The 135,495-nt window shown below is 36.5% G+C and overlaps 2 protein-coding genes across 4 annotated transcripts in view; both read right to left on the bottom strand.

The window, feature by feature from the left end:
• Positions 1-8,176, bottom strand: part of FCHO2 (FCH and mu domain containing endocytic adaptor 2) — a 147,402-nt gene extending 139,226 nt beyond the window's left edge. Inside the window, 1 exon segment of the mRNA XM_059416377.1 lies at positions 8,105-8,176. Within this exon segment, the coding sequence (XP_059272360.1) occupies positions 8,105-8,176 (72 nt within the window).
• Positions 8,177-15,306: 7,130 nt separating this feature from the next.
• On the bottom strand, positions 15,307-110,602 carry TNPO1 (transportin 1). Of its 3 annotated transcripts, none has more exons than XM_059418042.1 (25): positions 109,754-110,439; positions 69,274-69,387; positions 66,515-66,590; positions 62,287-62,436; positions 59,349-59,455; positions 57,304-57,437; positions 52,766-52,847; positions 49,306-49,428; positions 46,876-46,994; positions 43,912-43,972; positions 43,244-43,412; positions 41,159-41,311; positions 39,623-39,848; positions 36,995-37,166; positions 35,679-35,765; positions 34,448-34,555; positions 34,154-34,312; positions 33,986-34,073; positions 31,271-31,369; positions 30,964-31,059; positions 28,014-28,089; positions 27,038-27,137; positions 24,448-24,522; positions 23,463-23,605; positions 15,307-21,045 (listed from the first exon to the last, which is right to left on the bottom strand). In XM_059418042.1, exons 1-24 carry the CDS (start codon positions 109,766-109,768, stop codon positions 23,498-23,500), a joined length of 2,697 nt encoding a protein of 898 aa, XP_059274025.1. In that variant the 5' UTR covers positions 109,769-110,439; the 3' UTR covers positions 15,307-21,045; positions 23,463-23,497. The 3 variants fall into 3 exon arrangements, with proteins under 3 accessions (XP_059274025.1, XP_059274026.1, XP_059274027.1); XM_059418043.1 differs by lacking the exon at positions 109,754-110,439 and adding an exon at positions 69,521-69,663; XM_059418044.1 differs by lacking the exons at positions 15,307-21,045; positions 23,463-23,605; positions 24,448-24,522; ... (14 more) ...; positions 49,306-49,428; positions 52,766-52,847 and having other exon boundaries at positions 57,282-57,437; positions 109,754-110,602.
• Positions 110,603-135,495: the final 24,893 nt, after the last annotated feature.

Below are 135,495 nucleotides of genomic sequence, written 5' to 3'. Positions count from 1 at the left end.
CGGGGCTCGATCCCAGGACCCTGAGATCATGACCTGAGCCGAAGGCAGCGGCTTAACCCACTGAGCCACCCAGGCGCCCCAAGGACTGCTGTTGTTTTAAGCCACCAGGTTTGTTTGTTGTTGTTGTTGTTGTTTTATTTTAAAGAGTTTATTTATTTATTTGACAGAGAGAGAGAGATCACAAGTAGGCAGAGAGGCAGGCAGAAAGAGAGGGGGAAGCAGGCTCCCTGCTAAGCAGAGAGCCCGATGCGGGGGCCAATCCCAGGACCCCGGGATCATGGCCTAAGTGGAAGGCAGAGGCCCAGCCCACTGAGCCACCCAGGAGCCCCCAAGCCACCAGGTTTTGAAGTGGTTTGTCATGCAGCAATAGATAAGCCCCTGGATATCACCTGCTTGACACCATGAAATCCAAAACTTCTGTCCTGTCAGTGATCCTTACCCTGAAGGCTCTCTACTGACCAAATTTTCCTCACTTCTGCCAAATTGTTAAGCTGCTTCAGGAGAGAACGAACATAGAGAGTCCATTTAGAATCTTTCCCTGATTTCACGTTTCATTTTCAAATCTTTAATCTCCTAAGAATATATTTTAAGGCATGATATAGGGATCTGAGTTTTCTTCAAGTTATCACACAAGTGTTTACTAAATTTTCATTTTGTTACTGATTTACAACATCACCTTTATCATAATTTGGGACATCAAAGACAATGTTATCAAGGTAAAGGTGAGCTGGAAACAAATCTACTGTAAAGAAGGGAAGAGCAAAGAGACTTGCTGATCCTGACCTTCACAGTGGATGGAGAAAGCAAATCTCTGCAAAAATCAACATAAGCTAGCACTTATATGAATTTGTAGTCTGGATTCATGCTATTTGAAAACACAAACAAACAAACACCTCAAGCCGAGAACTTATTTCAGTGGCCCTGGGCGACTTACCTGCCAAAAAAGTAGCAGAGGAAAATAAAAACCACTCTGGGGTGGGGCACTTGGGAGGCTCAGTCTGTAAAGAGTCTATCTTCCGCTCAGTTCGGGATCTCAGCATCTGAGGATCAAGGTCCTCAGGCTCCCTGCTAAGGGGGGAGTCTGCTTCTTGCCCTTGATCATGCCTCTCTCTCTAATAAATAAGAGAAATTTAAAAAATCCTCTCTGGGGGACAATAATTTAAGTCCCTGGGTCAAGGATTTCTGTGAATAAAACTTCAAGGAATATGAGAGCAAAGTTAAAAATCACAAAACACAAGCAAATCAGGCACCATAAGTGATAGAGGTAACAGAGATACCAGAGTCAGACAAACAATATGTTCAGATACTGAAATTATCAGAGGCAAATTACGAACCACTATGATGAGTATGTTTAAAAGCAAAAAAAGATTGAAAATAATGAGCAAGTAATTGGAGACTATGTAAAATGACCAAATTTTGAAAAGAGTCAGCTAGAATTTTGGTCAATGCTATAATTATTAAAGCTTAAAACTCAGTGGGAGGCCGGGGCGACTGGTGGCTCAGTCAGTGTCCAACTCCTGGTTTCAGCTCAGGCCATGATCTCAGAGTCATAAGAAGGAACCCCCTTCAGGTCCTACACTCAGCCTGAAGTCTGTCAGAGATTCTTCTTCCAGCCCCCTGCCTTCCTGTCACCCACTCCCCACCCACTGCTCTTGTGCACATGCTCTCTCTCTCTCAAATAAATAAATAAAATCTTTTAGAAAATTTTAGGAAAAAACTCAACAGGAGGATTAAATGGCAGATCAGAATTAAAGCTAGAATTAGTGATTTGAAAGATAAATCTCTGAAGACAGTGAGAGATAAAAATAGGAAAAGAGGGGCGCCTGGGTGGCTCAGTGGGTTAAGCCGCTGCCTTCGGCTCAGGTCATGATCTCAGGGTCCTGGGATCGAGTCCCACATCGGGCTCTCTGCTCAGCAGGGAGCCTGCTTCCTCCTCTCTCTCTCTGCCTGCCTCTCTGCCTACTTGTGATCTCTCTCTGTCAAATAAATAAATAAAATCTTTAAAAAAAAAATAGGAAAAGAATATTAAAAGGTAGAGACGATAGAGCAAGTTCTGACAAACATTTAAGGGCAGTTCCAGAAGTAAATAAGGGATTAAAAAATAAAGAAAGAGAAGTTTCAATATTTTAAGAGAGAATGGGCTACTATATGAATGGAAGACATGGGTGAATGGGAGTGGGAGACACAGGATTGAAGTTATGGAATGAATAAATCACAGGGATGAAATTTACAGCATAGGGAATAGAGTCTATGATATCGTAGCAGTGCTGTACGGTGACAGAGGGCAGCTACACTTGTGAGAACAGCATAACATATAGAGACGTTGAGTCACTATGTTGTGCACTTAAAACTAATGTAAGTGTGTGAACTATATTTCAATTTAAAAAATAAAGTAATTAATTTTAACAAAGAGAATGTATAAAAATTATTAATAGACATTTATCTTCTGACTTAGCCAGTCCAGTGTATTATAAGAAGGATAAATGATAAATATTTCCACATGCAGATTCATCTTGGTGAAACATGCACCAGAGACAAAAAAAGATCTTAAAAACAAGAACAGAGGTACGCCTGGGTGGCTCAGTTGGTTAAGCGGCTGCCTTCAGCTCAGGTCATGATCCCAGTGTCCTGGGATTGAGTCCCACATCGGGTTCCTTGCTCAGCAGGGAGCCTGCTTCTCTCCCTGTCTCTTCCTGCTACTCTGTCTGCATGTGCTTGCACTCTCTCTCTCTAACAAATAAATAAATAAAATCTTTAAAAAAAAAAAAAAAGACAAGAACAGATCACCTACCCCAGTGCTGCTTTGCCTCATAGATTGCTGTCTCAACAGTGTACAGCTCAAGAGGGTAGAATAATATCTTTAATGTTCTAAGAAAAAAGAAATAACCTAGAATTAAACCAGGCCAAAATATCCTTTCGAGAAAGAAAACAAAATTAAGAGTGTTTTTTTTTTTTTTTCAGGCAAGCAAGAACAGAGTTTAGTAAAACTAAAGGAAATTCTTTTTTTTTTTTTTTTTTAAGATTTTATTTATTTATTTGACAGAGAGAGATCACAAGCAGGCAGAGAGAGAGGAAGGGAAGCAGGCTCCCCGTTGAGCAGAGAGCCCAATGCGGGACTTGATCCCAGCACCCTGAGATCATGACCCGAGCCGAAGGCAGCGGTAAACCCACTGAGCCACCCAGGAGCCCAGGAAATTCTTAAGTATATACTTCAGGCATATAAAAATTGACTTTAGACAAAAGATTTGAGATACAAAAAGAAATGATAAGGAAAGACAATAGCAAATATATGGATAAACCCAAACAAAAGTAAAATATAAAAGTAAATATAATTTATACTTTATAGAGTTTTTAAAAAAGAGCAGGAACTGAAGTAAGATTCAATAATGGCCCATAAGTAGGAGAGGGTGATGACCAGAGTTACAACAGTCTAAGGCCCTGGCACTGTTTCAAAAAAAAAAAAAAAATACTGGTTAATTGTAGACAGCATTGAGTGACATATTAGGTAGGAATGTTCAAATAGCTGAAATCACCGTAAAAGAATATAACTTTCAAACTAACAAGAAAAAAATGACATTAAAGAAAGAAAAAAAAGGTATAATCAATCTCTCCCCAAAAAGTCAAGGATAGAAAAGAGTTGGGACAGACATAAAGCACAGATAAATCCATACACAGTAGTAATCATAATGTATGTAAAAGGACAAAAGTGAGAAAGGAAAGCCCCTCCTTACTATAGAAGGTCAACTAAAAAATGTTAAAGAATACAATTTCATAGTCTGCATAATAATAACAGACTCAAGAGAATCAATAAATGCTGCGATGAAGGAGTGAAAGTTTAATGAGAAACAATATTTGCCTAATTTTATAGTATTAGCCCATAAGATACTTACTAATTACAAAGGGGAAAATAGTAACTTTATATTTGAGAAATGTGCTAGACAGGACCTAAGTTAAGAGATCAATTGCCTGGCTCAATTAAGCATGGGACTTCTTTTTTTTTCTTTTTAAATATTTTATTTATTTATTTGACAGAGAAGGACTACAAGCAGGCAGAGAGGAAGGCAGAGAGAGAGGAGGAAGCAGGCTCCCTGCCAAGCAGAGAGCCGGATACGGAACTCGATCCCAGGACCCTGAGATCATGACCCGAGCCGAAGGCAGAGGCTTAACCCACTGAGCCACCCAGGCACCCCTCCTTTTTTTTTTAAAAAAAAAAAAAGATTTTATTTTGTATTTGAGAGAGAATGAGAGAGAGAGAGCACAGAGGGAGAAGCAGACTCCCCGCTGAGCAGGGAGCCCAATGTGGGACTTGATCCCAGAACCCTGGGATCATGACCTGAGCAGAAGACAAACCACGTAACCTTCTGGCCACCCAGGCACCCAAGCATGGGATTTTTTATTTCACCTCAGGTCATGATCTCAGTGTTGTGAATCGAGCCCCAGCTCTGTCTCTGCACTAGGCGCAGAGCCTGTTTAAGATTCTCTTTCTCCCTCTGCGCCTTCCCCAACCACCCCTACTCCTGCTCATACTCTGTCTCTTCAAATAAAATTATCAGTACAATTTTGTCAGCCACCAAAAATATATAAAAGCACTCTAATACTAAAGGTCCCTAATCTGAAGGTTGTTGTTGCGCAAATCTCAAATTTTTCTTGAGTGAGTTCATGTGCTTTCTAAAAAGAAAAGACAGAGAGAGAGAGAGAGAGAGATCAAAGTTGACATGATTAATAACAGCACATACTGGCACCTTCCAGAAATGCATATTTCTGATCCAATATAAGGAAACAGAAATGAACCCAAGTTGTGGGACATTTTATAAAATGATTGGTTTATCCTCTTCAAAAATGTCAATATCATGAAAGACTATGATTGAGGAATCTTTCCAGATTAAAGGATACAAAGAGAAATGAACTTGCCTGAATATGATGAGTGATATGGACATTTTAGTTTGTTATAAATGACATTGGGAAAATGAGTAAAATTTGAACAAGCATGCAAATTGGATTATAATTTTGGTCACTTTCGTGTGGTCACGCAAGAGAGTATTTTATGAAATACCTATTGAAGCATTCATGGATAAAGCAACATCTGCAACTTACTCTCAAACGATTCAGGAAAGAAGTATTATCAATTTCTCTGCAACAAATTGCCCCCAAACTTCAAGACTTAAAACAACAACATTTACCCATTAATATTTACCCAAGGAAATCCCTTATGTTCACACAAAAACCTGTATGTGCAGGTTTATAGCAGTCTTATCCATAATTTCCCCAAATTGGAAACAACCAACACTTTCCCCAACAAGGGGAAGAATAATTAAACTGTAGTATATTCATACAATGGAGTACTCCTTAGCAGTGAAAAGAAATGAGCCATCCATTCATGCAATATGGATGAATCTTAAAAGCTCTTGCCAAAGTAAAAGAAGCCGGGCTCAAGAGGCTATATACTGTAGTATTCCAGGATGTTATTGAAAAGGCAAAGCTATGAGAATGGCAAACAGATCAAAGGCTGCCAAGGACTGGAGGAGAGGAGGGTAGCTGCCAACAAAGAAGTTGTTGCATGGGGAATTTTTTTTTAGGGTATCAAACTGTTCTGTATAATACTGGGGTGGTAGAGAGATGATTTGTTACATTTGTCAAAATCCATAGAACTTTTACTGGAGGCAGATTTTTAAAAAATCAACCAAGAAGTTGGGGGAGGCAGAAATCCAAGTATGAAATGAAGATTGATACAAGTCAATGTAACAGATACCTAAGTGTGGCGTGGAAAAAGGAGCTGAGCTCTGGACAAGGGGAGGGCATGGTGTTCCGACGAGGGACGATAAGGCCTAAGAAAGAAAGAACTATACACGAGCACTGCTCTCGAGGTGGTAAATTTGTTTCTCACAGCGGCTCTGGTTAGAAGTTCTGAAACTGCTTTATGTGTTTACTGGAGTTGACCAAATAAGTAAATTCACTGGGCTGGGTTATTACTTTCGGAGAAAGAAGTTATACATAAGCAAGGCAGGAGCCGAAGGGAAGACTAGGATGGATTAGAGTTGCAGATGCCAGGATAAATTTATAAATAAAGTTCATTTTTACATACTGATACAGAAATAAATACAGATGCGTGGATATACTCGGGTTAGAGTATATACATGTATTTCCTTGCTCTGTCCATTGAGAGGACGTAGGGAAGGTTATGATCTGGTAGCAGTTAGTCCACCCAGCACCCAGATCTTGGGTTTTAAATTCCATTCTCCAATGAGGGCAATAGGGTTCCTTGAAGGAATAGCTGATTCTAGGGCTGGAGCAGATACAAGATGAGCCTGGGGCATCACTTCGTGCTAGAAAGTAAGGTAGTGCTAAAAATGAAAATAAGGAAGGATGTGGACATACCAAAAGTACACAGAAACCCAACCTGTAAGTGTTCCCAGTAATCAACGTTGGAACCATGTGAGCAAAAATTGTGGCAGCCTTAGATAATAACCCAAAGAATAAAACAAATATCTATGAGTTCATACTGATAGAAACAAACAAACAAACAAACAAACAAAAAACCATAACCCCAGCTTAAAACAAAAACAGACCATCCAAAATTGGGAAGTGTAATATAAAATTCTATAAAATACCAAATACTCCTCAAAATGGGCAAGATCAGCAAAAAGAAGGAAAAGACCGAGTAACTGTCAAAGATTGAAGGAGATTCAGAGAGACGTGATGAACTAAACCAGTGATGCTGAAAAGTAAACCTGAGATATGACAGAAAATGACTTTCAGGTTGGATTGGGTGGTGAGGAGAGGCTCCCACAGGGAGCTGAAATATGAATTACCAAAAGGAGCAAGCCGTGTGAATCAAAAGGAAGAGATGGGAGGAACAGATGGTGTGAGGATGAGAAGGTATTCCTCACTTCACACAGGTTGGAGGCACAATGATGTCTGTGTGGCGGTAGCTTCAAGACAAGGGTGAGTGTGAGCTGGGAGATGTCGTAAGAGGCAGATGGCACAGAAATTTGTGAAAATTGGATTTGGCCCGTAAGAAGCAGAAGAAGGAAACAATTTTAACATGGTAAATACTTCTTCAAAGTACTGAGCTAGAATAGTTATTCATTATGGGAGAAAAGATAGGAGAATGTATGGGCCAGCGACCTAGGGATCACAGGGAACTAAAACAATCTAAAAAGTAGGGAAGGGGTGCCTGGGTGGTTCAGTGGGTTAAGCCGCTGCCTTCGGCTCAGGTCATGATCTCACGGTCCTGGGATTGAGTCCCGCATCGGGCTCTCTGCTCAGCAGGGAGCCTGCTTCCCTTCCTCTCTCTCTGCCTGCCTCTCTGCCTACTTGTGATCTCTCTCTCTCTCTCTCTCTGTGTCAAATAAATAAATAAATAAATCTTAAAGAAAAATAAAAAGTAGGGAAAAAGTTTTATGGAAATTTTAATTTATACTGGCTCTGACTTTTCTGTTTTCTAGGAAGAAGATAAGAACTTTCTGAGGGATCCATGGATCTTCATAAACTTGTTCATAAAAATGTTTTTACCAGGGTATTAATTCAGTGTTAAATGCAAAGCTACGGAAGTTCACGTTTCCCCTGGAAAGCACATAAAGTAGAATTCGTTGTAGGAAATTTGTTCCAGTAACAGTGAGTAAACTTTACGAGTATAACTCACCCCATGACTCTTTAAATAATGAGTGACTTCTGGTCGACTTCTGGTAGTTCTGTATCCTTTTGACTGAGTTTGCCTCTGGGATCAAATGGTAGCCCTAGAAGATCAGGAAAAAATAATGCAAATAAATATAAAGTAAAAGTTCCTTCTGACAATACATGATATAACTGGAATAGCAATTCTCAATAGTGAGCCAAAGATGGCCCAACACAGGATCCTGGCTCAGCAAAACACCCGCAAGAGTGCGAGAGAGATGTTAAATGATTTCAGGTGGCTGTGTCCCAAGGAACACATAAGGAGCGTCTGTCTATTGGTCATCTCTAATTTGGAATCATTGTTCGTTCTTTGGGTCAATGAAACTACAAAACTTAACCAGATTAGATAAAGGGGTAAGGGCTGTGGGGCGCTTGTTCCTTCATGAATGTGCAGTGGGTCTTAGTTGCACATCTCTTCTTTCCTTCCCACCCCAATCTGTCCGCCAGCGCGGAGGGTGGGGAAAAGGTCTGTGTGCCGACAGTGCGCACTCTCCACTCCCATTGTCGGGACTCGATGTAGCAGCATAGCAAACCCCCAGTTTGTCAGGAATAAGTGGCCATGAAGTGATACATTACAACAGCCTTTGGACAGTAAGTGTCTCTATCTCTTTGGGCCTCTTTGTTGGTGAGGGGCTTGACTAAAAATGAGTGGCAGTATAGTAACTTTGTTAAAAGTACAGGCCGTGGAGCCAGACTGACAAGTTCAACTATGTGCTTGAGTTCAAATCCCAGTTCCACTACATAGGGCTTCAGTTTCTTTGTCTGTGAACTGGAGTAATAATAGTAGTAATAATATAGCAGCTGCCTTTGGGGCACCTGGGTGGCTCAGTCGGTTAAGCGACTGCTTTCGGCTCAGGTCATGATCTCAGGATCCTGGAATCAAGCCCTACATCAGGCGCCCGGCTCAGTGGGGGAGTCTGCTTCTCTCTCTCTCTCTCAATAAGTAAAACCTTTAAAAAAAGAAAAAGAAAGAAAGAAGCAACTTCATACACTGTCAAGATTATTAAATGACTTACTGTACACAAAACACTCACTGTCCTCATTCAACAAACATTTACTGGGCATCTACTTCTGTTTCAGGAATTGCTCCAGGCACTGCAGACAAGATACACAAAGCCCCTAACCATTTCTGAATAACCATTTAGTCCCTCCTATCATAAGGAAACTTTAGGTTCCTAAAAATTCTCTAGGTTCTTGCCAACCCAAAGTAAGGTCTGTAAACAAGCATGGCGACATCATCTGGGAAGCTATTAGAAATGTGCACTCATGGGCCCCACCCATACTTACTGAAATGGGATCTGCTCCTGAACAAGACTGTCAGGGAACATGTATGCATGTTAAAGTTTGAGAAGTCATGTCTGGACTGACAAGCTTTTTGAGGAAGCTTCCTTTTGAGGAAGCCTCGTGAAAATTCCCTGTGCTCTAAGGAAGAATAACACTGAATTTTAACACTGAATAACACCGAAATTTAAAAATCACGTTCAGAAAAAAATTTTTCAAGATTATTTTCATGTAAAAATGACATGTTGGGTGTGAAAATCTCACTTTCTATGTATGTTCCTACGGTGCGCTAATACTCTGGGATTAATCTAGGTAAATGGCTCCATCTAGTGGAGGTATTTTGATTCTACATCCTTGGGTGTACAAGTAAAGTTCATGTTAAGAACCTTCAAGAAAATGTGCATGCCTATAATTGTCAAAAAGGATGAGGCATAACAAAAAGAAATTCTTGTAAAATCCCAAAGTTCATGAAAAAAAAAAAGATTCCTTCCTTCTCTCATATAGTGGGACTTCAGAGTTAAATTTTTGAAGTTAAATGAAGCTAAATGAGTTTTTTTTTTAATTTTTTTTTTAAAGATTTTATTTATTTGACAGACAAAGATCACAAGTAGGCAGAGATGCAGGCAGAGAGAGAGGAGGAAGCAGGCTCCCCGCTGAGCAGAGAGCCTGATGCGGGGCTCGATCCCAGGACCCCAGGATCATGACCTGAGCTGAAGGCAGAGGCTTTAACCCACTGAGCCACCCAGGCGCCCCCTTTTTTTTTTAAAATTTTTGAAAGTCTGAGCTATGATAAGGAAGTAAGCATTAAGAAGACATCTTAATTATACTTTATTTTGGAAAATGTGCCTTCAAAGTGAAAATATAAAAATAAAAGACTTAGCGAAGTTTATCAGTAAAGCTGCCAGGAAAGTGAATGTAGTATATAACCTGGCCATGTAGAAAGTATTGAATACTTGAGAAGTTGAACAACAAAATTCCCATGGGTCTTTAGTTCCTGAGTATATTGGATTCAAATGACCTGGGGCTAGCTCATCAAGTGTTACCAGAAACTTGCCTGCTTTTTTAGTTCAGGTCTGACTTTGTTACAAAAGACCAACTTGTTATGAAGTTATGTGTGAAATATACATGAGTACTTATTTATGTACCATTTGAAGATTCTAGCCACAACTCACTGATCATGATTGCATCCTCAGTTCTCTAAGACCTAACCATCTTCATTTTCTATTAGACATGAATTTTATACTATACATGTATGCACTCCTATTCATGTATTTTTTAGTTTCAGCTGTCCTTAAAAATTTTTTTCTTAAAGATTTTATTTACTTGCCAGAGAAAGAGAGAGAGAGAGAGTATAAGCAGGGGGAGCAGCAGGCAGGAGAAGCAGGCTCCCTGCTGAGCAAGGAGCCCAATGTGGAACTCAATCCCAGGACTCCGGGATCATGACCTGAGTTGAAGGCAGACACTTAACTGACTGAGCTACCCAGGTATCCCTGTTTTTAAAATTTTATGTAAATGGTTTTTCTGTAGGCATTCTACAGAAACCAGCTTCTTTTGCTTAGGGCTTTTTTTTTTTTTTTTTTAAGATTTTATTTTTAATTTATCTCTACACTCCGCATGGGGGCTCAAACTTACAACCCCGGGATCAAGAGTCGCATATTCCACCAACTGAGCCAGCCAGGGACCTCTGCTCAGTTCTACTCTTAAATTTATCCATTCTGTGAAACATTTTGACTGTTACTTTATTTTTTGCCTATATGAAGATTCTTGTGTTTCCTGGCACATATATGGAGCTATTCTAAGGTATATACTTAGGAGTAGAATTACTGAGTCTTAGCATATACAAGTGTTCAACTTTTCTGCGTAATGGAAAACTGGTTTCTAAAGCAGTTGCACCAAATCAGCACTGTGAGAGTTCCTGTTCCTCTGTTGTACACTCCTACCAGTATTTTCTATTTTTGCTTATTTAGTGTGGAAAATATGTGGCATCTTTTCATTTGCGGGCTATCATATAGGTTACTTAGGGGATGATTTATATTTCAAAGCATATACATGTGTATTTGTAATTTTGAGGTTTATTTTGATATTTCTAAATTGCCCTTCATTTGTATTAATTTCATGCCTAACGATATATGAATTTCCATTTCTGTATTCTCCAGGGAGGCATACACCATCACCAAGCCTTTCTAACATTTATCAATGTGAAAGCAATTTAAGTATAAATTTCACTTGACTGAGTTGAATATATGTATGAAACTACATTCAGTCTTCTGTGAACTATTAATATTCTTTGCCTGTTCTTCTATTGGGTTGCCTTGCTGACTTGTCTTTATAACTTAAGAAAACATTTTCTGTGGAAGGAGCTGCCAAGTTTCCTCCAAGTTTTGTCATGCAGAACTTTTAGGCTTTTTAAACAAATCTCTTTCAAGACTCACTTGGGGGGGCGCCTGGGTGGCTCAGTGGTGTAAGCCGCTGCCTTCGGCTCAGGTCATGATCTCAGGTCCTGGGATCGAGTCCCGCATCGGGCTCTCTGCTCAGCAGAGAGCCTGCTTCCCTCTCTCTCTCTCTCTGCCTGCCTCTCCATCTACTCGTGATTTCTCTCTGTCAAATAAATAAATAAATAAAATCTTAAAAAAAAAAAAAAAAAAAGACTCACTTGGGGTGTCAGACCTCGAAATGCCTTCCCTACACCAAGATTATATAAAAAGAAAATTATATAAAACTTTATATGAAGTTTTACTATTATTATCTTTCATTTAGAGATATCTAGAATTTCCTTACTCAATATGAGGTAGGAATAAGTTTTTTTTTTTCCCGAATGTCTACCGTTTTTCCAACAGTTGTCAAATAGTCCATTCTTTTTTCACTTGTCATATACTAGTTTCGTGTATATTTAGATGTTTCCGGATTTAGTGCTTTTGAGTTGCCTGTTCTTTTTTTTTTTTTTTTTTAAGATTTTATTTATTTATTTGACAGAGATCACAAGCAGGCAGAGAGGCAGGCAGAGAGAGAGAGGAGGAAGCAGGCTCCCCGCTGAGCAGAGAGCCCGATGCGGGGCTCGATCCCAGGACCCTGGGATCATGACCTGAGCCGAAGGCAGCGGCTTAACCCACTGAGCCACCCAGGCGCCCCGAGTTGCCTGTTCTTGAAGCAGCTTTCCTGTAGCCATAATTTAAAAAAAAAAAAAAATTGATTGGGATTGCTCCATCTTCACTACTACCTTTTTTTCACAATTTTTCTGGCACCTCTTCTGAACTCTGAAATGATCCTGTCTAGAAACAAACAGAAACCATTTGCTAATCTTTTGGGAAGTTTTTAAACTTTAAATGTAGACATTATAAGCTTCCTATCATTTAGGGAAGTTCTGCATCTCTGGCCACTTTGATCTGGTCGCTTTTCAAAAGCTTCTACATTTCTCGAACTATTTATTTTTAGGAAACAAAACTACTTGACCTTGAGGGAAAGGAAAACCTATGGGCTCTCAATCCTTGGGCAAGGAAGATAGCTCCTATAGCCCAAATGACTTCCACAGTGCTAAATGCAAAGTTCTTGTTCTATCCATCTGGATGTCATGGTTCTCTAGTTTTCTCATTTAAGACTTCAGAGTTGGGCGGGGGGGTGCCTGGGTGGCTCAGTAGGTTAAAGCCTCTGCCTTCGGCTCAGGGCATGATCCCAGAGTCCTGGAATCGAGCCCTGCATTGGGCTCTCTGCTCAGCAGGGAGCCTGCTTCCTCCTCTCTCTCTGTCTGCCTCTGCCTACTTGTGATCTCTGTCAAATAAATAAAATCTTTATTTAAAAAAAAAAAAAAGACTTCAGTGTTGGGATGGTGTCTGGTTTAGTCACCATCGTTTTTCCTCTGTCCTCAAATGATGCTCACCTTCATGGTTTGAAAGCACCACTTACACATCCCGTTTCCTTTCCGTAGCCAGATCTCCTCCTCTGTACTCCCAACTGCTTACTTCTCTCCCCCCAGGGTGGTCTCAACCCGAATGCTAGATTTTTTTTTTTTTTTCAGTTCTAGTTAATGACATTTCCATCCTTCCGGTTGCAAGTCAGAACAAGCAAGAATCATCTTGAGTTCTTCCCTCACAATCCATCTGGATATGTTAGCAAATCTGGATTCCTCTTTTAAAACAAATCCTGGTAAGACTACAATGGTTCCTTGACTGAAGTGCAAAAATGACCTATACCTTCAGGCCCCTTCAATTACCTCTTGGATCATACGTAACTACTCTTCTCCCTTGTCAACCCCCACCCCACGCTGAAGGTACACCCTTCTTATTTGCATACCAATACCATCTAATACTCATTGCCAAACATCCATGGGCTTGCCCCTTCAAGTTTTTGCTCAACGATAACCTTCTAGACCTTTCTCTATCTCTCCACATCTCATTAAAAATACCATGTTTCCTCCCCAGCACTTGCCACCATGGAACTCACTTATTTGCATTCCTACAAGAGAATTCAAGTCCATGAAACCAGGGTATGTGCCAGTGACAGAAGACTTAAACAACTGTTAAATGTGTATGTAATATGAAGAGATTTTGTATATTGAATTTCCTAGTTAGAAAACCTTGCTATTAAATTACAACTTACAGCACACAGTATCATCCACTGATGTTGCTGCTGGGTATGGGAATTAGTATGTTAGCAGAAAGGAAGCTGGCCCACAGCCATCTCCTTTAGATAGGGAAACTGCACTAAGACATCACTGCAGACATATGCAAACATTTCAGCACAGGGACACTCATCACTTTATTTCTAAGAATAAAAAATGAGGACTTCTAAATGTGCAATAGTAGTAAGACAGTTGTGTAAACTGCCCATGCAATAATGTAGCTATCACATTGATGCAGATTAACAGGCAAATTTGGATACTGAGCACAATGCACCAATTCACTATCTTACTGTGTGCACAGAAAGTCAATTCTTAAAATGCTTGATGTTTTTTGAAAGGCAACATAAAGCTTGAAAAGGAACACTTAGAATAGTCAGGCAAGGACTGCTGTAATAGGCATGGAATGAATGGCTCTTTAGTACACCAATTTTTCCAGTTAATCACTTTTGCCAATGGTTTAGAATTCATGTTAAATTTCTACATTGTAATTTGCAGTTGTGCTGGACTGGAGATCAATGTGGATGTTTCAAGAGGTTCTTTTACATCAAGTGAACAGGACTCTGAGGTCAAGGAGTAGAAAATGGCTGTCACAGCTTCAGCAGTTTCTGTATTCAACTGTATGGGAATGAGGAAGTCCATACTCAGGAACTGTCTAGTTCAAATCCTTTTCCCATCATTCCTGAAGAATCAGATGTACATTATGGGAGTCACATCAATTATGAACTCATGAAAAGATCAAAATGCCTATTAGTTCAAAAGGAAGTATAAAGTGAAAACAATCATGAAGTTTGCATTTTAGTCTCACTAAAATGTTCAAGACTTACCCCCCAAAAGGATTTTTTTTAGCTTCAGGCACAATTTCTGAGATTGCAGAGGCAAATCAGGATCCTGAGCAACTTAATAATTAGGCTGCCTTTGGGTATCTTCTCCTACAACCTAAATTCTAAAATCTTACACTCTTTCATAAAGATGTAATCTGTATTTTAGAGTAAGTACTATACCACCCAAGTTTCACACTTTTTAACCCCTTGCCAACATAACTGAGGTTCTATCAAATATTTTCATGAGCCGGTAACAAAAGGAAAGAAATCTGAGGAGCCTCATTTCCCTTCACATTTTTTGGGTTGCACTGATCTAATTTCAGATTCCTTGTTCTGAGGTATTCTAAATCTCAAATAAGAAAAGACTACTCAACAGTTGTGCACACATTTCTCCTGAAATATATTAATACATTTAATTAGTCACATGCAACTGTAATAATGGGTTACAACCTAAAACTATTTTTATAAGTATTAATTTCCAAAATCACAAGTTTTAATTTTTTGAAGGATAAATAGGAAGCCTTAATAGGACAAACATTCATACACATTCATGCAATCTAGCCTTACAATGTTTTATTCAGGACTTCGTCTTTTAATTCCTTTGCAGAGCAGTATTTTCTCCCTCCTTGCCCAACAAGAGCTGAATCTAGAATCTACTGTTTAGAAAATACACCAACAATAGCAGTAAAACAAGGGGCAAAATTTTTTTCTGAATTATACAAATAAAAAATACTAAATTTAAAAATGGTTGTCAAAGATGAGTGTACTATGTGTAAAAACTAAGAAAAATACCTCAAACGAGAAAAAACCCCAAACAACAAAAAACAACGCAACAAGACTTATCTGGACCCAAAATGGGGGGAGGGAGGGAAAAGAAAGCTCACTTCCTTTCATTAAAAATCAGAGTGAAACATCTATAGTTAAACAACTTTATTAACATAGTCAAGCAGTGATTAACATTCACATCTATTATGTCACATCATACAAATGTAAATACAAAATTACTACAGTACAATATATATTCTCTGCATGATCCAAAATATTTGGTGGCCCCAAAAAACTCTCTTTAAAATTCAGCAGCTTATCAAAAATTAAAACCATATTCTATTTAAAATGAAGATCTGTTAGCACAGAGTTAGACTTCAAGAAATTTAGTACAGTTTGAGAAGTTGCAGGAGGATATATTTGAAGGACACATTCTAACATAGTGTGGCAGGTACAGAAACATCAGATTTAAAGCTTTTAAGCATAACTCATACAACCTAAGTTGTCAGCAGAAAGATCCAGTTATTTATAACTAAAGCTAAAACTACTAAATTATTGCACCCAATGTTAACATGAATATTAATTGTAAAATTGCCTTATAATATGAAGTGAAGTCATTAACCACGTTTAAACATCTCTTCTCACAGATGATAATCTATTAAGTAAAATTAATTACACAGTATTGTCTAATTATTATCTCCATAAAAATCATCCAATCTTAATTTGGTTATATATCCACATAGGAGAACATCAATAAGGGAATATGGGGAAAGTACAGTGAAACCCCTTTATGAGGCTGGTATTAGGAGGGGAAAAACACTGCCTTATAGGCTAACCATGTTATATTAGGCTTTAAGGAAGATAATTAGATTTGCAAAGTCACTAACTCTGCATAATACCAAGCCATAGTAAAAGGGGACTCTATGGTAGATGAACAAAAATTGTTAACGAAAGGGAAAATACTACTTTCCTAATTAGTGATACAATGCTTGGCAAATAGATTTGGTTTTAAAATGTACAAGAGGTGAAAAAAACAATCACCGTTTTAACTTCCCTCAAAATCATGCATACAGGTTTTTTTTTTAAACAATACATTCTGGGATACAAATCACAATAAACAATTGCTATAATTAAATGTATACCTTAAAATTAATATGTATAATAATTAGGCATAAAGATAAAGAATCCTCTACATATAAGTAATACCAATGGGGGAAAGGTCTACATAAGACTGAAAAAATTAGTCACATGTCACCCGGAAAGTGTACAAGTGAATGAAACTTTTATGCAAAATTTAAGAGGCATTAGAAATATCTCCATATTTAATACAGTATGAAATGTACTAAAGTAGGTATACAATGCTCTTGCATGGTATAATTATTAGATGATATTGTTACACAGCTCTTTATTGATCTGATTTTTCAACTAGATTATCCCTTAATCTGAAGACCACAGTTTTAAGATTCCAATGCCTACACTTCAGTAACAGTACTAGTAGCAACAGTTAGTGTTTTCCCCCTTGTAATATTTGCAAAAAAAACCCAAAAAACAAAAAAACCCCCAAAAACAAGACTAAAGAACACCTCAATAAGCAAAGCTGTGTGTATTTTATTTAAAGTACTACTAAAGGATTTAAATTGCAGTTATGCATGGTACACTCTTCTCTTGGGAAGAGTGTCTTTTGCACCGTTATCTGTTAATACATTCAATATGAATAATATAGATTAATTATATGAAGCAAAAAACCCACTTTTTTCTTTATGGCGAAAGACTTAAGTTAAATTTAGACTAAAGGGCTTAAGATATAGTTACTTTAGTTCTGGCATTTCAGCTATGCAGGGTAATTTAATACAGGACCAAAAAAAAAAAAAAAATCCATTTTCCTATCTTGAGGGTTTGGAGAAGAGGAGGACCAAATTAAACTCACTCTCAAGGTAAACCTGCATGCAAAAGTCTTGCCAGGAGGGATCTCACTCCCCCTAGTCTGCTAGAGTAAGGACTAGAAAATCTGACTAAATGCAAAGACTCTTCATGAAATACACTAAAAAACAAAGTTAAGTATGATGACCCCTTATAAGCATATGTCACCAAAGCAAAAAGGATACAAGAGTATTCACCTGAGATAAAACTTGTATCTGAATATTCCATAACTGAGTAGACAAAGCATTTCAATAGAGGAAAGTCAGTTGAAATTATTTTAAAATATACATCTGATCCTATTTTACAATATATGCCATTTAAGCAATTCAGATCAATGAAAAAGTCTTAACCAAAAAAATCACAGTGTTTATCAATATGTTAATTACAAAATGTATGCTACTTATTTCGTTTTTAAGATGTAATGGCTTGGTTAAGTGTCTTAAAATCTATTCTTCTGAAACCTAACTTGCATCACAAAATCAAGTAGCAATAATGTAAAGCATCAGAACTGGCTCTTCAAGATTATTTACACGTTGATTATTTGGGAAATAACCAACTAAAAAATATAAAAAAGTGATTTTTTTTTTACACAGTATGAAGTTATTAAAGAGATTAGACAATACAAAAAGCAAAATTCTTTCCTGAATAAATGAATTCTGTGGCACTAAGTTCACCTGCTAATGGACTGACTACAACACTGAACTGCCAAACATGCATTTAAATTACATTAAATACACTTTCTGTTTCCAACTTAGGTTGATCAGCAGCTTTTGTTAGAATCCTTCAAAGAGAGAAGCTCGAACAGGAAAAAGAAGGCATATATAAAACAGTAAACACTGACCTCCTGAGGTTCCTACAACATAAAAATATTCAAGTAGAAAATCTACATCACTTAGCAGCGGCTATTTCTGTAGTTGAGCACACTAACAGCACTTTAGTGTGTAAGGAGCAGATGAAGTAAGCCGTGCTTTAAGCATGCCAAGAGGCAGAAACACTGGAATGTAACAAAGACAAACACAAGTTCATAGACATTCAGTCAACATTCAAAACTATTAAGACTACACCACAAGAATTAAGTTGCTTTATATATATCCCATGATGTATTTTTATCAGAATAAATGCTAAATCAGAGCTTACCTCAAAAGATAACTTAAATGGCTTCTGCAAATTCCTATGCTATACTATGTATCTGAAATATAAATTAGGGAGAAACAATAACCTCATGGTGAGGGGGGACACAAAAAACCCAACCCAATCAGGTTGCCAGTCGTGTTTACTTAATTTCACTATTTTTAAATTAAATTTCCTTTTAATTTAAAAAGTTAAGTGACTACAAAAATGGGCACATTCTTACCTTATCTCTTAATTAAAAACCAACTTTTAATCAAATAGGTGACAAACTGCTTTCAGTCAATAGAGTTGTCAATCACAGGTCCAGATAACTTTATTGAAGGTTGTTTTTATATGTTTGTTTTAGTAAAGTGTTTACAGAAGCATTTTGCCATTTCCTCCAACTTAAATTTTATTTATTCCAGAATACTAAGGTATCCTCCCATATTAAATTCTAAAGAATATTTGAAAAACTACAGACTATAAGTAGGATTTAAGGATAAAATAGCTACTCTAATCAGGTTTTGAAGACTATGAAGCAAATTTTGAGCTTCCAGCGAAGCCAGTTACTAGAAAGCAAAATGCTACATACCCTTTGGATCCAACTTATAATTAAAAACAAACAAACAAAAAAACCCAAAAAACTGGACATTGTAAAATAGGATTTAATTTCAGGCTCTACAGACTGAAATTTGCAAAGCCAAAGTAGAGGAAAAAAACGTGAAAGAACATGTTTTAAAAAATACACACATATACACACACACACAGTAACAAAAACCTTTTCTGCATGCTACCATGCATCTGAAATTTTTTGAAACGGTATTTTTAAATTCACACGCATACAGCTCAAACTTCAGTGCAATGGCTGTATCATTCAACACCTTTAGAAGAACAGAACCATGCAAAGAGGAGCAACTGCTTATAAAAATGGTTATTCAGAATTTATTCTGCAATGCAAAGGTGACAAACTAAAATATAAAAAGGTTGTTATGGCTTAACATTTTTGTTGCAGATTAAATATGCAGCATTGAAAAATGGAAAGGTGTGGCTTCATCTCTGACCAGCAGAGTTAAAAAGAAAAAAATCTCTCCATTTTCCTTCATCATCATGGGATACACTGTTCAGGCAATCCAAATTAATAAAGACTTGCACTTCCATATGCACACAAGATCAAGTGTACCAGTTAGGATTTCACATTCACAGTATATAAGAAAATACACATGGAAGGAAAAGTAAAGGGTTAACTTAACAAGGATTTATTCACAGGAATACATGTAAGTAGAGAAAAATAACAGAAAAGCTAAACAAATGAAATGAAGAGGATCCAAACCAACTTTCACTCTGTAGCTTTTTACTTGCACCCTGTGTGCATATATCTAGGGCACAGAGGGCCACCAACATGCGCCAATACAGTGTAGGAACCCTGCATTACATCCATTAACTTAAACATATCTTTAAGATCATGCTTTGAACAAAAAAAGAAAGCTTAGAAGGCAATATGTTGAGTGGGAATAAACATTGAAATATAGCAATCATGTCTTCAACTTCTACAATTGTCTTTATGTGCCAACTAACATTTACGTAGCCTCTTACAGATCTTTTACCATGTATTTTAAGTTTTAGAAGTTTTGATAAAATCACTAGTAGTATATAACCATGCAGAAAGCACATCACACTGACAGCACAGAGGCAAAGATTTTGCACAGGTATATCAGCTTTCCACATTGTGCAGGTTACACACAATACAATATCAATCTTACTCCTAACAAGATCCTAAAAAGATATTTCAAGGCCTAGCTGTAAACTACAGTACTTTATATCTATATTCTTAATAAAAATAAAAAATCCACAAATCTTCAAAAAGGAATTTTAAATGCAGGGCTATATTGAATTGGTAAACTGCAACACAAACTGGCGCCACAGAGGTAAATGAATACCAATCTCACTCTATGCGATGCAAGCATGCTACTTTCCCACTAATTTAAAGTACTTTCAATCACTATGAGCCAGAATGCATGCCTGAACCTTAAACTGCACTTTAAAAAGAACGTCTTGGCCTAGAAATTAAATCTAATGAAGTACAACCATCAAATTATATCCACTACATTAATGTTTTAATGCAAAATCAAGATGTCAATCTTTAGTCTGATATGCCCAACCCCATTTATTCCTCCCTCCCTGCCCACCCCACAAAAGTAAAAGGAGTGACTCATTTGGCATTTCACAGGGTGCTTCATTGTTTAAATCTGTTTTGTTTTATTTCCAACTTTTTTTGGGGTACCTTAAATTGTAACTTCCAAGAACCTGCTTCTACTATGGGTAGGCAAGCTGATTTTAATTCTATTAGCTTCATTTGTGTAGTTCTTCATCAGCATGCAAAAACAAGGCCCCAACACGTGGGAAAATTTATAAAAATCTTTAAATTAAGGAAAAAAAAAGCTTCTTTACTGTTTGTAACCCCCATTCTTAGGTTTCCTTTATTGTACGCTATAGAATTTTTCATCTTTCTTATCCCTATGCATCATTTATGTGGTTCTTGTTTTGGTACAATTCCCCATAATATTCCAGGATGTACTGTTTTGTGAGTAGACTGAATAGGTTTTGTTTTTGTTTGTTTTTTTGCTTCTTCACATCCAGTGCGGAGTTGTAATTGGAGACAGATTTCCACCCACAAAGGCTCCAGATGTTAAAACGTTTCCCAACATCGACTTAATACAGTGACGGCAACACCTCCCTCCCGCCCCTCCCAGTAGGGTTGGGATTGTACTGTATTCCCTACTGGTTTACCCTTCCCCCCTGTAAAGGGTAACATTTTCCCTGGGTGCAGAGGCTCCCTCATAGTCTCCAAGACTGAAGGACCTGTAAGAAAACAAAACAAAGCAATTTTATATTTTAAAACAGTTTCTCTTAAAGCCAGCGAAATACAAAATTAATCAAGTAAGAATGCTATCTCTAACCAGAGAAAATGAAAACTGGACAAATTGCCTAAGATCATGCCAGCAGTCACTGATAACCCATGTTAATACCTTCCCCTATGGCTTTCAATAGTCATTTGTGTCAGATATGAAAAGTGACACCAAGCTGAGGACAAGCAGAGAGGCGTGTAGAGCTCTACATTACATAGATGAAGTTCAATGGATGCCCTGTAGGATGCTATCAATCTAATTCTCTATCCCCCCGATTGGTTATTCCTCACTTGTTTAACAAGATGTCTTACTTTCTGCAAAAATCAAGTAACACTTTCTTTAAAACAATCCTTTAACTTGGTGAGAATGAAAACATTATCCTTTTTTACCCCAGTATGTCCAATATTAAGCAAACCAAAAAATCTAATCCATCAAAAAATAAAGGGACATTACTTCTTGTTGGTTGTCTGATGTTCTAGCTTAGGAGGCACTAAAGGTATTCATAATACACTAAGTTTACTAGATTCAGTAATAGCAAAAAAATAAATTTTAGGGGTGCGTGGGTGGCTCAGTGGGTTAAAACTTCTGCCTTCGGCTCAGGTCATGCATAATCTCAGGGTCTTGAGATTGAACCCCACACTGGGTTTTCTGCTCAGCGGGAGCCTGCTCCCCCCACCGCCTGCCTCTCTGCCTACTTCTGATCTCTGTCAAATAAATAAATAAAATCTTAAAAAAAGGTAAATTTTAACATCTCCTAGATGTTCCTTACAAATAATTCTTTTGACTCTATCCCACACAATCGTTTCCTATGTTCTCAGACTTCTTGATATTCCTGTAAAGAACCTTTTCAACACTAGCAGTTATAATGGTAACCACATAAAGAACTAAAATCAGATCACTAGGATATTGTAACCAGCACCTAATGCTGGTCCTTTCACAACAAAAATCTACTAACCACTCAAGCCAAATACGGGGTATATATGAAGATTGAAGTGGATTCACAGAGAACGATTAGCCCATCTGTGGGAAAGTACAAGCAGCACCTTCTCCCTGCCTCTGAAAAAAGTCAGGAATAGAAGATAGTGATCCACTTTCATCTCTAATTAGGAAACAGGTAACTATTTTATGCCTCATCTCAGAACACGATCAACTCAATAAATCAATGTAACTGGTGACATGATAGGGATACAGAAGTTACCAAATCTGCAAGTGCTAAACACTCAACTCACTACTGTATCATCTCTCAGGCCCTGATGTTAAGAGTCATTCTCATCCATGACATTCTCACGATTTAATATAAAGACAATTAAACACTATTTCAAAATGCTAAAGCCACAAAACAGCCACGAGTACTCAAAACTACAGGGGGACAATACACAAAGGGCTCTGAGATATTCCAGAGGCTGCAAGTCCATTTTTACTGCCTTATAGGTTATACAGCACGGATGTGGAAACCTTTTCAGGTTTAAAATCTAGCTCCAAGTAAATGAACAGAAGAGCAAACAAAAACTCCAACAAAGGAGATAATTAAATTTGGTGGACATCTTTTGGACACACACAGAGTATACTCTCTGAGCCCTCCAGTCAATTATGTCTCAGTTCATGTTCAAAACCTAAAGAAGTGTATCCTTATTCACTGTACTGACCCATATTCCTAGCATTTATTGAGCCAACTTAGTGTGTTAGGTAATATACTTAGTTCTGGCATCACATATAATTTTAATCTTCAACATAACAAAAGAACTGAAGCCGTGAGATCAGGATTGTTAGTTTGATTTAAGTACAGAAAAACTCAAGGAACAAGAGTCCAAATGGACTTACCCCTCTACTACCCCAAATCCAAACAGACTCATCCATTGTCCATTTTAAAATACAATGCAGGTCACATGGTAGGTGCTCAATAAAATACATGTTGAAAAATGAATATTAAATATTCCCATCTGCTGAGCCCAAAACTAGTTGCAATTCTAGCAGGCTTTTCTCAAAAGCTCACAACACAGACGTCCTTGATGTATCAGAGACTATAAATTTAAACTTCAAAATAATCTTTACCCTAACAAAGTAAATGTGGGTGACTTCTTACAGGCCAAAAATTTTAAAAACAGGCATTAGTTTGTTGAGTAATCCAAACAGCATACCAATTTGGTTTTCTTTTTACTCAGGATTCAAAGTAAAACAATGCATTTTACCTTGCTTGCTAGTTTCTAAAGAAAATTCTCTAGCTTTGATTTTAAATTTCAAGGCTAATATAGCCTGAGTTTTACTCAACCTCTGCAGAAAACATACAGCTTTTATTCTACTCAGTAATTTTAGATTGTAGATCCAAGTTTCTTTACCCTCAAAAACTTCCGCAAACTTCTTAAAACTTACCCCTAATTATGGGACTGCAGCTTAAGTGTATGAGATTAAACACCGTAAAAAGCTGCAAGACGCTCTTTTAAGGGAAGCGGAAACTGGTCAGAGAAACGCCTCCAATTTTCATCCCCAACTTGATTTTTAAATCCGTGAAGGATCTGCAAGAAGTGAAAAAAATCATTAATTCATCACTAACAGGAGAAAAATTCCAATCTGCATAGCTTCTGAAATAAAACACTACTGACTTTATTTTTCTAAAATTTTATCAATTTTAAATCAATGGTTCTCAAACTTTGTTGGATGCTGTACCACTACATGTCTTACCTAAAAGCACCTTATAATATATTTTAAACCTTGGTTTGAAAAGTTTAGAATTCAAGCAAGTGTCCTAGTAACAGATGCACGCTAAGCAAACTCTGACCTACTACTAATGGACAACAAAGTAGAGAATTCATCCAATGGATAAAATTTTTATGTCACATAAAAGTTTTCTCAACCTGGAAATATATAAAGCTTTAAGTTCATGTCTGCAATCACAGCTGACAAATTCTCGGATAAGAGGATTCAAACAGGTAACAACATTTTATTCTTATTTTGTTATGGTTGAGTACTGACCAGAATGAATCCAAAGGGACACTACTAAAACAAAGAACTATATAGACTTAAGCCCCGTGGAAACCATTTCAGATTTACTTTATTCAACAGTTTACATTATACTCCAAATCTCAGTCAGCTGTCTTTGAAAATATATGCTGCTTTGGGTAGGTGGGATGATGGGACATCAATCAGGAGTATTGCTTGAGAAAATATTTTTGAAGTGTGTGCTCTTCTGATAGAGTCACTGCTGTACCTTTAAAAAAGATCAATATAGATGATCTACCAATATTGATCCGAAGCAAAGAGTCTAGTTCTATATGAAATGTAAATGTAATTTAAACTTTCCAACTAGTCTTGTAATACTCCCAAGATGTTTATCATGGAGACTTTATAGTTACCTTACCTTACAGAACATGTCTCTCAGATCATCTTTTGGGTTAATCCACGATGCAACAGCATCACAAAAAAATATAAAATCCTGTAACAAGCAGGAAATACACCTTAGGTTGCTATTTGTCAAACACAGCACAATGTACCTATCACGACAGAATCCTACCTCAAAAAAATTTTTTTAAAAAAATCAAGTATGATAAGAAATTATAAAATAATGGCTGTCCCTATTATTCCACCATCAAGGAATCTCTACTCATTCAGTTTATACTGGAATTTAACGTGCTTTTAAAATTTCTTTTTACACCACAGAACCCCTGTCTAGTAAATATGTAGCACCAACAATGGAATTAAAGTACCAAATGAGCACCAATCTTAAAATCTTAATCCATTCATTCATTAATTAAATTACTGACTTAAAGAAATACATAAATTCAATCATCTCACAGCTGTGACTGGACTAGAAAGAATTTAAAGCAAGTTAAGTATATGTCAAATAAGCTTGATTTGAAGTTTAGTAATTAATAGATCTAAATTTCAGCATGAAATTTAAAGAAAATGACCAAAAGCTAGAAGAAAAACTACTTATATAGTTATAATACCTATCGAAACCCAAACCAGAGTGAACAAAAAAGAGAACAAAAAAACCCAATGTTCAATTACTAGGAAAAACTGCATTACTCTCATGATAAGAACAGGTGACAAAAGGTATATGCTTTAAGTGTTTTATTTAAATACTTTTTGATCTAGACTATCATACTGAAACAGCAGTTCAATATAGAGCACTTAAGATTACTGCTTATGTTCTGATATGTCAACTATTTAAAATTTTACTAAAGTCAGAGAACTTTCTTAATTTCAAAATTTACTGACTGAAGTATGTGCATAAAACACACATTTAAGCAATTAAAATTCCAGGTGCCTGAGGTTCATGGTTTATTCGAATTATGATTCTTTTTCTTCCAAATATCAAAGTCTCATGTTATAAAAATTAAAATATTTACATATCTAAAATTTGTGATGAAAATTTAAACATAAAAAATAACACTTAAGATATTTTCTTCTAACCACATCTAAATAAAATACGTAAAAAGCAGAGATTTGTACTAATTCTTAAGTTGGTAGTGATTTACTGACCACATATATACGTGTTACTCTCACCATCTTAAATGTTAATTTGAAAACAAAACAATAAAATCCTAATGGGAAAATGTTTCTTCTTAATATAATATACATTGTGTCAGGTAACTCTAAAACACATTTAAGATGACATAAAGTTCTTAAGTATTGAAAAAAAACAGAAACTTAATCGCAGGAGGTTATTTTGCAACTAGGGACTATTTCCAAAGATAGCACCCGGCTTGTTTTCATACAAGTTATTGTTTTACAAATGTGAAGTAAGTCAAAAGACTTTTTCCATTTCTAATTTACAAGTTTTCAATGCCTATCACTACATTAATTTGAATTTTCAAGCCGGTAATTAATAATGTTTCTAAACAAATTACCACAGTCATTAACACAAGACAAGAGGTATCAGAAAATATTGACTGAAAGATGTTCAAAGCATGTGTCTCCTGGAAATGAAAGGTTATTTTCTTGAAAACATGTCCCATAATTTCTTTTCCTTACCATTCACCTGCTGAGTAACCTGGGATACTTTTACCTAGAGTTCCACAGCCTGCATTCTGTTGATTTCATACACATGGTGTCAATCAACATGTTCCTCCGGTGTGTGTGTCTTGCAAACTGACACCTGGATCCAGAGGTTATCAGATTCATATCTGATACTTCCACCAAATAATTTTTTAAATGCTAAAAATGTCCAGATACTATCTAAACTAAGGAAACAAGAGAAATAAATCCTAACCTCTCCAAGTTATAACAGTTTCAATGGTTAATTCAGTATTCTGTTTTGTTAACTACTGAATTTCTAAGTTTATTTCTAATTCCGTGGGTCACTCTCTTAACCCGAAAACAAACAAAACAAAACAAAACAAAACAAAACAAAAAAACCCCACCATAATTTGTTTTGGGGTGCCTGGGTGGCTCAGTGGGTTAAGCCTCTGCCTTCAGCTCAGGTCATGATCTCAGGGTCCTCGGATCGAGCCCCTCATTGGGCTCTCTGCTTGGCAGGGAGCCTGCTTTCTCCTCTCTCTCTCTGCCTACTTGTGATCTCTCTCTCTCTCTCTCTCTTTCTGTCAAATAAATAAATAAATAAATAATCTAAAACAAAAAAACAAACAAACAAAAAACCCCCACAGCAACAACAACAACAAAAACAAAACAACAAAAAAACCACCATAATTTGTTTTGGGGTGCCTGAGTGGCTCAGTGGGTTAAGCCTCTGCCTTCAGCTCAGGTCATGATCTCAGGGTCCTGGGACAGAGTCCCGCATCGGGCTCTCTGCCTGCCTCTCTGCCTACTTGTGATCTCTGTCAAATAAATTAATAAAATCTTTAAACAACAACACATAATTTGTTTTTATTATCTTTGAAAAATAAGTGGTATGTGATACTTTCATAATTAAAGTGTTAAAATAATTCACCCTTTAAAGTTTCATTATTCAGAAGATTAAAATTTAAAAAATCTTTGTGACATCTTACTTGGATTACTCCACTGGGATTCACACTGATCATGGTACAAATCCCACGAAACGCTGAATCCTTTTCCTCATTGTCCCTTATGTTTCTCAGAGAGGTGCACCTATTAAATTATAGAACTGAGATTAGCATTTAAATAAAAAGCAGGTTCAATCACAATACTAATGGACAGTATTTAATGGAATAAGCACACAGTATAGGTAATGTTTAGATTCAAAGAATTTTCATGAAGTTTAAGTTTCTCATTCTCCCGGTATGGCTGGCTCATCTTCTAATCTCAATATAGTGGAAGCCTTGAAATTCACATTTTCTTATTAATAGATTGCATCTATAAAATGGACAGTTGATTTTAATCTCCCATTTAAACTTGAAGTTGAGCCAAGAGTACGTTATTTTAAAAACTGTATTATAACTTGTATTCCATTAAACACTACTAAAAATGACTTGAATTGAAAGATTATCAATTGAAAGAAGCAGAACATAGGATATACTGCCACAATATAAACTATTATTACACAACTTATGGTGTAGATGTTTAACTTTAACATTAACAAGCAAATAAAGTTTTTATACATAACATAATTTAAACATGTATTTCTTAATGCAATCCAAGTTTTCAAATTAATTCTAAAAAAGAAACAATGCAAAAACCTAAATTTATAGAATTTGCATGCATCTTTATTTTACTGGTGGATATTTAAATGCTTTTCATGTATAATCAAGCTTTTTAACACAGCAAGCATGTGACAATCTTATCCCATGCATCAATTAGTCGTTAGCCACAACATAAAATAAATATACATGACGATGCTACTGAAAAACCTCACAAACCTGATAGGACAAGATTAGTCACATGGTTGGCAATGATTAAGGATTGTGATTTTTGTAACCAACTGAAAATATATCTAAAAGTGAGATAGAAAGAGAAAGAAAGAGTGAAGAAAAATGAATTAAAAAAAAAAGATTGAATAATACACACCAGGGTCTTATAAACTGCTGTAGCATGGGGGCCACCTCTTGAGGACAAACGTAACCAAGACGACCAATTGTTATTGCTAAGGTAACGCAATCACGGTTATACACCACCAAACGCCAACCAAGACATGAGCAAATGAGGGGGAAGGAGAAAAAATAAAGAAAAAACAACAAATAACTCAGAAACAGAAACCAACAGAATTTGTGTATGATAATAAACATAAGATTTCACCAGTGCTGTTTATTACCACCCCCTAAAATAAGGGGCAGCAACATATATGGCATACTCTTGGAAAAAGGAAAACAAAAGGAATTAAAAAAACTTTAAAGATTGAGAGAACACCAAAAACCATGAAGTGCTTTTCTCGCTCAATCAAGTAAGAAGAAATTCTGTTAATAAAAAGATGAGCGATTAAAATGCATGGATTTAGAGATTCTCCATTCAAAGTCAGTTGAAATTTCAGAATTTAATAATGAAATCTATGTTTTTCCCCCAAGAATTATTAGTAAATGCGAATGATTACATTTCTGAATTGTTTACTCAAACACAGTTCTCAGAAGTTAAAACAGTTGAAATTTCTTTACTTCTCTACGTCTTTTTAAATAAGTGATTTCCAATCTTTCAAAATCACCTAGAAATTTAATCGCAATTTAGGTAGTTCTGTTTGTTAACATTTCTAAAATGAACCAGTGGACTTTTTGTTGCTTGATATCAAAATCAACCATCAAATTTTAGGGGTTACAGTATACACCTAATGAATGAATTGGAAAATTGCTGTGCGGTTGCCAAATTCCATTCCAATTAACCTTTGATGGTGATAATCATGGTAACAATTCAGATAATAGCCCACTAATTTCAAACCATTATTTGACATTAAGAAAATTTACAGTCCACTGTAATGATATGTGGACAAAAGGAACAAACACATAATCTGTCTTTGCTATAAAAGGCATAGCACAAAATAGGTAAGACATTATACTGATCACATGCTAGAATTTTACTTAAAAATTTCGAAGTGGGAATTACTCAAACATATTCACCATCAAAATTCATTCAGGAAGTCCTTAAACTTACGAAGGGCTAAAAGAAGTTGCAACTCAGAACTGCATTCTGCAATTCAAAGGTACATACATATAAATACATTTATACACAACGGGAAAAAAAAATACAAACAGAAAACAAACCATAAGGTGCTTTAATGGTGTTCTCTCAAAAACTTACAGGTTAACCTTTCATAAAAAAAGGGTGGGGGAGGGTAAAGAAAAATGTTTAAGGATTACTTGAAGCAAACTACACAGATAATACTAAAATCCAGCAGATTCATATGAAGCAAGAGAAAGAAAACCTATGTTCAAAAGACACAAACTATGCAACATTCTCATTAAACAGGCAAGTATGAACAATCCAATGAAACATGCGATAAAGCAGATGATGGTCCATTGAAAAAGTTCAGTGTAGGATATACTAATTGGAAAAAGAGCAAATAACTGCATGTACTTAGAATTGGCTTTATGAAATATTAAGAAGACAGTAATTAAGTTGCTAAAATCTACAGACATTAGCCACGGACAATGGTTTTATTTTTGTTAATTAACACCCACTTCCCCCTTTTGGATAAGGAATAATGGGAACATTTTCTGCAGCCACTTGTGATAAGATTAATCCAGTGAATCCCAAGTGCTTTTCAATCATATCAATTTAATTTGTCAACTTGATGGACATTATCAACTTCTTGGTTTACAGTAAAATAATAATTAGAATATAAACTTATAAATAAAGCCAATTTGTTAAAGGAACTATCTATAAATTCACAAGCTGATATCCCACAAGAAACTTTAATATACATTACATTCAACATTTATTTGCAGTTATGCATTCACATTTAAAAATAAATAGGAAGTTTCTTTAGGTTCAACAGTAATTTTATAATGGCAAGTGTTCCAAATCTGAATGTCATGTATCGGTACTGCATTCTAAAGAAATAAAAACCTGACAAGATTTCATAACCATCCTAATACATAGGTTTTTATACTTTTCAGCAAGAAAATCTAATTCACGTCACTATATAAACAGTACCCATACAGCCAAACAGCTATATAACTGTTTCTTAATTCAAAGATTTCCTTCCATACCAATAAACATATCAACTTTAATCACATTAAAATATTCACCTTCTATAATTAAATATAAAATTAAAATGCCTTTGAAAACAAATTTTCTTATTTAGAAGACCTTATTTTAATCTTCATATAGTATTTTGGTAAAACCCTCACTGACTATGAATATATTTACTGGAATTATATCTTAGTTATATAAAGAAAAGGACGTGCCTGATTGAAAACAAAATTCACATCTTTTATCATTATTAACAAAAATCAGGGTGGGTGGAAAGAAAAAAATCACCCTGGAATGTGTTCTATAGTATGGAAGGTACTCTTTAATATCAACATGCTCTCTATAAATGCAAAAGAGAAACAAGCCTCCTGAATAAAAATCCCATAAAGTACTGCCTTAAGTTCCCAATTTGAAGGAAAATAATACAATGAAATACAAAATACACATGCCACTGTTAACCAATTAGCCTCTACACTGATGTCTATTTTTGACTACAATTTTGTAGATTAAAATTAAAAAAAAAAAAAAAAATTACTTCCCAGCTGCCAGTTACTCTCTGAATTAATATAAATTAAAATTCATATTGTTCAATAGTTATTTTAGCTGGGGTCCATTTGAGGGAGTATTTAAACACATAATAGGGGGGAGTGTTTTTGAAAGTCTCTGAAAATTGGTTATGCAATATAGTTAAAACAATACATACTGTCACTGAAATCTCAAATAGCTGTTAATAATAAGCTGTGTTTCTAAAGCTAGTTTTGCTTTGGTTTCTCTACGCATCTTAACTTTAAAAGGCAAATAGTTTTCTCTTCACCATAACAGTTCAGTCATATGGTACCTGTATTCTCTAACAACGTCTTTGGTGTGTTGGGTCTGTTAATGATTTCTACAAGCTGGTGCAACACCATAGGAATATAAGGCTGCATCTCTATACCTAAATCACCCCCAAAAGAGAAAACAAAACAGAAAAAATTTAATGTTAAAATATCAACATAAAATATTCTGTTCCCTTTATTAACTGTGACATAAGTTAATAATAAATATTTATGTATAAAACTCATTTAGGTTAAAAAGAAAAAGCAATTACAAAAGTATTAAGGCATCTAAAAATTTACAGTGCTTTTAAAAGGGGAGAAGGATCTTACCCATCTGAATGGAGATTTCTCCAATTGCCCATGTGGCATTATTGCAGACTGAAATGAACTCTGGATTTAGGTTGGTTCCCAGTATAGGCATGAAATCAGCTAGAAGAAAAATTTTTTAATAACTATGTAGTAAACTTTTCAACAGCAGTGTATTGTGCTTTAAAGGAACTCTACTAGGTGGAAACTGAAATCTAGGCAAGAAATACCAATTTTTAAAAGATTTTAATAAAATTTAATTTTAGGAAAATAAAAAAGGCACTATCTGGCCACTGAACTTTCTATGAAGTAGACCAGGAAACATTAATTTCGGTCTATTTTAGGTATCATTAAAATGAGTTGGTCAGAGTAATCACTCTTGTGATCAGATGGAGAAAATTTAAATTAAAAACGAGGAAAACATGATATGACTTTCTTCAAAGCTAGTTTTTCACACGCACAAATATTTTTTAAAAAAAATCAATGATTTTGGCTTTTAAAGAACTTTGACCTTAGTGTTCAGATTGTGATCTCTAAATATCATTTTCCACTTAAAAGGAATGAGGGCTCTCAGAGAAATGTCTCATTGCAGGCTAAAGGCAGGAAATGTACAAAACAAGCCTGGACTATTTTGTCATACCAGGAAGGACTAAGGAGCAAATTTAATTAAGCTCCCACTGCCAGTGGTAGGACAATTTGAGCATCATGAATTCATACTGACACTCAAAGAAGAATCAAACACAAACAAAAACTGAACTCTGAAACACAATATAGATACCTGTGGAAGATGCTGGGAATCAATTCATTATTTTGAAAACTGGTAAACAAAGAGAAAGAATCAAGTAATTATCCTGCCTCCCCTGTATGGTTTGTACCTCATGGTAATATTACACTGGTATGAGAAATGTCTCTATGTATATATTCTCACTGTTAAATCAAGAATTAGAGTAGCATCCTTTTTTTAAATCCCCAATAAGCTTTTTAAAGATTTTTTTTTTATTTAATAGAGTGCAAAACTGAGAGAACTCACGGAGGGACAGGGAGAAGCAGACTGGCCGCTAAGTGGACAGCCCTATGTGGGGGTTGATCCCAGGACCCTGAGATCATGACCTGAGCTGAAAGCAAACACTTTACTGAATGAGCCACACAGGCACCCTAAGTTAATAGACTTAAAGCCAGAGTTTCTAAACCTCAACAATACAATAATTTTGTCCAGATCATTCTGCCATTGGGGGAGGGTGGTGCACATGAAGGGCACTGTATCACGCATTTGTTTGATCTTTAGCAACATTCTTTGCCTCTACCTACTAGGTACAAATAACACACCTCCAGGGTTAAACAAAATGTCTCCAGACACTAGCTGATGTAGTGTTACAATTGCCCCTCGTTGAAAGAACCCTGATCTAGAAAATAACCATCATGGCCAATAACATTAAAAAAAAAAAAAAAAGAAGAGAAAAGAAAAGAAAAAGGTAGCTAGACACAGTATACCTCCTGAAGAAGATACACATGGTTTGTAAAGTCTGAAAAAAAAAAAAAGTAAAAAAGAAAAGAAAAGAAAATCCTTCATACAAGTTTAAATTCATAAAAACTAAAGCAGGTGTTAAGTATTGGTAGAACAAGCTTTCCATAAAATAAGAATTCATTACACTTTCATTTAGAGTAGTCAGGCTTAAACCTGAGGGTTTAGCACAGCATAATTAACGTTATTACTCAAAGTTCAGAAATACAGTTGTTATTCAAAAGCACAACTGCGAATTGGGTCAAGTTGGTCAAAGGGCACAAAATTCCAGTAATAAATAAATCCTGGCATTGCACTATATGTTATGATAACTATAGTTAATAATACTGTAATATAAATTCCAATATTTGGAAGTTATTATGAGAGGTCTTAAAAGTTCTCATAATAAGAAAAAAAAAATCTTTTCAGTACATGAGGTGATGGATGTTAACTAAACTTACTGTGATTTTGCAATATATGCCTATATCAAATTAGGTCATACAGCCAAAACTGACACATGTTATATGTTAATCATATCTCAATATAACTGGGGGCAGAAAGCTGAAAAACCCAAAGTACAACTGTATCAAATGAAAAAACCATTTCAGGTCCATGTTTTAAACCATGGTCCACGAAATCGTGTATTTTAAGAAACTAGCATCCAAAACGCTGGGATATAGATTCTAAAGAAAACCAAAAAGCCACTTAAATCCACGATTTTGAGAGCAGTTCAGTTTACGTTATTCAAGAACCTCTTATTGTCACAAAAGGCTAAGACAATGCTGTAATGTTAAAACAAAAACAAATTGTTACTTAAAGTAAATGCTTTGGAAAGTTTCCTATGATATCTGAAAAAGTACACTGGTTTATGAGAAAGGCTATTATTACTTGTGGGTACCTCTAACCCCCGCAGAAGAATGTTACTCAAAAGTTACCAGTAAACTAGCATATGGTACCAAGGTTACACAGGTGGCATGTCCTTCACACTAAAGTAATACTTTTCCAGCTTTTCTCCAGTCATACTATAAATGAGTGCCTCGTGACCGGCTCAAAAGTGATCACGAATTTAAGGGAGCAATGACATTCTCATCCTACCTGTTTCACTCAAAGCAGCTTTAACTAGTATAGTATGTATTTATAAACGCTGGGATTCCATGACATTTCAGTTTAATAACAGAGAAATATAACTGATGTAAAACTAATATTAAGCACATCATAGCAGTAGGAAATGTTCATACCTATACAAGGCTTAACATGCTGAAAGCAAGCTTTTGTCAGGTCACCTAACAGGGCGAAGGAACTCTGCCGAACTTCTGGCATTTTATCCTACAAGGAATAAGAAGAAATTAACCCCAATGTGACACAGAGCATCAGGTTTTAATACATTTTAATTTAACAAGTCTCACCTGCATGCACTGATACATTAGTGTTAGAATGTTACTTCGGGCTACTAGCTGTTCAATGTTGCCTCCAAGGCCTTCAGCCAGGCCACTGAGTAAATCAAGAGCCACTATCATAAAATCTTTATCAGGAGCCTCATACTGATCTGGTTGAGCATTGTTCAGCTGAAATTAGACAAAAGTTTCAAAAAACTTAGTTTGAATCAATTAGATGAAAAAAATTTGTATACATTATGTCTATCCTTAGAAAAATGCTTATGATGCAAGGGGGAGTAGATGTAACTATTTTTTTAAAAATACCATGGCTTGTGCAAGAGTCTTCTGTACTAGGTTTACACAACGCTGGTACACAGGTTCACAGTATGGAAGGAAACCAGACTGCAGGGCTGTGGCAACTGAAGATAGGCACTAAAAAGAATAAAGGAAAATGTAAATTTCTGGACATACTTAAAAATTATGATAAATGCTTACAAGAGTACTCAGTAAGTTTCCGGTCATGTGTGAGCCTGCTCTACTATTCTACAATAGCAGGTTATCTTTTCAGACCTCTCCTCTTTGGATGCCACTCAACAAATGCTGTTCAGATTGTGGAAGTTTCCTCAAAAAAGTTTCTGTAAGGAACATTATCCTTGGAGAACCAGATTAGGTATTACATATGCTTATTTTTTTCATCAAATATAAGATATTTGTTTATCCTTTCATGATTAATGATATGGGTGGAGTTTTAATAAGGATACCCTGAGCGCCTGCCTGAAAGTAAATCTATTTAAGCATAATGGTTTTTCTTGTTTTTGCTGGGCCAGAATCAGCCACTGCTCTTAGTCATGGAGGTTTTTACTTCTCTGGCTAGGGACAACCACAGCAGAAATGATGACCCATGAAATGACAGGGGAAACAAGAATGGCAATGACTGAAATGGCTCTACCAGCATCAATTCATGTAAATTATCATATTTGATTGCATGTTCAGTTATTTGAGTAACATATCAACTACCAAACCTCCAAATGGGCAGAAAGGGTATGAAGCAAAGTCCTTCCCTTATCAGCACCAAGACTCCATTCTACTTCACATATGACTAAATGTGTGTATATACAATAGGTATATAACACACCAAATAATTTAAACTATATCAACTGTCATGGTATAGCTATGTATCTATATAAACAAATGCAATTTAATAGAGGACCTATAAGCTGATATGGAAACATCTCCAAGTTAACTGATTAACACTGAAGCCGAGCAGGTGAGAAAACATGTAATATAATCATTTGATGACCTAAAGAAAAAGAAAACAAAAACCAACCAACTTAACACATCCATTATGGGTTTTCTGTTTAACAGTATTTCTTAGTATGGAAGTACCATAATTAACTAAGGGCAGTTACCTACTTATTCAGCATTTTAATAGAAGTGATTCAAAATGTTCATCTATTAATATTTTACTCATCACATATTCCCACATTTTATATTTACAGATGTATTTTGATGAAACATGCTATTAGATTAACTAAAGGTTACCAGCTCAGCATACCTCAAGTAAAGGGAAGAGATCTTTATCTTCATCCTTTAACATGTTCCATTTCTGGATCAGTGGAGGCATTAACATCTGAATATATTCCTATTTGTGAAAAACACATAAAGCTCCACTATCATATATCATACAAGCCTTTTCTGGGTCTATGAAAATTAAAATCCATTTAGAGTAATCGTGTAAAATTATTACAGAATGCATTTTAAAGACTCAGTCTGCTCTCCTAATTAGCACATTTAAAATTTTTATTTTCTGCTTTTTTATAACCTTGTTCTATTTTTAAGTCACTGTATATCCTTTTTGAAATAAAATGTATACAAGTATACCACTACCCAAAAATTATTTGATCAAAATAGGGATAATCTGTGTAAGTTTTACTCTGAATGAGCTTTTAACATATAGTATGGTCCTTGCTGTACACTATGTTAGAAATGACAGGTAAGCTTACAGAGGCATTTGTATAAGACGATTCATAATCATTTAAGCATCTTTAAACTTTAGAATCCATAAATAAATATATAAATAAGTACTAAATAAACAATGGTAATCATAAAAACAAGGGGCACAGATTCCAGAGGGTCTAACACATTCAGAAGAACTCTCTCCAACCCCCTGCACACAAAAGACTAACCAACATCAAAGCAAACCCACAAACCAAGTGTCTTGCACTAAGCTTTAAATTTAACTTCTAAACACAATTTTTTAAAGACATTCATATAGCTATCATAAACATGCCATCTATTCTTCCGCTGGGAATTTTGAGCCTGAAATTCTATTATTTAAATCCTATTCAAACAAATCCAATTCCATCATACTCTTCCTAACCCTACTAAAAACAGAGTTTGGCTCCTTAGCCATATACACATACTTCTTCTATACCACTATTCAGTACTTCCAACTTATTATCCCAATTTCTAATTGTCTTATCTTAGTATATGTTCATTCCCCCTATACCTCTAAGTTCCAGTGAGAAAACAAAGAAAACAAATGTGGTTCTCTAAAGCTTTAATATTTATGAAGTGGTAGATAAAAATACCTGGAATTAAGCATAAGGTGAAACCCACAAGACCTTTATCATCCCTTTTCTAAAAAGTGTTGGTACATTCATGTGAAATGCTGATATGATTTCCACACCAAGAACATATTTACTTTTAATACTATCTAGAAAGTATGTTTGCTGACTTAAGATCTACCTTCTTAAAGTAACCCACACTAAGTGTTCACATCTCCCCAATTTCATTTCCAAATATATATTAACCTTTTGATCTTAAATATGGTATGTATTTTTTTCTTAATAGTTAATCACAGATACTCACGGGTTTGTTTAAATGATGTCCTACTGAATCTGCTAAAGTTCCTATGGCATCATAAAGAATGAGCAGGTTCTTATGCTGGTATTTACTAAAAGCGAAGACCAAGGTATCAAGTATATAAGCAAGGTAAGGAACAAGTTCCGTACAAGCCTCCTCTTCTAAGGTAGCAAAGGCACTAGAGTTTAAAAAAACAAAACAGAGAAAGAGAGAGAGATTATTACTGCTGCAGTTTATCATAGAGATAGGAAACCAAGTCTGTAGTATACACAACATCTATTTATACTTTATATGCCTATCTCCTTACCTCACTATACTAGAAGCTTATTTTTATTATTCATTCCCCATTTCCTCTCACTTCTTTCAAAGAGGCTGCCACCTACAGGCATTTGCTTCACTACAATAGTAACATCTAAAATTATTGTTGGTTCTTAATATTCAATCATTCAACAAACTGAGCAGTGTCGTGACCTCCTAAATGTTTCCTTTAGTAGGAGGGGAAAGGGATGATGCAGGTGGTCAAAGGGCACAAATTTTCAGTTGTAAGAATAAATTCTGGGGGCGCCTGGGTGGCTCAGTGGGTTAAGCCACTGCCTTCGGCTCAGGTCATGATCCCAGGGTCCTGGGATCGAGTCCCGCATCGGGCTCTTTGCTGAGCAGAGAGCCTGCTTTCTCTCTCTCTCTCTCTGCCTACTTGTGATCTCTCTCTGTCAAATAAAAAAAAAAAAAAAAAATTCTGAAGATCTAAAGTACAGCGTGGTGACTGTAATTAATAATGCAGTGCCGTCCTAATTGCGGAACATAATAAATAACACAGAGGACATGGGGAGATGGAGAGAAGGAGTTGAGGGAAGTTGGAGGAGGAGATAAACCATGAGAGACTATGGATTCTGAAAAACCACCTGAGGGTTTTGAAGGGGGTTGGGGGTGGGAGGTTGGCGGGGCCAGGTGGTGGGTATTACGGAGGGCACGCATTGCATAGAGCACTGGGTGTGGTGCAAAAACAACAAATTCTGTTACGCTGAAAAATAAATTAAAAAAAAAGAAAAAAAAAGGCAGTGTTGTATATCTGAGAGTTAACCATTCTTATCACACAAAAGAGTTACTTATGTCAACTATGTCAGGTGATGGATGTCTTAATTATCTTTATCTTGCTAACTGTTCCATAATGTATGTTTACCAAGTCATCATGCCGTATACTTTTTCATTTTTTTAAAAAAGATTTTATTTATTTATCTGACAGAGATCACAAGTAGGCAGAGAAGCAGGCAGAGAGGAGGAAACAGGTTCCCTGCTAAGTAGAGAGCCTGAAGTGGGGCTTGATCCCTGTTCCCGGAGATCATGACCTGAGCCAAAGGCAGAGGCTATAACCCACTGAGCCGCCCAGGTGCTCCCACGCTGTACACTTTAAATACATGGATTATTTTTGTCAACTTTTCCTCAATAAAGCTTAAAAATGTTGGTCTAAATTCTACACCATACATTAGGATGCAAAGTTTGTTATCATAAACTTGCCTTATGTATGGCTTACCTATTAAGACAAATTAAGACACAAAAAACAAACACTCAAAAGAGTCTGAGTAGTTACTTAAATTTAGGCCTAAATTTGTCTGGACTCTAAGGTGTACCTGGCTTTTCATTTCTAAAATTAAGGTTTGTATTATTTTCTATTCTACCCACTCAGCAATTTCCCAAAACAACAGGCTTAAGCCATTTGTTAGTGAAAGCCCGGTCTTAAATTGTTTATGTATTTCCTTTATAGCACTTGCCATGAATTATAATCATACAGTTGTTTAGTATTCTATACTAGCCTCTAAATTTAAGATGGCAGGGACTGTAAACATAGCATTTAATACATGCCTAATGACTAGTAAAGTTTAAAAAAAAAAACAAACAAACAAACCACAAAACACCTTAAGGAAACCAATTATAGTATGTATCCTCCCCTCATTAAAAAAGTAGTGCCAAAGCCCTTTTGGTTCAATGTTCTTTCCTCTTATTAAGGATTAGAATGCTTTCAGGTGTTTTTGCTTCTCATCTGGTAAAGAGTACAACTCCACTTAAATTCATTTCCCTTTTTTCTTCTTATTAATAAAGTCAACAGTAAAGCAATTCTAATTAAAAAGTTAAGAGCTGTAAATATGTCAGGACTTTTCAGAATACAAAAGGTTTGTTCAGGAAACTGGAATATTTATAGTAATGAAACTAACTGCTGATCTGATAGAAAAAAAGACAGCCCCAAACCCAAACGACATATAGCTACTGGAGTGGATTCACAAAGTGAAAGCTAAGTCATTGTGGGACTTTTCTAGCTGACCTTTAAACTAATGATGTGATGTGAGTCTGGTCGAACTCTGTTATTCCTTTAAGAGCAAGACCCTTACTATCACCAGTCTAGATGTCTGCAAGAATTAAGATGAAAGAATTCTGTTACCATAGGCATAGAGAAAGGAAATGAATTGAAGAAACAGCTGACACCTAAATGACTCACATTTTGATTTACAGAATCTACAGGTAATAAAAGCTCCATTAACAGTTTAAAACCAACATTCCACCACAAAGCTGAAAATTAGCTTCTCACTAAAATACCCACTCCCTTTTCCCACAATCAACAACGTTATGGATTTGTCCCACCTGCAGGCAGCTTCTTGTACTCTCTTGTTGCTGTCGAGGATTCGCTTTAGCAATTCTGTCATTAATGGCTTCAGGTACGTATCAGGGGGTTGGCTGACTACCCAGTGTGCATAGCGGCTAAGAGTCCAGCACGTTATGGAACGCACAAGAGCCTTTTTATCAGAGAGGCACTGAATAAGGTGGGGAATGAGCTCAGGCAGGTACGGAATCATGCCTTGCATACAACCTGAAAAAAAAGTAACAAATCTCTCAGAAAGTGCTAAAATTCAGTTAAAATTATTTCAGTTGAATACTAAACTGATAAATGCAGCCATAAAAAATATTCAGATCAAAAAAATAGAAAATACTGAGATCATCTCTATCGCAATAAATATTCTCTAATAATCTGTTCCAAAATTAAAAAAAAAAAAAAGAAAGTTAATTGGTCCTAAGTATCTTCTAGTAATTAGGAAAGCTTGTTTTACTTCTGCTACACAAATTATGGCTTTCAGAAGTGCCTACAAAATAATTCAATTTCTTGTATATATATGCCTATCTCCAAGACACAGTAACCCTTTATGGGGGTTGATGTGACTCTCCTACTATGTTTTTAACACTTACCAATGGAGAAAATTGTTTTTCTAGCAGTGGGGATGCTTCTAACATCAGCCTTCTCATTCTGTTCCCTTTATTGTAACAGAAGCATTTGTAAAATATCATGATGGGGTTAAAAGTAAGCCTATGGCTAAATAATAATTAACTGGTTCAAGGTAAAAACTTGTCCTGACAGGTTTTTTTTTTTTTTTAAATTGCATTCTTTTACTCTGAGGGAGGCTGAGCATCTTTTCATGTGTTTAAGGGCTATCTGTCTTTCCATTTTTGTTAGTTATCTATTAGCATCATTTGCTAATGCTGCTATTTAGGTATTTTCTTCCATTTTTGTTAGTTATCCATTAGTATCATTTACTAATGCTGCTATATAGGTATTTTCTTTTTTTCCAGTTCATTCCTTTAGGCTTTTTTTTTAAATTTAAACTCAATTAACAAACATATAATGTATTATTAGTTTCAGAGGGAGAGGTCAGTGACTCATCAGTCTTATATAATACCTGGTGCTCATTATACCACATGCCCTCCTATTTTTTTGATCTGAATATTTTTTATGGCTGCATTTATCAGTTTAGTATTCCACTGAAAAAATTTTAACTGAATTTTAGCTCATTACACCAAATGCCCTATCATCCAGCTACGCCATCCCCCACGGCTCCCCTGCAGTCTCCCCTCCAGCAACCCCCAGTTTGTTTCCTACGATTAAGAGTCGTAAGCCTTATGGTTTGCCTTCCTCTCTGATTTTGGTAAGAGGACTTTTGGATATAAACATCTTTTTTAAGGTTAATGTAGATCACAGTGTCATCTGTTCCACATTAGCAACACAAGAGAGCAAAAAAGTATGTGAATTCCAGACTGAATCATCTTTGCTTATTACATTCCTTAAAGTGGTCCATCTGCATTAGAGCCTATTAAAGACTTCACAGTTCAGTTTTGACTTAGACTTACCTTCAGCAATTGCTCCTAAAACCAAGATGCCAGATTCTTTAACAACCCATTCATGATGAAAAAGCAATTCTTTCAAAAGGGGCAAAATGTGTGGCAAAAGTTCATCACGATACACATTTGCAAGAACATCTAGGGCAGCAGCAGAACATTTTCCTAAACAAATATTTAATTCAAAAACATTACATTAAACTCTATTATCATTAACCCTATTATCGTATTTGTTCTATGTACAACACTTTAGTCACCTACAGTTTTAAAGACTTCAATTAAATAGGAAGCAATCTGTCTGTTAACAAGAAATATTTTTTGGCCAAGAATTAGAAACCTAATCATGAAGGTATTCTCTTTTGCATATGACTGCCACACTAGGATTCTTTTGTTTACAGAGAAAAATCAAAATACTGTTCCACTCAATTTAGTGCTTCTAGGATAGGATACCCACTTCTACAACCTGCAGTAAAATGTGTACATTTATTATTTCTACTTAATATTCTGAGCGGTAGATCATTTCAAATCAAATACATAATGACTCAACAAGAGATCAGGCAAAGAAATCTTAACAAGTGACTAGCATCTGAAGCATAAAACAGGCCAGAAAACATTCCTTCCAGATAAAAGAACTATTATTAGCCATGGAAGTATGGATCAATTAAGATTTCATTTAATGTGTGCTCGCTTCGGCAGCACATATACTAAAATTGGAAAGATTTCATTTAATGTAATAATTAAGAAAACAAAAATATAATTAAGCATAAAAATTTTTCCAAATGTGATTAGGCATATTAAATAGTGGGTCACAAATCATTAAAGAATATTAAAATCCTTTTTGAAAAAAGGCTGTTAAATTGGCTAGAAGGAACACCTTACTCATCAATAAGGGTCTTGGTTATATTGTATGATGGAACCATACAAATGAGTACTATACTACCATGAAAGACAAAGAAATCTTAATGTACTGATACAGAATGAGTTAGTTATATGATAAACGGAAAAGAACCAACAGAGTACATGTAATCTCATTTCACTGCTGGGAAGTCAGCCTTGTCTCCAAAAAAAAATTTTTTTTACATACATTTTGTCTGCATGTGCACAGAAAAACTTCTGGAAGGGTATGAAAATGGGTGGGATGTTAAGAGGGAGTAATTCCCTCCCCCAATTCAATTTACATTAGTGCTTTTGTAAAGTTACCTGTATCCTGCCTCCAGCCTAAAAGTAGGGATATACAAGGAGGTGGTATACTAGCCTCCCACTGTGCTGTTTTGCTTTCCATGGTTTTGGTTACCTTCAGATAGGTGCAGTCTGGAAGCAGATGCTCCTTCTTCTGATGTATCATCAGAAGGTTTATAGTAGCCTAACCGCTATACCATAATGTCTATTTCAGTTAACGCCCCCTCCCACCTCATCATGTGAACATTTTATCATCATGTATCATCACAAGGGTGAATGCAGCACAGTAAGAAATTGTGAAAGAACACATCACATAATGTTTTCTATGGTATATTGTTATAATTACTCTGTTTTATCACCAATTAATATTGATAATCTCTTATGGTACCTAATTTATAAAGTAAACTCTATTGTAGGTATGTATGTGTTAGAAAAAACAATATATACAGGGTTTGCAAATATTTGTGATTTCAGGCACCTTTTGGTCGGGTTGTGGGGGCATCTTAGAACATACCCCCCTGCAGATAACAGGGGCTACTACAATCTGACAGAGGTGAAGACATTGGGCTCTCTTGCTATGGGAAACCTGGGTTCCAAAAATTAAGTGTGTCATTAGTACTAGCCATGTTAAATAACCAACCTTGGTAAGTTTCTCTTTTTGCAGTTTCCTTACCAACCTAAGGCTGTTGTAAAGTTAAATGGGATATTAAAACAAAACAAAACAAAACAAAACAGGGTTTCTTCTTGGGGTGATGAGAATGTTCCAAAATTTACTGGGGTGATGGTTGCATAACTCTGTGAATATATGAAAAAACCACTGAATTATAGTCTTTCATGAGGGCACTGTACAATATATGACTTAGTTCTCAATATAGTTGCTACCAAAGCAGGCAACTCTATTTTTTCTTTTTCACTTACTTAGATTCCAGTCAGAAATTGTATCATCATCATCAATTTCATCATCATCATCATCCTCCTCTTCAATTCCATCTTCATCATGCTGCTGAGCCACTGTCCTTGATCGATGAAAACGTGGCCTTATATCCTGTTCACTATCAGGAATTGTTTCATCTTCTTCAACATCACCCTTTTTTTAAAAGAAAAATTGTGATGATATTCAATTATCATTATTGAGAGATGACGCCATGTATGTGGTTCTGAAAGTGTATCTAAGAACCACTCCCCTGCGCAGAAAAGAAATCTTTGTCAAGGGGAGAAAAAACTACCTTACTGCATATTAGGTTCAGGACCTGTAACTGCATTACATTGTTTCCCATCAGCTGGTATAATCCAGACCATCTGTATAAAATTCAGACTGTATTTGAAAATTTTAAAATAAACTACAAGTAATTTGAAACAACAGGAAATTTATGCTAACTCTACCAGAACCATCTGGTTCCAATGAAGTTAGAGTACATTAGCACCCAAATTCATTGATGGCTTCTACCTTTAAACTCTGTAGCATATATAAGAAGAAACATACTTATACAGGGTCGATTTTAAGTAAATATGCTTAGTCAAATTCAAAGATTCTCTAGAATCAATAAAAAAACAACATTACCTATTTATCCGAGAAGTTTCCTTACCTTAAGTAGGATAATATCTATATCTGAGTACTTCATCCCATTCACTAATACAGGAATCAATCTGTAAAGGAATAAATTCATGAAACAAAGATCTAAAAATCTTCTAAGAATTAGTAAGAAGTCTTAATGACCTTACTCATACTAGAAACATCAAAGAGACAACTACCACTGCTAATCTGGTCTTGAAGCATATTCTATGATGTCTGTACTTCTCAAATATGGAGTATTCCTAATACATATCCCAGGCCCCCTTTACATACTCACATATGGGATCTCCTGGATTAAATCTTAGTAAGAATAAGGTAGCTTATCAAGAGTGGTTAGAAATAAAACTAGTAACAAAAAATTTAGTAATTTCTCCCCTAGAAATTTATCCTGAACATCATAACAAACATTCCCAGTTCTTTAAGACTTAATGTTTCTTGATGAAGTAACAAAACTAGAAACAATCTAAATATATGTCATTTAGGGCTTGGTTAAAAATAAATTACAGTAAAGTTAAAAATGAAACAGAAATGTATGAAACACATTTAGCATGGTTCTACTGGAGTTAAAAATAATGAGATTACCCATGTAATTACTTATATAAACAGACTACTATCTAGAAAGGATATGCAAAAGAAACTGGTATTTTTGGAAAACTGGAAAGGCTAAAAAGGGATAAAATTAATCATTTACTTTATTTCTAAAGAGTGTGACACTTTTACAATTAGCCTGCATTCAGTATTTGTACTCCTTTTAATAAAAGAGATGACAGTGTTTAAAATGTATAGTAAGTCTAAAATAATTTATTCAAAAGAAATAACGCAAAAATGGAAAAAGAGCTCTACCAGTAAGGTTATTATATTATAGCCTTCAAAGAAGAAATTAGGACATTTTAATTTCTTAAGAAATTAAGAAATTTTAATTTCTTTTTTTAAAAAAGATTTTATATACTTATCTGACAGAGATCACAGGTAGGCTGAGAGGGAGGCAGAGAGAAAGGAAGGGAAGGAGGCTCCTTGCTGAGCAGAGAGCCCGATGTGGGGCTCGATCCCAGGACCCTGGGATCATGACCTGAGCTGAGGGCAGAGGTTTTAACCCACTGAGCCACCCAGGCACCCCAGAAATTTTAATTTCTTAAGAAATTAAGAACTTAAATTTCCAGTAAGAAAATGCTTAAGTCAGGATATCATGTCTAATCTGAAGCATTAACATAATCATTAAGCCAGAACCAAGATGTCTGTAAACATGGAATCCCAGGTATCCTGGAGTAGTTAGGAAAAAAAATTTACCAAAACACACAAGGAAAGGTCAAAATACTAATGACTTCAATTCCCTTTGTAGCTATGAGAAGTTTAAGCTCTGACTGCTTTAAGTTTTGATGATTTCCTTTCTCACTGGGCCCTTAACACGTTTAAGAGTCTACTGTGGATAAAAGGTTTTGAGAAAACTTAGGAAGCATTTAAAAGGCCACAGTTCTAGGGGCATCTGGGTGGCTCAGTCAGTTGAATATTGGACTCTTGATTTATGCACAGGTCATGAAGGTTCTGCAGATCAAGCCCCACCCAGACCTCCAGGCTCAGCGCTCAACAGGGAGTCTACTTGGGATTCTTTCTCTCCAATGCCTCTGCATCACTGCCCCCCCCCAAGCTGGCACATTCTCTCTCTCTCTAAATAAATTAATAAAATCTTAAAAAAAAAAAATTCAATTGTTCTCTGCTTCTGAATTCTACCTTTAACTGTTCTGGGCGGCTTGGGAAATGTGAACAGCCAAAGGAAATTCATACCCATGACTACCATGTGGGCTTATTAATAAGCACTTTCCTTATAATCTAATGAGAAGGTATTAAGATCTTCATTTTATAGATGGGTCAACTAAGGTTACATTACTTCCACAAGGTCATTAATTTTAAGTAATGGGAGAGTCAGAAATCAAGACCAGTTTGGCCTGCCTCCAAAATAATTCTTTCCCCACACCAGATATAAGAAATTCTCACTCTCTACATTCATGTGTTAGGCCTTAGCAGAGGCCTTACTTCTAAGAGTTAAACACTTTAATGTCAATTAAATATGTGCAAAACCAATTCTGAGTACAACTTTACCATCAGTTAATTTGTAAACCCTTATTAACTAAAGGAATAGCAAATAGGAGAAAGCAGTGGGACTTAAAATTCCCTAGACAGATATAAAAATGTGGGATGGCCAAATTTTCAAGCTGAAAAGTCCTTCTAAATTCTAAAATAGATTAATAGTAATTTAACATTACAGCTAATGAAACAGAACTATATCCAATTTATAATAAAACCCTATTCATAAGCTACAGGCATTTTGCAGCACAGTCCGCTTTATTTCATTCACCAACAATGAAATCATTTATTACCTGTCAGTAATTTGGGTGGAAATAGTGAGGACAGATGGAAGACTATAAAATTCTGCAGTTAACAAGAGGTAAAGTAAAGAAGTAAAGACAGTGAGCCTTGTCTATTCTTTTTAAGATGGAAAAAATTATAAAGTTATGGAGAAAGAAGAGAAAGTTCGAAGAGAGAATGTATCCATTTGGTGGGGTGAGGTCCCTGAAGAAAAAATTATGCTAACCACTTAGATTTTAAAAGACTCCTTCAATCCCTATGCAATTAAAATTATCTTACCAGGAAATTCTGAGAACACTGATGATAGGTTAACCTTATTTAAAGGAAGTAATATGTAGTAAAAAGATGAAATGATTGTTAGAACAAAATAACTCATTTGGACAATTAAGATTATGATTTAGAATAAACCATCTCCAATTTTTAAAAAAATCCCAAAAAACAACTGCTTCCTGAAAAATCTCTTTAGTTATAACACATGCTTATGCCAACTAAAATTAAGTCTGGCTTCTTTAGAACTTCCTTCCCTGATGGCAGAATGCAACATAAAAATGTAAAAATGAGGAATCACTATAAATTTAAGATAAAGGTAGCATTCAAAAGAAGGAACACTTACTTAGGAAGATGCCTTACAAGTACATCTTTGCATATGGGCTGCTCAGCCAAAGTGAGCCAGAATTCACAGGCTTCTAAAGCTACATTTTCGTCTTGATCTTGCGTCCTCTGTAGCATGTACTGAAAACAAAGAAGCATTAATATTAATTGGTTTAGATCATAAAGTTAAAGTAAACCTAATGCTTGGCTCAGCAAGTTAAAGGTCCTCTGCTATCACCTTAACTTTACAGTGATTCTTAACCTTGGCTTTGATTTTTTTAAAAAAGTTTCTGAGTCAACTCTAAAATCCAGCCAAACTTAAGAACAACTTTGGAATGCTGCTTAATGAAAAGTGTTCAAATTATGTATGGCATATCTGCTTCTGTAGAGGTGTATTTTCTCTTATGAAACCACCAAGATTTTAAACATGTATTAAATAATCAGTCTTCTTGGAAATACCAAAATAAAGTCCATTATACCTTTCATTAAAAAAATGAAGAATCTTTTCGAAACATAATTATTTAACCTCTTTCTTACATGTATTTTCACATATGTAACATATGTGACATACAATTATTATGCAATTACAAAACTTGAATTTTTGTATTTGGAAGGAAGTAGGGATATTTCTTAAAGAAATTATAATCTATAGTCTCTAACATGCCAAGCCAAATTCATTCTTAACTTCTTATTTCTTATTCTTAACTTCAAATAACATTTTTTTTTTAAAGATTTTATTTATTTGACAGAGAGAGATCACAAATAGACGGAGAGGCAGGCAGAGAGATAGAGGGAAGCAGGCTCCCTGCTGAGCAGAGAGCCCCATACGGTACTTGATCCCAGAACTCTGAGATCATGACCTGAGCGGAAGGCAGTGGCTTAACCCACTGAGCCACCCAGGAGCCCTCAAATAACATTCTTAACCAAATTCATTCTTAAGGAACATCAACCTGAAATTTATCCAAAGGCAGTGTCTACCCCTCTTTAAAAAACCTTTATGTGCAAAAATAAATATAATCAAAGGTACGTATACGATTTCCCAAAGTACCTGGGTCTGGAAATGGGGTCAAGTGTTAGATGCAGCCTTTGTACATATTCTCTTCCAGACTAAAACATCTCACATGACAAAATGTGGCAACACAAGAATTGTGACAGGCCAATCCCTATTACATTCCACACCAAGTCCTATTACCATGCTGAATACTGCTAAATAACTATACCATTTTAAGTTAGCCTCCCCACAGGTGACATGGCCCCAGCAAATGATAAAGTATCTTTTAATTTTCCTATTAGCTCCAACTTTCACTAAACCTTCAACCAACTTGACCCGATTCTTCTAGGCACTTCAGAGAGAACAGGTTCATCAGAGAAAATGTCTCTTACATTTTTTTTAAAAGATTTTTATTTATTTATTTATTTGACAGACAGAGATCACAAGTAGGCAGAGAGACAGGCAGAGAGAGGAAGGGAAGCAGGCTCCCCGCTGAGCAGAGAGCCCGATGCGGGGCTTGATCCCAGGACCCTGAGATCATGACCCAAGCCGAAGGCAGAGACTTTAACCCACTGAGCCACCCAGGCGCCCCAATGTCTCTTATTCTAATGCTGCTTTGCAACTATCTTTCCTTATGCTTTAGAAAAGGAGCTGCTGCACACTATAGATGCTAGCTTTTTTCTAACAGGTCACAGATCCCCATCCTTTAAGAGAAGATCTTCCCTCTACAGACCATAATTCTCTGGAGGTGAAAGGGAGGATCTAAATAATGTATTATTTAATACAACTGGAAAGCTATATATATACTACTCACATACAAATGAATCCAGTAATATGAAACGTAGGTGGTACAGTTTGCCACTATCAGGACTGAGTACTGCCCGAACAAGTTATTTTGTTCTAATAATAATTTTATCTTGTTACTACATATTACCTCCTACTAACCTATCATCAACATACTCAGAATTTTCTAGTAAATTATAATTGCATAGGGATTGAAGGAGTCTTTTAAAATCTAAATGGTCTGATGGAACTAACTGTAACAATTATGTATTTTCTACTCAGAAATTTCACTTTTACCATAAATCGTAAGAGGATCACATCAGCTTTACCAGTAATGGGTGGAAAGCAAACACTTCTAATTCCAACTCCAACGACACAAGAATGTGCCACTTAACCTACCACAGTTCTAATAATCATTTAGCCTAACACGTATCTAGCGAACACAAAAAATTTACGTAAGTTATTCTTGTTAAAAGCTGTCTATTCCTTTAAGTAACTTTCCCCCCTATAAACACCTTCAATCTCACATAAAGAGAACTTAGAATTTTAAGACAATCGTGAGCTGTTTTTCATAGATCACTGCCAACAAATGTGTTTAACCAATTTAACATTATACATTTTGTTCTCATGATTTTTCTTGGGAGAAAAAGGAGCGCGCCTTTAAGTCACCTGTATTACCTCAACTATGTTATGCATGTGAGGAAGCAGGCGATCCATTCGAACTTCAAGCAACATCACAAGTGCCCGGCATACATTTTTCCGTACCTCTGGTTCTTCATCAGCAGCCAAAGCAAAGAGGTTCTAGTGAATGAGAAACATTTTTTTCTAGTTAAGCATTCCTGTGTATTAGAAAGGTTTATACATAATAACAAGTCATCTCTAAGTTAGTAACATTTAGAGAAACCCTAAGAAGATATGGTACAAATAAACACTGTATTAACTGGCCTGCAATACTAGGTTATAAAACAATTAACTAAACATAAGATGGTAACTGCCAAAAAGTATGACTTGGCAAATAATCTAAAGTCATTCTTTTGGAAAGACTGACTAATTGTGTTTTAAGGTAATTTTTAGTTTTTGAGAATAAAATTGTGTCATTAGAACATGGGACACTCATCTAGCTCACCTAGAAGAAGATAATCTTTAAAATACAATTTATTTTAAAAAATTATACAATTTATTTTCCTTCAAAAGTACTGTGTGTCCAGAGATTATTTCTACCAATCCAGATTCTTAAGGTAGTAACAGGTACAACTTCTTTAAAAGCATCGATAATGGGGAAATGGATGCTAAGTTTCCAACAACTTAACCCCAAACTGCTGTTGTTCACCAAGTCAACTACTGAATAAGCAGTAAAAGTTGCCATTAATCTTATGCTGTTCTTAACAAGTTTGTCACCAAGGTTAACGGGGAAGAAAAGCGCCTGAATAAACGACAGACTGTTTCATTTAATCTACAAGACACTATTATTTGATTTTACAGATAAGGAAATATAGAAGTTATCTAACTTGCTAGGCAGGGGAGAATCTGAATATGGTTTTCATGGAATTTTATGTCCACACTCATTCACTGTATCAACAAGCCTCCACTAGAAGAAGAGGTTGTCTTTGGTAGAGGTTGCAAAGTGGACATGTGAGAAGACAGAATAAGCCTTCCCCCATCTCATTCTTGAGTTTTTCTTTCTCTGTGCACGTGCACATGCACACACACACACACACACACACACACACACATTTAAAAGTAGTAAAATGATCATTTACAAAAAATACATAAAATCCAAAGTGTCCCACAATCTTCTCTCAAAAAAAACACCAAAAAAACAAAAACAAAAACAACACAAAAAAAAAACGCAGAAAAAAAAAATCTCCAAACTGAGGAACATAAAAGCTTATTACAAGGGGTAAGACAATGGAGAAATTCAAACACCAAATGTGACAGTATATGAAGTACTGTTGTGAAATTTTAAAAATTTCGACCTCTACAAGTCCTGTCCCTGCATCTGACGCTTTCACAACTCTGTAGTTCCTTTTTAAATCAGACATATTTAACATGTTTGATAGTCTTCATTAAATCGGATGATGTCTTAAGTAGAAATATCTAGCTTTGTCAAGATACATCTTAGGCATGTATTAATAACCAATACATTTTCATTCATTATTGTCACACTCAGCAAACATCCACCCCCAATGAAAACAATGATAATTAAAGAAACAAATGATCCACTTATTAATTAATTAATTTTTAAAAAAGATTTTATTCATTTATTGGACAGAGACCACAAGTAGGCAGAGAGAAAGGCAGAGAGAGAGAGGAGGAAGCAGGCTCCCTGCCGAGCAGGCTCGATCCCAGCACCCTGGGATCATGACCCGAGACATAGGCAGAGGCCCAACCCACTGAGCCACCCAGGCGCCCCTCCACTTACTAATTTAGCCAACACTTTTTGAGGGTCTACTATGTGTCAGGCACCTCCTATGGAGGTTTTACTCCTTTTGGATGGAGAACTGGCTGAATCTTACAGGATTATCAAGGAGCAACAAAGTGTTCACATGGTATTTAACACCACTGGGAAATACTTTAAAATGTTGAGAAACATGCTTGCTCCACTTGCTGAGTATGGTCCTGTGGAATTTTTGTTTTCAGAGAGAAATTTTATTTCTTTTATTCTGAATTACATTTCTGTATAAAATGTTGGGCTATTTATTCCTATTCCTTTTTTAAGCTGTGAAACACTAAGAGGAAATATTATTACAATTACTACTTCTAAGAATAATAATAGCTGTAGCTAACATGTAGACCAGCTTCTTTGTAGCAGGCACTGTTCCAATTTAGTTACAGCAAATGTCTTTATAACAATCCAACAAGGTAGATCTATTATTGCCCTCATTTTACAGATGTTGAAACTGAAAATATCAGTTAAATAATGTGGCCAAGGTTAGCAGCTGTGGACCTGAGCTTTGCTTGAACCCAGGCAGTCTTACTCCAGACTTTTAGTATTATCCTCTGCCCTCTACCTCAAGGTAGACTGAAGGTAGAAAATTTATGTAACCCTAGCACCAAACACAGTGCCTCATTTATAGTATGACTCAGTAAATATCCACTGAAGACTCGTGTTTTAGTTTCAACTTTTAAATGGCTAGAGGATCCTACTATTCATAGTCTACTGGTGAGAAATGCTCAGAAAGAAGCTTGTCAATTTAAGTGATGAGGAAAAATGATGAAAACATTCCCCTCTTCTTTCTTTTAATTGCCCAACAAAAATACTAGCAGGATGGCCCCTAAAATTTTTAAGCATAACCAGGGTGGGAGGGGAGTGGGTGGCGCATGCATGCGTGGGTGGCTCAGTTAAGTGTCCCACACCTGATTTTGGCTCGGGTCATCATCTCATGGGTATAAGATCAAGCCCCACACTGGGCTCTGCACTCAGTGGATAGTCTGCTAGAGATTCTTTCTCTCCCTCTCCCCAGCCCAGGGTTGCTCTCTAAAAATAAATACATACATCTTAAAAAAAAAAAAAGCTGGAGAGGAAAAGACAGCTTTCATTTAATGAAAAGCAAAGTGAAGTGCTTAAAGAACTTTAACTTGTTCACACCTGCTGTTATCAAGTGGTAGTAATTCTGAAAAACAATTCTATTGCTTTGAGTTCATGGCCAGAAAATGATGCTTGACCTTCTGCTTTTATCAAAAATGTAAAAGGGCCTTTAAATGCTTACAGAGATTCACGAGTCAAATTTTTCCCGACACCTCCAATTCTACAATGGAAACCAATGGAAAATGAAGCACCAACCTTTTATTAGTCTGTGCCTTCAGATTCTTAATAAAGAACAAGTTTAAGATTACTCAGACTCACCAATGTTTCATGTTTCAAATACAGCAAATGAACTGGGACACTCAATTTACATCTGGAATTTGAATAGTACATTCAAATAAAAAATTTCTAGCTAAGATATTAAGCACCTACAAACCATAATCAATGCTTGTACCGTAAGTTAAAAAAATCAGTTTAATAGAGAATTCTTTTATTTTTAGTTAACAAAAATCACAAAGTCTACACTGTATCCAATTTTAATACCATCAGAAAAAATTTAACATTTTCTAACTTTCCCAAAAGCAAAAGGGGGGGAGGGGAGACAAATCTTACCTCAATAAAAGAATCAATGTGCAACATCAGAGCTTGAGTCCTACTGATGATAAACTGATTGACACATGCAACAGCATGAGACCTAGAAACAAAACTTAAATTTTAACAATGCTCACTACAGATTTTTTCTATTTACAGAAGACTGACAAGAACTTAACTTTTCCTCCATAAATTATGATGTATGTATAGCCATAAACATGTTTGTACATACATATATATGTATATACAGATACACACCCTGAAAAGAATGAGTTAAATTTCTTTGAATATTTAACACAGAAAATGAATGATATATTAGGTGAAAAACACAGGTTCCAGAGTATTACATTAATACTTCTTTCAAAATGTTAAGTGTCAGAAAGGGTATGTCCACGTTTTTAATAGTAGATACCCCTGAAGGGTGGGACGGTGGATGGAGGCATACTGGAAAATTGTTTTATATACCTACAGATTTTAAAATCATGGCTATTTATTCCTTTTAAAACTAAAAATGATTAAAGTCTATAGGTTTTGTGTTCAGATGTAGCCAATTCAAGTCCACAACAATTCCTAATGGCACTACCTTTAAAAACACACCCCTAAGCCAATCACTTCTTCCTTAGTCCGAACTACCGAGATTACTCCAACAGGCTCCAACTGGTTTCCTGACATCCTTTACAGACTATACTACAACCTTTTACACATACATGAATAAAATCGTCACATTACACCCTTGTTCAGGTTGCTCCAAAACCACATCATCTAACTTTTCCTACAAAAGATCAAATGGTAAATATAAGTGGGACACAATCTTGTCAATTTAAGTGATAAGGAAAAATGATGACACCATTCCCGGACCCTTTCTTCTTTTAATTTTCCAACAAAAATACTACAAGGATGGCCTGCTACTACAAGCCCCCACAACCTTTTAGACACACATAAATAACATCACATTACACCCTTGTTCAGATTACTCCAAAAATACACAATCTACTTTCCTACAAAAGAATGGTAAATATTAGAAGACCTCCGTGGCAGCTTCATCCCCATCCCCCAAGCACAACCTTTTTTTTTTTTTTTTAAAATGTCAGTGTTTGTTTGTTTTTAAGATTTTATTTATTTATTTGTCAGAGAGAGAGAGAGAGGAGCGAGAGTGAGCACAAGCAGACAGAGTGGTAGGCAGAGGGAGAGAGGGAGAAGCAGGCTCCCGGCTGAGCAAGGAGCCCGATGCGGGACTCGATCCCAGGACGCTGGGATCATGACCTGAGCCGAAGGCAGCCACTTAACCAGCTGAGCCACCCAGGCGTCCCCAAGCACAACCTTTTAAAATATAAAATCATTCTTAGCTCAGGTTATGGGCTGAATTTGGCCCCATGGGTCATAGGTTGCTGACTATTGGCTTGGCCTAGACTTTCCATTATGCTGTGGTTACTCCTACTCTCCTAATTTCATTTCTACTGTGCTACAAAGTTTTCTTCTTTTGTCACTGTAAAAGGCTTATCCCTAACTCCAGGACCTTTATACTTGGTGTTACCTGTCTTATACGTCCTTCTCCTTGACCTTCCAAAGACTGGCTACTTTAACTTTTTTCAGGGTCTCTGCACAAACGTTAACCTTTATAGAAAACCTTCTATATACAATACCTATGAATCACTGTCTAATCCCTTATTCTATTATTTTCCACAGTATTCATCATGAAATTATTTGTCTGTTCTGTCTGCCTTTTCTGATAACCCAAGAGAAAAAGACAAAAGAAAAAGGTACTACAGGGGCGCCTGGGTGGCTCAGTGGGTTGAGCCGCTGCCTTCGGCTCAGGTCATGATCTCAGAGTCCTGGATCGAGTCCCGCATCGGGCTCTCTGCTCGGCGGGGAGCCTGCTTCTCTCTCTCTCTCTCTCTCTCTCTCTCTCTGCCTGCCTCTCCATCTACTTGTGATTTCTCTCTGTCAAATAAATAAATAAAATCTTTGAAAAAAAAAAAAAAAAAAAAGAAAAAGGTACTACAAACAGACAATAAACCTATGACAAGATGTTCAACATGATTAATGACAGAGAAGTAAACCATCAAATTCATAATGAAACACAATTTTATATCTGACTGGTGAAAATTAAAATACATCACAATACTAAATGCTGTGCACCCAGAGAATCTTGCGCTTTGTTAATAGAAGAGTATAAATTGATGCAACCACCCTGGAAAACTCTGGTGTTCTTTCCTTGTTACTTGTCTTTTGTCCCAGAAATTCCTCCCCAAAGGTTTTATGTCTTCCTAGAGAAACTCTTACAAATACACAAACGGAGACAAGAAATAAATGTTTTCAGCAGTACTATCCACAACAGCAAATATGCGGAAGCCACCCAAAAGCTGCAAGGGGGGGGAGTGGGGGCGGATAACATGAATAAATTGTTCAATCACCATGCCAAGTAGTATACAGTAGTCAAAACAAGTGAGCTACAATGACAAAATATGGATGAAACTTTAGTAATATAATATTAAATTTAAAAAGCCACCAAAGATTAAATTCATTAAATACTTTCTATGAAGTTAAAAACAAAGACAAACACACAAAGACATGCATTTTACATATATATGCAATACATTTATTTTTTAGGGACGCCTGTGTGGCTCAGTTAAGCATCTTGCCTTCAGCTCAGGTCAGGATCCTAAGGCCCTGGGATCAAGTCCAGCATCGGGCTCCTTGCTCAGTGGGGAGCCTGCTTCTCCCTCTGCCTGCTGCTCTCCCCCTGCTTGTGCTCTCTCTGATAAATAAATAAAATCTTAAAAAAATATATATATATTTTTTAAAAATGCAAGGGAAGGAAAAAGTTGGGATGAGATGTGGGTTGTTGTCATCAAGATCTTAGCTTTTGTTCTAGGTGGTAGTGATTATTAAAAATACCTAATAAGTAACTAAAGACAAAATGGAAGTGGGCCATGATGAGAACATCATGACGCAAAAATCATAACCCATCTTTGTGTACCTCTGGTAGGGTTTAAAAAATAAAATGGTTCTAATTTTTCAATTGCTTAGTCATGTGATGGATAAATCTACATTCCTTTGCCTCATTCTATATTCTCAAAGTTCAACCGTTATTGAGATGGAAAAAACATTTTTATGAGTACATACAAAATACCAGTTAAGCTGTATAAACAAGATAATAAGTAATAATACAGAATAAAATCCTATAAAGGTGGAGTTCAGTGTACTGCTAAAACATACAGCAGATACATTTACCCAAGTATACATGAAAATGGAAAAAAAGTGTTTATGGGTATGGAGAACAGATTCTCAAATGGGTAATAAAGAACATTCACTGAACAAAAACATTTCTGTAGTAATGAACTCTACCGAGTTAAGTTTAAACAACTGACCAGCTACAAAAATGTATTAAATTACAAAAAACTTGTGAGTCCAGCAATAGTGAACAATTGCCAGGAATATGTTACTTGGATTTTTCTGTTATTCTTTTGGTTGCTAAGACCTGGTCACAAAAAAGTGAGTTTCTTTCTTAGAAGTAAAGTAGGCAAATTACCACACTTTCTTTCATCACCTTACTTTAAAGATTAATAGACAACTTCCTAGGGAACATGAACTCTATCTAGTTAATTATTTCGGGAAGAGTAACATCTTATTTGGGGCATGTTACTACTTATTTGCATGGCACTACCATAAATGAGCATGTATCTCTCTGAGAACAACACTGCAGTAAGTACCATTTAAGATAAAAAATAACTAAAATTAAATCGAGGTAAAAGAAAAAGAACTAAATACAGAATTTAAGCGAGAGAAAGATGCCTGATTGCCCTCTGGTCATACTGTTCAAACCAAAATCCTTTGAATACAGCTTGGGATCTTGGGGGTAAGCTCCAAAGGACATCTAAATGAACAATCACAGCATATGCAGTAAAGTGCATGCTGTTGGATGGATATCCTTAAACAACCACATCTAGGAACCCTCATAACTTCTACTTTAAATGGCAATATGTTTTTTGGTCATTCTACATAAAAACACGAAGCACTGACAATTAGAAACAACAAAAAACAAAGCAACTACCAATCAGAAGAGCAATGACTTCCACAGTATCAATAACCGAAAGACAAGTTAGATTAAAACACATTAATTGAAAACAAGGGGGAAAAAAAGTGCAGCAGTTTGTGGGAACTTCTGGTGTAGTTACAGACAAGAGTCTTACACACTTAAACAGTGTGAAAGCACCTTGATAATTATAGCTTGACAGGATAACAGATGATAAGTCAGTCAAAGGTTAACTTAATATTTAAATATAATCGTGCAACAACTATATGCTAGGCACCGTTTGAAAAACTAGGGATATATACAGGACAATAGAGCACACTAGGGATATATACAGGACAAGAGAGCAGCCCAAGGTTAACTTCTGCCCAACTAGGCCTACTGATTGCCGAGTGTTCTAAAAAATCCTTCCACCTTCACGCTCCAAATGTTTTTAATTAGATGTAAAACTCTTAATCTATAATTACTAAATAATCCAGATGTTATATTGGAGGGTGAGTTAATTTAATACTGGCTACACAAGTACCTGATTTTTGGACTACTGTGCTTGAAGAACTGTAAAAATTTGGGGATCATGATGTTGAGAGGACGGTCCAACACATCACTATCTAAAATCTCAGCAGAATCTTCACAGATCTTCTGAAGGGCGCCAAATGCTCCCTGTGAAAGACATTTATATCATTAGAACTAAAAATGAAGGCATTTTAAAAGCAAACTGAAGAATACTGATGAATGTGTATGAATTAATGTTCTCAGTCCCCATCAAATACTGCCTCATAAAATCCATAAATTTAGTCATCAATTTTAAGACAGAAATCACTATACCACTAAGTTATCTAAAATCTCAGTTCAAATATAATGGAGTATTTTATGTTAGCATTGAATGACTTACAATTAGAGGATATTCAGAAACTAGAGTAAAAAAGCTAATTTCTCCCAAAATATTCTGGTGAATTTTAGAAGTTAACATCATTTAAAAATTACTTAATATGTAAACCATTCACTGGGTAATGGTGACAAAATCAGTTAAAAGGACAGAAAATTCGAATTAGCAACTATTTCCCTATAACCATTTTTAAACTAAAGGGGCCAACCTAGAGCTCCTATACACAATATGCAACCTACTAATTACCTCAAACATCTAATTTACTGCTTATAATTCCACCAGGAGGAGAAACCTGGTGCTTATTTTCATGGTACAGTTAACTGAAGAATACTTTCTTTTTAAAATGTGACTTATGGGGGCGCCTGGGTGGCTCAGTGGGTTAAGCCGCTGCCTTCGGCTCAGGTCATGATCTCAGGGTCCTGGGATCGAGTCCCGCATCGGGCTCTCTGCTCCACAGGGAGCCTGCTTCCCTCTCTTTCTCTCTGCCTGCCTCTCCATCTACTTGTGATTTCTCTCTGTCAAATAGATAAATAAAATCTTAAAAAAAAAAAAAAAAAAATGTGACTTATGTAGAAGCTCCATAATTTCATGATTACTGCAGTTTTAAGTTTTTATTCTTGGTAAGTGATTGTTTTTAAAAATTCTCATCTCCTTTATGTTACTATCACTATACCAAAGCACAATTTAAATTTTAATCAACTCTTACTCGATGGTTGAACATTATTATTTTAGTTTCTCTGTAATCTTAGTGTATTTTTTTTTTTTTTTTTAATTTGACACAGAGAGATCACAAGTAAGGAGAGAGGCAGGCAGAGAGAGAGGGGGGAAGCAGGCTCTCCACTGAGCAAAGAGCCTGATATGGGGCTTGATCCCAGGACCCTGAGATCATGACCTGAGCTGAAGGCAGAGGCTTAACCCTCTGAGCCACCCAGGTGCTCCATCTTAGTGTATTACTTAATGGAAAATGTATATATGAGAAAGTAAAGTTTTTTTTTCCTGGAGGGGGGGGAGGGGGGGGGAGAAGTGGAACTTTAGAGACCCCTTTGCTTACTCCCTCTCTTTCCAGTCCCTCCTTTCCTTCTTTCAGATCTGGCAACAAACTGCCAAATCAAAAGACCACTTGAAATTTTTTGTTAGGTTATTTCTTTAGAAGAAGCAAAATACCCAAAATGGTTTCCATTCAAAACAGATTTTTACACAAACTAGAGGCCTGGTAATGAAAGAGATATTTAAAAGTACTCATAAATAGTGAGAAATCCATAGACTTCCTTTCCCATACGCAAAGGTTGCTACTTATCAGTGGCAAATAGGAGATTATAATCTTTACATGATTAAAGCTAGATTACATATACTTCAGCCATGTCATAAAGTAAGAGGCACAGAAACAATTTAGAGAAGGCTGAAAGTGATCAAGGTTGGTAAATTTAAGCCTATCTTCAAAAAATAGCACATTAATGGATTGACTGATTATACGTCCTTATAGCAATTATAGTAAAGAGGCTTCATAACTTAACAGTCATTATAGAAAATAAGATAAATGGTCACTAATGTAAAATAAGAGGTAACTTGAAGCTTTCAAGTTTTTGATGTTGTATGTTTCAGAGCAAGTATTTTTTCCAAAGGTTGCAAATACACAACATGACAAGAAAAATAGAGAAGAAAATCTAAGAAGCATGTTTCTTTACCTCACAAGTGTTGTAATCTTCAGAATCCAACAGGCTACAGAGTTTTGGTAGGAGGTCAGGCCAATTCTGCAATTCTCCCTTGGAGGCTATAGTTGTAATCAAAATACCTTGAAAGGAAACACATACCATTAGGGAATCTGACTGCATTATGTCATATACTGCCACACAAATGCACGCATGCACACACGCTCATTTAAATGGCCCACATCAGCCCAGGACCTCTTTTCACCCCAACACATCTGTAGAAAAACCACAGCATAAATTAGAGGTTTCTAATCTTGTTTTCCAACACTTCATTTACCTTCTTTTGTACTTTTAACAATTATCTATACAAAAAAACTATACGCCTCGCTCTTTTCCAACAATAACAAGAACAGTTCCACTCATTATAGGTGACCCCTGGACAATGTGGCCGGGTTAGGGGTACTACCCTCCAGTCGAAAATCAACACGTAACTTCGGACTCCTCAAAACTTAACAGCCGACTGTTAACTGAAAGCCTCAATGATAACATAGCTGGTTAACAAATTTTGTATACATGTATTTTATATGGTTTTTACAATAAAATAAGCTAGAGAAATGTTATTAAAAATCACAATACAAATACATTTATTGTATCTACAGAAAAACCAATTCCACATGTAAGTGGACCCACGCAGTTCAAACCTGCACTGTTCTAAGGGTCAAACGTGTTCCTCCTTTATAGAAATTGCACACAAAATAGTAGAAAGAAAATATACCAAAACATTAGCAGTGCTTATCACTGGGTGATGAGTATCTGAATCTAGTAGTTTTTAACAAAAATGCATAAAGGGAAAATCAACTCTCTAAGCTAGGACGGATCACAGCCAAGGACCAAGGTAGGGAAAATGAAAGTAGATGAACCATCAATGGCTAACAATCCTGTGTGCAACAACCCTTCTGGTGTGGAAAGACCCACACAGTCCTCCACCAGTTCCCACTTATAGGATCAAGGATGAATCACTGGCATCATCCTTGTTTTTCTCTGCCTTAGCAAATTTAACATGAGTAAGATAATATACTTCATTTGATGATTATAGACCTTTTAGTACCATAATTAAGATTTGTATAAACTCTGACAGTAGGCAAATTACTTGCACTCTAAACTTCAAAATACTAATTTGTAAAAGTGAGAAAAAAGAAAAAGTGTTCTCTTGCTATTTTGAGAACTCACAGTGAGACAACGCAAACAAAATGCCTGCCCGGCATACAGTAAATAATCAATTACTAAACAGTGCATTCTTCTTGTTTCTGTGTATAAATTGTCTTTGAATTTCCCACAGTTAGTTTTGAGAAGATTGCTCCCAGTGGCACTAAAAAGCCCAACGTTGTTAGCCAATATGTACTCTGCACTAAAAACAGACAAAAAAAACCCCCAATCCCCCCCAAAAATTATATGGTAAGAGTCAATGGATTGGTAGCATTTTTAAGACAAAACCTTTAAAACAGTCTTCTAGCAAGATCAAAAAGCATCAAGGCCAAGGGCAGAGCTGCTCCTTCTTGCCAATTTTTCTTTCTGAAAGTTAAAATTTTTAAGAATAAAGTGTAAAAGCACACTCTGGATCTGCCTAAAGAAAACTAAGCATGTCTTAAAAAAACAAACAAACCAACCAGTAACAAAAATTAAATGCCAAGCTACAACTTGGCACTAACAGACTGCTGACATGCATTACCTTCTGCTAGAAGAACATTAGAGAATGTTGATAGACCAACAAATTCAAATTTAACTGGCCCATATAGTTTCATCTACTCCCCCAAAAATCTTTTCCCCATATTATATAAACACACATAAAGGATAGTCACCAAAATAATAAAATTACAAACCAACCACATATTCTTTAACAGGAGAAACAATTTTGGCATATACTCACCATTCTTTTTTACTACTGTTAAAAGGAGGGCAGAACATTAGGAAGGTATAAGAGAGTCCATCAGAATAAACCAGGAATTCCCTTTTCTCAAATCACAAATGCCCTCCATCCATCCCATTTAAAATCAGTGTTAATAATGGCAATATTTAAGACTTGCATATTTTGGGAGAAGTCACAGAGCCTTTGTTTTTTAAGTAAAAGATGTATTGAGTACTTTTCAAACCCACCACGAGACAAAAAATACAAAAGTAAAGAACATTCAATGAAAATGATTTAATCATTATGGACGTTCTTAACTGACTTCCATTCAACCAACCTGCCAGATTAACGGAAGCTTTCCAGATCTTTGTGAAATGCAGCTGCTTTAAGTCCCATGGCATACTGAATGCTGCCCTTTAGTAGGCCACTCTTTTAAGTCCTCCTGCCTATTTCTGCGTCCAGGAATGCTATCCACCAACTATCACCGACGGTCAGTTGTGTTTACTCCCAAACCTATTTATACCAGCTATTATAATTAAACATTTTAATTTGGTATTACATAAACTGACAGTTCTTTGAATTAAGTTGAAAACTCTGAAAAGACTCAAAAATTGCTGTAATCAAATACAGACAAGGCAATTATTAAAAACAAGGATAGAAAATAGCAAAACCTAATGTCCTATTCTTAAGTTGTTTTACGGAACTTTCTTTCCACGTAAAGAAAGTGCAATGAAATTATATCCCATGTTTATTATACACAGAAGTCAGATAGTAAGGAACTAAAAAAAAAAGGCCATAGTCCTAAATTAGTATTTGTTTATGTCCCACTTGATGAACTTTGATTAAGCAACTACCAGTGACTCTGATATCACTAATTAGGGGCTTTTACTATAATAATGCATTTGAAAGCATTTCCAAAGCATTTGAAAGTGGCAATGAAAACCCCCCTCTCTCCTCACAATTCAACATGAAATGGATGACAAAAGTTCCTATGAGAATAGTCTACCATCTCAAAAAACAATCCAGTTACAAACCAGACAAGCAAAACTATGTAACAATGTAACTTACCTACAGTGGCTCTAATCAAAGGAGAGGAGTCACCAATATTGTTTAAACATTCACTCTTAATAAAGTCTGTCACACCATTTGGGAAGTTCTGAAAATGCGCTTTCACGTTATTCTTTAAAATGAGACCACTCAATGATCTTGTGGGTTCATCTGTAATAAAACAGCATTATTGACTTTTAAAGTAGTTTTCATTTCAAAATATGGAAGAACAGTAACTTTTAAAATACTTATATTCAAAAATTGATTGCAACATTCCAGTAATTTTGCTATAACCAGGAAAAAGGAAAAAAAAAGTATCATAAATGATTATCAGAATAGATTAGCTCCATGCTTTATAGTTCAGAGTTTCTCAACCTTGGCATTATTGACATCTTGGGTCAGATAATTCTTTGCTGGGTGTTGTCCTGTGCATCCTATGTTTAGCAGTATTACTGGCCAGAGATGCCAGTATCACCTTCCCAAGGTATAACAACAAAAATGTTTCTAGATAATGTCTGGATTGTTGGAGAAGTGGAATGGATTGCAATGGGGGGTGGGGAAGAGGGCAATCTGCACCTGGTTGAGAACCACTGACTTGGTTTTAAGAGTTAATTTAGTTTATATATGGCCACTGTACTCAAGCTTTATTGGACCTGATACAAACATCAAATTACAGATCTGGAAGTATTAGTGACTACAAATATCCTATTAAAAAATTAAGTGGACAAAGAATACATGGGATCACCTTCACACACAAATAACTGATGTTCATTTATATCATGTTTTTCACTTGACTCTGAGCTAAAAAAAAAGGGGGGGGGTAGAACAGTTTTAAAATTTTCAGAAGTTAAAAATAGAATTTACATAAGAAAGTTTAGTCCATAGATACGTGTCAACAAATTTTTAAGAAGAAATTTAATACAGAATGTAACTGATACTTTACCAATAGGCATCACCACCAGTATTAGTAATAGTTAATATTTTTTGAAGCTTATTAGGTACTAACACTGCTAAGTGCATTTCAAACAGTGTGCTTTTAATCCTGACAACCTCATGAGAAAGGAGTTATTATCCCCAATGCATAAATGAACTGAGGGCTTTGCCAAAGTCACACAAGGCTATTAAGTGGGGAAGCCAAAATATGAATCTCAGGAGCCTGGCTCAAGCCTAGACTTCAATGAATGCTGTAATATCACCCTCCTTAAAAGACTGGAAGACATGAAGAGCTGGTGTGGGGAACAGAATATGCTATTACAGCACTACTGTTTTACAAACGCTATTTAAAAAATTGAATACTGAGCTTGTTCTAGTTTGCAGTATGCTCCCATAGTCTGACCAGCACTGATATATTCCAGGGTGATGTACACCGGACAGGCAAAAGGATAGCAAAGTTTCTCTGCCCATAAAACCCCATTCAGGTCATCACAGCAATACACTCTGAAACCTTTTATGTCACCATTTAAAAACTTCTTTCTGGTTTCAATTACAACCCATTCCAATGAATAACGTAAAAACAAAACAAACAGTTCTAAATTCTCTTGCAAGTTTAAAACTGCCATAAAATAAATGAATAGCCAGATTTTAACTTCTTCAAGCAATAATCCTTTTGTCTAAATTAGTCCTTAGTAATTCAGTCATATAATTTTATCTTAAACGGCATGTATTTGTTTATAAGAAAGTCATTACTGTTTTTTACAATAAATGCTGTAAGATGAAGAGTTTTGGTAAGTCACAATACAAAGCAGAAATGGTTTAAAATTAAAAAGTATTTTATATTAAAATATTTACTTAAAAAAAAATAAAATAAAATATTTACTTAAGGTAAAACATGTCCTGTCCTAAATCCAAAGAGCCACCAATCAACCATTTATTAAAAAAAAAAAAAAAGTCAAGGCTTTACTTTGTTGGCCCTCAATTTGCTGTTAGATAAGCTTATCTCTTAAGTCTCTTCCAGACCTAAAATTTTACTCCATAGTTCAGTGTAAACAAATTCACAAGAGGATGGTAGACAGATTACTAAGTAAGCATTTCCATTTAAAGATGTTATTTATGTTCCTTCACTAATAGGATGACCCCAATGCCAGTTTTGTTTAAAATAAAAAACCAGACATAGTAAACTTGCATTCTAAATAAGACGCAAGAATATTATGTTACACAGATGTTAAGCTCCTCTGTCCTTTGAGAAATGGTGACTAATGAAATGAAGGTAGTCACCCATACTCTCTTGCTTTTTGAATTCTGTGGTTCTTTTTAAAAATACTTATTCTTACATTCCCAAAACTTCAAGAAAGAGCATAAGATTCTAACAATCTCTAATATTTGGAATTTAGGGTATGCACACAACATGACAGAGTAGATGGCTTGGTGAAGATAAGTTTAAAAATTTTCAAGTACAACAATTTTAGAAAAATTCATTTACTAAATACTAAACTTCTTAAAAAAAAGAGTAACACTAATTTGATTATTAATTATTGTGTAGGAAAAATAAAATTTCTATATTAAGAAATAAGTATTAAGTATATTTAAAAAACTAAGAGTATTAATTGCTGAATTTAGATATATGCTGAAGGAATTTCTAGTTTCTTAAAACCTAGATTTAGGAAAAGTTTTAGTTTCCACTACATCCCTCAATCACAAATTAAAATCGCTCAAGTTAACCAGAATATTTAAATTAATTAAAAACAAATCACTGTACTCTATAAATTATCAAAATCTTAATAAACATAAGATCAATGAGGGGTGCCTCAGTGGCTCACTCAGTCGAGTGGCCAACACTTGATTTAGGCTTAGGTCATCATCTCCAGGTCCTGGAATTAAGCCTGGGTGGTCAGCAGGAAGGAAGTATGCCTAAGGATCCTCCCCGGCCCTCTCCCTTAGCCCCTCCTTCCACTCATGCCAGTGGCTCTATGTAAAATAAACGAGTAGGGCGCCTGGGTGGCTCAGTGGGTTGAGCCGCTGCCTTCGGCTCAGGTCATGATCTCGGGGTCCTGGGATCGAGTCCCGCATCGGGCTCTCTGCCTGCCTCTCTGTCTACTTGTGATCTCCCTGTGTCAAATAAATAAATAAAATCTTTAAAAAAAAAAAATCAGTGAGATTTTACCACACATTAAGGCCGTTAACTGCCTAGAGCTTTGGAGATGAACCCTTACAAACAGCTTGGTAGTCTAACACAGGCATTATATAGCTGAGAAAAGCCAGACAGGTGAAGCAGTGTCACTAAGACTTGCTTCCCAACTCCAAGTGCCCTTGGTTCTTTTTTCCTTTTTAACTAATTGCTCTGTGGCTTCTGAAACACTAATCACTGAACAGCGTATGATGTTTACATTTAGAGGCCAGTTACTCCATAGTATTTGAGTGCCTTCTGTGAATCTGACAATGTTTCAGGAAGGGAATCTTCAATAATCAAATAACTATATGAAGAACACCTCTCACTAAAGTGTAAGTTCCATGAGAGCAGAGATTCGTATTTTGCTTACTTCTATTGCCCCTGAGCCTGGAAATGAAGTGGTGCTCAACAATATTTGTGAAAGGAATAAAATCTACTGGGACACATGACCTGTACTATAAACAATCAAATAACCACATCATTTAAAAAATAAAACTAGTTTAAAAATAAATAAATAAAACTAATTTTCAGGCTTTGAAGTGGCATATAAATAATTTAAGACTATTGCAGAAGAACAGTTAATGAAAAAATTTCATTACACTGTTCAGTGTACTGTTAGAAGTTAAAAAAAAAAAAAACCACCACAAAAGTTTATGAAAAGAATGATCCCTATTATAGTTAAATTTTAAAGTGTATATAGCCATAGAAGACTGTAGAATTCATTAATCAAGAATAGTAATAATTCTCTCTGGGTGACACGACTAATTTAATTTACATTTTGGTTATATGAACTTTCAATTTTTTTTCTGTACCCACATAAACTTAGTTAATTAGTATTCAATCTGTGTATTAAATCAACCTTTATGACATTTATGAATAAGAATTCAAGCAAAACACCAAAGCAGACTTTGAAACATTCTTTTCAGTCACAAAACATGAGGGAATTTATTATAAAACACCCAATTAACAACCTAATGCTTATTAAGCATCTAAATACTTAGACTCAAGTCTCTACTCATTCCACATATGTAAAGTAGTGGTTACTACAAAATGCAGAATCTTTAAATTAAACTAACTCTCAGCCTATTTTAATAGGTCTTTAAGACTTTTCCAAGTAGTTTTATCAATATAATCCTTACTTACCTTCAGATTTTAATTTTGTAAGAACAAAAATCAGGTAGTTGTTAAAATCTGGATATTGATTGAGTTGTTCCAGTTTCTAGAACAAACAGTAGTTAAGGAAACTTCTCAATGTAATCTAAGGAAAAATTAAGCATTTTATATCTAAAATCAAGAATCCCTTTCATGGTATTTTCAATCCAGCATTTTTTTTTCTCAAGAAGAATAAAGTTATCTTATTAAAACCATCAACCTCACCATGAGATTTCTTAGGTGCTTTATGACTGAAATATTAAACTTACTATTTTATATCAATTATATTCATTACAACATAAGCCAACTTCCACCTTCAGAATGTTCAAAATAGCAAAGAAACTTTCAAAACAGAATTCTGGATTTATCTGAACTTTAAATACTTAATTAGAAGGGTATTTAGATATAAAAATAATGAAAAAAATGGAAAGCATTCCAAAGAAATAAAATCATTTAGAGAAATTAACTTTATAAAAGTGCTTTTACTAGACTCGTTTTTCCAGAGTTAAAAAACAGACTATAAAATGCCACTCATACACAAGTCTACATATCAAGTCTTACTACATAAAGTCAGTATAAAATTACTGAATTGCAATATTTCTCAAACTGTTCCCCCTCCCCAAGACTTACCATTTCTGGTGACTTACATTTGCAGGTATGTCATTCTGTTGGCAGTCAACAGTAACATAATGTTCTATTATATCTTTCTTCACGCCCCTTTAACCTCTAATACCCTTCTTAATAATACTCCTAACTGTCTTTTATTAGACAAATATTCAAATGTTTTCACTGAGATCTAATTTTTTATTTAATCCCATGGTACAAACTCTAGGTACACTGTATTAGCTATTTATTTCATACTAAAATACCCTCAACAGTTAGTGGTCAGAATTAACTAGCAAAAGATGTTCTCTAGAAAATTTCCAAAGTCTACTTTCCTTGACAAAGAAAAACCTAGTGGTTTCTTTCTTTAGTGAAGGGCCAATATTAACAAGCTGATGTGCTAACTTTTCAAAAATACTTCCTGGTAAAATTTACTTTCTTACAACTTGGGCCATCTATCCATATTACTAATAGTCTTGCAAAAGGTGCTCAAGCCTATACAGAAACAATAATAAAACAAATGCTTTCCTAAGGACAAACAAAAGAACAAAGTCATTCATCATTACACACTCTGAAAATATAATGCAATGTGTACTTTTAAATATGGTTCACGTATTGAAATTTAATTTGTTCTTTATGCAGCAGGCATATCATGCTCCAGGCACACAGAATAAACTGTAAAATTGATTGTCAGCCCAAGCACAGTACCGGGCATATAAAAGGTATTTAATAAATATGTACCAAAATAGAAAATAATGATATACAGTGCTATAGAAGAAATTACAAGGTGGTTACAGGCTTGGCTAACTTAAGAAATAACTGTGTCATACAATTACCTGTAATTCATTAAATATCTTGTCATTCCTACAGCCATGACAACAGAAATTAAGACTGGGCTCCAGCAAGGTTTCAGATACAAGGTCCAACACACTCCAAAGCTACTAGCACCACATTATCCTCTCCGGTTTTAAACGAGCAGTGTATTATTAATTAAGAAGTTATGTACTCCTCACCTATTTAAAGTTTTAACTTAAGAGTAGCAATGCAGTACTTCGACTTCAACTTACTTACCAGAGTTTGTCGGAACTGTACATAATTTCACCTTAACAGCGTATTATATTCAAATAAGCCCGAACTGCACTAAAGAGCTTACTTATCAAATTTTATAGTTCTGTTCACTACCAATAAAAATCAAATTGTTTCTGCAACAACAGCAGACTTTTAAGTTTTTTTTTTTTTTTAAAGAATTCTTTAGCCTCAAAGTAACAGGTATAAAAAGCTTATTTGTGACTGAATCTGTCTCCTTTATCGTATCCAAAAAGAGCTTTTATTTGTCCACCGTTCAGGGCACCAGAGAGAGTACACACAGCACAGATTTTGCTGCTTCTTTTAACCTTTCTGGGCTCTAAAACCGTAGCAATTATGACTGCAACCCCAACAAACTCGGTAAAAACGGAGTAACTGAGCAGTCAGCCTTTGAGCCAAAAAGCCTATTTCCCTCAGGAGCCAAGAAACTTGCAACAGGTGTGAGCAAGAGCAGCCCCAGGGTGAGACCTGAGACCCCCTACTTGTAGGTCCTCCAACCCTTTGAGAGCAGGGGCCTCGAAGGAACCCCAAACCAATGCGGCGGCAGTTTAAACCCCGCGCCAGCTCCACCCCATTTCTGGCCCGACGCTCGGCCGGCGAGTCCCGTCTCGAACACAGCGCCCTCCACCCAGACTCTCGCTCGGACAGCCGCCCCTCGGCCCAAGGCGCATTGTGTGGGGTCGGAGGTCCGCGCCGCACTCGGGGCACCCGCCCGCGCCTCTCCCCACCCCGTGGGCAGGTCATCGGTGGGCGGGCGGGAACGTGGCGGGCCGGCGGGCGCACATGTCGCGATCGCGGGCGGCGGCCGAGCGCCCCCGCCTCCCGCGGGCCGGAAGCAGGCGGCAGCGGCGGCACCCCGGACCCGGGCTCGAGGGCCGCGTGCGCGAGGCGCCGGGCAAGAGCTGCGGCGGCGGGCGGGCCTCTCCCCGCGGGCGGGCGGAGGGCGGAGGGATCCGGGGAGCGGGAGGAGGGGGAGGGGCGGCGGGAGCCACCCGGCCGCCGGGAGCTGGCCCCGCGCGGGGCGAGCTGCGCGGGCGGCGGCAAGGCCTCGGAAAGGATACTTGTTGCACGGTTCTCTGGATGGTGGTGTCTGGGGACTGGGACTCCTTCAGCAGCTGCAGGATTTGCTGAAGCCCTTGCTCGTCAGGTTTCCACTCATACTCCATCTTGGTTTGCTGCAAATAAAGCCAGACACAGGAAGAGACGGAGCAAATGTTACTCCCCGTGCACAGGCCCGAGGGCTTCCCGCGCCGAGCAACCACCCTTTCCCCTCCAGAACGACCCCTTTGCTCCCCAGACGCCTCGGACCTGCTTGGGGTGCCCCGAAAGAAGTCTCGGACGGAGAAACCCGGGGGGTACTGATCCTAGCAGCTCGGCCGCCAACGTCTGCTGCTGCTGCCGCCGCGGCCGCCGAGCGCAAGGAGCCGACCAGACTGAGTCACCGCGAATTTGCAATCTGGCCCCTAGATCCGCTCACGGGAGCCCCCTGGGTCCTAGTGCCACGCAGTTTTCCCCAACCCAACCCAAATGGAGTTCTGTCCAGATTATTACTGATTTAACGACTCATCAGAAGTTGAGTTCTTATCCAAACCCCTGCAAAACACCTGAAGAGATCTGATTTTGGGTATTAGTCATTTTAAGTTAACACGGTGAAAAATGAAGAATAACTGGAATAGGGAAAAGAGCCTGATAATTCCCGACAACTCAACAACACTTAGGAAAAAAGTTTACATTTCAATTTGACATACATAGCACTAATATTTGGTCTAAAATGTTAAAAATGTAACCACAATCCACACTTCGATAAACACTAAATGTTGCATTGACATTTGCAGAACATGACTGAAAAAACTGCATTCTTCATTTCAAGTGAAATAAATTCCATCTGAAAGACCCACATTTCACAACTAAGGACTTTGGGGCAAAGGAAAAACAAAAATAATGTAATTTTATAAGCGGATCGTGTTTAATTCCATTGAAGTGTTCTCACATACATATTCTCATTTCATTCTCAAGCCAACCTGGGGAGGTATTAGCCCTGATATGCCAACTATGGCTCAAAAATATCTGAGCAAATTACCATAGTTAATTAGTGAAGACTGGGGGAAGTATAGGTTTCTTAAGCTACTAAGAGTTGCATTTGCTACAATCATTTGAAACTATATCAATGACACAGTTTCATTAAAACATGCTAATCAAAAACAGAACTTGAGAATCAAGTATGAATTATTTGTAAAAATCAAACAGTATGATGAAAGAATGTTTCATATGGCTTTATTACCACATGATGGTTTGACAGATGAAATTAGTCCCTTCCTAGTAGGAGTACCTTCCTAGCAGGGGTTAAAGTTACCTGACTTTAACCCCATGTCTCTAGTTGGCATTTTCTTTCTTTTTTTTTTTTTTTTTTTAAACCTTTCCTCCTTCACCCTTATTTTCTGGTTAATATCCTGTAGTGCAGCTTTGCTCACCACCTCCTACAGACTCCCTCAACTACCCAAAATGAAAACCCAAAACCAAAAATAATCTAGACATGGTATCTGTTAATATTGTAGTTCATTCCAGTCTTCATTCTGTGTGCTTATATGTACCTTATATTTCATAATAATGGGGCTGTCCTGTTTTTTGCCCACCTTCATATATCATTATATTTACTCAAAGTGCTTTTTAAAAACATGATCATATTCCCTTGTATTGCTGTGACATAATTTTAATACACTTTGATATATATACAATCTATACAAATCATAGGCATACAACTATATGGATTACTACAAACTGAAGATGCCTGTGTAACCAAAGCCCACATCAAAACATAGATCATTACCAGTACCAAGGTTTCCACTGTACCCATTTCTCAGTTATCCAAAATAATTCCTATTATTAATCCTATCGATATAGATCTCTCCTTCCCTCTTACTTCAGAAACTTGTTAAAAATTACAAAAATTGGGGGCATCACGATCTCTTCCGCAGGGAGCCTGCTTCCCCCCTCTCTCTCTGCCTGCTGCTCTGCTTACTTGTGATTTCTCTCTCTCTGTCAATAAATAAAATCTTAAAAAAAATTTTTTTTAATTACAAAAATTGTAACAAATTAAACATGGTTGTACACATAAAGTTAATCAATCCTACCTCTAAGCTTATGTCCGTGACAGAATCCATTTTAAGTTTGATATGAATCCTATTACACTCTTCTCTATTCTCTAACATACATATAGTTCTGGTTTTGTTTTGTTTTAAGATCATACTACAAATTATTAATGCTACAACTTTTAAACACATAATATACCATTCATTCCCAGCCAACATATAGATTTAACTCATTTTTTAATAGCTAAATATGGGTCTTTAGAATGGTAGAACATTTGTTCAACCACTTAACTGGCTTCCAGGATTCTTGTACTTTTTTTACTTTTTTAACCACAATGAACAACACACACACACAAAATAATCTTGTACTAATGTCTAAACACAATAGTGGCAACTCAGTGGGATTATTAAACCAAAAGTATGTGAACTTAAAAATTCCTAACAGTTATTATTTTCTAAAAGCAGTTATGCAATTCACACTCACCAATAATATGAATGTCTTTCATATCTTCAGCACATTCTTTTAATTTTTGTGAATCTAATGGGTGAAAATTTAATTTCTCCTGATACTGGGGTATGGGGACAGGGGGAGGTTAAGAGGAGGGAACCTAAAAATCTGAACTTTAGAGAGCTGGAGTTGTAACCATGCACCTCAAAGCAGTGTAGGTGACATTTGGATAGCCTACTTAACTCCTTAGCCACCCTTCTGAATAAAGTGAAGCTGGGGCCAATAGCAGCCAGTCCAATAGCAGCCAGTCCACAATAGTAAACTCATCCGGAGGATGAGTGCCTCATAATATCATTATCATGCTTCTGTCTTTATACCTGCATCAAAGTAAGTAAAGTCCTTTTTTTCCCCTAAGTTTGTATTAAGAACATTTAATTTGATGATGGGATAGGTAGAACAAAGATAAACCATTCCCTTACACCTACCTCAAGTTATTGGGAACAAAAGATTCTCAAAAATATGTGGTTAACTGCTTGATAAGAAAGAGATCTGAAGTCATTTTGAACTTCTATGCCATATTTTTCTTATTGTGGTAAAATATACATGATATAAAATATAGCATTTTTTTGAAGTCTTTTTTAAAAAAGATTTCATTTATTTATTTGACAGACAGAGATCCAAGTAGGCAGAGAGGCAGGCAGGGGGGTGGGGGGAAGCAGGTTCCCCCTGCTGAGCAGAGAACCAGATGTCAGGCTCAATCCCAGGACCCTGGGATCATGACCTGAGCTGAAGCAGAGGCTTTAACCCACTGAGCCACCCAGGCGCCCCTAAAATTTAGCATTTTAATCATTTCAAGTGTACAGTTTAAGGGCATTAAGTGCATTCTCATTGTTGTGCAATCACAACCCCAATCTCCAGAACTTACCACATTTTAATAGCCATTAAAATTAGGAAGAATATTCTGCTAGGGTAGCCAGAGGGATCACAAATCTAGATTAACATCAGAAGCACTTAACGCTAACCAAGGACACCAGATTCTGAGACAGAACTCATTTTTAAATAGTAAACTACATCCACAATAAATAGAATATCAAGATTAACACTGGATGTTCTTAAAGTAATTATAATTCTTTATATATGCTTAAGACTATGATCTATGTATTTCAAAAAAGGGAAGTAGTGCTTCAAATTTTTCGCTTTTGGAGTATGCAAATCATGCTGATTGGGCCATGGCATTCCATAGTGAACACCCCCCAGCAACCAAAGACTCTTTGTCAAGACAGTTATTTGAACTAGCTAGATAGAAGACGACACCAAAATATGAAGTAGTCTGCTAAGTTACTATAAGATATCATTTGGGGCCTTCAGCAAATGAAAGACTCCCAAACTGTTAAGAACTTAAAAGTACATAAAAATTTTGAATTTTGCCAGAGTTGGAAATCATGCGAGGTAAAGACACTGGTTGAAAAAAGGAAAAATAAATCTAGTTTCCTCCCTGCTGGAGGGGCTGTAAAATACAGTTTAAAAAGGAGATGGGAGGTCTGGACTCAACCAACCTAAGTTTAAATCCTAGTTCTTCCACTTAGTAGCTGTGAAAACCTGGGCAAGTTAATTAATCTCACTGAGTTTCAGTTTCTCAACTATAAAATAAGACTGTATCAACTCTGTAGTAGGATTATTCGTACCTGCCTGGCATATGGTATGGTTTGAAATATAGTAGTTTTTTTAAAGATTTATTTATTTGACAGAGAGAGAGAGAGAACGAACAAGCAGGGGGAGGAGCAGAGGGATAGGGAAAAGCAGACTCCCTGCTCATCAGGGCGCCTGATATCCTGACCAGAGCCCAAGGCGGATGCTTACCTGATTGAGCCACCCAGGTGCCCCTGAAATAGAGGAGATTTACTTGTCATATCATTGGTTTTCCACTGCCTGCAAGATAAAAATCTAACTTCTTTTTCACGGAGGAGGCCATTCATGATCTGGTCCATCACCTCTAGGAACAGCTTTCTCTCTTACGACTTAACCTCAAACTTTATGCTCTACCAATACTGAGTCTCCAATACCTCTGAGCCTCTGAATAGGATTTCCTGACTGGAATGTTCTCTTTACATTTGACAATTTGGCAAACTCCTTTGCACTCTTCAGATGAGCTATGCTCATCTATTCAATTTCTAATATTTACTAAGAGTCTTCCTTGGCACTATAATTGATACTGGATACTATTTTTTCTTTCATGGTATTATTCCAGGACCTCCCCATAAGACTTACATGTTGTTGTTGTTTTTTTTTTCATTACAGATCTAAAGTTTATAGCTATTGCCATTTTGGAAACTATCATATTATATTATAATTATTTCCAGGTCTGTCTTGGCAACAGATCATGTGTTCTTTGAGGGGGACAGTATCTTTTTGCCCTCTTTCCCTAGCAGAGTCTGATTCAATAAATATTTGCTGAATAAATACTATTGCTGTTGCAGTTATTTCAACTGAATATTAAGCTGAGCAACTACCATGTGCTCAATGAGCAACAAAGATTCAAAGGTATGTAAAATACTGTTATTACACCCACTAAACTCTGGTTTAATGAGAGAGACAGATGTGTGGTCTGTGAATGATATGAATAAGGCGCAACAGGAAGAGAGAGGTACACAAATATATTTGGCCAGGAAGAAAAAAATGCTTTACCTCCTCCTTGGTTCAAGAGCTTTTTTTTCCCTTCTAATTTCAATTACTTTGAAAAAAATATTTACTGAGGAGTCAGATGTTTCTACCTATATGGTGAATTACAAGAATGTGATAAATACTGCTGTCGTTGACCTAATTTCCCAAAATAGTGAACTCCAAAGAAAACAAGACATAGTCTTCCTTCAATAGTACAGTAGTTTTATTCCTGGAAAACTCAACGTTTAATTAAAATCCTGCAAAAAATTCCTTATGTATATGTAAAATTATATTAGACTTTAGGCTGACATTATTTTCATCTATGTGACCATCTAGTGGGATGTTCAAAAATCATTCGGGACTTGGACCCTCAACTCTATGGTCAATTAATCTTCGACAAAACAGGAAAAAATATACAGTGGAAAAAAGTCTCTTCAATAAATGGTGCTGGGAAAACTGGACAGCTATATGTAGAAGAATGAAACTCGACCATTCTCTTACACCATATGCAAAGATAAACTCAAAATGGATAAAAGACCTCAATGTGAGACAGGAATCCATCAGAATACTAGAGGAGAACATAGGCAGTAATCTCTTCGATATCAGCCACAGCAACTTCTTTCAAGATATGTCTCCAAAGGCAAAGGAAACAAAAGCGAAAATAAACTTTTGGGACTTCATCAAAATCAAAAGCTTCTGCACAGCAAAGGAAACAGTCAAAAAAATCAAAGAGGCAACTCATGGAATGGGAGAAGATATTTGCAAATGACAGTACAGACAAAAAGACAGGATCTATAATGAACTCCTCAAACTCAACAAACACAAAACAGACAATCATATCAAAAATGGGCAGAAGATATGAACAGACACTTCTCCAATGAAGACATACAAATGGCTATCAGACACATGAAAAAATGTTCATCATCACTAGCCCTCAGGGAGATTCAAATTAAAACCACATTGAGATATCACCTTACACCAGTTAGAATGGCCAAAATTAACAAGACAGGAAACAACATGTGTTGGAGGGGATGTGGAGAAAGGAGAACCCTCTTACACTGTTGGTGGGAATGCAAGTTGGTGCAGCCTCTTTGGAGAACAGTGTGGAGATTCCTCTAGAAATTAAAAATAGAACTTCCCTATGACCCTGCCATTGCACTCCTGGGTATTCACCCCAAAGATATAGATATCGTGAAAAGAAGGGCCATCTGTACCCCAATGTTTATAGCAGCAATGGCCATGGTCCCCAAACTATGGAAAGAACCAAGATGCCCTTCAACGGACGAATGGATAAGGAAAATGTGGTCCATATACACTATGGAGTATTATGCCTCCATCAGAAAGGACGAATACCCAACTTTTGTAGCAACATGGATGGGTCTGGAAGAGATTATGCTGAGTGAAATAAGTCAAGCAGAGAGAGAGTCAATTATCATATGGTTTCACTTATTTGTGAAGCATAACAAATAGCATGGAAGACATGGGGAGTTAGAGAGGAGAAGGGAGTTGGGGGAAGTTGGAAGAGGAGGTGAATCATGAGAGAATATGGACTCTGAAAAACAATCTGAGGGGTTTGAAGTGGCAAGGGGGTGGGAGTTTGGAGTACCAAGTGGTGGGTATTATAGAGGGCACGGATTGCATGGAGCAATGGATGTGGTGAAAAAATAATGAATACTATTATGCTGAAAATAAATGAATTTAATTAAAAAAAAAAGAAAAAAAAACCATAATATAAAAACCATAATATAAAAAAATCATCAAACAACAACAACAAAAAAATAATTCTTAATGGTGAACATCTAGAATCCCTCAGCCCCACCAACTAAATGCCAAGAGCACTTCATCAATTCTAAGACCCCCCTCGACCCCCACCCCAGAGAGCAGCACTATGGTAGAAGAATGACTATGGCAGAACAAGTATAAGGGCTGGGGGACATTAAACTTACCCCTTTAGGAAGTCAGAAAATAATGACTTTTTGAAGAAATGACTTTTTGCCTGAGACTCTAACAGGAATTACCAAAAATGAAAGTAAGAGGCGGGCAGGGGCTAAGAGGACCTCACAGCCATGTTAAGGGTTAGCATACATACTAAGGCTAACAGAAATCCTGTGAAAGCGGTTATAAACTAATAAAAGACACGATCAAATAAAAATATGGAAGAGAATTACTCTTCCTAAGAAGCAGAAATGAGAAAGGAGAGGTTAACTTCCTGCTCTTCAGTATTACATTAACTTTCACAATAAGCATAATATTTTTCTTTTCTTTTTTTTTTTTTAAGATTTTATTTATTTATTTGACAGAGAGAAATCACAAGTAGGCAGAGAGAGAGAGAGAGAGAGAGAGAAGCAGGCTCCCTGCTGAGCAGAGAGCCCGATGCGGGACTCGATCCCAGTACCCTGAGATCATGACTTGAGCCGAAGGCAGCGGCTTAACCCACTGAGCCACCCTGGTGCCCCAAGCATAATATTTTTCTAACAAAAAATGATTTCTACATAAAACCCATCAAAGTGGGAAATCAGTGGAGGGCAGCAGCTGCAGGAGATCTAACTGTCCAATCTGAATTTAAAATCGAGTTCCAGGAGCCTGGCTGGCTCAGTGTGTTAAACAGCCCAAATCTTGATTTAGGTTCAGGTCATGATCTCGGGGTCATGAGATCCAGCCCCACCTTGCGCTCTGCACTGAGCACGAGGAGCCGGTTTAATTAACGTTCTCTTTCCCTCTGCCTTTTCCCTTCCCCACTTTAGCTATCTCACTCTCTACAGATGGACAGATAGATAAAATGGGAGTTCCAATCTCAGAGTTTGAGCCCCATGTTGGTTGCAGAGATTCCTTAAGTAAATAAACTTTAAAATAAAATAAAATAAAATAAGAGTTCCAGTTTGTTAGGGGAAAGGCTGTCATCTTTCACACAGAGCCAGAATACTACCAAAATACTTAGTACTTATATATTAAAAGGATAAACACGAATATTATTTTGTCAATAATACCAATAGCTTAAAAAATACCAACAGCTAATGTGTCTGAGAACCAGTGTCCTAAGCACTCATATTTGCTAATTTAATCCTTAGAACTCTATGATGTATTAAAATTTCCTGTATTTTGCAGAAAAGTAAATTGAGGCACCAAGAAGTTAAATTACTTGTTTTATTGCATAAGGTTACTTCCATAATAAACAAAGCCTTGGGGCGCCTGGGTGGCTCAGTGGGTTAAGCCGCTGCCTTCGGCTCAGGTCATGATCTCAGGGTCCTGGGATCGAGTCCCGCATCGGGCTCTCTGCTCGGCAGGGAGCCTGTTTCCTCCTCTCTCTCTGCCTGCCTCTCTGCTTACTTGTGATCTCTCTCTGTCAAATAAATAAATAAAATCTTTAAAAAAAAAAAAAAACAAAACAAAGCCTTGATTTAAACCCATCTAATCTGGCTCCAGGGACCCCTGGGTGGCTCAGTTGGTTAAACAGCTGCCTTCGGCTCAAGTCATGATCCCAGCGTCCTAGGATCAAGTCCCACATTGGGCTCCTTGCTCAGCAGGGAGCCTGCTTCTCCCTCAGCCTCTGCCTGCCATTCTGTCTGCCTGTGCTCGCTCTCTCCCCACCTCTCTCTGATAAATAAATAAAATCTTAAAAAAAAAAAAAAAAAAAAAACCTCTTGAATCTGGCTCCAGAGTCCAGTCTGTAAGCCTCTGATATACTGCCTTTCTAACAGAAACATATTTCTGTAAACTGGTTAATCATAAATAAAACCATTTGTATGCTAAAGGAATAACATATACTTGATACCTTGGTCATGAGGTAAGAGAGAAAAGTAAAAATCATATTTCACTATTGTAAAATAAATAAATAAAGCAATAAATAAAGCAGTATATTTATCGGGAACATATATAAAATGGAATATCTCAATAGTGCTGAGTACATGAATTCAAGATATTCTAAATCTAATCTTTACAACAATGCTTTGTTGTAACTGGGTGGGTATTATCTTCATTTGACAGATACAACAAAATACAACTGAAGTCATTTGCTAAATGTGAATCAGATCTGTAGACTTCCAAAGTCAATGTCTCTTACACTGGCTTTGTACAAAAAGATGCTATGATGAACAAGGAAGAAACAAAAACAAAAACAAAAAACAGAGATATCCAAAGGGCTATGAGGAAAATAAAGATTTTATGAGAAATCAAATCAAAGATCAGGTATGAAAGAAAAAAAGGCAAAGTCTAAAGGTAGCAAATTATTAATAACTTAAAAAATGAGGTGTTTTAATATCAAAGAATCAAAATGTCAACTGGCTTGTTAAATTATAGCTATCAGTGAAACTACAAAGTCCTTTAAGAGATTCTATAAAGTAATCAGCGATCAAGGCTCAAGAACGAAAAGGAGAAAAGCAAAACCCAACTGTACAGCCCAAGCTGTCTGAAAGGTGCTGGAACAGATTAAAGGGGAGGGACCATAGCGTATAGCTTCTCTGATGTTACAAGGTGTGAGGCACATAATAGGTTTTAAATCATCCCTGATTGATTGGAGTGAATGATCTAGCTCACCACTTGGAAGAATTATGCTAAAAGGCTAAAATTATAATCCTTAGGCACTACAATTTATTGTCATCTAAAAGCAAAAAAGATTAACAACAAAAAAGAAAATGGAAAATAGGTACTAAGGGAAATTTAAATACATTCTTAGAGTGCTCTTTCAGGAAGACCTTTAAAGATGACTAGACATATGACTCAAATACTTTACAAACATTAAAAAAAAAAAAAAGGAGTCTAGTATCAAAGTGAACAGGTGATAAGAAGGAAAACTTGATCTCAAAATCCAATCCAATCTACAACCAGGTATTTCCTAGATACTTCAGCTCATTTAATATTCACAACAGCAGTATGAGGTAGATATTAACTCCATTTTATATTAACTGAGGTTGAGAGAGGTTAAGTACTTGCCTGGCCAGTTTGTGGCAGATTGGGCATTCAAAACCAAATCTGTGTGATTTTAAAGTTTCAACTGTGCCTAGTAATAACAGCAACCCTGTTATCATTTATGGAACACTTCTTATGTGTCAGTTATTATACTAAGTGCTTTAAATGCATGATCTCACTGAATTCCATGAATAGGGGTTATTATCATTTCCATTTTCCAGAAAAGGTACAGGCTTAAGTCAAGTTAATGAATGCATCCAAGGTCACAGAGGTCATAATAAACAAAGGTGGGACCTAAGCCCAGCCGTACCTGACTTCAGGGCCTGTCTACTGTATTTTTCTCATTCTGCAACTTTCATGAACACCTGACTAACCATTAACTGAACTCTTGGGTAGACTTCTTAAGTAGACTTCTCTCTTCCTCTCTATTCCATACATAACCAAAAATTCAATAGCTCTACTGGTTAGTATTTACTTTCTTCAGGTCAGGTATGGTAACTGCACCTTGTTTTTCAGAGTTTAAACTTTTCTTTACAGAGTTTACACTTTTTTTTTTTTTTAAGTTTTATTTATTTAAGCTGTCTCTATACCCATTATGAGGCTCGAACTGATAATTGTGAGACTGGGTTACATACTCTTTGAAATGAGCCAGTCAGGCGCTCCAGAGAGTTTAAACTATTCATTTTTATTATTATTATTTTTTAAATTTATGGACTAGTTTATTATAAAGACACTGTATCAAAATATCTTTAATAAATAACTATCATCTTTACTTCACAGCCCAAGCACAAAAATTCCATTGGTTTAAAATGACATTAGCAAAATGTGTTCATTACACAAAAATGTGTTCTTAAATTTTGTCTATACAGATCAGGAAACTAGGGTTCTCCATACTAAATCATGTCTATACATAAAATTTGGGTTAAGTTTTTAGTTGAAAGTAATTGGCAATTAATTGGTACAGCAAGGATATGCAAAATGTGCCTGTGGGGGTTGTTTATTAATATTGACCTTAAAAAACTATACGGTTGATTTGCATATTTTGGTCTGACATCCTTGTGAAGATTTTATTTCTTTCAAAATAGAAAATTATTTATTTTTATAACTAATTTCAGAGATGGAGGTCAGTGATTCATCAGTACATAATACCTGGTGCTCATTGTATCAGATGCTCTCCTTAATTCCATCACCCAGTTACCCCATCCACCTTACCCCCTCTTTCCCTACAGTTCAGTTCATTTCCTATGATTTAGAGTCTCTTATGGTTTGTCTCCCTAATTTCATCATTTTATTTTTTCCTCTTCCCTGATGATCCTATTTTTTAAAATTCTACATATGAATGAGTTCATATGATAATTATCTTGATTGATTTATTCTGCTTAGTATAATATCCTCTAGTTCCATCCATGTCATTGCAAATGGCAAATTTCTTTTTTGATGGCTGAGTATTCCATTGTGTGTGTGTGTGTGTTCCATTGTGTGTGTATATATGCACATATATGTATACTTATCTATACATAATCTATACACACACACACTACATCACATCTTTTTTATCCATTCATCTGTCTATGGACATCTGGGCTCTTTCCATAGTTTGGCTATTGTGAACACTGCTGCCATAAACATTGGGGTGCAAGTGCCCCTTCAGATCACCAAGCTTGTTATCTTTGGGGTAAACACCCAGTAGTGCTATTGCTGGGTCTTACAGTAGTTCTATTTTCAACCTTTTGAGGAACCTCCACACTGTTTTCCAGAGTGGCCGTACCAGCTTGCATTCCCACCAACAGTGTAAGAGGGTTCCTCTTTCTCTGAATCCTTGCAACATCTGTCCTTTCCTAACTAGTTAATTTTAGGCATTCTGACCCGTGTGAGGTGGTATCTTGTTGTGGTTTTTATTTTATTTCCCTGATGCCAAGTGATGTTGAGCATTTTTTCATGTGTCTGTTGGCCATTTGTAGGTCTTCTCTGGAAGAATGTCTGTTCATGTCTTCTGCCCATTTCTTGATTGGATTATTTGGATTATTTGTTCTTTGGGTGTTGAGTTTGATAAGTTCTTTATAGATTTTGAATACTAGCCCTTTATCTGATATTTCATTTGCAAATATCTTCTTCCATCCTGTTGATTGTCTTTTGGTTTTTTTGACTGTTTATTTGCTGTGCAAAAGCTTGATGAAGTCCCAATAGTTCATTTTTGCCTTTGTTTTGTTGCCTTTGGAGACATGTCTAGCAAGAAGTTACTGCGGTTGAGGTCGAAAGAGGTTGCTGCCTATGTTTTCCTCTAAGATTTTGATGGATTCCCACTCACATGTTGTTCTTTCATCCATTTTAAGTCTACTTCTGTTTATGGTGTAAGAAAACTGTCCAGTTTCATCCCTCTGCATGTGGCTGTCCAATTTTCCCAACACCATTTGTTGAGGAGGCTGTCTTATTTCCATTGGATATTCTTTCCTGCTTTGTTGAAGATTAGTTGACCATAGAGGGTCCACTTCTGGGTTCTCTATTCTGTTTCATTGATCTATATGTCTGTTTTTTGTGCCAGTACCATACTGTCTTGATGATTATAGCTTTGTAATACAGCTTGAAGTCCAGAATTGTGATGCCACCAGCTTTTTTCTTTTTCAACACTCTTTTGGCTATTCAGGCTTTTTTCTGGTTCCATACAGATTTTAGGACTGTTTGTTCCTACGCTGTGAAAAATGTTGATGATATTTTGATAGGGATTGTATTGAATATACAGATGGCTCTAGGTAGCATAAACATTTCAACATTTGTTCTTCCAATCCATGAACATGGAACATTTTTCCATTTCTCTGTGTCTTCCTCAATTTCTTTTATGAGTTTTTTATTGTTTCCTGAGTACAAATCCTTTGTCTCTTTGGTTAGGCTAAGATTTCTAGGTATCTTATGGTTTTGGGTGCAACTGTATATGGATTAACTCTTTAATTTCTCTTTCTTCTGTCTTATTGTTAGTGGATAGAAATACAACTGATTTCTGTGCATTGATTTTATATTCCTGCCACTTTGCTGAATTCCTGTATGAGTTCTAGCAATTTCATAGTGGAGTTTTTTAGGTTTTCCACATAGAGTATCATGTCATCTGCAAAGACTTTGAGAGTCTGACCTCTTTGCCAATTCAGATGTCTTTTGTTTTTGTTGTTTGATTGGTGAGGCTTGGACTTCTAGCACAATGTTGAACAACAGTGGTGAGAGTGGACATCCCTGCCATGTTCCTGATCTTAGGGGAAAACCTTTCTGTTTTTCCCCAATGAAAATGATATTCGCTGTGGGCTTTTCGTAGATGGCTTTTATAGTATTGACATATATTCCCTCTATCCTTACATTGTGAAGAGCAAACTTTAATCAAGAAAGGATGCTATACTAAAGCATTGCCAAATACTTTTTCTGAATCTATCAAGAGAATCATATGGCTCTTGTCCTTTATTAATGTAGTGTATCACACTGATTGATTTGTGGATGTTGAGCCTTCCTTGCAGCTCAGAGATAAATACCATTTGGCTGTGATGAATAATCCTTTTAATGAGCTGTTGGATCCTACTGGCTAGTATCTTGGTGAGAATTTTTGCATCCATGTTTATCAGGGATATTGGTCTGTAATTCTCTTTTTTGTTGGGGTCTTTGTCTCATTTTTGGAACAAAGTAATGCTGGCCTCATAGAAAGAATTTGGAAGTTTTCCTTCCATTTCTGTTGTTTTTTTTTTTTTTTTAAACAGCTTCAGAAGAACAGGTATTAATTCTTCTTTAAATATTTGGTAGAACTCCCCCTGGGAATTCCTGGGCTCTTGTTTGCTGGGAGATTTTTGATTACTGCTTCAATTTCCTTGCTTGTTATGGGTCTGTTTAGGTTTTCTATTTCTTCCTGGGTCACTTTTGGTAGCTTATCCTTACATACGTCTCTAGCAGTGCATCTATTTCTTCCAGATTGCCAAATTTGTTGGCATATACTTGCTCATAATATGTTCTTATAATTGTTTTTATTTCTTTGGTGTTGGCTGTGACCTCTCCTCTTTCATTCATTTTATTTATTTGGGATCTTTCTCTTTTCTTTTTGGTAAGTCTAGTCAGGGGTTTATCAATCCTATTAATTCTTTCAAAGAACCAGATCCTAGTTTCGTTGATCTGTTGTGTTCTTTGGGTTTCTATTTCATTGATTACTGCTCTAATTATTATTTCTCTTCTCCTGCTGGGTTTAGGCTTTCTTTGCTGTTCTTTCTCCAGCTCTTTTAGGTGTAAGGTTAGGTTGTGTATTTGAGACCTTTTTCATTTCTTGAGAAAGGCTTGTATTGCTCTGTATTTCCCTCTCAGGACCACCTTTGCTGCATCCCAAAGATTTTGAACAATTGTGTTTTTATTTTCATTTATGTCCATGAATTTTTTAAATTCCTCTTTAATTTCCTGGTTGACCCATTCATTCTTTAGTAGGAGCTATTTTGCTTCTTTGTATTTCCTAATTTCCTTCTTAATTTCCTCCTGTGACTGAGTTTCAGTTTCAAAGCAGTAGTCTGAAACTACGTAGGGAATGATCCTAATCTTTTGGTACTCATTGAGACCTGATTTGTGACCCAGTATGTGATGTGGCCTGGAGAATGTTTGATGTGCACCTGAGAAGAATGTGTATTCTGTTGCTTTAGGATGGAATGTTCTAAATGTACCTGTGAAGTCCATCTGGTCCAGTGTATCATTCAAAGCTCCTATTTCCTTGTTGATCTTCTGCTTAGATGATCTGTACATTGCAAGGGGTGATGTTAAATTCCCCTATTATTGTTGTATTATCATTGTGTTTCTTTAATTTTGTTAATTGGCTTTTCCCATGTTAGAGGCATAAATATTTACAATTGTTAGATATGCTTGTTGGAAACACCCTTTAATTATGATATAGTGTCCTTCCTCATCTCTTATTACAGTCTTTGGTTTAAAATCTATTTTGTCTGATATAAGGATTGCCACCCAGCTTTCTTTTGATGTCTATTAGCATGATAAATGGTTTTCTATCTCCTCACTTTCAATCTGGAGGTGTCTCTGGTTTAAATGAGTCTCTCCCAGACATCATATGCATGGGCCTTGCTTTTTTTTTTTTTTTTTTTAAAGCAAATCTGATATCCTGTATCTTTTGATTAGGGCATTTAGCCCATTTACATTCAGAGTAACTACTGAAAGACATGAATTTAGGGCCACTATATTATCTGTAAAGTCACTGTTTCTGTATATTGTCTCTGTTCCTTTCTGGTCCATGTTACTTTTTGGATCTCCCTTCACTTAAAAGATCCCTTTTAATACTTCTTGCAGGGCTGGTTTAGTGATCCCAAATTCTTTTAGCTTCTGTTTGTCCTACAAGCTTTTTATCTCTCTTTCTATTCTGAAGGACAGCCTAGTTTAAACTTTGTTATAAGACACTGTATGTGAGATTTGTGGTAACCATAGAAGAAAAATCTGATAGATTATGAAAAAGGAATTAAAGCATACTAATATAAAAAGTCATCAAGTCACAAAGGAAGATAGCAAGATGGGAAGAAACAATCTACAAACCAGTCAAAAACCAATTATCAAAATGACAACAATATGTCTTTACCTATCAATAATTACTTTAAATGTAAGTAGATTATATTTGCTAATCAAAAGACAATGGGAGACAAGATTAAAAAACAAGATCCAACAATATGTTACCTATGAGAGATGTACTTCAGTTTTAAGGACAGACACAGACTGAGGTTGAAGACGGCAAAAGATATTTCAAGTAAATGGTAACCAAAACAAAGCAGGCTAGCAATATTTATATTGGACAAAATAGACTTTAACTAAAAATGGTCTAAACAGACAAAGAAACTCATTACATTAATATAAAAACGTCAATCTATTAAGAAGTTATATAATTATTGTATATTTATGCACTCAACATCAAAGCACTTATAAATAATGTAAATACAAACAGAACTAGAAAGAGAAATAAACAGCAATACAATAATAGCTGGGGACTATAACATCCCGCTCTCAACAATGGATAGATCATCCAGACAGAAAATCAATAAGGAAGCAGTAGATTTGAACAACACTATAAAACAAATGGACCTAACAAATGTTCCATCCAAAAGAGGCAGAATACATATTCTTCTCAAGCGCACACAGAAAACTTTCTATGACAGATCTTGTGTAAGACAATGAAATGAAATATGTCTCAACAAATTCAAGATAGCAATTATATCAAGTATCTTTTTTGATCACAATGGTGAAACTAAAAATTATTAATAGAAAGATGGAAAATTCACAAGTACATGGAAATTAAACAACACACTCCTGAACAACCAATGGATTAAAGAATAAAGCAAACAAGAAATAAAAAAATATCTTAACACAAATGAAAAGGGAAATCCAACATTTCAAAAGTTATAGAATGTAGCAAACACAGTTTTTTTGTTGTTGTTGTTGTTGTTGTTTTTAAAGATTTTATTTATTTATTTGTGAGAGAGAGAGAGAGCATGAGCACAAGCAGGGCGAGCGGGAGGCAGAAGGAAAAGCAGACTCCTCACTAAGCAAGAAGCCTGATGCAGGAGTCGACCCCGAACCCTGGGATCTTGACCTGAGCCAAAGGCTCAACTGACTGAGCTACCCATGCACCCCAGCAAAAGCAGTTCTAAGAGAAAAGTTTATAGTCATAAGCACATACATATATCAAGAAAATACATCAAACAACATAACTTTATACTTCAAGGAAGTAGAAAAAGAAAAACAAAGGCCAAAGTTAGAAAAAGGAAGGAAATAATAAAGATTAGAGCAGAGATAAATGGAATAGGGATTAAGGAAACAATAGAAAAGATCAACAAAACTATGAGTTGATTATTTGGAAAGATAAAATGGACAAACCCTTAACTAGACTAATGAAAAAAGGGAAAAACAAAATAAATAAAATTATAAAAGAAAAAGGAGCTATTATAACTGATACTACAGAAATACAAAGGATCACAAAAGATTACTATGAACAACTATATACCAACAAATTGGAGAAGCTAGAAGAAATGGATAAATTCCTATAAACATATAACTACCAAAATTGAATCATGAAGAAAGAAAACCTGAAGAGACTTAAAATAAGTAAGGAAAATGAATAAAGTTAAATCCCAATAAAGAAAAGCTTAGGACCAGATGGCTTCACTACTGAATTCTACCAAACACTTAAAGAAAAATTAACATCAATTCTTCTTAAACTCTTACAAAAAATTGAAGAGAAGGGAACACTTCCAAACTCATTTTACAAAGCCAGCAGTTCTCTGGTATGAAGTCCCATAAGGACACTAGAAGAAACCATAGGTCATTATCTCTGATGAATATAGATGTAAACATTCTCAACAATTACTAGCACAATGAATTCAATAGCATATTAAAAAATCACATACCATGATCAAGTGGATTAATCCCTGTGATGCTAGGACAATTCAACAGACACAAATCAATCAATGTGATATATCACATTAATAAAATAAAAGACATGGGGCGCCTGGGTGGCTCAGTGGGTTAAGCCTCTGCCTTCAGCTCAGGTCATGATCTCAGGGTTCTGGGATCAAGTCCCACATTGGGCTCTCTGCTCTGCAGGGAGCCTGCTTCCTCCTCCCTCTCTCTCTGCCTGCCTCTCTGCCTACTTGTGATCTCTCTGTCAAATAAATAAAATCTTAAAAAAAAAAATAAATAAATAAATAAAATAAAAGACAGAATATGATCACAAGAAATGCAGAAAAGCATTTGACAATATTCAGTTTCCATTCATGGTAACTCTCAACAAATTTGGTGTACAAGGAACATATCTCAACAAAGATCATCTATCACAAAACTACCTCTATGACAAAACTACAAGTAAAATGACATGCAACAGTGAATGGTTGAAACCTTTTCCTCTAAAATCACAACAAAATAAGGATGCCCATTCTTACAACTTCTATTCAATACAGTATCAGAAATCCTAGCCAAAGCAATCAGGCAATAAAATAAAATACACCCAAATCAGAGCAGAAGAAATAAAATTATCTCTATTCACACAAGACATGATTTTATACATAGAAAATCTTAAAGACTCTATCAAAAATTAATAAATGAATTCAGGAAAGTTAAAGGATACAAAATCAACATACAAAAACCAGTTGCATTTCTATACACTAACAATAAATTATCTAAAAAATAAGTAATTCCATTTACAACAACAATAAAAAGAATAAAATAAGGATGGGAAAGATCTGTATACTGAAAACTTTAAGACACTGAATAAAAGAAATCGAAGAAAACACAAGCTGGTCTTGGCAATGATTTCATGGGTATGACACCATAAGCACAAGCACCAAAAGCAAAAACAAACTTTTGACTACATCAAACCAAACAGCTTCTGCATAGCAAAGGAGATCATCATCAAAACGAAAAGGTACCCTTCAGAATGGGAGAAAGTTTTGCAAACCCATATCTGCTAAGGAGTTAATATCCAAAATATGTAAGAAATTCATACATCTTAATAGCAAAGAATCCAAACAATTTGATTTAAAAAAAAAAAAAAAAAAAAACCTGGGCAAAGACCTGAATATACATTTTTTCCAAAGAAGATATTCAAATGGCAAAAAGCAAACCCAAACCAAAATAGCATAATACCTCAAACCTGTTAGAATGGCTATTATCAAAAAGAACAGAGATAACAAATGCTGGCAAGAATGTGGAGAAAATGGAACTCATATTGATGGGAATGTAAACTGGTGCAGCCACTATGGAAAAACAGAATGGAGGTTCCTAAAAATTTAAAAATAGAACTACCATATGATCCAGCAATTCTACTTAAAATCACTATGTTGAAAAGATAGCCCTCATGTTGACTGTAGCATTACTTATAATAGCCAAGACATGGAAATAAATGTGTCCATCAACAGATATATGGATAAAGAAAATGTGATATACAGTCGACCCTTGAACACCACTTTGGATATGAACTATACGGGTTCACTTAGGTGCATAATTTTTTTGATATAAATACTATAAATGTATTTTCTTAGTAACACTTTCTCTAGCTCACTTTAAGAATGAAGTATATAGAATATATACAAATATGTTTTAATCAACTTATTGGTAGGGCTTCTAGTGAACAGTAGGCAATGGGTAATTAAGTTTGGGGAAAGTCAAAATTATATGTGTATTTGTGACTGCACAGTGGTCAGCACCACTAACCTCCATGTTACTCAAAGTCAACTGCATATATATAATGGAATATTATTCATTGTAAAAAAGGAAATCCTGCCATTTGTGACAATTTGGATGAAACTTTAGGGCATTATGCTAAGTGAAATAAATCAGAGAGAAAGACATAAACTGTGGATCACCTATTTGAGAAATAAAAAGAACCCCAATCTCACAGAAATAGAGAGCAGACTGGTCTTGCCAGGGTAAAAGTGGAGAGCGGAAATGACTTAAGACAGTCAAAGGATACAAACTTCCAATTAGAAGCTGATTAAGTTCTGGGATGTAATATAGCATGGGGACTATATTTAACTATATATATATATATATATATATATATATATATATATACAGACACACACACACATATATATACATAGAAAATCTTTATATATTATATATACACATATATATTATTATATATATACTTACATTTGAAATATATATATATTAAAGTTGCTAAGAAAATAAGTCTTAAAGGTTCTTACCAAAAAAATAATATAGTAATTTAAAAAACTATAACCATGTGAGATGATGGACATGTTAACTAACCTTACTGTGGTAATCATTTCATTATATATACATATATCAAATCATTATGTTGTACATCTTAAACTTCCACAATATCATATGTCAATTATATCTCAATAAAGCTAAAATTTTTTTCTTTAAATAGATAGGTGGATAAGAAAGTTTTACTATTATTTCTCCCTCCTTCTCCCCTACCAAAAGAAGACTTGGGTTGGGAATGGAAGCCTTCCTATTCATTTCCAAAGTTTCTTCTACTCTGAACTGTTCCTTTAATTCATGGTTAATAAGATATAAGTATAAAGAAGAGAAGCTTGTTTTAAAATAACATTTCTCTACACTGTTTGATTATGTGTGAACATGTATGCAAGACAGAGACAAATCTGTATGTGCTCAAGTAAGACTATGATAGCTCTTGGTAAAATCCTGGTACTGAATGATTTAAAATATATCAGCACCAGGCAAGTTACTGATTATAGCTACACTTACTATATTTAAGGAGTTGATAAAAAGGGCTATGATGCAAATAGTCAAACATTTTTCTGTGTAACACATCTGAAATTATAAAGTCAGTCAATACAAGGCATGAGCCAGTATTTTTTTTTTTTAAAGACTTTTATTTATTTGACAGACAGAGATCACAAGTAGGCAGAGAGGCAGGCAGAGAGAGGAGGAGGAGAAGCAGGCTCCCTGCTGAGCAGAGAGCCCAATGTGGGGCTCCATCCCAGGACCCTGGGATAATGACCTGAGCCGAAGGTAGAAGGTAGAGGCTTTAACCCACTGAGCCACTGGGTGCCCCAGTATTTTAGAATCTATGCGTTTATGAAGTGAGATACTGTATATTGATAGAACTCTAAGTTGATAAGTTTTAGAAAAATTAGGACCACCATTACACATCATTTTGGTAACTAAAAGTGTACTGTGTCATTGTGGTTAGATTGCTCCTAAAGTTCTAAAGTGACAGGGCCCTAAGAATTTCGCATTCATGTCTATATCCTTGATTGTTATGGTGCAGTGAGTTGATTCACTATTTCACATTTTCAAGTGTAAACAGGAAAAGGAACATAGCACTATGATCACTGGCAAGAGCTGAATTGGAAAAGGGTCAGAGTACCTTAGCCAATAAAATAGAAAGGTAATAAATAAATAGTTAAGTGGTTAGTAGGCTGATCATCATTAGCTTTTATCTAATCTTTCCTTTGTTCACTGAAATCTTTCTCACACTTAACAGAGGCACATGTCGTACTGTAGGAAGCAGAGACAGGAGAAACAAGTTACAAAAGAAAATCAATTTTTGCAATTTTAGTTCCTAACCTGAATACTGTTCTATGCTATTTATTGTTGGCAAGCTAGAAGACAGAGTAAAGGAAGCATAGGTTCCAGAGTCCTATATTCAGGAGATCAACCTCAGTCCTTCCCACTGTCTTTTTGAGAAAAGTAGCTTGACTTTCTAAGCGACAGTTTAGTTTTCAGTGAAATGGGCTGAAGGGAAGATTAAATGAGAATGCAAAATGCTACAATGGTAGGTCCTTAATGTTCATTCATTCCCTTTGCACTTCAACTCCCACTAAAATTATCATTAAGACAGATCTACTGATGGCAGTTTGTACCATCAGACACCATTAAGAAGAAGGTGAAATTATTATTTTTTTAAGATTTTATTTTCAAGTGATCTTTATACCCAGTATGGGGCTCAAACTCACAACCCTGAGATCAAGTGTCACATGTTCACTGACTGAGCCAGCCAGGCACCCCAAAGATGAAATTGTTTTTGTATAAAAGGATATTCAACAAAATAGGCTGTATGACTTCTCATTTAAACAGAAATATTGAAGGAATAATAATAAGAACAAAGCTTCAGAAATCAAATGTTGAATAATTAAATCAGATATGAATGTAGTCAATCTATAAAAATTTTACGAGGGCAAAATTTAGTTGACTGAAGGTAGTCTTCACAGTATACAAAGAGATTGGAAAAGAATATCACAAAACAAGTTCCACAGAGGTAAAAAATTTCATTTTCCACAAATGGAAAAAAAAATAGCAAGAAATAATGTAGGACAGATGGTACTATACAGCTAACCATTTAGCACAGAAAACAAAAGCATACATGTTGTGAGTATTCAAGTCTGTTTATCTCTTACTGTGACAAAGAGACAATGAGACTCAACCAAGACTGAGGAATAAAAAAATTAATGAATATAAAACCTAGAATGAAATGTGAGATGGTAAGGAAATCTGAGGATATAAACACAATAATGCTAATCTACTATATATAATAACAAAGTGTTCAGCTTATAAGAATATACCCTTAAAACTGAATCTTGGCTTAAAAATCTTATTGCCCTCTTCCAAACAGAGATACTGAGTTATTAGCCAACTGAATATAACATCCTTAGCACCATCCAACCCCTTCAGCCCACGAAACTGGAATTCATCAACTTTAACTGTACTCAGAAAGGTTATTATAATGTTTCATCTTCAGGATGAAAACAACAGACCTCTATCTAATCCTTCTGTTTTATTTTTAAAGATTTTATTTGAGAGAGAGGGAGGGTACAGAGGGAGAGGGAGAAGACCCCCTCCAAGCAGAAAGCCCATCTCTGGGCTCCATCCCATGACCCCGAGATCACGACCTGAGCCCAAGGTAGACACTCAGCCAACTGAGCTGCCCAGGTGCTCCCAATCCTTTAAAAAAGGGGTTGGAATCAAGACCTCGAAACATTACAAATGAATTTTAGGAAGAGTCTGACTTCAACTTTTAAAAACACAGAAGATTGAGTTCTATAACATGAAGTTCTTTTTTTTTTTTTTTAAAGATTTATTTGTTTGACACAGAGAGAGAGAAAACAAGAAGGCAGAGTGGCAGGCAGAGGGAGAGGGAGAAGCAGGCTCCCTGCTGAGCAGACAGCCTGATGTGGAGCTCAAATCCAGGACCCTGGGATCATGACCTGAGCTGAAGGCAGACGCTTAACAAACTGAGCCACCCAGGCACTCCTAACATGAAGTTCTTAACCCCCTTCATTTTTTCATAGTATACTGATTTTCTGCTAGTTATCTACCAGTAAAACCAAAACCTTTTTCTAAAGGGAAGTGGGTAGACCTCAGCCCATGCCCCAAGTGTTGGGTCTAATGGCAAAGTTGTGACTGCATTTCCTAAATGTGACTGACTAAACAAAGACCAGGTACATGATGATGAATCCTGGCACAAAAGGATGAGCTAAATAAGCTGGATTTCCTTTCTCATAAATATGAATAGAAAGTACTAGGATCATTTACCACTTAACAGTTCTCAAAGAAGACGCTAAAATGTTATGATGTGGTAGGCACAGGGCCATCATTAGACTGCACATGCAAGACTAATTACAAAAGGGCGGAAATTCTAATCATACAGAGACGAGAATGGACAGCACAGAGAGAAGCAGGGAACCACTGAGCAAGATTATATAGACCACCAGACAGACAGTAACTACTTCTGGGAGTTGTCTTGCTTCCTGATGGCTTTCTACTTCCACAAATAACTTAAAATAAATCTCTCTGTTTCTCTTAAGACAATTTGAATGCATTTCTCTTCCTTGGAACCAAAAGAGCTTAATTATAATAGAAATATTAAGTAACTACTATATATATAATCACATGATTATATATGTTAAATGTTACATTATAACAAGCTATTCCCAAATTCTATTTGCTTTAAGTGGAAGGAACTAAACTTTTTAGGGAGTTACCTAGGAACTGTAAGGATTGGTACAATGAGGCTGATGACTACTATGGAAATAAATTTCCTTAGCTTGAACAATCAGACTAGACTGGAGAGCTGATGTGGAGGTCCCCGAGAGATATCCAAATGGGTGGAGAATAAACCGAGTAGGAAGATAGAGAAAACCAAGAATAAAGCCAGCTGCCAGTTCAGGTGTACATCCTTTTTACAGACAGCAGAATTCCTTACTCATCTACTTCTGCCTGTTCCCTGCCTTTTCCAAATTATACAATTTTGGTTTTGAACACTGGAAATCACTGCCCCAGCTGCCATCAAGGGAAAAAATTCCTTGTAATATTTGTTTCCTGAATACTTTACACCTGTGATAGATATAGACCGAGTGGCAATTTACTCTCACTATGATGTTAGCTTTCAATTAATACTGGTTTCCCAAGCAAGACTAGCACAGTCTGCATGTCAAAGAACCTATAGTATCTCTTACACATTTCCAGGAGGCACCACAATTTAGAAATATGGTGGATAAACACATGACTTATCTGAACAAATACAAAAGGGAGCTCCTAGCATATCAGAGCAATACAAAGTCAGATGATGCAACAAGATAGTAATACATTAATTATCTAGAAAACTATTTTAGAACCAATAGACAACACATGAAAGAAAATGCACAAAATACAAGAGCAAATAAACCTGGGAAAATACTGAATAATGAGATAGAATTTTTAGACTAATTAGCAAAGATAATTTTATAACAACAATACCCTATTGCTGCTGAAGATATGATGAATCAACTCCAACAAATTGCTGAAGGTAAACTGACAGAACTCAGCAACCTGCAGCAAGAGCCATACGCATTTTTTTACCCTTTGTCCTCATGATTACACTTCTTAGACTGTATCTTAAGAATCCTAAATAAAGAAAAAAAAATGTTATTGTCAAAGAGTTTATCCTGGGATTATTTCTAATACAGCAATAAATATATGCATAACCATTCAACTGTTGGGTTATTATGCAGTTATTCAAAAAGATGGTTAATTTCTGTAATGATATGGAAAATGTTTATGATTAGAAAGTGAAAAAAGTGATAAAAAGTTGTATGTAGAGAACAACTACAAAGAAGTAAATCGTGTAAGATAAAGACAGTTAAATGAAAGAGACTAGAAAGAAACAATGAAAAGCTAGCAGTGGATTAGTGTTAAGATTATGGGCCTTTTCTCTTTTTCAATACTGTGGTTTTATTACCTTGAAAATGAAAATAAGTAATAAAAATCTCCAAAAGTCTAATTGTTTGAAGTCATATATAGGACAGGGCAAAAACCCTAGAGAATGTTCACAATAATGACAGAATCATCAAAAAGCTTAAATCACACCCTTTCTACTTGTTAAAATGTCAAGATGTGAAATATAATTTAGAAAGATTTATATGAAAATGCTTAAAGGTTATGGCACTTAAAGGGTTAAACTTTGTGGACTTACAGAAAATTGAAATACTTGCAAAATTTTTTCCTCGATTATGCCATTAAAATGAGTAGACACACACTTATAAGATAGTGGGAAAAAACATCTTTATAGTAATGGAAAAAAGAATTATACCAAAGAAGCTGTTTTATAATCCCAGAGACCTAGTCTTATAAAAAGAATGGAAGTTTTACTTTTACTTAGATGATGGGAATTACTATAGTTTCTACATTTCTGATTAGTTTTTAGATTACAGTTTAAATATCTTATATGCACAGAAAAATTTTTAATGTTATCATAAATTAATATTAGGATTTACTTAAATGTTTGAATGAAATACTAAGTAATATATATACAGAAAAGTAAGACTACTACAAAATTTGAAATAAGAATACCAACATTTTGTTTAATATAAAAAAATTTTCAGGGCACCTGGTTGGTTTAGTTGATAGAGCATTTGACACCTGATCTCAGGGTCCTTGCATTCAAGTCCCACGTTAGGCCTGGAGACTACTGAAAAATTTCAATCACCTCTCATCAAGTTCCTAATTTTTCAAAAACATTGATACACAATTCTAGAAGTACCACTTAAAAGAATCAATAAATATCTTGATTAAACCCTATGTGGAACGAGAAGAAAAGAAAATCCCACAAAAATATAAAAGCCAAAAGTAAATTAAATTTTAGCTTAGAAAAGAGGGTCGATAATTCTTCTACAATAGTTCTTAAGACCGTTGTGGAAAAAAGTTCTAAAGAGTCTCTCAGTAATCACAAGTATGAAAATTACATGCAAAATTTACTAGTGTATAAGAAAATTTCAACTGCAGAAATAAGTGAGCACATACTACAAATAATTTAAATTTATCATGAAGCATATACTAAACTGATAAAGGTTACAGAACTGGTTCTTTTCATTTTACTAGTCAATTATTTGTGTTATGTATCATTTTTCTCCTTAAGAAAATAATTCATAAATAATTTAAAATTAAAACCTTCAGAAAACAGTAAATAAAAACTGTTCAAGATTTTAAAAATTGTTAGAATCACCAAAGGATTCTTTATCTACTTTTCTGCCTAAGGAAGTTAATGTAATAACTAAGAAGGGATGGAAAACAAACACATGTTTATAAATCATCTTCACTTGAAACCAATGGTAAAGTTCTGTGTACTTATGTGGTCTATGAGATAACCATCCATAAGCACACACTTGTAATTGGTAGACAAAGGAGTCTAAAGAAAGCTTCAAAAGCACACATTATTTCCATTACACTAAACTGATTCTTAGGGAAAAAAATAAATTCATTTATTATAAAAAACAGAACAAAACACTTTTCCTACATGATTTTCTTGGAGTACAGCTGGGTGCACAGAAAGCAAATCTTTGCCACTTGAAGTATTTCCACTAAAAAAAAAATTTCATACAGCAACTAATCCACATTTACAGTTCATAAAATACATAATCTCCAGTGAACTCTTCATTATGCATATTCTAGAAGGAAGGAATTCCAGAAATTAAATCAACAGGCAAACATTCAGTAAGCACTGATAAATGTGGGATTTTATAGCTGGAAATTACAAGCACAAATTCCTAAGATTTCTTTATGTTAGTAAGTTCAACAATTCAAATCATTGTGAGGCATTTGAGGAATCTGATTCAAAACATTTAAGATGTCCAGGAGTTTGTAGCTCCAAGATTCAGAAAATGATAATTTTACCTGAAATCACAATTTTGAAATTTTGTCCTGATGGCTGAGCAACTGAAACTCTACTAGAATCTCATGGAAGTATGAATGTATCAATTCTGTTTTACAAATAAAAAACTGTCTGCTGTGTACCAGATCAGCAAGCACCAACGCCAAAACAAAAGCCCCTACCCTCTAGGATGTAAGGGGAAAGTAAAGCTGGGATTTTTATTAGAGCCGTTTCCTTCTTATGCTTCAACCTTTTATTTCTCTACCAGCTTTTAAGATTCCTCATCAAATTCCTACATTAAATCTTAAACTACTATATCACACTCATGAATCTGAGCTTATTATTTGCACTAAAACAAGACTCCAGGAAAGCCTCCTACTTTTACAGTTTTTCCAAGTGTTTCATCCTTGACTTATGGAAGGATGAAGTATGAGGCCAGGAGAAAGATGGGTGACACAGACCCTTGAAATCACAGCTACAGCCTTTCTGGAGCTAACAAACCCATTGTAATTTCATGGAGCTTTAGGACCAACTGCTTCAGACCATGGGTCTTTAAATCTTCTATGCCATGAAAAGCCAAAATAACATCAGGAAAAAAGGCGTGTCAGAGATCTGGGGCACTTATTTTACTTCTTCCCTATAGGGAGAATAGCAGCCTGGCAATCCTACACAAATCACTTAATACTCATTTGGTTCATTTCCCCAGCTATACAGCAACTAAAGACCATGGTCCTTTCAGCTTCTAGAAGTTAAACATTTTGTTGATTATAAACAATCAGTCTGGTCATATTCCACACACAAAAGCAAGATTTTCTTCTTTATACTTGCTACTGAAAGCTCTCCAAGCCTTCAGTGAAACTTGTATTCAACTCAAGTGTTCAAATGTAGTTATGGGACTACAAAGTTACATGTCATTTGATTCTTTCTGCAAATACTTGGGCTCTTGTATCAGGGCACTTCTTATAGAAGTCATATTCAATAGCAAGAACAATCTTTAGTTGAAAATGTCAGAAAATGTTTTATCATAACTTGGGTTTCTACCCAACAGAAGTCTTTATCCATTAACCCTTTAAAACTCTAACAGAGATGATGTAAAGCATTATTCAACTAAAAATTCAATGCCTGGGTGGCTCAGTCCATTGGGCTTTGGACTCTTGGTTTTGGCTCAGGTCATGAATCAGAGTCATGAGATTCAGCCCTGCAAAGGTCTGGGTCTGTACTCAGTGCGGAGTCAGCCTGAGAATCTTTCTCCCTCCTTCTCCCTCTTCCTCTGCTCCTCCCCACTGCTTGTGAATGCTCTCAATCTCTCCCTCTCTCTCAAATAAATAAAATCTTAAAAAAAAAAAATCCAATGGAGCATTCTAATTCCTGTTCTGCAGTACCTGTGGTCAATGAGCCACTGTTTAATGCTCTTTCTGAATTAAGTCTCATAATATTTTCTAATAATGGTTAAACAAGTAGCATTTTATGAGCTTAAATAAACTCTTTTTGAAACACATCAGGGCTCTTTAGATCATGCCCATATACTTCCAACTGAATTCTATCACAAAAGAATTAACCAAGTATTTTATTTTGCGTTTCTAAAGAATCAGCACCAATAGCTCTGAAGACATATAGTTTATGCCAAAGGCTGGAAAGTTTTACATACAAAGTTTTTGGTTTTTTTTAAAGATTTTATTTATTTGACAGAAAGAGAGAGAGATCACAAGTAGGCAGAGAGGTAGGCAGATAAAGAGGGGGAAGCAGGCTTCCTGCTGAGCAGAGAGTCCGATGCGGGACTCGATCCCAGGACCCTGAGATCATGACCTGAGCCGAAGGCAGAGGCTTAACCCACTGACCCACCCAGGTGCCCCAGGTTTTACATACAAAGTTTAAATATCTTCACTTTTCTTGCTTTTTCTTCAGTCCTAAAGCTCATCAGGGTGACATATTAAACCCTGATCCACCACTACAGAGTTATAATGCAGATCTAGAAAGTTAAAATCATCCTTTCGATAGAAGGCTCATTGCCTCTGATCTTTATATTTGACATATTAGTCCACTTCAAATAGGAAATTTCAGATTTTTCCATGCACTGCTTGAGAGGCACTGTAGTACAGAGCTTAAGAGTGCAAAGAGTGCAAACCCGAGGGACACCTGGTTGGCTCAGCTGGTTAAGCATCTGCCTTCAGCTCACCACATCAAGAGATCCTTGCTAAGCAGGGGGCCCTCTGATCATGCAAGCGCTCTCTCTCTCTAGCTCTCGACAAATAAATAAAACCTTAAAAAAAAAAAAAAAAGGAGTGCAAACCCTGGAATTTCTCTGCCTGACTTTGCGTTTGTTCCTGCCATTTATTGGTCAGAGAAAGAATAATTAACCATGGGGTAGTTATGAGGATAAAATAGCCAAGTTTAAAAAAAAAAAAAAAAAAACCAACAAAAACAAAAAAAACAAATCCCAAACCAAAAAACCTCTATCTAAAAAAAGACAATTAAATGTAATATAAAACCCTGGCTGGATCCTGCACTAGAGGAAAAAACGTTATGAAGAATGTTATTAGGAATAGTTTGCTGACTCAGCTGGTTAAGCACCCAACTCTTGATTTTTGACTAAGGTCATGATCTCTGGGTCGTGAGAATAAGCCTTACACTGGGTTCCACGCTCATGATGCAGGAAGACTGCTGGAGATTCTTTCTCTCCCTCTGCTCCTCCCCCTGCTTGTGCATGCTCTCTTGCTCTAAAATAGGTAAATAAATAAATAAGTCTTTATTTTTTTAAAAAAAGTTACTGTTACAAGTGACAAAACTATAATACAGAAGGTAAAAAACTTAAATTTCCTCAATTTGATAACTATATGTGGTTTCAGAAGAGAATATCCTGGCTTTTAAAATATACACGTTAAAGTATTGAAGGGATAGAGGCAAGATGTATGAAACCTACTCTCAAATGATCAAAGGAAAATTGTGTTGGGGGGGTAGTGGGAAAAAACAATTTGGCAAAATGTAAACAACTGGTGAATCCAGGTAAGGTGTATTTGGGAACTGTATGAATTACTCCCACAATTTTCCTCTATGTTTAGAATTATTTTAAAATAGTATCTTTAAAAAAACAGCTTTGACTCCAATCCCCTCCACTATCACTCAATTTCTCCACTTCCTTTCATTCACACAACCATTTTTTTTTTAATTTAAAGATTTTTAAAAATTTATTTATTTGACAGACAAAGATCACAAGTAGGCAGAGAGGCAGGCAGAGAGAGAGGAGGAAGCAGACTCTATGCTGACCAGAGAACCCAATGCGATGCGGGGCTCGATCACAGGACCCTGAGATCATGAACTGAGCCGAAGGCAGAGGCTTTAACCCACTGAGCCACCCACACGCCCTTCACAGAAACATCTTGAAAGGTCTCTACAGTCACCATGTCCCCATCTTTACTCCACTCCAGTGAGAATGAGATTTCCTTGTTGCCAACCCCAGTGATTTCTTCCTGGCCTTAACACCATTCTTCCACAGTGTTGACACAGGCAACCGTTCTTTTCCTTCCTAGCCTCACATCTCACTGGTTTTCTTTTTACTTCATTGGCTGCTCTTTCGTCAGTCTCCTTTGCTGGCCCCCTATCTCTAAATACCCAAGGTCCCTTTCTTTTCTCTGTCTATATAATCTTCATTTAGTCTGTGTCCCTGAATAGCACTCTGAACTCCACACTTAAGCATCAATATTTTATAATTGTTTGTGAAATGGGCATCTTAAACTTTGTTGGCTGAATCACAACTCTTGATACTTCTCCTCATCCCATTCATATCTGTTTCTCCTCTAGTTGCCTACGTCACTAAGTGTTCACCCAGTTGTTCAGGCCTTTCCTTTATGTTCTACATTCAAATCAACAGCTGGTGCTATCAAGTTTTACCCTAAAATATACTCTGAATCTGACCAATTCTCACCTCCTCCAGGCTACCCTAAGTCCAGGTATGTAGGATATACTAGCATGTTCTACAAGAGAATGTTCTACTAAAATGGGTTTTACTTGCCTTTCTGTTTTGTCCCATCACAGCCCATTCTCTGAGATGAAACAGCAAAAATGATGTCAAAGCTGCAATTAAATCAAGTCTTCCAACCATCAAAACCTTCCAACAGTTTCTCATCACACTTAAAATAAAACCTCACGTTCTTAGCACAGCCTATAAAACTGTACCTACAGAGACTAAGTAAATAAATAAATAATTACAAAACCCCTTTCAAAATATGCCTTCGCTTTCTTATTCATTATATATAGCTCTACTTCATTACTAATTGCAATATGAGTTACTGAATACTTAACCTATTTATAATTTTGTACTATTAAAAGCATTTCATTCATTTAACAAATATTTACTGAATGCCTACTATATTCTAGGCACTGTTTTAGCTGCTGCAGATAGAGCAATAAATAAAACAAAAGATCTCTGCCCTCTTGGAGCTTACATTTGTGTGGGAGGAAAAAGACAATAAACAGAATATACAATGCAAACTGTGTCTGCAAAGGGCCAGATAAGTAAATGTTCCAGGTTTTGCAAGTCACATGTTGTATATTATCGATTTTTGTTTTACAACCCTTTAAAATGTAAAAACTGTTCTTAGCTCACAGGCTGTACAAAAACAGGCCAGAGGGCAGTGGGGCTCTAGCTTGCTGACCCCTGATAATAGCATTATAGAAGGGTATGTATTATGCAAAAAATAAAAAGAGAATCCAGGATAAGGGGGATGAGAGAGGGTAGGATGCAGTATTAAAACGGGTGTTTAGAGAAGGTAAGACCTGACCAAAGAATAGAAGGTAAGGCCAGTGAGCCAAGTAGATGTTTGGGGAAAGGAGATTTCAGACAACTGAATCAGCTAAAGCAAAGGTCCTAAGTAGGAGCATGACTGATATGTTTTTGATATAGCAAGGTGGCCAGTGAGCAAGGAGGGAACTGGTAACAGGAAATAAGGTCAAGGAGGTAAGGAGAAAGGGGAGTGGGTTGGGCAGATTACAGAGAGCTGTTGTGGGCCACTGTAAGCACTAGATTTTCTAATCAAAAGAAGAGTCAATGCAGTGCTCTAAATGAAGAAGCAATAGGGTCTGTCTTAATTTGAAAAAGGCTAGTTCTCACCACTATATTGAGAAAAGGCTATTGGAACAGACTACGGTAGAATGGGGAGACCAGATAGTAACCTATTTAAACAGTATTTATGACAGCAGTAGCTTGGATCAAGTTGGTAGTACTAGAGAAGGTAAGGCACAGTAAAATTCTGGATGTATTTTGATGCATAGAAAAAACAGTCTGTCCTGAAAGAACGGATATGAAGAATCAAAGAAAAAGCAAAGTCAAGGATAATGCTAAGATTTTAGCCTGAGCCATGGGAGGGATGGAGCTACCACTGACAGAAATGGGGAAAATCTGTATATAAAGTAGGCACTGGGGAGGAAGTTTAGGTTAGTTTTGGACATGCTGAGTTTGTTGTACATTATTAGACATTTAGGTAGAGAGGATGAATACGGAGTTGAACATGTGAGACTGTAATTAGAGAGAAGAGCTGAAGATTTAATTTTGCCTGTTGCCTGTATTTAAATGGCATAAAAGCCAAGAGACTAAATTAAATAACCAATGAAGTGAATACTGATAGGAAAAACAAAGAATAGAAAAAGCAAGGTCTGAGCCCTGGGGTTCTCCAACATAAGTCTGTGAGAAAAGGAAAGGAGAATTATAAGAGGCCAGGACAGAGGTCGAAGATAAACAAGGGTGTGTGGTATACTGAAAAGTAAAGAAGAAAGCGTTGCCAGGATAAGGGAACAAACAGCTCTGTCAAATGTTGCTGATAGGCCAAGTAAGATGAACAGAATAAATGGCACATGGCATTTGATAACATGGAAGTTACTGGAGAACACAAGCTGCACCAGCAGGAATGCTGCAGACAAAAGCCTGACTGCAATGGGTTTAGGAGAGTACATGGGAGGGAAAAATTTGGCATACCAAGTGTAGAAAAAAGTCTTTTGAGGAATAACGCTGCAAAAAGAAATCTGAAAAATGAGGAAATGGGGTGAAAAGTGAATCAAGGTATTTTTTTGTTGTTTTGTTTTTCGCTTTTTTTTAAATTTATTTTTTATTTATTTTCAGCGTAACAGTATTCATTATTTTTGCACCACACCCAGTGCCCCATGCAATCCGTGCCCTCTATAATACCCACCACCTGGTACCCCAACCTCCCCCCCCCCCCCCCGCCCCTTCAAAACCCTCAGATTGTTTTTCAGAGTCCATAGTCTCTCATGGCTCACCTCCCCTTCCAATTTCCCCCAACTACCTTCTCCTCTCTAACTCGCCTTGTCCTCCATGTTATTTGTTATGCTCCACAAATAAGTGAAACCATATGATAATTGACTCTCTCTGCTTGACTTATTTCACTCAGCATAATCTCTTCCAGTCCCGTCCATGTTGCTACAAAAGGGGTATTCGTCCTTTCTGATGGAGGCATAATACTCCATAGTGTATATGGACCACATCTTCCTTATCCATTCGCTTTTTAAATAATAGGAGAAATAACAGCATACCTGTTTGCTGATAGAATTCAATAAAGATGACATGGCAGAAGAGAAGCTGAATCAGTGTCCTTGAGCACATGAGAGAGGATGGGATCTAGTACAAAAGCCTTTGTGGGACACTTTCTTTGAAAAGTCAGAGAAAAACCACAGTCAAGGATAACTAAGACACAAGAAGGATGGAGTTGCCACTGACAGAAATGGGGGATTTGGGGTCATAGTAGAACACACAAAATTGTAACTACAGAAGGACTGCAGTTACTAACAAGGCAAGGGGGCATCACGATGGGAGTAACTGAGACAGGGTAGACAAGCCCAGGAGGAAAGGTCTAGGAATGAGAGGACAGGGTACTGGAAAGATTAGTTATGTATATTCTTTGCAATTTCATTATAAAGACAGGCAGTCTGAAGAAAGGGTAATGAGGCTGGAGCTAAAATAACTAAAGAACGAAGAGGAATGACCTGGAAGTCACCGATATCAATTATGCTATCAATAGTTGGTAACAATCATAAGGGGTAATAGATTACATAATCTGAGGATTTTGAGAGAGAAGGGAGGGAGAATAGTCCAAAAGCAGCCAAGAGATGCATAGCAGACACCCTTCTCACCTCCAGGAATAGTGATAGGGAGAGTTACAGGAAAGGAAAAAATAAAACAAAACAAAATGAAAAAAACAGCCACAACCACACAGTACAAAAGTCAGGTTTCCATACGAGCATGAAAGTGAAGGGAATTTTTAAGAATAGATTGAGGTTGGACTTTGCAGATGTTGGACTGTACCAGTGGGAACAGTAGAAGGGTATACAGAGTTAGAAGAGTTTGGGTTGTTCGTTTGTTTTAAGATTTATTTATTTGAGAGAGAGAAAGAGGTAGGTGGAGAAGATTCCTCAAGCAAGCAGACTCACTGCTGAGAGCAGAGCCCAACATGGGGCTGGATCCCAGGATCCTGAGATCATGACCTGAGTCAAAAGCAAGAGTCGGATACTTAACGGAATGAGCCACCTGGGTGCCCCTGCTTTTTGTTTGCTTTTAAAAGATAAATACAGAGGGGCGCCTTGGTGGCTCAGAGGGTTAAGCCTCTGCTTTCAGCTCAGGTCATGATCCCAGGGTCCGGGGATCAAGCCCCACATCAGGCTCTCTGCTCAGCAGGGAGCCTGCTTCTCCCTTTCTCTGCCTGCTTCACTGCTTACTTGTGATCTCTGTCAAGCAAATGAATGAAATCTTAAAAAAAAAAAAAAAAGACAAATACAGACCATTTCATGAACTGGAGTGTGGATGATGAAAGGTGACCTGGAAGTCTGGAGGTTCTGTGGCTACTGAGAGATCCTTGAACACAAATGTCTCCTGATACACCCACATGCTTCTCTGAGAAATGGAAATTGCTGGGTCAAAGTGTTTTTGCTTGAAAATTAACATGGCTTTACTGATTTATTTAATGTACTAGTTTCAGTACAACCCTGCCAATACATAGTAGCAAAATTTTCTCACTTTTGCAAGTATAATGGGAAACAAAATCTTCACCATTTTACTTTGCACTTCCCTCCTGGTGGGGGAGAGCATTATTTCATGTTAGCTCTCTGTATTTCCTCCTCTGTGATTCTGGCCATTTAAGAAATTGAGTTGTCTTTCCCTAATGGTTTATAGTGCTTCGAAAGAAACTGGTTTTGGTTTTTTTTTTTTTTTTTTAAGGTTCTATTTATCTACTTGAGAGAGAGAGTGCGCGCACATGAGAAGGGAGAGGGTCAGAGGGAGAAGCGAACTCCCTTGTTGAGCAGGGAGCCCAATTCAGGACTCGACCTTAGGACTCCAGGATCATGGCCTGAGTTGAAGGCAGTCGCTTAACCAACTCAGCCACCCAGGCACCCTGTTTTTCTATTTTATTCCATTCCTAAATGTTCACACAAATCAGTGTTGTGAATTTCTTGTTTCAAATATTCCAATGGCTCATGCTAGGCCCAGTAGGTTATTTCCTCCTCAAATCCCTCTACTATTTTTTTTATATAATTTTTTATTTTTTATAAACATATATTTTTATCCCCAGGGGTACAGGTCTGTGAATCACCAGGTTTACACACTTCACAGCACTCACCAAAACACATACCCTCCCCAATGTCCATAATACCACCCCCTTCTCCCAAACCCCCTCCCCCCAACAACCCTCAGTTTGTTTTGTGAGATTAAGAGTCACTTATGGTTTGTCTCCCTCCCAATCCCATCTTCTTTCACATGGGGGCTTAAGTGGGTACGAGAAATCCCTCTACTATTTATTAGAGTTAATTAAGACCCACGAGTCAAATTGGTCAAACCCTTTAGTTTCTGTACTGTCCCTGTTTTTGTACTACATTTGAGATGGTATGGCTCACAAAGCAGAAAATATTTACTATTTAGTTCTCTACAGAAAAGTTTGTGGATTTCTGCTCTGTACCTTTCAGGGCCCCTTAACTACTGGGAGATTTGGGAACACAGTAGGTCCTTATCTTAGCTGACATAGTCTCTGAAATGCTGCTCCTATTCCCCTGAAATGCCTAAGTCACTTCTCCCACTCTCCACTTGGAACCTATTACTAGTCCTGCTGGATGCCTCCAGATTTATACCATAAAAGCTGTAACTATACTTTGTTGTACTTTTTCATTTACTTCTCTCTCTCCAGTAGTATATAAATCTCTTAATGAAAAGGGACAACCTCAGCACTAATAAATGTTAAGCAACCGAATAAATGGCCACATTTAAAAACCATCATAATTTGCCATCTTTCTCATAATTTTCTTACGCTCCAGCCAAAACTATTATTTTTACTTAAGTATTTTTCAAAAACATTATTTTTAATGGCAGCATATTAATTTTATGACTATTTCTTTACAATTTTGGTGAATACCACCTATTTCTAATCTTTCATGTGTATCTATTTAGAATGTTCACAATTTTGTGAAGTATTTCTCTGATTTAATTCCCTCCTTAGTAAAGACAAGAGCAATGAAATCTTTGTTTTTCTGAGATGACCCTTTTTATCTATGGCAGCCACTTCTGCACCTGAGGATTAAGGGGATTTGCCAAATATTATTTTACTAATGGCTTCAGAGTGCTTCAAAGTCAACTATAAAATCCAGTTAAATTTTTTTCCCTTTAGTTTTCAGTATGTAATTAATTTCCAACAGCTTGTGGGTAGTCTTATTCTCCTTAACTGAAATATCTCTATGATTTTGTTGTTGTTGTTATTTCTCTATTAAGACCTTAGCTAAGTTTGGCAGGGGTTTTACTAAACTGTTTTTCAATTTGGTCACTTAACAAGCCATTGTCACTTCTTATATAGACGCCCCAAATCTGATGGGATTTTTTTCTACCCTATTTGTGTTGAGGTCGTTACTAAGAGTGTTTCACCACAAATCATTTTAGAAATCAGCTTTAAATACTCACTACCAATTACATCTCATTCAGGTAAGGATATTTTTTTCCCTTTGTAAAATATATGCAGATATTTAAGCCATGTCTGGTTTATGTCATTTACCCATTCATTACTTCCAGGTCAAATTTTACTATCTTTGTAATATGGTCTATGATCTATAATTAGTAGCTCCATTAAATTATAGTAATTTAAAAAATTCATTATAAGGTTCTGTATTCATTTGATATATGTATTCATTATGAGATTCCTAATATGTATATTATCTAAAGTTTTACAAATAAAGGACATAAGCTTTGCAATCAGGCAGATCTATATTCAGATTTGCAATTAGGCAGATCTATATTCAGATTCACCTTGAAAACTCTGGAAGAACTCACCTATTCATAGGTAACTGCCATACATAATACAGGGCTATGATAAGGAGCAGAATGTATGTAAAAGTAACAATGAGTGATAAATGCCTACAAATAATGCCTTGCATAATACAGGGAAAAAATGTTAATTTACTCCCTCTTCTTTCCCATCTCAAGCAATAATAAGATCAATAAATGCTGTGCTCCTCAATTTAGCTTAAGCCCATTATTAAATTCCCTTAATTAAAAGCAAAATGGGAATATGGACCATGAGCTTTGGATGTTCATATACTCCAACCCAATATTTTCACTTTGGAGGATCTATCTTAATGAAATAATCTAAAACCCAGAAATTTTTTCATGTACAAGGATGTTCAGTGTAGTGTTTCTTAGAATTGCAAAAAAAAAAATCAGAAACTTGCCGATTGTCCAATAGGAAAATGTTTAATCATGAGAAAGTCACATTATGTGGTCATTTTAAAAGATGCTGACAAAATAATTAATAGCATGAGAAAATGCTTATGATGCTACGTGAAAAAAGCAGAATGCAAAGTTATTCATATAGTAAAGTCTCAACTATGTAAAAATCAAAATAAACAGAAAAAATACTGGAAAAAAATGTACCAGAGGGTTTACAGCAGTTATCTCATAATCTAGATACTAGTGATTATAATTTTATGAGTTGTTTTCTAACATATTAATGATCGTTATGATGATAACAGCAGTTATTATTTATGGAGTGTCTACTACATCAGTCCCAGTCCTAAGAGCATTCTCATTTAATCCTCACAGAACTGTGAGATGAGAAAATCTGAGGCACAGTGAGATTAAATAATTTGCTCAAATTCACACCTAATTTCAGAAGGTACCACGATCTGAATCCAAAAAGTCTGGCTCTAGAGCTCCTATTCCTAACTGTAACATTCAAAGATTTGCTTTGCTTTTGAATTTTAACCATTAAAAAGGCACATGTCAACTTAAATCCTGCAGTCTTTCAGTTACCAGCTTTCTTTTAGCTTTAGGCATTCCTTCAGTTCTGAAATCAAATAACTGCTCTGCATCAGGTGTCATTTTGGAGTTAAGAGATAGCCACCATTCCTCTATTGGTTCTATGTACTCCAGAAACTTCTAAGACAAATCTGCATCCCTATTTCCTATTCCATTATCTCATTTACCCACTAAGACTCATTTAACCATTCTTAGTTATTACACCTACTTTCAGTACTTCCAAAGAATTCTAGTAAGGAGGTCCAGAGTTAACCAAACAAAGTTTCTAGGAACTCTCTCCTACACCCATCCATATAACTATAAAATCTAGTTACCAGCCTTACAGACATCCATCTTCCATCATAAAGTTCACTCACCCTATGACCCAGGAGACATCTCTCACCTGCTATCTCTCACTGGATATCTACCATAGGACTGGATGAATGGGAACAACTGAGAAAGATTTGTGGAATTTTTTTGTCTCTGATCCCTTTTGAAGATGGCATTATTCTCTACTTTTTTTGAAAACAATTATCAGTTAATCAATCACTTTGATTCTTTCAGCTTTCTCACCCTTTTGCTGGTAAACCCAATTGATTTTTTGGAACAAGAACTTTTGGGCACCAATATATGTATTCAATTATCAATCCCAAGAAGAAATATTCACAACTTATACCCTCGGCAATAAAAACAACTCCCACTTAATTGCTGTGCTCCTCTCTGCATTTTACACTTGATAAATCTATATCATGACCTATGTCACATGTTTTGCCTTCCTTTATTAACCAAATTTCTTTTCTTAAAAACAGTATTTGCAGAATCCAACATGGATAAAAGTCAGCAATTCTTCTAAAGATAGTACATTTACATTTCAATGCAGTTCATTTACAGTATTTAGAAAAACTGAGTTCATGTGAAGGCTTTAACATTATACAAAAAAGAAAAACTGGTCATAAAAACAATGAATACAGTATCAAATGTTGATAATGGAAATATTTACAACCAGGATCATATATATTTTTGCTAAAATCTTATCCTGCTCAAAATATACAATGGTAATAAGCTTTTTGAAAGATTTTTATAGACATTTCAGCAGAAGGAATTTAATAATTCCCTTAATACCTAGAGCAAAAATGTAACTGATCAAGGCTGATCGAGGTGGGGGCCCCTTATAGGAAAAAGAAAATGAAACTCTAATAGTTCATCAGGCTAACATTAAATTAGGTGAAGTAAAAACCGGACTGCTAAACTGTTATGCATTTATGACTACAGGAGGAGTAAAAAAGAAATCTGCACCTTTGAACCACAGTCTCCTTTTTGCGGCTACAAGTTTTCAACTCGGTGGAGACATTCTCTAAGAATGGTGTGCAGAGTAGGATAAAAGGAGAAAACACAACTTTTTCCCAAAAAAAGGAATGCGTCCCTTTTTCACTAAGTATAACTTATTTGCCATTCAAATCGGAAAGCTCTGATGTAACAGGGAAACTTAAAATTTAAAATCCGAAAGGTACTTTTGTTATCCTAAAAATGAGTAGATCAGAATAGCCATTTTATAATCTCACATTTCCAAATAGCTATTAGGCCATATAACTTAAAAAAAAAAAAAATCTTTATTCTGAAAAATAAAGTACTATTTATAATCTCATCACTGAAGTCATCACTGTTTCAAGGCAGGACTGTTATTAAGCTTCTTAATACAACTGTCAAAATCAATTTGTGGACAGCCGCCAAGTTCAAATTTCTACATCTGTTGATGGACCAAAGTAATTAGTGATCGTTAAGATAACGGACTTAAAGGCTAAGCAATCTTTGCAACATCCAGTTGGTTTTTACAGCCGGTAGACAAACAATCGATCCTTTTTAAAGGAAGGAAGCCGTTTCTTTTTAATCGTGGTAGCCGGTCTGCTCCTCAGCAGCTGTTCGCTTTTCCGTGTTCGCGTGGGAGAAGTACAAAACGGTGGAAGTGCAAAAAACAAACCCACGCGAAGCCCGTACAAACCTTAAAATTATGTAAACACGTCGTGAGGCCAAGAGGCCCCAGGGGGCAAAAACAGCCCAGAGAAAGCGATCAGCCAGCTGAGTGTGGAGGCGAAAATGTGTGCGGGCCCCGGACGCCAGGGCAGAGAGGGCCGGGCAGGGACAAAGACGGGCCATCCGGGGCAGCGCCCGGCAGTGCCCCAAAGCGCCCAGAACCGGCAGGAAGCAGCCGTCCTGGGGCAGCGACTGCGACAGCAGGGCCCTCAACGCCGCGTCTAACAAAAAGCGCCCCAGCGAGAAGGCTCTCCCCTTCGCACCGCCCCCACAGGGCCCAGGCCCTGACCTCGGACACCTGAGGAGCGCTGCCCGACCCCTGCCAGTGTCCGGCAGGACGCCCCGGCCGGCAGCTGTTGGGCTTAGAACCGCGCCGCCGCCGCCGCCGGGCTCCAAACGGCCGGGAGGGCGGCGGGTCGGGCGCCTCTCCCCGCAGCCCGTCAGGCAGCTTCGGAACAGCTGCCCTCCGCTCCCGCCCTCCAGTCTGGGGCCGCGCACCCTCAACGCCACCTACCCGGTCCCACACCATCCCAGAGGCCTCCGGCGCTCGGGCCCTCTGCCGTAGCGGCGCTGCCTCCCGTCCGGGGCCTGAAATGGCTGCGGAACAAAGAGAATCTGGGCTCCGGCGAGCGCGGGTCCGATTGGCCGGGGGGCGGGGCCCGCCTCGGGAACGTTCGGCGGCGGTCGCCTAGGCAACGGCGGCGCGGCTGGGAAAAGCAGGGCCTGGGCCTGCGAGGCCTGCGGACCTGAGCCTAGTGGCGCGCGGCGGTGGCTCCTCAAGCCGAGCTGTCGCCCGCTCTTCAGCGCGGTGAAGCCTCGACCAAAATGGCCCTGGAAGTGTGGATGCTTGGGGGCTGTCCAGGGCCTCCTAGCATGACGACCCCACGCCAGCGAACTTCCGTACCCCCGGAGAATCGCCCAAGTGACAGCCCTACCCCGGGAGCCTACTTAACACGGAGCATGCCACCAGTCCCCAATAATACAGTTCCAAAGTCGCTGGTAAACTAACTAACTAACTAAATAAATAGGCGACTTCAGTAGATGGAGATGGGCAGAAGGCTGCTTGCTAATGTTGCGTGATTGACTTTTGAGGTCTACTGCACCTAGCATGTCAACTGCTGTGTATGTTGAAATTAATGCGTTTATAGAATTTTTACATGTCCTAGTGTGTATTCAAATAAAACTAGTTTCTTGCTCTTAGAAATAACAAGCCCTTCTCTCCGTAAGCAGCCATCACGAGAAATTAAAATGTCTTCGGTTTTCAGAACAGAACATAATTCAAAATGGGAGAGATGGCTATTTTTATACTCAATTATGATAATGGTAATGATTGATAAATAACAGTTCCCTTACCCACATTATTCTTATATATAAATGGGCTACATGTGAATATTTTTAATTTGCATAGCTGGATAATCATTATATCCTACGGTGATGATGCCGCTGATAATATTCTTCCTCTTAAGATCAACTTGTGTAAAATGCCGGCAGTTTCGACTATCCTATTTGCAAGTGCTGTGTATATCACGTTTTGAAAATGTGTAGCAGTTGTTGTCTTCCAGGCATAGTCTAGATAAAAGTACAGCACTAGTACTAGAAAGTTTCTTAAATTTATATTGGTATAGGTTATTTGTTAACAAACTTGCTAATAATTTTCATTTGCAACAAGTCATTTTACAAAACAATTTATTTCACTTAAATTTTGAGTATAGGACTATTTTTATGATTAGGAAATGGAACATAGTAAGAAAAATATTTTAAACAACTAAAATGCTCATAATTATGAACCCACCATTCCTAATGTTAATTTGATAGCAGTTGGATACAGGAGCATGCAGCAAAAAGAGATCTCTAAATGGGAACAGATTGCAAGAAAAAAATACTTAATGCAAACCTTCCAAAATGGTTGGTTAGTGTATCTGCAGGAACATTTATCCAGAATATGTGTATTTATCCAAATAACAAAAAGGGCTTATTTCTGCATTTGAAAAGTCCCACTGTGGGACTTCTTTGGGACATCAAGGGAGCCCTGATCTGTACAAATCAGTTGCGTGGTATCTGCATTCTACTTTGCTAAGAAATGTAATAGGAATTCTTTCTAAATATAAAGGTTAAGCAAATAATGATGGATGTAAAGAACTACTGACAAAGCAATTACTCAGGAGTTCACCTGAATAATACTTTGGATTATTATATATAATAATAGAAATTAACTTAAGAAAATGAAGTATTGTTTGGTGTATGTAAAAGGATTTATTGACCAAAATCTTTTGAAAGAAAAAATATTGATTATCAGATGTTGTGAAATTGAGACTGAGTAAATTACTGTACATACTTCTATGAAATTTAAATGAAAGCGAATTAAAAATTTAGTATGAAATAGTTCTGCATTGAATGAAGAGATGATTCTATATAAAGCATTTTTGTCTCTACCTTCTAGGTTAAATTAAAAATAGATGTTTTAAACAGTAGATCTTCTTACCATTAACAAGGGTTTATTAACATGGCTTATTTTATTTTTTCTGTTATTTGTTTACCCTTTGCATACTTTGCTCATGAAATAGCAGCTATTCAGTAATATTTTCTCTTTATGCCCAAATACAAAGCAGCAGAACTTCTGTAATAAAACTTTGTCAGTATTTTTTAATGACATATACTTAAGTTAAAAGCGGTAAATAACTTAAATTTTTAACCCCCAAATTTATTATACATATCCTATATTTAAAATTTCTGCATTAATTCTTTTCTTAGGTAAAAAAAAAATGGACAAAGATAAAAATAAACAATGGTAGAAATTACAAAATAGCATTAAGGGAGAAACATACCTATAAACTTTCCCCTTTGAAGAAAAAGATGCTTACTCTGTCAATGCAGCATTGTCAAAACAAGCATGAAGCTGGGAGGCAGAGGGCCTGTATGCAGATGCTAGCTTTACCACTTATGAATGCTTCCCATTCAGTCTTTTGAGCTTCACCTGTCTTAAGCGGGATTAAATAAGATAAAGTATATTAAGAGCTCATTAGCAGAGTGCCTGGCAGATAGTTAGAGGACAATGAAAGATAGTATTACTAGGTATTAATATATATAAAAGAACAGATGTTTGAGAAGGAGGAGTGGTGATTGAAAAAAAATTATAGGTTTGGAAATCTAGAAATAGTTAAGTATCTTTAATAGGAAATTGTTCGTGAATATATAGATACACAGTAAAAGAAGTGAAATAATCTTTTAGATACCGCCAATCTTTTAAAATAGAATACTTCTGGAAATATTCCCATCGTATACTTTGGGAAAGATGAGGGAATTCTCATTATAATCTTTAATACTAGACAGTTTCAGGAATCGCCTTCCATTGCAGTATCTTCAGATTGGCATTAAGGAAAAAAAAATTTTTTAAAGTAATTATTTAGAAGAATTTAATTCAGATTTTGAAAGAGAACAGTTATTTACATATTCAGAAATGTGTAAATAATCTAGAGGCATTTTTCATTTAAAGCAAACCCACTATACTGTTTGAATGTACAAAAAAGATAAATTAGAGAGTTATTATTATCTGGGAAAGGATTCACTTCAAAGTTCCCTCAACTATTAATGTCTCTCAGTGATTAAAATATGAGTCTATTTATAAAAAGGTCTACTTAGACTTCTACTTCTGGGAAGATGAAGTAGACCTACTTTTCCCTATTCCTCCTAGTAAGTACAATTATGTGCCCCTAAACATTACATATAAAACAAACATATGAAGACTCTGAAAGATGGAGAGAAGACAGACCAGCAAGGACCTCAAGACCCAAGCAACAACATAAGGAGTAGTTCCCTGGGTTTTTTGGCGTGTGTTTGTTTTGTTTTGTTTTGTTTTGTTTTTGCCTCCTCTATCTCAGACTTAAAATTGAAGGAGTTGGCAACCTGAAAATTCCAGTGGTTCAGACAAAGAAATCCCCAACAAAATAATGCTCACTTTAGCTGAAGAACGAGAAAAGAGGCAGTACAAAAGATTAAAAAACAAACAAAAAAATGAACAAACAAAAACCATTTAGACAATAACTAATAAAACTAAAGAAAAGCAAACTACAGGAAAAAATCATGACCACTCCTCCTCATCCCCAACACAAGTCAGCAAAGGTCTAGTGGAAAGCCTGGACTTCCTCATTCACCAGACTGTAAAAACGTGCCTCAACCCCATCTCCCGTCCTATGGTGTCAAAGAAGTTAGGTAGACAGCCAGGACTTTCTTCCCACTGGCCAGTAATGAGAGAGAGAGAGAGAGACAGACTTGGGTGTCTATGGAGGCCAAGTGAGGAACTTAGACTACTCTCCAACCTGGCAGTAAGGATGTGGTGCCTGTTCCCCACCCCCACTTCCTCTAACAGTGCTTTGTCAGAAAAAGCCAGCTGAAATAGAATATTTAAATAAAATCCAAAGTCTTAGAACATGATACCTCAAATGTTTAGGTTTCAATTGAAAACTGCTCATCTTAACAAGAACCAGAAGTATCTCAAACCGTGCAAGAACAAAGCCAACAAACAAACAAGAAAAAAAAACAACTAATAGATGACAAATCCAAGGCAAGAGATGTTAGAATTATCTGACAAAGATTTTAAAGCAGAACTGAAACACTTCAGTAAGCAACTACAAAAACACTTGGAACAAATGGAAAAAATAGAAGATGTAAAGAATGGCTGAATAAAATTTTAGACCTAAAACATACAATAGCCATAATAAAAAACAAAGTGGATGGGTTCAACAACACAGTGGAGGAGACAGAGGAAAGAATCACTGAAAATGTAGCTAAAACCATAGAAATTACTTAATTTAACAATGGACAGAAAATAAATTGAAAAAAAAAAATAGAGTCTCATGGAATTAACAAGAGGTCTAACACTCATATCCTCAGAGTCCTGGAAGAAGAAAAGAAAGAGGGTGACACTAAAAATAATAGCTGAAAACTTAAGAAATTTGACAAAAGACATAAACCTACAGACTTAAGAAGCTGAACAGAGTTGCAACAAAGGTGTTAAAACAATAAAATGGGGAAAGACTGTTTTTAGCAAACAGTCCTGAGACAATTGAGTATCCACATGCAAAAAGATAAAGCTGGATCTCTACCTCATGTAATAGTACAAAAATTAACTCAAAATGTAAGAGATAAGTATAAGAGCTAAAACCAAATGAAAGAGCTAAAACTATAAAATTCTTAGAAGAAAGCATGAAAGTAAATATTTATGACCTTCAGTTAGGAAAACTGAAAATTTGTTAGATACAATACCAAAAGCACAGGCAACAAAAGAAAAAACTAGATAAATTGGACTTCATCAAAATTTAAAGTTTGTGTTACAAAGGATACCATTAAGAAAGGAAGTAAAAAGATTACCCATGGAATTTTTTAAAATTGCAAATAATCTATCAGATAAGAGACTTGTGTCTGGAACAAAGAATTCTTAAATCTCAATAATAAAAAAGATGAATAACCAAATTTAAAAATGGGCAAAGAATCTATATATCTCCAAAGAACCTATACAAGTGGCTGGTAAGTATAGGAAAAGATGCTCAACATTATTAGCTTTTAGGGAAATGCAAATTAAAATAATGAGATACCCCTTCATACCCAGCTCTAATAAGAAGGACAGGTAATACCAAATATTGGCAAAAATGTAGAGAAATTGGAACTCTCATACATTGCTTGTAGGGATATAAATGCTACAGCTGTTTTGGAAAACAGTTTGGCATTTCTTCAAACAATTAAACATAGATTTACCATATCATCCAGCAATTCCATTCCTCATGGAAATGAAAACATATGTCTATACAAAACTTGTGCACAAATATTCACCATAGCATTATTTATAGGAGCCATAAAAGTGGAAAATGATGGACTCAAATGTCCATCAGCCAATGAATGGATAAATATATTATATCCATATATGGAATATTAATTAGTACTAAATAGGAATAAAGTACTAATACATGCTACCCTGACAACATACCTAGTGAAAGCATTCACTTACAAAAGACCATATCTCTCTCTATATATATCTAGAATAGGCAAATCTACAGAAACAGAAAGTAGATTCATGGTTTTCAAGGATTTGAAGAGAGAAAATAGTGACTACCAATAGATACAGTGTTTCTTTTGGGGGTGATGAAAGCAGTTTAAAATTAAATAGTGGAGGTTGTTCAAGTCTGTGAATATACTAAAAACCACATTATGGTACATTTTACTTTATTTTATTTTATTTTTTTAAAAGATTTTATTTATTTATTCGACAGAGAGAGATTACAAGTAGGCAGAGAGGCAGGCAGAGAGAGAGGAGGAAGCAGGTTCCCTGCCGAGCAGAAAGCCCGATGCGGGACTCCATCCCAGGACCCTGAGATCATGACCCGAGCCGAAGGCAGCGGCTTAACCCACTGAGCCACCCAGGCGCCCTATGGTACATTTTTTTTTTTTTTTTTAAAGAATTTTTTTATTTATTTGACAGAGAGAAATTACAAGTACACTGAGAGGCAGGCAGAGAGAGAGAGAAGGAAGCAGGCTCCCTGCCGAGCAGAGAGCCCGATGTGGGACTCGATCCCAGGACCCTGAGATCATGACCTGAGCCGAAGGCAGCGGCTTAACCCACTGAGCCACCCAGGCGCCCCCCTATGGTACATTTTAAAAGGGCAAATTTTATAGTACATAAATTGTATCTCAATACAAGTCATTAGAAAAAAAAAATGAAATAGGATTAACCCAAAGAAATTCATGACAGGACCCACTGTTCAACTTCTGCACACTAAAAACAACTTCTGCACACTAAAAACCTCAAAGACAGGAGCAAGAAATGACATTTTACCTGTAAGGGAAAAGCAATTTGAATGACAATGATTTCACATCAGAAATCATGGAGTCCAGGGGTTCCTGGGTGGCTCAGTTGGTTAAGCATCTGCCTTTAGCTCAGGTCATGATGTCAGTGTCCTGTGATCGAGCCCTATGTCAGCTCCATGCTCACTGGGGAGTCTGCTTCTCCCTCTTCCTCTACCCCTCCCCCCCCAACTCATGCACACACACACTCTCTCTCAAATAAATAAATAAGTAAATAAATAATATCTGTGTTAAAAAAAAAAATAATCATGGAATCCAAAAGGAAGTAACACTACATTTTTCAAGTGTTGAAAGGAAGGAACTATCAACCCAGAATCCTATATCTGGCAAAAATATCCTTTAGGAATGAAAATCATAACATTTTCAGAAAAAGGAAAACTAAAATGTTTTTGTAACTAGCAGATTTTTTGTAAAAGAATGGCTAAAGGAAGGTATTTAAACAGAAAGGAAATCATAAAATAAAGAGTGTAGGAACACTGAGAAGGAAGAAAGAATAAGGTGGGCAAAAATATGGGTAAATATAATAAGTTTCCCTTCTCTCTCTTTTTTTGAAATGACTTACTTATTATTTTAGTAAGCTTCACCTCTGATGGTGAAGCTCCATCTCACAGACCTGAGATCATGACCCAAGTGGAAATCAAGAATCAGATCCTTAACTAACTGAGCCAACCAGGTGCCCCTTCCTTTTCCTTGAATCTTCTAAATGATGTCTGATGGTTGAAGCAAAAATTTTAACATTGACTTAATGTGGTTCTAAATGTATGAAGAGGAAATATGTAATGTAATTATAGTATTAAATGGAGAAGGTAAAGAGACATAAAAGGAGACAAGTGCTCTACACTTTACTTGAACTGGTAAAATGACACCACCATTATACTGGGATAACTTACACATTCATAATATTTATTAAATAGAACACATATGTATTATATGTAATGCATACAATATATAACTATAACTATATATATAATGTACCAGCTAGAGAAACCAGTCAAAAAGTTATGTAGAGATACATTCAAAAACATTACAGATAACTCAATATGAAATTCAAAAAATGTACAATAACTCATAGAAAGGCAGAAAAACAAAAACAAAAAACAATAAACAGAAAGTAAAATGACAGACTTAAAGCCCATACATATAAATAATTATATTAAACATAAATGGTATATAAACCTCATTGTATTTTGATTGGCAGAGTGGATTAAAATTCGAGCCAAGTGTCATCTACAAAAGACTCACTTCAAATGTAATGTAAAAGCAGATTGAAAGTAAATGGAAATAATAACGATAAGAGCAGAAATCACGGAGATTGGAAACAGGAAAAACAGAAGAGAAAAATCAATGAAACAAAAAGCTTCTTTGGAAAAAAAAAGCAGTAAACTTGATAAACCTCTAGCAAGACTGAGAAAAAAAAAACACAAAGTGTGCGAGCATGTACTCTCTCTCAAATAAAGAAACAAAATCTTAAAAAACAAACAAAAATAAAAACTAGTCAACATCATTAGCCATCAGAGAAATGCAAATTAAACCACAAGAGATGAGACATCCCTATCCACCTATCCGAATGGCCGGTGAAAAAAGAAAAAAAACCCAAAAAACAAAACCACACTACCCAAATCTGAATCACTCACACATTGCTGCTGGAAAGATAAAATGGAATAGTGACACTGGAAAACAGTTTAGCACTTTCTCAAAAAACTAAATATGTGATTACCATATAATCCAGCAATTACACTCTCAAGCATTTATCCCAGAAAAAACAAAAACGTGCTTTCATACAAAACCTGTATGTTTATAGCAGCTTTATTTGTTTAACAGCTCCAAATTATAAACACCCCAGATGTTCTTCGATAGATAAATGGTTACCATAGAATACTACTTAGCAATAAAAAGAAACAAACTATCGATACACACAACAACTTGGATGGATTTTTGGAGAACATTCAGTGACAAAAGCCTACCCCAGTTTTCTCCTAGCAAAGAACATTTATCTGCTTGATCTCCTTCCAGGCTTCTCTTTCCTCTATCTTCAACCTTTCCCTCTCCACTGGATCTACAACTTTTGCTAATTTAAACTGGATGTTATTTTACTATTAGTAAGAGTTGAGGGGTCCTACATTAAGAAAGAGGGCAAGATTCCATCAAATTCAAAAGATTTTTTAGGGGTGGAAGGAGAATGTGTTTTCCTATCTTATGTTAGAGAAACATAAAGTTCAGCCAAGGGGTTCACCGGAATAGAAGACACAGACTTCATTGAATAGACTGGGGCTGCTTACTACGTGGAGTTTGGGTGCCACAATGAGCAGACTGCCAAGTTCTGACCTCTCTACCATAAACTAGAAATAGGGCTCAGTATGTTCCATCAGTGTTGCTGGGAAGACTCCTCTAAGTGTCCTGGCCCTAAATTTCTAGTCATTATGCAGTCTTAAGCAAGCTAAACAGAGTGTGTTGGGATTTGGTTCAGCAGCAAGTGACAGAAAACTCATAACAAGATAGTAATTTATCTCTCATATAAACCATAGGCAGTTCACAGCTGGCCCGGAAGGTTCAAAATTACCAGGGATGGAGGTTCTTCCATCTTGCTGCTTTTGTATCCTTAGCATGAAGCTCTCTTCTCATGGTTCAGTATGAATTTCCAGGTTTTTCCTTGGGGATTTATAACCACATCCCAGCCAGTGGAAAGGGAAAAATAAGGAGAGGTATATGAGCCTTCCTTTGAGAAATGAATCCTTCTGATTTCATTTGTCATCAGCTAGAATTTTGTCACTTGTCACATGCCTAGCTTAGCATCTAGGCCTTACTCCATTCTCAAGGAAAAGTACATGTTTACCTCTCACTCCACTCCAGGGCCTCTCAGAAATCACATTCTGCCATTCTTCTGAAAACCTCCTCAAGGGCTTCCAATAACTCCTAGAATACAGTCCTTATCACAGTTATGAAGCCCTACATGATCTGGCCTTTGCCTACTTTCTGACCTCATCTCCCACCTGTCCATTACTTGCAGACCTGACTGCAGCCATACTGTCCCGCAAATATACTGAGCTCATCTCCACCTTTGGTTCTCAACACCAGCTGTTTTCTCTGCTGAATTGCTGTCCCCCTTCAGGTTGCAAACATCCTGCTAGATATTTCTTGACCAACCTATTAAACCTCTATCTTCTCACCATGAAATTTTATGCATTGCACTTATCAGTATCTGAAGTCATATTCTGTATTTGTTTGAGGTTGTGCATGTCTTGCACTAAAATGCAGACTTCATTAGAACAGGGACTTCTGTCTCTCTTATCAACACTCACATTCTTAGTGTTAAGAACAATGCCAGGCATAAAGTAAGAACTAAATAAACAGTAACTGAGCAGATGAGTGGATGAATGTACTACCAGCTTGACGTAGGAGTGCTGACAATACCATCTCCAGCTCTGGCCCTCCATCTCATTCATGTCCTCCCCATGACCTCCCTTGGCGGTTTGTGTTCCAGGCTCATTGGAGGTTAACGTATGCCCCGACCAGAATGCAGGAAGGCTTGTTCTGATCCTCCCTAAAGTTGTTTAGATAACTTGTAGAGCCAGCTTCCTCTTCCTCTCCTTTGGCACATAGATGATGTCACCTTAGATAACCACATCTTCTTTGCTCTATAAATTTGTGGATTAAGACCAGAACTCTGCAGAAAATATAGTGGTTTAGCACCTAGATCACCGTCCACCTCATCCCCTCTCCCTCTTCGCAAGCAAGTGATCTTGAGTAAAACTCTCTGTCAGTGGTATGGGTGGTTCGCTTCATTTTTTGCCTCAAAGTGCCTTCTCAGTCTGGAGGAATCTTCACTGTCCCCCCTCCACCTTCTAACACTTGGTGAAGCTAGCTAGCTATTAAGAGAATCCATAAATAAATGGCTTTATTTCCATGCTAGCTAAGCAGCTTTCTGATTATAACTTAGCTTTCCACCCAAATTTGATTAATGGAGAAAAAACTGTTCCAGGCATGTTTAGACACTGACATTTTGGTTCTTCATGTATAAGTCTCCCTGCATTTGGCTAATGAGAATTTGCTCCTGAGAAGTAGATCTACCTCTGTGTTTAGAGTTTTGCTGGGTGACCCCTGATCTTGCTGGGGACCTTTTCTTAGAATAGCAGTTAGGGACCTCCAACTTTGGACCATGGTAACCCTATCAAGGTAAAGGCCTTGTGTGAGGCCCTGATTAGGAGAACAGACCTGCTTCCTCTGTAACATTTTAGGTTTATTTTTATCTTCAACTTGCAAAACTTTAAAAAATATATATTTTATTTATTTATTTGAGGAAGAGAGCAAGAGTGCACATGAGTGGGGGAAGGGAGGGACAAAGGGAGAGAAAGAAGCAGACTCACTGCTGAGTATGGAGTCCCCACACAGGACTCCATCCCAGAACCCTTCAACCTGAGTTGAAGTCAGACACTTAACAAACTGAGCCACCCAGATGCCCCAGCTTGTGAGACTTCTGAGGAAGACATCTATCAAATGACATAAGTCACCAGTTTAACATTTAATCCCCTTCCATTTGCATGCTTACAATACAACTTTGATTTCCTTTTCCTCCGTTGAGAAGTAGTGAACATGGAGGTTGAAGACAAAGCTTTAGTGCTGGGCACAGGTAGATTCAAATTCTTTGCCGTCTTGGAGAGGTTGCTTGTTGAGCAACCTTTAGAATCCTTGGTTTCTGCATCTCTATGATGAGAGTAATAGCAGTAGCCACCGACTAGGGCTGTGGAGAGCGTGACGAGAGACTGTCCTTATCCATAGTCTGTCACAGTGCCCAGCACAAAGGAGGCGCTCCGTACATACCAGCTATCTGCCTTCTCATTATTATTATTACTGCTGGAATGAGAAGGCAGATAGCTGGTATGTACGGAGTGCTAAGTGAACTGAAAATAATACTAATTCCTCTAATATTATTAACCGTATAATAGAGGGATAAGAGCTTTTTTTTTCCTGTAAGAATGTCTCTGTTTTGATAAATGTTTCGAGTAATTGTGTTATACTCTACTAAAGATAAAGACGAGTTGGGCAGGTTACCTAGCCCCAACAAAGAAGAAATAGTGGCAAATAGTGGTAGAACTCAGTGAGAGCGGTACCTAAAGGCATCTCAAATCTAGCCCTTTTAAGGAGAGCATGGCAGGACACATTCAGGGTTCGTTTTCTCTCTTGGGGGATACTGATCAAAGTTTAAAAGTGAAGTTTTCTTCTACTGCCTGCATTCTTTCCCCTTACCCCAAATTCTTTTTATTTTTGCCTCTACCTTTCATCTTTTCACTTTGGAGGTTTTTTAAATGTCTGGTGAGATTTTGCTCACCATTCAGGCATATTTAAGAGTAAGGCACTGAAAAGCAGACTGGAAGCTCTGTTTTGATGGAGAAATTATGGACAAGTGGGCATCTTCATTGTGGGCACTGAGACAACTTCTAAGTTGACAAGTGTTCTGATATGTTGGCTGGGAGGAATGAGCATGCCTGTGGGTATTCCGGGATCTGGAAGGGGTTCCAGGCATGGAAGTGGGAGCTTGCCTTGGACATCATGCTAACTCTGATTTATTTTCTTTTTGGTGCCTCATCCCTGCCCTGTCCCGGGTCTAGAATCCTCAAGTGTAGGGACTCTCTAGTTTGGTTACTGGGGAGAATAAACCTTCCACTTTTCTAAGGTGAGCCAGGAGTCCTGGTTGGGCTTCACAGGTAGGGTTCCAGAGTTCTTTTCAATATTGTCAGTGAAATTCTGCATCTATGCCTGTTTGAATACATCTGATTCCTGAGCCCTTCCTTGTCTCTACAGAGAGGATCAGCATGCCTCAGTTGGGTATTTGGCACTCAGATATTAGGTTTCTCTGTTCTTCTAAGCCAGTTTCCACTTCTTCGTCTGCTTTCCATCTTCACAAATTGGTTAACATTCTTGTCACTGTAGTGTCTTTCCAGCTCTCCTTGCACTTGTGGACTTACACGTTTTAGAAAATTTCCTTTACTGACATTTTCAGGGGATTTAATACAGGAGAGGAGAGAAAAATACATCTAACAGGTTAAACTGGAAAATTTGATCCTGTTTTTAAAAAGTAAATGGTATATGGAACATGAGGAATAGCAAGGAGGATTATAGGGGAAGGGAGGGAAAACTGAATGGGAAGAAATCAGAGAGGGAGACAAACCATGAGAGACTCTGGACTCTGGGGGAAAAAAAACCCTGAGGGCATGTGTGGTGATAAGCACTGGGTGTTACACACACCTAATGAACGGTTGAATACTACATCAAAAACTAATGATGTACTACATGTTGGCTAACTGAACATAATAATTTAAAAAACATGAAAAGTAAATGGTAGATAATATACTGGACATTTAAAATTTCATTTTAAATTTTGAGGAAGAGATGAAGTATTTCAATGTATATAATTTTTGAGTCAGTAGATTAAGTTAGTAACGAAATGAGTATTAAAAAATTATGCATAATTCCACTGGTATCTTAAGAATCCTGTTGTGATTTTATTATAACCCATGGAGGATAACATTAAATCAATCCAAATAAATGGCCTTATAATTTTTCATGTTTTGTATGTCATGAAAATTCCTCACAAAATTAATTTACAAGTGCAACTTCACCTCTCATATAAGGAAGATATTCTGTCCAGAAAGATTTATGTTTTTAAACATAGACTGTCATAGCAAAACTTGCAAATTAAATATATATGCAAATCTTTTCAAATAAATCATCCCTGGGGACAGAAAATAGGAAACTCTTTTTCTAACTTTTAATTTCTGAACCAGAAATTCTGGGGTCATAATATTGAAGAATTCCACCAAACCACAGGGATTCTCTGCTATATTTATTCATAAATTTTAAAGCAATAAAAGATTTCCTTCTGAAGTTTTCCCTTGGGGCTCTGAAGTTACATATATGCTGGACTGACTTCTTCCCTGCGGGCCATTCTCTGCATTTTTAGTTCAATTTTCAGCTGCATCTCTCAGCTACTACTTTTGTCTTGTCCATGGTATTCACTGTTGTTCTTCCTTTAAGAGTCACTCGATTGGCAGTTTGTCAAAAGACCAATTTGTGACTCCGTATGTTATGCTTTTCCTAGTACTCCTGTCAGAGAAAATGTAAAGATTTCTGAAATGAGGGCTATCTCTTTGCTACTTGGCCTAAAGTGGAAGTGGTAATTTGGATTTGCTTTGTCTATACTGGTCATGATTGTAATTTAGATAAATGGATTTTAAGGCATAAAAGCTGTGCTTCCATCTCACAGGACTCGTGTTGCCTGTGGGGGAAAACATATCTCAGGGTCTCTAAGGACTAAACAGAAGGAAAGCTTTCTAACTTGGAATCGGATTTTTCTGAGGGATGCAGATTCGCAGAAATTAGAAAGAAAAACGATTAGGGAATTTAATTATGAAGAACACACAAGCTGATAAGACATCTGAAAAATTAAAACAAAGGAAAATTTCAATAGTAAGCCATTAATTTATATCCCTTAACACCTTTCCCATTTCCTCATTAACCTTTTTTCTATGCCTGTTAGTAATAATTATGCTCAAATAATTTGTATTCCTTCCTCAGAAGTATGTTCCAATATAGGGCGTACATTACTCTGTTAAAAATGGATGTAATATTGGAATTTGGATTGCTGAAGAGGCAGGATGCCATCATATTGCCATTTGGATGATTTACCATGATTCTAATGTATCTTGAGTTGTTTTGCCTCAAATGACTATTTCTTACACATCTTTTATTTTTTTCTTTCACATAAAGATCTGAGTAAATGAAATTAAGGCCATTCTTATGGTGCAACAGAAGTATGTAGATAGTGTATAGAAGTATATAGATATCGTCTACTGATCTGGATCTATAGTGTTTTCTTTTACAGGAAACTATAGTGCTCTAACAGAATCTGAAGGAGAAGGGCTCAGAAGTGAAAGAAACAAGGCGAAAATATCTCTAAGTCATGCAGGTCATTTTAGGGATACTTTAGAAAGAACATCTTTTACTAGTTAGGCTAATAGAAATCTTCCAATTTCAAAGAAGTACCACGAACAGATAACTCAAGACAATATTATAGAAGTCACAGAGATAAACAAGGCTAGAAACAAAGTAGTCATCCTTGACAGGGAGATTAACTGAAGACTAGAGATTCTGACTTATTTGGATGAGAGTTATGTTATGTTAGATTTGGGGGGGGAGGGCGAGGCACCAAAACCAGATTTTGACCAACTAAGGCAAAAGTAGCTTATTGAATGTATGCTGAAGTATATCTCAAAGAAGAGTTAAACAATTTACTCTAGGGACGGTAATATAGTTCATCCTTGGAGCAACAATGTCTGCTTGCCTCCTGTTTCTGTAGATGCTCTTTCCCATGAGGAACACGGCTACCTGGTATACCCAAGGTTTACTTTTTGTAGCTTCAAATTTTCTTTTGCCCTAATACCCAAATACTTGAGGATGGGACTTACTGTTCCTGAAGGAATGTGGTGTCCAACTTGGACCACTGCTGATTAACTGTGGCCAGGAAGGAAGAGTCCTGTTGCAATAGGACTGTCCTGCTGTGGATACATTGCAGTGGGAGGGGGGTAAAAGAGGGAGGAGCAGTTTCTAGAATAAGCAGTGGAGCCCAGGAGATTACCTCAGAATTTTCCACTACAGAAGTCGATCTCTAAATCTCTTGATTCATGTGATTTAATTTGAAGAGATGATTTGATGTTCAGGGGAAAAAAAAAAAATCCCACTAAGCTACCACCATATTCTGGTAAGATGACAGTACCTGAAGTACCAAGCTTTATTTTAAGTACTTAGATATAAAAAGAGTAGTTTATTAATATTAATTTTATAAATTCTAATAAATTATTCATTTTCAATTGTGGCTGGAAGGCATTGATAAATCTAATGCAGTTCCCTCATTCTATAGAGGAGAAATCTAACAGAGTATAAATAACTTGACCAAGGTCACTTGGTAAATAAATGAAAATATCTGGGCTGGAGTCCAAATGTTTTTTCTTATCTAGTGCTGGTATCTTGTTCTTATTATTTGCTTAGGAATGGTTTCTGTTTTGCTAGAAAAGCTTAAGCATAATGTCTTATTTGTACAATATTTGAATAAAAGTATATGTAAATCCCTGATCTTCTTGAGGCATCAAGACTTAACAGAGGCTTAGAACTTTAGCTCAGAAATTGAAAACTGTCAGTTCCATGCAGAGCTTTCTCCTGAGTCAAAGGCCACTTCTGCACAGACATGACTTGCAAACAGATCTGTAGGAAAAGCCAGGATTTAGGAACAGCTTTGGATTTCATCAGCTCCAAGATAGCACTGTAATGTTAGATCAGGGTATGTGACAATTTAATATGGCAATGACGAGCTCACCAGTAAGGACTTCGAAACAACAATCCCAGTAAGGACCCAATGCACAGGGGACAGACAATAAATACATAAACAAACAAGAGAATTTGAGATAGCAGTAACTGCCATGGAGAGAATAAAATGAGAAATGTGGGGGCACCTGGTGGCTCAGTGGGTTAGAGCTTTTGCCTTCTGCTTGGGTCATGGTCTTAGGGTCCTGGGATCGAGCCCCACATTGGGCTCTCTGCTCAGCAGGGAGTCTGCTTCCTCCTCCTCTCTCTGCCTGCCTCTCTGCCTACTTGTGGTCTCTGTCTGTCAAATAAATAAATGAAGACTTTGAAAAAAAAAAAAAAAGAACATTTAAAATGAGAAATGTGACACAGAAAAAGAAGGCTACTCAACACTGGGAAATTAAAGAAATTCTCTCTGAATTCATGAATGATTCAATCAAAGGAAAATCAAAACAGAAGCCACATATCAATAATCTCAATAGTAAAACCATATAAGGTAATAGCAATAAAAGCCCCAAATGATATATATATATATATATATATATAATTAAAGATTTTATTTATTCATTTGACAGACAGAGATCACAAGTAGGCAGAGAGGCAGGTGGAGAGAGGAAGGGAAGCAGGCCCCCCGCTGAGCAGAGAGCCTGACGACACAGGGCTCAGTCCCAGGACCCTGGGATCATGACCGGAGCTGAAGACAAAGGCTTTAACCCACTGAGCCACCCAGGCGCCCCTCCAAATGATATTTGATAAAATTCAACATTTAGTCTTAAACTCCTTAAAAGTGAGATATAGGCTCGCTCTTTCTTAACATAAAGGAAGAACTAAGAATTTAAAATGGAGTTAATTTTATAAATGGTAGAGCAAATCCAGCAACATTTCCCTTTAAAAAAATGAACAAAGCAAAACAAAGCTGTCACCAGAATTTTCCATTATAATGCAAAAATTATAAACATATATATACATACATGCCATAGTAATCTCTATGTCCAACGTGGGGCTAGAACTCATGACCCTAAGATCAAGAGTGGCATGCTCCAGTGACTGACCTGGCCACACACCCCTGAAAATTATTTTTATAGGATCTTCAAAAGAAATGAGAACTAAATATTGGTGGGGTGGGGAAGGGGAAACAGAAATGTTAACTGAAGAAATAGAAGACCTAAATTAAGCCATTCTCACCCTCCACAAAACTATTTGAAATGTTAAAAGCATTCAGTGAAATGGACAAATACAAGTCTATAAACATACAAATCTTTGCTACTATCAGTAAAAGCAAACTAGAGAAGATAACTGAAAAGATCTTGTTAGCAATGTCAGTAAATTATAAAGTACATGGATATTAATGTGGAAAGTGTAAGGCACATAAACTATAAAAAACTTTAATGAAAGAATTAAAAAACCCAATGAATACAGAGACATACCCTGACTGTGGATAGCAGAGATGATATTTCCCAAATTAATATATAAACTTAATGTATTCCCATTAAAAACTAAAGAATATAGAACTCAACAAAATGACTACAAAACTGTTCTGACAAACCAAATGGACAGAATTATCAAATATAGTTGACTCTTGAACAACACAGGTTTGAACTGGGTGGATCCACTTACACATGAATTTTTTAAAGTACATAGAGTACATAAATTGTACTCCTAAAACTATGTTAATTAACTGGAATTTAAATAAAATCTGAAAAAATAAATATAGTACAGTACTGTAAATGTATTTTCTCTCACTTATGATTCTCTTAATCACATTTCTTTTCTCTAGCTTAATTTATTATAAGAGTGCAGTGTATAATACATATAACATACAAAATACGTGTTAATCAACTGTTTATGTTATGGGTAAGGCTTCCAGTCAAAATTAGGTGATTAGTGGTTAAATTTCTGGGAAGCCAAAAGTTACAGTGGATTTTCAGCTGTGCGGGGGATCAGTGCTTTATCCCTCAGTGGTCAACCCTAGCACTCTAAAGAAAAATAAGGGAAAAATAAAGAGGAACAATATGTGGTAGATCCTGGAATTTTAAAGGAAATGAATGGAAATGATATTGTATTAGTTAAAAAATGAAGTAAAGGGTATTCAAAAGGAATAAAAAATCCATTTTAGGGGTGTCTGCATGGCTCAGTGGGTTAAGCCTCTTCGGCTCAGGTCATGATCTTGGGGTCCTGGGATCGAGCCCCGCATCGGGCTCTCTGCTCAGTGGGGAGTCTGCTTCCCCTTCTCTCTCTCTGCCTGCCTCTCTGCCTACTTGTGATCTCTGTCTGTCAAATAAGTAAATAAAATCTTTTTAAAAACCCCATTTTATATAAATGCTTAATATATAAACACAGCCTACCCAAATGATGGGGATGGTTTAAGAGCTAGTAAGAATACCAGATAGTAATATGAAGAAAAATCAACTTTGGCCCTCACCTCACACTACACTTTTATCCCTTCTGCAATAGGCTGCCTGTCAGGATTTTACTGTTTTTGAAAGCTGGCTATTTAAAAGATTCCAGTTTTCTTCTCGTAGAGATGGGGTCATCAATTCATCCTTCAAGAATCCTTCCTTAGTTTTGAGAAAAGCACCAGAATAGATCCTTTTAATTACATGAATGTGGAACAAGTACTCAATTGTTGCTTTTGGAGGAAACTGAAGTCTCCACTAAGCTGACAAGTTTAATCTTGAAGCATGAATTGGTTTTATTGACTGGTGTATGTCCTTTTAAAATCAGAGGGGAAAAACACCATGCTTCGGCTGTTCAGGTTCCGATAAGAAAATTCCAGACAGGGTTGCTTATAAACAACACAAATTTATTTCTTACAGTTCTGGGGACTGAAACTCAGAGATCAGGGTGCCAAGCCTGGTCCGTCTGATGATGGCAGACTTTCCATTATGTCTTTACGTGGTAGAAAGGTCTAGAATATCCTGGAGCCTCTTTTGATAAGGTACTAATCCCATTCATGAGGGGTTAGCCTTCTAATTTAATACTTTCAGCAAGGCCCCCCTTCCTCCAAACCATCATGTTGGGTCTTGGGATTTCAACATGCAAATTTTGGGGGATGGCAAACATTCAAATTATAGCACCCCAGAATATGGGTTTAGGTTGAATGGTCTTTGCAAAGTACTATTTATTTTTTTGGAAGAGATAGATGGACAGAGAGAGTGGATGTGTGTGTTTTGTTCAACTAATTGTTTACAGGTGATTGTCATACTGGACCATGCTGGGTAGGCCTGATCTTTTCATGCTAGAGATAAAAAGTGTGAAAGGGAAATCAGCAAGACTGGACTCAGTACAAGAATACTTGGTTTGGACCACTGGTGCCTTTCCCATAGTATTACTTAAGACAGAAGAACTTCACCTTGGGAAATGCACTGCTGACCTTTATTGTTGTCTTGTGTGAGGGTGGGAGCCAGATTAAGCTCTGAACGTGTGGGTATTCCCACTGTCAATTGGTTAATTTGTTTAACTCGATCTTTGCAACAACCATAGGAAGCAGGACATGGATTTGGTGAAGAGGCTTCTCTCTCTGCTTATCTCTAACTCTCTTTCTTCTGTACACACACACACACACACACACACACACAGATGAACACATACACAGTCACACTCCCATTCCTGCCATAGGAATTCTTAGGGCCAGAATTCTAGTGTGTAGCAATGCTTGGAGATTTTCTGTTATGGGTAGAGGTGAGCTGGGCATTGCCACACTCAGTGTGCTAAAAGTTACACCTTTTAGCAGTGCTTATAATCTATCCTGAGTGTCATTATTGCATCCTTGAACTCAGAGTACATTTTTGTTAACTGTTTCAGTCTTGTCTTGGCTGTCCCTTGGTGAACTAAGGGAGAAATGATTGCCTATCCTGGGAGAGAAACTGATTGGGAAGAATGGCATTCTGGGTCCATTAAATGGTAGACCCTCTGGCTTCAACCATGGTGATAAATGATCTTGAGGACTGGTTTAGGGGACTGTGTAATAGGTCTGTGGGAAACAAATTCCAAGGAAGAATGAGTTTCTTAGAGCCTATGAAATGGTTCATGGTTCTTGTCATTTGGCTACTAAAGGAAATGTGACCTTAGTATATAGTCCCAGATTTATGTGGTCTGTGAAATACTGTGGCTGATTCACTTGCCCCTTCACTTCTTCATTCATCCCACAAATATTTACAGGTTGGTCACCCTGTGCTGGGAACTGAGTTTCTACCTTTTAGGAGAAAACTCCAAGAAGTTAAATATTAACAAACTCAAGTAGAAGAAAATGAGAAAAATAGCAGAGGAAACAGAAATGAAAAAGATAGAAGATAGATCTATATGATTATAAAACATTTTAAGTCTCTATAAAATGATAATTAGTAAAGGAATTTAACAAAGAAAATAAGCAGGGAATTGTTTGTGTTAAATATGACAGATGAGCTAAAAATTGCTAAAGATACCAGTCTTTAGTCAAAGCTAAAGCCTAACACCAAATTCTGAAAAGAACAAAAGGATACTAACAGCATTCAAACAAGAGAAAACATAAAAAAATGTCTCCAGTGGCAATTAAATACATTTTCATTAAAGACAACAATAAGGTAACATCTCACATTTAATGAGCTTTAAAGTATAAGAAATACCACAAACCTATGAATAGGCTATGGAAAAATAACAATTCAGGCCTCCCTATTGTTGATATAAATTAATGGAATAACAGTTAATTCTTAAAAAGTGACTTAGCATTGGGGCACCTGGGTGGCTCAGTGGGTTAAAGCCTCTGCTTTTGGCCCGGGTCACGATCCAGAGTCCTGGAATGGAGCCCCGCATCAGGCTCTCTGCTCAGCAGGGAGCCTGCTTCTTCCTCTCTCTGCCTACTTGTGATCTCTACCTGTCAAATAAATAAATAAATAAAATCTTAAAAAAAAAAAAAGAAGTGACTTAGCATTAAATATCAAGAGCATAAAAACATAAAAACCTTTACAACCAAAGATTCAACCTTAGACAAAATTTCACCATTAATAATAATTACCATCTAGAGTGTCTTTTTGTGCCAAGGACATTTCTAAGTGCTTCACATAAATTAACTCTTCACAGCAGCCATATGAAGTAGGTACTTTTATTACTCCCCATTTTACAGACGAGGAGACTGAGGGGATGCCCAAGTTGCTTTAGATCCCATGGTTGTCTCTTGGCGGAGCTGAAACTGGAAGGTCCATGGTTTGGACTCATAATCACTGCATCATGATGGAAAAAAAGAAGTTCTATCTACAAAGATGCTTATGGTGTCATCATTTATAACATTAAAAAAATTGGGGGAAAACTACATGTTCACAAGGGAAATGGTTACACATATTATAGTATATCCATTCAAAGGATGATTATTCAGAGTTGGTCAGAACTTTCATTTTCCTAGGATGCAATGGAACAAGCCACCAATGTCACAAAAACATTACTTGGCCTTTTGCAAGCCTTCTCTCTGTTTCTGTATCTTGGAGCTGTTCATAAGGACCAGGAGGCCCTATTCTCATTAGGCACTCTGTTATGTTCTCCTGCAGCAGCCCATGGCTCCACATACAATGTCTTTGAATGGGCTGAATGTGGCTGGAATGAAAGTTTTTTAGGAGTATAAATGACCATCTTTCCTGGACATCTTAGCCACATTTAATGAACTCATACATTTCTTTGGCCTCATATTCTCACCCTTGTTACCTTACCCAAGTAAAGCTTTTTCTTACTATCAACATATTAACATAATTATCAACATATTTCTTACCTTAAAGGACTGTGAAGATCTAAGTAGCATTTTGTGTTGTAAATGTTAGAAAAAGAGTTTCAAAATACTACAAGTAGTTTTTATTTACACAGTAACAGCATTGAAAAAAGAAGAAAAACACATAAATTCTCTATTTTAGCATGGTTCTTCATGTGCTTTCCTATTAATTACAAAAATAATACATTCCATTTGTTAGATGTTTACTATGTACCAGGAACTAGGCTAAACTCCTTCCATAATTTACTGCTTTTAATCCCCTCAATAGCCATATAAAGTAGGCATTATTTATTATCACCATTTTACAGATGAGAACACAAAGCTTGCCACAGTTGAGTAACTTGCTCCAGGTCACACAATTCATAAATGGAAGAACCAGGACTTAAACTCAGATCTGTCTAAAACCAGAGATTAACCTGTTAATCATACTGTCTTTTCTTTCTCTTCTTTTCCAAAAATAAATTTAAAGTTTCCTTCTCTAATGCTTAGCTCTATGATGAAGTTCTCTCTGATTGCAAATAACATTATAACTGGTTGCCTTGGAAATGAAGAGGGTATCATACATTAAAACTAGAAGTGGCTGATGATATTAATATTAAATATGAAAAAACAGGTGAAGCTATGACGTTCTCTAAGGAGAATCTTTTTTTTTTTTTTAAAGATTTTATTTATTTATTTGACAGAGAGAAATCACAAGTAGACGGAGAGGCAGGCAGAGAGCGAGAGAGGGAAGCAGGCTCCCTGCTGAGCAGAGAGCCCGATGCGGGACTCCATCCCAGGATCCTGAGATCATGACCTGAGCTGAAGGCAGCGGCTTAACCCACTGAGCCACCCAGGCACCCCTCTAAGGAGAATCTTGTTGTAATGATGAAATAAAGAAGAAAAACCAAGTAAGGGAATGTAGAAACAGAATACAGAACACCCTCTCAACAAATTTACATATAGTTTTATAAATATGTTTCATAAAGAAGAATATTGGGTTTTCTTCCTGAAGTAAGTGTTGATGGCAGTAGAGAATGAAGATTTGAAATTATGTAAATATGTACTGACTGAAATCACAATCTTTTTTCCAGAATCATCCCCTTTTTCCTTCTTCTATTGGTCAATCATATAAAGTACAACCAGACACACAGAAATATCACTCATCCCGAAGACTTCACTGTCTAACTTAAAGGATGGCACCTGTTCCACTGTGGTAAACTGTACCATTTTAAAATATTTTTTTATTTTTATTTTTATTTATTTATTTGACAGAGAGAGAGAGAGAGAGAGAGATCACAAGTAGGCAGAGAGGCAAGCAGAGAGAAAGGGGCAAGCAGGCTCCCTGCTGAGCAAAGAGCCCGACCTTGAGATCATGACCTGAGCTGATGGTTTAACTCACTGAGCCACCCAGGTGTCCCTAAACTGTACCATTTTTGATATCATGAGTACCTTCCAATATTTCTCTTACCTTTTCTTCCTTCTTTTATTTTATTTTTGAACTTGGGAATAAAAAAGTTACAAGTGTCAGAAAAGACATGATTCTGAAGTCATTAATAAGTGACCACCATGAAGCTTTTAAACTTGTTTGGTGAAACTTGCTCACCTTGGTAAATACACTTCTATAAGCCATCCACTCTGTCAGTCTCTCACTCCTGAAACTCAGCCAGTTAGGGACAGGCTCACTCCAACAGCACACCTCTGAGTGGAACCTAACGAACAATAGCCTCACCTGCATAACCAGGCTTCTACAAATGATGTCAACTCACTCATGTCTCTGAGAGTCCACCAATTCCTGAACCTCATGTTTCCCCTACACCTTACCTAAGACTGGCAATTTGTTCTGCTTGAATGGACTGTGTCTGACTGGCATCTCTTACCATAATAAGCAATAAGTTAGTTTTACCTTTTTATTCGAGTGTTGAGTAAAGGTCTCATTGAATGTTTTTGGAGTTTCCACCAAGATTGTTTTGAAGACCCTCATCATTCCAGGGAACCCTGGGTTCCAGCATTCCTGGTGCACTCATGGGCAAAATTTGTGCCCAAATTCGCTTTACTCTTCAGATATGTTCTCAAGTCAGTCAGTTTCAATAACAAACCAATCTCCACTAGCTTCATTGAGTTCATATTGCTAAACTTATTTTGTTGGTCCAGGATTTGTAAACCAAAGGAAGTCTTTGTTTAGGCCAAGATGTTTATGCGCAGCATTTAGACTTCTTGGTTTAGAGGTACACCTTTTGGTAAATGATTAGATGGACATCTTTGTGTAAGATCTTTGGGCTTTTGTTTTGGAGGTATGCCATTTGAGAAATCTTTTTGCCATTAACCTGTGTCGTCTTCTGCTGAATGCCTTGTTTTTGCTGCTGCTCAGCTATCTGGACAAAGTCTTGTTTCATGTGTTTTTGTCTTGGCTTGCTTTATTTCTTTTGAATGTGTAAGGGAATGGATTGAAACATAAGCTTGGTAAGTTTCCAGCTCAAGGACTGGACTCATGATTGGAGGTCTGTTAGATCAAAAATCAATGTGTGAAAAAGTGTTTGTCAAACATTGTTTAGGGTCCCCAAAAAACCTTCATGAAGGTATCCTCCTTTTTTTTTTTTTAATCAATTTGTGAAAGAAGCTCTTTTTGTTTTATCCATACTCAGGAATCAGGGGTTGTTAAGGTTATTGACTATATAGACCCTTTCTAGTCTCTGTCTGTCCAACACATTGTCCAAAAGGTTAGTCTTCCTTGTGGGTTATGGATTTATCTTTGCCAAAGTCTCATCCTCTTTCTGGAAGGAGTCTATTTCCTTTAAGAAGTTCTCAACCCCCAGAGAACAAATAATCCAATCAAGAAATGGGCAGAAGACATGAATAGACATTTCTGCAAAGAAGACATCCAAATGGCGAACAGACACATGGAAGAGTGCTCAACATCACTTTGCATCAGGGAAATACAAATCAAAACCACAGTGAGAAACCACCTCACTCCAGTCAGAATGACTAAAATTAACAAGCCAGGAAATGAAGGATGTTGGTGAGAAGGAGGAGAAAGGGGAACCCTCCTAGACTTTTGGTGGGAATGCAAGCTGGTGTAGCCACTCTGAAAAACAGGATGGAGGGTCCTCAGAAAGTTGAAAATAGAGCTACCCTATGACCCAGCAATCACACTACTGGGTATTTATCCTGAAGATACAAATGTAGTGATCCGAAGGGGCACATGCATCAAAATGTTCATAGCAGCAATGTCCACAATAGCCAAACTCTGCAAAGAGCCCAGATGTCCATCAACAGATGAATGGATAAAGATATGCTGTATATATCTTTATATCTATATCTATATCTATATCTGTATCTGTATCTGTATCTGTATCTATGCCTGATGGAATACTATGCAGCCATCAAAAAATGAAATCTTGCCATTTGCAATGATGTGGATGAAACTAGAGGGTATTATGCTGAGCAAAATAAGTCAATTAGAGAAAGATCTCTCTGACATGATGAATTTGAGAGGCAGGGCGGGAGGTCATAGGGGGAAGGGAGGGAAAAAATGAAACAAAATGGGACTGGGGAGGGAGACAAACCATAAGAGACTCTGAATCCCAGGAAACAAACTGAGGGTTGCCAGGGGAGGGGTAGAGAGAGGGTGATTGGGTTATGGACACTGGGGAGGGTATGTGCTATGGTGAGTGTTGTGAACTGTGTAAGACTGATGATTCACAGACCTGTACTCCTGAAGCAAAGCATACATTATACGTTTAAAAAAAAAAAGTGCTGCAATTCTAACTTTTGCATTTTTCTCAGATGTCCAAATCTCTAAATTGGTATCATTAAGAGGAGCTCTAAAAATAGTAAGAGCCAAAGTCTCAATCAGTAATTAGTTTCTTTAACTGATATGCTAAGGCCTCAAAAAACAAAAACAAAAACAAAAAACCTCTAACTTGAAAGACAGTTTCTCTTAAAGACTTTTTAATCTTCAGAAAACTGTTCACTTTGCAGTTTTGTTTTTGTTTTAGTCAGCTTTACTTGGTCTTCTCAATGAGCTATTCTTTTTTCAGGATTTTCTTCAGCAAAGAACAGTTATATTATAAAATTTCGAGACCAGAAGATTGAATTAGGATTCTTGTCAAGACAAGTTAAGGAACATAATTAAGGATTTTCCTAAATTTTTAGAATACAGGCAGAAATTTGTTACAGAATTTCATATTTTGTTCTATATTTCATTTCTTCTACTGCAGATCTGTTTTGCCCACACTTAGCCTCTAAGATAGGAAAAATTGTTAATAAGTGGAAAGATAGGAAATTAAATATTTAAGTCACTTAGTTAAATGAACTTTTAAAAAATTGACTTA

Source organism: Mustela nigripes, chromosome 12, assembly GCF_022355385.1.
Source record: "Mustela nigripes isolate SB6536 chromosome 12, MUSNIG.SB6536, whole genome shotgun sequence".
NCBI classification, from domain to species: Eukaryota; Metazoa; Chordata; class Mammalia; order Carnivora; family Mustelidae; genus Mustela; species Mustela nigripes.
Note: the sequence above shows the minus strand (reverse complement) of the source record. Positions and strands in the feature narration are given on the sequence as shown.

What these genes read in the sequence shown, in the direction of transcription:
- TNPO1 (XM_059418042.1), bottom strand. An exon ending in ACATGCATAACATAGTTGAG is followed by an intron (nt 46,995 to 49,305) that starts GTAATACAGGTG and finishes CTTTGTTTTCAG; the next exon opens with TACATGCTACAGAGGACGCA. An exon ending in TGAGAGACATGTTCTGTAAG is followed by an intron (nt 23,606 to 24,447) that starts GTAAGGTAACTA and finishes CACTTCTTGCAG; the next exon opens with ATCCTTCACGGATTTAAAAA.